Here is a 133,804-nt window from a genome sequence, read left to right on the forward strand (position 1 = left end):
GTAATATGGTGTTAATATTCAGTAAGCTGCCGTATTATACACCCGGCGGGGGGGGGGGGTACGTACGCAAATGGAAGGTACGATATATACCGCCCTTTAGGGTACCTTTTTTGGATTTCCAAAGTCCCGCAAGGGTCGAAAAACTCGTCCTACAAGGGTCGGAGAAATAAGAAAAGTTCAGTATTTTACCCCCGGAAAGAATGAAATTTGGTCAAAATTGGTCAAATTTGTTTCAATAAGGGTCGTAAAATTCACAAAACTTTCCTTTGTTTTCTCCTTTTTAGTCCCTTACCGGGAATAAAAGGGTCGACAGGGTCGAAAGTCGTGCGGCACCCCTTCTCCCGTCAGCTCGCAACCCTCTCTTTGGAAATAAGGCACACAATGATTATTTTGTATTTCTGGAAGAGCGTTTTCATTTACCTGGGTTACTAAAACTGCTTACACCAGTGTTAAGTATGTTCACAATATTTGTTTCTTTGTCAATGATTGATAACAATTTTATGTTCATCTCCAACTTCCAGCTTTTGGTTTGATGTGGTATTGTACCCAATGTAGTCCCGATTGATGTCGGAAATTCTAAATAATATTATTGTAAAATCATTAATAAATCACAGTTGATGTCGGTTCCTAGTTATTAACACTAGTAAACAGTAATTTTAGCATGATAGACATGATCTTTTTTGGTAATTAGTAGGCCAAAGAAAGCTAGGGAAAGGCCAAAGTAACTCAATTTTGATTTGAATAAAGGAGATTGTATAATTAAAAAGTATTTCCTACCATTGGATATTGACAATGAAAATAAAGTGGGTGAAGTTGACGAAGTTGATTCTGCATTTGGTTGTAGAGGAAGAGCCTGAGTATTTGGTTGTGGTGGAGGGACTACTATTGGTTGTGGTGGTGGAACTACTATTGGTTGTGGTGGTGGAACTACTATTGCATGTGGTGGTGGAGCCTGTGTAATTGGTTGTGGAGGAGGAACTACTATTGGTTGTGGTGGTGGAACTACTATTGGTTGTGGTGGTGGAGCCTGTGTAATTGGTTGTGGTGGTGGAACTACTATTGGTTGCGGTGGCGGAGCCTGTGTAATTGGTTGTGGTGGAGGGACTACTATTGGTTGTGGTGGAGCAACTATAATTGGTTGTGGTGGTGGAGCCTGTGTAATTGGTTGTGGAGGAGGGACTACTATTGGTTGTGGTGGTGGAACTACTATTGGTTGTGGTGGTGGAACTACTATTGGTTGTGGTGGTGGAGCCTGTGTAATTGGTTGTGGAGGAGGAACTACTATTGGTTGTGGTGGTGGAACTACTATTGGTTGTGGTGGTGGAGCCTGTGTAATTGGTTGTGGTGGTGGAACTACTATTGGTTGTGGTGGTGGTGCCTGTGTAATTGGTTGTGGTGGAAGAACTACTATTGGTTGTGGTGAAGCAACTATAATTGGTTGTGGTGGTGGAGCCTGTGTAATTGGTTGTGGTGGAGGAACTACTATTGGTTTTGGAGGAGCAACTATAATTGGTGTTGGTGGTGGTGCCTGTGTAATTGGTTGTGGTGGAAGAACTACTATTGGTTGTGGTGAAGCAACTATAATTGGTTGTGGTGGTGGAGCCTGTGTAATTGGTTGTGGTGGAGGAACTACTATTGGTTGTGGTGGTGGAGCCTGTGTAATTGGTTGTGGTGGTGGAGCCTGTGTAATTGGTTGTGGAGGAGGAACTACTATTGGTTGTGGTGGGGGAGCCTGTGTAATTGGTTGTGGTGGAGGAACTACTATTGGTTGTGGTGGAGCAACTATAATTGGTTGTGGTGGTGGAGCCTGTGTAATTGGTTGCGGCTCTGTTGAATTATCAGGAACGTCTGGCGATGCCGTTGTGGTTGCATTTTTGACAGTAATGTTTGGCGTTGTTACTATTTCGGAACTATTTTCATTCACCGTGTCTACAATACATCTTCCATGGCTAAAATTATGGATCACCTGGATAGTAAAGAGAAAGAAGTATTTTCATAGGTTTAATGATACTTTTTTTATTTAAAAATCTTTTCACAGTTTAAAGATTTTTAGCAATCAGAGAAGTCGTTTCTTTGTACTTAGAGTTTTAATGCTTAGAAACTTTTTTGCAAGTTTAAAGGTTAGTAAATGACACATTCATATTAAAATCAATGTATCAATTCAAGGGCTCTTTATCGTAACGTTGTATTGCAGAGTTGGCTTTTATGCTAGATAAAGCAGAATTAATAAGAATCTAATTTTGTACAAGGGAATCAAAAAATTGTTTGAACAGATAATGTGTTAAAAGATTTTCTTTAAATAACCTTTGTCAAAGTGATTAATTCCCCATTGCCTTCATTTTGACTCTCGGTATGATCATCGTCTCTGATTAGTTGACATTCACTTTTTTCTTCCAAGAAGTTTGCATATTTACATTCCGACACCAATTGGCATTTATGTGAGCAGATAAATAATGAATCCGTTTTAAAAATATTTAATATTAGGTTTTGTCTACTGTTTGGTAGTCTGGTTGTTCTACTTATCTCAAAATGCAAGCTATTTAAACGTACAACTTGGATGAAAAGTAACCACGTGTAAAAGCCAAACATTATATTAGCCATTTTATTGAACTTGATTTCAGAATCCTTATTGTACCTCCAAATTACTGTTCAATTTTCCAAGCCTCAATGGGTCACTGAGACTCATGTCACTTTTTGCCAATTGCTTTTTCTAAAGAATCACGTTCTTGCAAAAATCTAATTTCTCTATAGTATGGTTTTTGGCCATAAAATCTTTTATCTTAAAACTTAGAATCAAATCAGGCAAATGATTTTACTTTTTGTTATTTTTCTTCTAATTCACTCCAGCTGTTTCATCTTAAGAAAAGTTAAACTAAATAGCCATATCATCCGACTGAGTTGTTTGGTTATATATTTCTGAGCCTTGCCCCTTCTAAAATGGGTCGTGAAATAAAACATATCACCTTCCCAATGGGCACAAACGTTTTTTGGACGTCTAATATACGTTTCTAGGACGTCCAAAGGTCTTAATGCCGTCCATGGGATGTCCATAAGACGTTGCGTGCTCATAGGGTTAGGACAAAAACATTATCATTATCGACTTGCTTGATATTGTATCAATACCATGAATGAATTAAATCCATAGCCTTGGGGTACTAGAGTTGGAAAAAACCGACCCTCAGTAGTAGGGGACCAACCCTTAGGATCCGTGGCATCTTTCGTCTTTCGTGAGAAGTAACAGTATGTGATACACATTTTTTTTTTATTAGACCACCTAAAATTTGGCTGAGCCTGGATGTGCTTCTTTTTTAGCAACTTTCAGCCTAAAATGTTTTCTTAATTTTTTAGACTACTCTAAATCGAAAATATCTTGTAAAATAAAGAGCATTTAAAATTGGTAAAATTTGGACAACATTTGACTCTCGATTTTAGAAAATCCATCCCTAAGTTCGGTATGTAATAGCGTAGCTGGATGAAGGACGAGAGTTCCTTAGCGGATTGCTTCTTTGTCTTTTCTATTGTAAACTGTTGATGATAGAAATCCCATCTCTGTACCGATGAGTGAAGTAGAAGAGCAACGTGTAGGTGATAAGGATTACGTTGAAGAAGTTGTACAAAACCAAATGGGATTAAAGGTAAACATCGTCAACGCAGAAAGAATAGGAGCTCGGAAGGACGAAATATTCAAAACAAAAAGATGGCGACCCTTGAAAGTCGTGCTAAAGAACGAAGAAGAGAAACTTCAGATTCTGGCATCAGTCCACAAATTAGAGAAAGACGAATTTAGAGTAACCAACGATTTCTCGAAGAAAGAACGCGAAACTATTAAAGAATGGCATAGAAAGGCTATAGTAGGGGGCAGAATACATTTCCGTTCGATTTTTCTGATAAAAGCACTTTCTCAACGGATTTGATATATTTGACCTTAGTAGAACCCAAAAAAATAAGGTGGCAATTTTTTAAATCTCGTTTTGGGTATTTTACAGACCAGAATGGAAACGCCCTAAAAATCACTTATTTGGCAATATCTACTCGAAATATTGATATTTTTCACTGAAATTTTGACTGGACATAGGCATGAGTAACAGGTAACTTTCTCATCCATCAAAAAAATTATTTCTTTAAAAACGTGTATTTTACAGACCAAAGTCTATTTTGAGGTTTCTGGTCAGTAAAATGTCCCAGATTAATTTTTTTTCTTCCAATTTCTATTTATAGCTCCCTCTTACTAATGTCTAAATACTGGGGTAATTTCAAGTCGGTCGAGCAATTAGTTCCCGAGTAATCGTGAATTTTGTAATTTACAGACCAGAATTTTTAAAGGCCCAAAAATCTATCTTTTTTCCCCGTCTAATAATATCGAAATTGTCCCTAAAATGGTTGGCTGGGATTTTTCTCTTTTTTTGCCATATCGCATTTTTATCTTTGAGGGAAAAAAATATATTTTATAATATTTATGATATTCCACCGTTGTAATTTACAGACCAGAATATATTAACACTCTAAAATCACGTAATTCATGTCAAAAATGAAGCTTTTCTGAATAAAAATAAACAAACTTATCTATGAAAGCCCCTTGCAAACAAGAATCAATGAATACTAATTATGAAATTTCAAGAGAAAGATTGATGAGAAAAATATTTATTCTTCGTCATCGCTAACGTCCTCATCACTTTCATTTCCAATCACTAAGTCCTCGTTTTCATCATCATCGCAACCATTGTTCTCACAGTCGTCAGAGCACTTACACATGTCCGTGCAATAAATGAGTTTGTTCTTTCGACAGATGCATCGGGCAGTGCTACAATCCGTTTTGCATGAGCACATGCTCAGTTCAATAAGACCCATAGGGGCCGGTAACTCATCAGTAGTTATGGCTATCCACAGTTCATTTTCAAATTCCCATCCAAATCCACCTGGATCTGGCAAATTTTGTATCGACTTGAAGCACGACTTGAATACAAAAGCAACGTAATGGGAACGAAAAACCTTATACTTTAAGGCTGCAACAGTCGGTGGGAGATTCGAAGCGTCCTTGCAATGCTTACTGAAAAGATGCCATCTCAAATCAGCGATGCTTTCGAACGGTTTTGTATTTGATGATGATGTGTAAACTTGAATGACGAACTTTTCAAGTCCTAAAAAAGATTTTGAGAAGATTTGTCAAGTTTTTCGATAGACTTAACAAACGTATAAACTGGCTGATTTTAGCTGAAAATATTTACCTTCCAAAACTTCTAATTTTGGTAGTGTTGATACATTATCTCCCAGTGCCTGTAATGCTTTGATGACATCAGTGTCAGCTTTTAAGAAGGCTTCCCACCAAGCACCTTTAGATTTCCCATTGAATCTACCGATCTGATCGCACCCGGTAAAAACGTGAAATCCGATCAAGGCAGCACATAATTCAGGACCCAATATCTCATAGCATTTTCCGATTGGTGTCGACTTTTGATCATCTTTACCTCCTGTGACAAAGTTGGTATCAGCACACAATGAATCGTATTTGTGGATGAGCAATAAAAACACATCTGTATCGGGTGAGAAGATATCCACTTGAGAAAATGGATCCCTGGTGAAAACATCTAGGGCGTGAAGAAGAAGCAAAGTGTCTGCTTCTTCATGGTCATGTGTCAGCAGGTCGTTTGAATAACCATGGAGATTGGAAACAGATTTGGTGTCGTATACCACCGCGAATCCGATCGCTTGCTCCACACCACGGTACTTGACTGTTCTTTTCTCGAAGTGCTTAATTGCAGCAATGGAGAGGTATTTTGTTAGATCAGCTTTTGTTTCTACGTGTGACAGGAACTTCTTGTGGTTTATGATTGTATCGTCTTCGACCTTGTATCTAGAAATGAGGAAGTAAGAACATCTTTGGTAAATGGAGGAAAAAGCCAAAAAGAAAATTTCGCATCCCGAACGTCCACTTCTCAAAGCAACCTTATATAGTCAAAGAAGTATTGAACCTTCAACTATTCAAAAAAATGTAATCAGCAAAAAGAGACAAACAATAAACCAGCTGCGCTGGAAGGTCAGCCCTAAAGGATAAGATAGTTCAAAGGATAAGCTGGATCAAGAGAGAGTAGAAAAAAGGATGTGATCACAAGATAACGATAAACTACTCTTGGAGGTGGCTTAGACAAAATGGGTGCAAAAATCGTCAACATTTTGTCAGGGTCGATTACACATTTTTTTATAAGCAACCGAGTTGCTAAGGCTCAGGCCTCAATATGGCCCAAAAAATAAGGACCTTGCTTAGCAACCCTGAGGCCTCAAATCCAAATTAGTAACTTTTCTCCTCAGCAATAAAAAATAACTTTGACAAAACTTGAAAATCTTCGAAAAATGCAAAAATGTGCTTGAAAAATTTTAAGCAACCTTACAAGCAACTTTGAGCCTGGATTTCGAAAAACCCTTAGCGACTCCAGGCCTGACCCGAAAAATGGAGTTTCTTATAAAAAAAATGAGTAACAAGGTTTGATAAAATTTCATTTTTAACATAAATTTTTAACAATGTTGTTTTAGATAATCATATAATTGTCTATAAATATTAACAATATTACTATTGTACAATTAATTACTTCTTTGCAATACATTTAAAATATGTAATACTCTCTAGTTGAAATAAAGTCTTTAATTATTGTCCAATACCAACGTCATTCCAACAGCAATAATTCCAATAACAAGACATTGAATTAGATACAGGATAGGTATACTGAACCAAAAATTCATTGCAGCATCATAATAGTCCAATAACGAATAAGCTTTGAAAAAACATTGGTCAATCTAATCGTGAAACGTGATAGTGTTTAGTAGGATACGTGAACGTGTGTAATTTTTTCAATTATACCAGCATAGTGGCGTTAAAATTTTGCAAATACATGGTCGCCTATTGAATTTCTGTAAAAAAAAGATATTTTAAAATATTTTCTTCAAATTAAAAACAAGAGTTGACTTTATTGAAAGGGTAGCATGTATAAAGTAATCATTGTAGTAAACATTCACTTTTTTGACATTATATTATTCATCAAAATATCAATTGACCACTATACAAACTTTTAATGTAGGTCACTTTGAGGCTTTATTGATTTTAAAGCCTGAAGGGCTAGAGCAAAATCTTTAACCTTTCCCGGATAAGGAAAAGTGAAGCCACTAAACTCAATGTTTATAGTACCTTGTTTCGATTTTAGTAGTGTCGATATTCAAACTATTGGATGGGAAGCAATATTTCCGTCGTTGATAAAGAATCGTGATATTTGGTTATTGATTGATCCCTGCATAGCATATCTGCAACAAAACAATGAAGATATTAAAGTCCCATACACTGGTAAATAATCTGAAATAATAACAACATGAACAAAATCACTTCACTCTTTAAAACTTAGATCATTCATGATTAATTGCTTACGGTATAGTCCTATACTTCTTATCAAATATTTTGTACGTTAAAGTAATGAAACAGAACGCTTGCTAACTAGCTAACAAATCCCTTTTATTCTTTCATTGAGACAAAAGACTACAGTATCATAGATTTTTAACGTTCTTTGAGAGATGGCTGGACGAATAATCGAACCTCGTAAAAAGACATTATTCAAATGAAAATAGAAGGACTATAAAAATATTGCTTTCTAAGATATACCTAGAAACACACGTTAAAGTGTCTGCGTTAGCAAATTTTGATGGATCAAAAAGAGACCTTTAGCTTACCTATCACTTTTATGAACTCTTTCAGTATTCAGGTGTGAAGAAACGAACCAATGGTTTAAAAGTACCTATCCATGATGAGTGAAATGATTGAGTACATTGTACCAAACAACAACAAAAACAGGAAGGCGATGGTAATACCAAGCTCGAACGATGCAAAGCCATGGACTTTTTCGATACTATAAACATGTAACACCAGATACTAAAACAACAATAAATAATCAACGAATTACCAACATTTTCATTTCAACACCAAATTCATTCATATATACATTTTGTCCATTATTCTTTTGTCACTATAGAGATTTGAGTGTTCATTTTTAGTAAAGTTTGCAGAATTTTGATTTATAATAGAGATTTATATGCAAAAAAGAAAATATAAACTATGAAGATAAAAAGTAATTACAAAAAATGATTTTATAGAATGTGAGGAATAAATATAATTCGAAATTCTGTATAGAAATAAATCAAATTTTTGTATAAAAATAATTCAAATTTTTGTATAAAAATAATTCAAATTTTTGTATAAAAATAATTCAATTTTTTTGTAAAAAATAATTCAATTTTTTTGTAAAAAATAATTCAAATTTTTTGTAAAAAATAATTCAAATTTTTTGTAAAAAATAATTCAAATTTCTATGTAAAATAAGCAGAAAATGTATGGTTAGTGAGGAAAGTCCTTTTTTAATGATATTAATTTCAATTTTGATCACAGACATTCAGAGTCTTTGGGCTAAGATCAACACTCCTAACACATCACAGGAAGATAAACACAACGATACTTGACTGGTTAGGCTCAGTCAGTTTACATTAAAGGAAGAAATTTTAATGGGAATTTAATTTGGCGGATGACAGGAAAAATTTTGAAGGTGAAAATGTTTAAAATACCCCTTTTATGATCTAATAGTGAAACATTGAGAAAATTTAAATTTGAAAGGAATTTAATTTGTAAAAATTAAATTTGGCGGGAACTAATTGTGGGGATTTTGGCCAAATCCGCCAATTTTCATTCTGCCAAAATTTCTTCCTTTAATGTATTTAATAGAGTGACCTGAAAAGTTATTTCTAAAAATCAACACCAAAAACACGACATAAAGAACAAAATCCTCACACCAGCCATATTGTATTGAATCAGGCCCCCAAGCAATACAACCATGCGCATGTAACATTTCAGCGTTGAAATAAATTTAATTTAAGTCTATGTAAACCAATGCGCTGTCTTGGAGCTTTCTCTACATTTCAACGAATAAAATATTTACATACACATGGTTGTGTAAGAAGGAGTTGCAGATCTCAACAGCAAAGTTTTATTGAATGTTACAGTTTATCAAAAATTATTTTAATTGCTCTAGAGTTTTGCAACTCCTTCAATCCCACCCTCCCCTATACCCCCATGTAAAAAACTTTTTCTCAAGTCGGTCAAGTAGGTCAAATCGGCTAAGTAGGTTAAGTAGGTTAAACAGGTTTGATAACTATGTGTTGTTTGATATGATAAAACAAACTCCATCGTGGTCTGAAAAATACATGTCCTTTACAAAACACTTGACTTCTTTTTTATCTGTAAAGCTATTCTTTAAATAAACATGGTCAAGAAGACCACCTGCTAGATGGGTTGGTTCATCCACAATCATTTTATATGAAGAAAGTACTTCACTCAGGAATGCGTTTTCAGGATCTAATGCATCAATGTTGAAATCTCCAACAACAATGTCTATATCGTCATATGTTATAAGTTCCAACAATTCTTCACGAAAACTGTTTCTTGAATAAGCAGGTGGTTTGTACAACATTAAAAGTTTGATAGGTCGGTTACTGAAGGTTCTTTTGAAAATTCGATACAAGTGTAACCTGCCGCTCTATTACATTCTAAAATTTGAATTGAAGAATTAAAACAACATGCATTGTTTTGGAATCGATTAACAGAATTGTTGTTGTATTCAATATTGAAATCACCAAGTATTTGATCAACTTCATTTGTATCACTTGAAGGTGACAATTGAGTTTCAGTAAGACATAATAAGTCACTACTCATAAGAGTTTTACACTTTGCAATGTCAATTGCATGTTTCTTCAAAGAGCGAACATTAAGGAGTGAAATTTGAACATGTTTGTCTGGAGTCAAAGCAGAAGAAAAACTTTCAACTTTATGCAAAGGTCTATCTTTTCGTAAACGCTCATATTCAAGTCCTGCCTCGTTGTTCGCACGGATAGCTTTTCTATCGTATTCACCTGTCAAAAACAATCCATTTATGTTTGTTACTCTGGATAGACTAACATACATTTGACCTTCATTGAAATATCTTTGCGATAATAGATCAAAACTTACTACTGCTGATTGAAGTGTTAGTCCTTGAACTTTATGACTTGTGCATGCATAGGATAAGACCAAAGGAAATTGAGTTCTTCGAACCATTAAAGGTTTTTCCTTTTTGTTTTTGTTTTTCTTTTCCTTTCTTGTGTTAAAAGTGGCTTCTGCCCTTTCAATCAATATCCAATCATTTTGTCTACACACATGATCTAAATTAGGTCCTTTCTTGCCTGCTAGAACATCATCAAGTTTAACATAGACACCTGATATGGTATTACCAGAGTTGTATTTAAATCTCATTACTGTTCCAACTTGACCGTTAACCAGTCTATCAGTAATGTCAATATTCTTGCAAATTAAAATTCGGGCACCTAATTTCAATTCTAATACACGGGCAAGACCACCTGTTTCTCTTGCTTTTGCAGTTTCAATAAATCTGACATCTTGGTTTGTTAAATGCTTAGGAACTTCATCTTGTGCAAAAATCAAATGCTTTTCAGTTGGTAATTCATTGAGTTTTTTCTATGTTATATGCATCAACTGGTTTATTTTCTGCAAAAATATGAGTTACATCAGAGGGATAATCTGGACTGTCTTTTGCAATAAATCTAGATTTTAAAAGTTCTTCCTTTTCTTTGTCTAGCTCGCCTAAACGAATTTGATTCAAGAGGTCAATAAAATCAATATCATCTCTCTGTCTCATGATCTCTGTCAATTCAGCGATTTGGAATTTACGCCATAATTCAAACCCCAATTATACCATGTACTGTGGAGCAATCCGGTTTGTAGATAAAATCTTTAAAAATTGGTGGCAGTTGATATAAATCACCACAAAGTAGAACTGACTTTCCAGCAAAAGGTTTATCTACTTCAAATATTTTGCGTAACCTTTCATCAATATTTCTAAACAAGCGGCTAGACACCATGGAAATTTCATCAATCATAATAACTTCCACACATGCAAGTTTCTTTTGCAAATTTTGCTTTGATGATGCATTCAGTGGAAAGAAATCTGTAGTAGGAATAATCAAACCGCTGTGTATGGTGGTTCCATTGACATTAATTGCTGCCACGCCAGTTGGTGCAAGAACTAAAATTCTTTCTTTTGTGGGTTCTCCTCCTCTGTACATAAGAAGTTTTGACAAAGAATGATAGATTGTTGTGAGTAAATGGCTTTTTCCTACGCCTCCGCCACCAGTTAAGAAAATATGAAATGGCTCAATACATTTAGGCACTTTTGAAGAAAGGTTTTTAATGAAATCTCTTCCCCATTTGTGAACTACATCAAAAACTTCTCTTTGTTGGTGATTTAGAGATCTAATACGAGCATGTACTTCATTATCTGGGAGCAAAATTGATTCCATTGGAATTGAAGCTCTGGCATGAGTAGTGTCATTGTTATTTTCATCATCCGATTCTTCATTATTGTTTGCTCTACTTTGAAGCTCTGCATTTGTTTCATCATTCTCCTGCTGTTCAAAATCATTCATATTGAGAATCAAATCATTTCTGTACCTTTCTAATGCATCATCTACTAAACCAGCATAAGGTTGGATCAAAGCTCTGTTTCTCTCAATCCTTTCAATGACACCTGGTTCCAATAGCTTTGCAGTATAATTATTGTGTTCTTGGGACAATAATTCGTTCTCATCAAAGAAAGGTAAGTACAGCATGAGTAGGTGGTGGGCGTAATCTTCTGGGTACTTGTTTCTGTTAGGCTGATGAAGTCGAAGTACAAGTGGAACTTTGCGGCATTTTAGTTTACCTTTCATTGAACAAAGTTTGACAATCTTTGGGTAGTTGCTTGAGAGATGGTTTGATTCTATCAAATCATCTTCCAATTCATTAGGCTGGCAATCATTTTCACTACATTCTTTATAGACAACACTGTAGAATCTCAAGAATTCTGCATAACACATTTCAGCAATAGGTTTATTAGGTCCAGTTCTTTCTCTTGGTCTATCACAATACCGGTCAAGCATATTACTTTTGAAAATTGAAGTACTATCTTCAGGCAACTCATTAATTTCATCTTCACTAAGGCACATTCTAAATCTCTTTTCTGGGACATTAGTATTTGCAAAAGTTACACCTGGATACAGCTTACGAAGCCATAGCTGTGGCATACTAAGATACACTACACTGCTTCTTGCGCAACAGATTTCATTTCATTTCTTTTCAAAATCTTTAACAGCTTGGGTCATAGCATGAGATATTTCATCTTCAGTTTTAGAAAGATATGCACACATGTAAGTTGCAGCTTTGTAATAATTAAATACTGGTTGAATATCCAGATTTGCTTGCCAAGCTTTAAGACCTTCTGTAAAGTAGTTATTGACAAAGCATGCATTTGTATTGCGTTTTAAGTAAATGTGAAAATCGTCATCTTCAGATACAGAGAGAGCATATTCTTAATCTTCCTTTGGAATGTCTAATTCAGCTAGGACTTCATTGATGGTAGGAACTGGATTAAAATTTTCTCCATCAGGGTTGAAAAAGTTTTTATCAGGATTAAGGTTCTCATTGATGTAAGTCCTTACTTTTGTCAAAACTTCTTTTCGCAGAGCAAGTATGGCTTCTCTTTCCTCATGTGGTAGTTCTTGTGGCAAGGGCTCAGAAACTGTTTTCTCAGAAAAAAATTTACCAAAATAAAACCTGCAGGGAGTGTTTTTATATTTACGGCAAGTTTTTGAATGGCGGTGTAGTTGGTATGTCTTCACAAGGTTAAATAATTCGGGATCCTCTTCTACGGATGGTAAATAGACCTTGATTATTTTATCAATGAACATAATGTACTCATCTTTTGTTTCCTTGGTCAATACTGGTGCATTTAAAATCCACAGAAAGGAATGAATGTGAGGGCTTCCGCGTACTTGAAATTCTACTCGAATAGCGTAGAAAGTTGTTTTACCGAGTGGGCCGTCCAAAACAATCGTTTTAAAAAAACTTCTACTCTGTATTGAAAATGCCTTGCTACAAGTACAGGGTTACTATTTAATAAATCACACCTTTCGTTATAAGAAAGATTCTTGATAAATTCATCGGTTACGTTTTGACCCTTGAGTTTGTAAATTATGGAGATGAGTTCGTTCCAACGAAGGTCTGCACAACTCAATGTCTGAAAGAATGTTGGTGGTCCTAATTGTTTAACCATTGCTAAAACTTCTTGCTGGAATTTTTTCCAATATGCTGGAGTTCCTTAACAGTACTCATAAAGGCAAAAGCTTATCATTTGCTATGAATTGCCTTACTGTTTCTTTGAAATTCTGACTTAACATACCAGCATTTAAATTTGAGCCAGCAACTTTTCTCATTGCGACATTTATCTGATTGGTCAAAGACACTTGCTGAGTTACAAAATTAGCAAAAAATATGTAGTCTGGGTCTGAAGCAAACTTTTGTGTGTAGTTCAACAAACGCTGGTTGAAGTATTTGGATGGACTTAGTTTAACATCACGTTCAACTTTGTAACCAAATTTACCTTTAGGAAATAAATGAGGATGAGCAAGCATTTCACAATTTTCATCATGTAAGACTGAAATTGGTTTTTTACCCTGACCAGGCGCTAATGACAAAATTTCATTATCTACTTCTGCATCAGAAGGAGTGTGAGGCATTAGAGCAGTTTCATTTGCATTTGAGCGATGAGCATCAAGTGGGTTGTCAGTTGTCTCAAGCTCTTCAGAATCTGAAGCATTATTTTGTTGATGATCAGGTTCAGTGCTATCGTCATTGGAAGCAATTTCACTCAATTGGTCACTTTCATTAGAGTTTGTTTCCTCATTATTTGCAGAATTTTGTATAATGGTCTCTTCATTTGAAATATTGCTAACATTAATTTCTATGTCTTGATAAAGAGGGTTGTTCTCTTTGAAATAATTCAGTACGCGCTGAATGAAATCAGGTCTGATTGGTTCAAAAACGACATGTCCTTTATATTCCAATTTCCTTTTGAGTTTAACAATAACTAGTCCATTAGCATTTGCTCTTCTTGGTAAAGTATTAGCAATATCTTCAACATCAATAGGTACATTACAAATAGAACCTTTGAGTTTGGGGAACTGACCTTTTGGCATGATTGCAATTTTTTTGAATAATATTCTGCGAGAAATCAAAATTTTTTTCAAGTCTACGAAGAGTACGGAATTCAGCAGGTAATTCATCAAAGGCTCAGTTTATTTTTGACAGATTGGCACGGCAACTCATTTTTTTTAAGTTTACTATGGCATGTTCTACAAATGTATAGTTGGCCGTCAAATGAAAAAACTTCAGAATAATAATGTTCTTGTGGGATATCATATTTTTCAGGCGAGTATTTGACAACTGTTTTTTTATAGAGGCATCTGTTACACAAGCACACAGATGTAGAAAGGACCTTCATAAATAAGTTTTAAAAATTTTGATACTAGATCATTTTTTTCATTTTTATGGTTTTTGTTTGCAGCCGCATTATTTTTCTCATAGCGTGATTTTTTCGTTGCACTTACACGATCTTTGTTATTTTGATAATAGATTCTATCTTTTTCATTATTTGGTCTTGGTTTCGGGAGCGATAATCTTTTTTTTGTTTGTTTAATTTTTCTTTGTTTTGGGAACGATAATCTTTTTTTTGTTCATTTAATTTTTCTTTGTTTTGGGAACGATAAGTTTTTTCTGTTTTCAATCACTGTTTCTTTGTTTTTTTTGTAATACTTTTGATTAATTTTTTGACGCTTAGAATTGTTTCCATCACTGGCATCACTTTTACGCTTCTTATTTGAATAACTTTTCATGAATACTGAAATGTCCCTTTGTAGAATTTCTTTAAGCTCTTCTTTTAGTTCATCCACTTCAATAAATTGAATTTCAAAGTAAGTACTCTCTTTTTCCATTTGTCGTAAATAAAAAAATTGGATATATTTCTCAAGTTCAAAACGTTATCAAACTTTAAAGACACGATTTTCCATTTGAGGGATCAAGTAATCCAAGTTCATTTCGACTATGCGGTCAAAGATAAAGTAACCCTGATGCCGACTCATAATTGCGATAGTAAAACCGTTAATGATCATTAAGGCGTTGAAATTCTAGACTTTCGGACTCACTCAGAGGGATTTGAAGGAAAGCACTATCATTAATCAGGTTCGCTTCGCCGTTTGCAAAATTCAAAAAATTGAAATTAGTTATGACACCATTTGATTCAATGAAACGCGGCATTTCATCAACCGAAAGATGAGAGTTTGTATCAAGCTGTTTGTATAACTTATCACCTTCGATTAAGATTTTGTCAAGGTCGGTAGTCTTCCAAAGATTAACACGTCGAAAATTAGACCAAAAGATAGCATACAGGCAGTTAACGCTACATTGAGTGCCAGCAGTTTGGCCAAATAATTCCTCGTTGGCTTGATTAAATGAGCCCAACAGCTTTTGAAATTTGATAAGTTTGCGTATGCAACATATTTTTCAAATTTGACTGGAGAAATAAGAGTTTTGTTTTGCAGGGAGTATAAGTTAATAAGGCTAAGTAGATCTGACGCTGAGACGTATAAGCTGAGAAGCTGAGATTTATAAGCTTAAATGCTGAGATATGTAAGCTGAGATTAGGATGTGTGAAGTAATGGAAGCAAGTGTTTGATGGACTTTGCAAGTTTTGAACAATAGCAGGTTTCGCACGTTTTGAACGTTTGGTAGGTTTTGCAGGTTATTAAGTTTGACAAGTGTGACAAGTAGTTCAGTAGGTTAAGTAAGATAAGTAAGAGGATGCAAGGAGCTCGCATGCAACCTCAAGGGTGTAGCTGCTTGTCTGATATATATCACAGACAAGCTTAATGCTATCTTTTGGATAACTTGCAAGTGAGGTAGATGTACCAGTGTACACTTGCTGCTATCTTTTTTGAAAATAACTTTGACAAGGAATCAATAATAAACTTTGAAATAAATCAAGTACTCTCACCTCAAGAAGATGATGAAAGAAAGTGAGGACTGATCGAAATCTTCTTGCTTCTTCTCCATAGGCTATTTCAGGGGTCGCGGTGCATCTTNAGCCAGCTACTAGTGCGAAGCTGCTTTAACATTTCATAAAATTGCTCACAGTACGCTTCGGAAGAGGTGGCGCAATATAAGGGAGATAACGACTGATGTAATAATTATAGCGCAGCTCGGCGCATACACATTCTTGTTTCGGATTTTCTAAGTCAAATCGGGAAAATCGGAATTAAACTGAGGAGTCTTAACGACGAGCGGGAAAAAAATCGCGGAACAGATTTGAAGGGTCACCTGGGCTGACCAATAAACGAAAATAAATTAAGCTCGGGAGAATAAATAGGGTAATAAAACAAAGCAGTAAAGTAGTTTTTTTCTCAAAAGTTAAATTCCCGCCTAGCAAAAAGACATAAAGAACTAAACAAATAAAGGGTTAACCATTAGCTATAATCAATTGTCACTTCCCTCTCATTCAAGCCCTGAGCCTCAAAGGTCTGGAGTTTGTTAATCCAGAAATCTTCGCGTACCCGTTCTGGGATTGATCGATTAGTGAAAGTTAGTGGAGTTTTATTTAGTCGGTTTCGTCAGTTTTCCCCGACCAAAATTTCAAATTTGTCATATTCACGAAATGGTTTCCTAGCTCGAAAATGGATCGTGTAATTCGACGTTTAAAGCACTAATTTCGGTAAATAAAGGTGTAAAAAAATTAGATTTGAATTTTTGTTGCAGTAATAATAATTTATCAGCTCTCGCTAATTGGTCTTTTTCCCAGAAAAGCGTATCATTTCGAGGTGAATATTTTCCGATAGAAATGTCGGAATTCTTTCATTTGTGCCCAATAAACAAACACATTCACAATACTGTTCAAGAAACTGATATTAAAAATAATTTCAAGCATTTCATCAGGAAAGTTTGAAAATTCGGATGAAAACAACTTTCTCGTGATGTACAGTGTATGATAGCCTGCTAATAAGGTATTTGGCATGAAGACAAAGATAGTTGCTACAACTGTTAGACATCTGATGGTTGCAGAGGCTCTGGAGTTTCGCCGGAACATCTCTGACTGTTGAATCATTTGATCCGTTCCTTGGTTTTTAAGTGTTTTGTGAATTTTGATATTGAAGTAAAAAATCAAAGAAGCAGGAATGATGAATGAAATGAAGGCTTGGTACAAAAAGATAACAATATGTAACGCTGGTATATTTATTGGGTACGCACGACACACTTTTGAATTTTTCGTAATAATAATAAATCCTCGATTGATATACGGTAAAGTTATGGAGGCTCCAGCCATTATAGAAAAGATACACAAAACATGGATGCGCCATTTTGGTAATTTGTTGGCGAATGGTTTTGTTATCTTACGATACCGATCATATGAAAGTCCACAAAGAATCATGATTGAGGATGTTGTCAAACCAACGTCTAGCAGATACAGGTGTTTACAAACAAAGAAGTGAATGATCGATTGGGGAGCTACCAACCCTGGTAATTCGGTGAAAGATCTGATAACACAGATAAACAAATCCAATAGAGCAAGATATATGATGAACATGTGATACGAGTTTATATTCTTCCAACCTTTGACCAAAAAGTAGTACAATATGGAAATATTTCCTGGAATCCCAACGCATGTCAATAATATGGTTGGCACAAGTTTAATCCAAAAAATTGGGCTAGTCATTATAAAATTAACGCCAAAATATTGTAAGTTGAGCGTAAAATGTATTATTTTTCAGGCGAAATGATTAGTTTCAAATATTGAAAATTAGAGAAAATGAAATATATGTTTTCAATTCTAATTTCTATAATTAAATGCTGGGAAAAAAGGCAAAACAAACCAGTGTGAATTTTAATCAGCTGCTAAAAAATTGATCAAATTTTCTCGAATCTTTTAATGAAAATGTTTAAAAATCATTTTGCTTTTTGAGGCAAGCAAGAGTCCCACTTTAGACGGTTATTATCACCTACCCAGGAAACCAAAATATAAGATTTTCACTGTCATGAATGTCATGTATTTCACCATAAAAAGCTATTAAACAAAAAAACTGTTTTAAGGTCCGGAATAGCACACATTCATTTGGGGAATGAAAAAATTAAAATCAGGCAGGAAATTAATTTTCTGATGGCCGAATAAATTATATTATTTGTGCAGGAACTTTATTTACCGGCTTTCGATTAAATCTGCAAAATCCACCAAATTTTCTTCCTTTGATTAATTTCACAAGACGCCTAAAATCCGAAACGAATATCAAAGAAGCCGTTGAATATAAAAGGGAAACAATTTTCAGAATACACATAAAGAATTAATTAAAAATTGAACAAAAACAATATTTTTTTGAATTGATGTCTGCCACAGCTTATTCAATTTATCTTGAATCAGGAAGATATTAGTCTACACAATAGACAGCTCCGGGCTTTTAGGTCTTACTCTTGGTCTATAGGCACTGCTATGGACGGCCACTTGTGACCCCCACCGGGAATTCACCTATTAATAGGATTAAACATAATAGAAGTTTTTAACAAAGGATGTTTATCGATAGTGATTTCAAATAAAACAATGTTTAAAACACAGATGATTGGCATACGTTTCGAAACTCTCTATTGTTTCATCAAAACCTTAGTGCGCATGCGATGTATCCGGAAAAATTCAATAATCAAAACAGGAGCAGTGTGCATATCCCGAAGAGTAGGAGTTTTACGCTCGAACCGAATGAAGATACAGTATGACGTAGCCTAGCCGATGATAAGCTAAGTGCAAATTTTCATTGAAAATAATGACTAGACCTATTGGGTTTTTCATTTTTGCTCCTTATGCCGATCGAGGTAAACTGGTCGATAAAAGCATCAAAGTTTGCTTTGTTATGACGAAAGATTTATTTATTTATTTATTTATTTATTCTTTATTTAGAGTTGGGTACTAAAAAATCTAGATTTTACAAATGAATATAAATTCTAGTTAAATCCAACTTAGTAAAAACAAAAAAAAACATTAAAGGCCAATGAAGCTGTTATATCAGCCAGTATCCGGAGATACTAGGGTTGGCAGATGAGGGGTATGTGCAGATGGAGCCTCCAAGAATAGACCCTTGGGTGAAGGTGAAAAACCCGCCCACACACACCCAACACCCATCTTCACCCCCCGGCCCAGCAAAATCCATTTTCTTTTGTCATGTGTTGTTCCCATACCTCTCATGTTATTCTTCAACGTGAAGATATTTAAATCCCTCAAAAAGCAACGCAAAGAAAATCAACCATCCAGCAACAAGACACATTTCAACGGTATTTGAAAGCATCCAAAACAATCAAGTATGTTCAACACTCATCTCGTCTAGATATTCGTTTTTATACCAAATATTTTCTTAGCAAATCCAATATCCCGATTGAATTTTGGCCATTATGGATAATTAGATTTTCATCAATACTATAGTTAATGTATTCGTGTATTGTGTACATGTGAAAGAATTCAGACATTATTATCGAAAGATATTTTACAAACTGCAAAGTACATGAAACAATTTTTAATTGCTAATTAAATTCGAATAATTCAATATTTTATTACAGTGTAGATAGACCTTAAACTTGTTAAAATTTTCCTTTTTGTTAGTATTGGTTCTTATTTTACGTGTTCATTTGTTAAAGTTTATTTCTTGTTGTTGAAATTGATACCAGTTAGAAAAATTCTGTTTTCAAATTACCCACCCCCTCTTATTCCACCCCCCCCGCTTATTAGAATTTAGAAAATTTCCCTACCCCCCTGCTTATTCGGACCCCCCCTCCCGTCTATTCGGGAGACAAGAGTATTTGATTTGAAGCATTGTGATATTTTATTAGGGAAGAATATTCGAATCTATTGTAAAGCAGCGCCTCTAAGTTTTATAAATTTTAGAAAAACATTGGAGAAAAGCAAAACTAAAGTATGTCTAGTACGAAATTTCTTCAAAATTTTCAAGGTTTAATAGCGGCTTTCAATGTTTTTTGTGACGCAACCCAATTAAAATTAGAAGCTGGTTGAGAAGTCAATAACGAGTTAATGTATTTACATTTTTGAGTAGAAGACGGAGTGACTGAAACAAATGTTTCTTCAGAGGATGATTATATGAACTGACGTCAAATATAAATTGTGAATTGACAAAACTTCCAAATTTGCAAAGAAAATTTTATCATCACTCATTTTGCAAATAGATTGGTAGTTTGTGCGTTTAGAATTTTCTGTTCTTCATTTCAAAATATAAGAATGAAGAAATTTTTCAATAAACTTTGCTGTCTTGCTGTTTCTGGTTCAGTCAATGAGATCGACAGTAAGTATTTGTATTTTGTATTTCTTTTTGAGCGCGTCAGTAAAGTTCAGTGCAGTACAGAGTTCGGATACGGTACATAAGGAAGGTTGCGGGTTTAATCTTCCACTAGTTCATACCAAACTGGGAAGCCTATTACAGCAGTAATTGCGTTTGGGGGTAATAAAAAAGTTCCAGGTAAAAAAAGCAAAACATTTCCTCAGCTTGAGATAGATCCCTAAGAAAGTTTGCGAACGCAGTCGCAGTCGACCTGAAGCATCACCTTTCGAATGCCATCTACTATTTGGGATACCATCTTTGGTATGCCCTGACCGTAGCCCAATGTTTTACCTTTACAATATGGCTCGAAAATAGATCTTTAAACATAGTCATTATAAAACCGCTGGTCTGGAAGCCTTTTGTCTCCTTTGTATTGTTAAAAGACTGAGCTTGCGTACCAAAATCGATTTATTTTGCATATTTTTTTTTGATCATGTGATTTCTCAAGAGGAGATTTTGGTAACGTGATCAAAGAGTATACAAATTACAACTTGTCTTTTGTTTGTAACAAAAGAAAATTGAACAAAAAGCTAAAACAATACATTGCCAGACCGGGGTTTTTATAATGAATATGCTTTAAATCTCAAATATCACCCTCAACTGATAATTTGATCTTAATTTCGTTTTTTACTAAACAGATGATGCCTACGGGAGCAGTACTCAAATGACAAATTCTCAACGTGGGGAAAATCTTCTTGTAGCAGAGAATGCGAAGAATACAGATACCGACAATCAATGTCCTGGCAGATATGTTGTCAATAGTGAAAGACAAATTAATAATAATATTTCTCTTTTATCACCCCTTTTGAGGTATATCTAAAAATATCTACAAAACCGTATATACATTTAAAAAGCTGTCACCGTAAATGGTCTGTTTAAATATACGAAATTTTTCTCCCGTTATGAGACGGCCCCTGGTTGAAAAAATAAAAGATACAGAAGGAATTTAGTTGAAGTTGGGAGATTAATAGCGCCTGAACTACACAAAAGACCAAGAATTTGAAAGGAGGTTTAGCGAACTAGCAAAGGGCTAGGCAAATTTATCCTTCCTCCTAGGAGTATTGTTGTCTCGGAAGGAAATAACTAGTCTAGGGAGAAAACAAAATATGAAATATATAAATGAATATGAATGGAACTAAAGAGATCAAGTTATAAGAATACTTAAAAATGCCTAAAAAATTGACTAAGTCATAAGAATACTGAAAAAGGCCTAAAAAAAATTGACTAATTTTGTCAAAGTTAGAAGCTAAAGTTTAGTTGTTTTAATATCAAAAATTGCAAAGATTTATGAATTTTGTGCAAAACATGAATTTAAATTTGATTTTGTTGTAATGATTAAGAAGCACAAGGGTTTCAGTCATGTTAAAAAAAAAAAAAAAAAAAAAAAAAAAAATAAAAAAAAATAAAATAAAAATAGTAATCTAGCATATAGTAAACTAATAAAAAGAGAATACAAGATAATAATAATAAAAAATTTAGTTTCTAACAATATTTGCTTCTAAAAAAGCTTTCAGTTTTTGTTTGTTTTCAAAGTCCCATCTGCTAAGAATGTCAACTATTTTCTCTTTAGATTCACTTTCCAGTGCATTTTCTTTTGTTAGTTCTACCTTTTTCCCAAGCAGGACATTACAAATGTTGATTTCACATTCGTTACATACGTTTACAAAGTGTGACAGCGTAGGGGAAAAGTTTTCTGTGGACAAGTTGGTTAACAGATAGTCCTTTGTTGTGTCATTGTTCATTAATTGTTGTAGGAGTTTTATTTTTCTGGTTTTGATAGTTGACGAAATTTCATAGATATTGAAGAATTTGTTTAGGTCGTTTTTGGAGTGCTTTGATATCCCCCAGAGAGATTTGATAGTATTTCTGAACTGAGTGTTTACTAGTGATTCGAAAGATTTGGTCATCTCTGATAATTCCAAACCGTATAAAAGCTTTGGTATTAGAATACTTTTGGTAATGGTTGCAATTGTTCCTAGGTGGGCCCATCTAATTCCTGAAGATATTAAGGAGGATGTAGTAGCCCATAGGTCTGCAAGTCGTGAATGAATATGACGATCGAGGGTTAACAATTTTCCTTGTGTTCCCCACTTGAAACCGAGATGTTTGAGTTCTTTCTGTGGTGGTATGCTTACGTTTTCCAATATGACTTTTGGATCAGGGATTGGGCTTGTTCCCGAAATGACAAATTGAGTTTTTGTTTCGTTGAATTTTAGACCATGATCCTTTCCGAATTCTACACATTTATCTAACATCTGCTGTAGTTGTTTGAGGGTGGGACTGAGTAAAATAATGTCATCAGCAAATGCCACGACCGATGTATTTATACCTCCAGGGAGTCTGGTCCCAATGTTCATGTTCTGTATGTCCTGGATTAGTTTTTCGGTGTAGTGGTTATAGAGAAACGGAGACAGGATTGATCCCTGCCTGACTCCTTGGGAGAATGTGAATTTGTCTGAATATTCATTTCTGTATCTGATGGTAGCGTCTCCTTGTAGGTATAATTTTATCAAAAATTTAAGCACAACATTTGGAACGGTTGATTTTTCGTACAGAGATGTAAATAACTTGAGCCAATTACAGGTATCAAAGGCTTTCTCTGCGTCTAGACTACATAGATATACAGGTGCATGTTCTTGGTTGTATTTTTGAATTGTTTCTTTGATGAATAGTTCGGCGTGAATGGTTGAGGAATTTTTACTAAAACCAAACTGCATATTGTTGTGCTGCTTGACTTTTGGGCATTTGTTTAGAATGGTCTTTTCAATGATCTTTGTTGTGATTGGTGTTAAGCTGATGCCTCTATAGTTGTTTCCATCTTGAAGTGGTTTCTGATATGATTTAGCGAGAGGGATGATTATTGATGTGGAGAGCGAGTATGGTAGTTCTTGATTTGACATAATGCGGTTTGTTAGTGTAGCAAGTATTTTGTGTAGTAAATTTGGTGCGTATTTGAAGTGTTCTGCTTTCAGGTCGTGTGGATCGTATGTTTTGTCATTATTTAGAGAAGTTGTAGCTAACCGAATGTCTTCATCTGTTACATAGAAAATTTCTTTCTCCTCTTTTTCAATATTTTCGAGGAATTTTCTGAGCTGCTCATATTTGACTCATTGTTATCGATATCAGGAACTCTTGGTTCGTTCAGGATGGTGCTGAAGTGTTCTTTAAACTCTTTTGTTATTTCTGGTATTTTAGTCTTATTGTTTATGGTGAAAAGTTTTTGTTCTCCTTTTTTTGATTGTCTAATTTGCTGCCAGTATTTTTTTGGTTCACAGACTTTAATCTTTTCTATGTTTACGTAATGATTAGTTGTTGCTTGATTTTGAAAATTTTTAACGCACTTTCGAAAATCTTTTCTTGCAAAGCAATATCTTGAGTGTGGAACAGTATCTTTTTTAAAACCATCTCTTTTCCACTCATTAAAAAAATGCTGAAGTGTTCCCTTTTTCTTGGATAACTCAGTGTTCCACCATGGTTTAGATTTGAAAAAATGAAAGTCTTTGTTATTAACGAGATTTGAGTATGCTTGAAGTGCTGAGTTTTTTAGTATTGAATGTATTTCATTGAAGTTTTCGGATAGATTTTGTTTTAAAGTATATTGTGATAGTTCATTGGTTAAAATGTCACTGTAATTTTGAACGAACCGTGGGTTTTTCCATAAAAAGTTCGGTAGAAAATCACTGTTTTGGTTATTTTTGTCATTGATTTCTGAGTTTTCGTGGCTCTTGGGTAAGTGTAATACGGATGTAACTGGGAGATGGTCTCCTGTATTTAGGTATGTTGGTTCAATAACGGTTGTGTCAGTTATACAAGGTATTAGGTTAGTAGATATGACAAAATGGTCTATATATGAATGGTTTTTCAATGTTACGTGGTGATACGTGTATGTCGGTCCTGTAGCTTCATATAAGTCTATAGGGTAAGCGTTGTGTCTGGAAATGAATTCGTCTAGGTATAATGTTAATGGATTAGACTGCCCATTATGTCTGTTTGAAGATCTATTTGGTATTGGAGATGGACAGCACTGAAAGTCTCCTAAGACAACGAATTCACATGTTTGTTCAAATTTTTGCAATGTACCACTGATAATGCTGAGTTGACTTTGGTAAGTATTTTTATATTCAGGTTTGTTGGATACTGTTTGGAGGTACACTCCTGATATGAGTATTGACGTATGATTTGTGTTTATTTTGATTATTGTGGTGAATTCTTCACGTAAGATGAGTTCAATGTTTTTATAATAAGATGATTTTCTTACAAGCATAAGGTTTCCTCCATATGGACGTCCAGATTTTTCTATTTTTGCTGGAGTGAAGAATATTTGAAAGTCTCTTTTATAGTTATGTAGTAGATGTTTTTCAGCTTCAAGAAGCCATAATTCTGACAGAAAAATAGCATCATATTTTTGTAGAAGAGTGTTTATATATACAGAGTTTCCTTTAAATCCGTGACAGTTCAGGGATGCTAATTTAATAATATTTGCTGTGAGTTGATCCATTTTGTCGGTTGTTTATGTAATTATAGTCTTTTTCTATATTGTTTTCAAAATTATCGTATCTGTTGGGTTTGTTATTAGGGTGTCGGTTGGTACTGGGCGCTCTGTTGTCATGGTATTGGGTACTGTTGGATGTCCTGTTGTCACGGCATTGGTCGGTATTTGGTGGATTGTTGTCATAATACTGGTCGTTTTTAGATGCTCTGTTCTGTCTGTTGTGCTGGTATGGGCTGTTGTTGAGCCTCCTATTGTTGTGGTATAGAATTTTGCTGGGTGTTCTGTTGGCATCATGGTATTGGTCATTGTAAGATGTTCTGTTGTCATAGGTTCGGTCTCTGAAGGGTGTTCTAGTGTTGTCCTGGTAATGACTTGTACGGTTGCTGCTGGGTGACTTGTTGTCAAGGTAACGATTGCTGTTGGGTGACTTGTCGTCATGGTAACGGTTGCTGTTGAATGTCTTGTTTTGAGGATATTGGTTATCGTCGGGTGTCCTGTTGCCATGTTGTTGAACGTTGGGTCTCCTGTTTGCAGGGTGGTGATATTGGTTACGGTGTCTCTTCGGTTTGCGGTAGTGTCTAATTATCAGTCCTTCTGGCCAATTTTTCGGTTCCAGAACTTTATCTTTATCTGTCTGTTGGAAGTCAATACGGTATGATTTATTGTATTGGTTTTCCTTTATGAGTTCAATATTGGTTGGAGCTACAATCTCATCACTAATAAAATTTCTAACTTCTTCATCGGTTAAGTTTTTATTCAAGCCTCCAAGGAAAATAGAAAGCGGTCTGATTTCTCCTGTAATGTGTGGGCATGGGATTCCTGTTCCAAAGATTGGTTGTTGGTAAGATTTGTTGTTGGATTGTTGTGGTATGGCCTCGGTGCTGGTAGGTTGTTCTTGTTTATTTTGTAGTTGTCGGAAATCGTGGAAGAGCTGGTCAAGTTTTGTGCTTGTATTTTCTAGTTTTGAATTTGTGAGTTCTAGCTGTTTTTTCAGATGTTCGTTTTCTTGTCTGACAGATTTTACAGTATTCACAAGATCGGTGATCTGGTTCAACATTTCTTTAGTGTCGATACCCATGATTGGTTGAGTCCCATATGTAGAGTTGGATTTATTTTGTGTCTGGTTGCTAGATCTGTAGATATCATCCAGCTTTTGAACAATTTTTTCTTCATGTATGCTGAGACCCATATTGTAGATATCAACTATGGCGTTTTCATGTTTAATTCGTTTACAAATATGGTTTTTCAGTTCAATGTCTGTTATCAAGAAGCCATTTTCAATCAGTGTTTCCTCTGAGAAAGAATCCAAGAAAATGTAGAATATTTGTTCCCTCAGTAATCCGATGGTTTTGGTGCTGATAGGTGTGAATGCTTTAACAAATTCATCTTTTGATTATCGATAAATTTTTGCTTTATTGTTGATAAAGATTGTTGATGGTTCTAGACAGTTATCTTTCAGTAGTTCAGTTATAATTTCTCTGATCTCCGCGCATCTGTCCGCCATCTTGAAAGAAATCTGTAGATCTGTAGATAAAGAAAATTGTAGCCAGGGAAGTTGTTCTGGCTCATCAAGGTATATTTATTTAAATTTCCAGATTTGAATACTACCTTGCCAAATGTTGAAAAATCATTATCTTCGATTTATAAGCATCTTTCGGCAGCATAGCTAGCTATGTAAGTTAAGGGTGTATTTTTTGTACCAATAAATGAAATACGAGTTTTTTTCTTACTAAAATGATATTTATTAAGAGGTGTAAAATTAATATGCCGTTATTTTACAGATCAGAACGACATTTACGAGATTGATCGCCTTCAAAATGATAGGGATCAATTTACCACTGTGGTGGATAAAACATTGTTGGATTCACTTGCCATTGAATTAGCAGAAAGTGAGAAAGTCAATGAGATTCTCCTCAAAAAGCTTTATGAAAAGGAAGAAAAAATGCTAGCCAATGAAAAACTCTATTCCTGTTGGCAGAAATCACTTGTGGAAAATGATGAACTGGAGGACTATGAATTAGATCTATTCTTCCAACCATTTGAAGAAGAATGGTATTCGAATAATCAGTTCGAATACCAATATGGTGTAATAGATGCAGAAGAAGACCCATTAATCCGGGAGCTGGGGGAGGTCAACTATGACTGTCGCCGGACTATATACGAGAACATGAGCTTTGAAGAACTTGTACGCTTTGTCTACGGTGACTCTATTGAAGTAGATTCTGATCCCGACGAGGAAGAATATGATGTCAGTGACGTCATGGATGATGGCGGCGACGTTGAAGTGGATGCAGATTCCGACGTCGACGTCAACAACGACGTCAGTGAAGATGTCGACGACGACGAAGAATTCGAAGTCGATGATGATGAAGACGACGATGTCGATGACGGTATCGAATTTGCCTTGATCGGAAACGACAAAGCCGTCATGATTATTTTCGTCGTGAATCTCTCCCTTCATTCATCAACCAACCACGTAAAGAGAAGGGAGAAAGAACTCAATCTATATTTTTCCTGTAAAATACTTCACTCATATGTCCCTTGTTGCTCAGTAAGCCTACAGTGGGGTCCACGTTACTCCACACCAGCGTGAGCACGGAACATGAACAAAAAGCCAGAACGATAGAAATACCATTTCTGAAGGCTAAGCAACATCACTTATATCAACAAATCATGATCAACTATAAAGATGCATAATGTGACGAGTGATGACTTACGAACCAAACAAAATGGGCCAACAATTCTTATCACCAGTACCATCAAATATCACCATTTGAGCAAAACCATGAGCAGGTATAATACTGAGATGCGGATTGCGATGAGTTGAAGAACTCCAATCCTACGATGCGAACTAGATGGACCAACGAGTGTTACCATGGGTACCAACAAGTGTTACCATGGGTACCATCAAATTTAGAGAGGGAGGCTGGTGATTCCAAACGACAAGCATATGACTTCAGGAACGAGGCTTTGGGGGCTTTGCTTCGTTTCCGTAGTTTCATGTGGAAAGGGAAGAAAATCCTGCCATGTCAATTGTTCTATATTGTTATATTAATCGAAATAATATTACCATCATAATAAAATCAAAATATAGTCTATTTGAATGAATTCGTACTTTCCAGCACGGGTTCCTTGACAGTTTTAACAAAAAACTGCCTTTACAAGTTGTTTGGTAATTTATCCTGTCAAGAGTAATTAAGAGTTTAGTTACTAAAAAGACGTTAATAAAATGTTATATTGTTATAAAATGTTTCAAACTTTTTTTAAATTGTCCGCAAAGAATTGAACAGTATTTGAAATTTTTCGGTGTTTCTACGAAAAATTGGGATGAAAAAAATTGTCAAAAAGCACTATTTTCAAGATTTCGAGACAAAGAAGCTTTTACAAAAATATTTTCGAAAATCTCTATTTAGTTTGGTTAAAGATACACCATCTAACGCAAAAAAAAATTCAAAATGTTTTTTCTTCGCCAAAACAAGGTCCTCGAAGGTGGAAAAACTCTTCTTCGCATAAATCTCTATTTTCTTCTTTCGTCAATTTTTTTTTCATTATGATTTTTTAATTTTCAGATTCAGGAATACCTTATCGGCTACAAGTTAGTCGGCCTTAATTATTAGTCGGCCCTAATTTTTTAGTCACTAATATATAATAAACAAGACGACTTAGAGCCGAAAATTTCGCAAAGTGCACGATTATTCAAAGATGATAGATAGATCATAGAATGAAATAATAGTATTAAAAGACTGAAGATGGTTATTTTTGGTCATTTTTGGCTGTCTTAGGCCTACTTTTATCCAAGAAAGATACAAAAATCTGAACACAGATTGCAAGAATAGCAGCTGTGAAAATGTCAAAAAAATCAAAATATGTCAAGAAAGTTTTAAATTAACACATACATTAAAATACACACATGCTTTTGAGACGGACTTTAAAGAAAAGATTTATCAAATTTCTTAGTCAAAATAAATCTGCAAAATATCAAGGCACTGGATATACATATAGATAGACATGCAAAATAACCAAAAAGACCAGCCAGAAAATATCTAAAGTGACTCCAAAATTGGGGACAAAAACTCAGACTGTGGAAAAAAACTCAGGGACTACAAAAAAAGAAAAACAAGTGATACTTTTATGGACCTACCAGGTTATGTATTTTAACACATTATAATTGATATCTACGTGAGCGTGACCATTAAACAATCATTCAGAACACAAATAGTGACAATCTATTAAAATTAGTCGTTTGTTTCTTATAAAAAATCGTTTAGAAACCAAAATTTCATGCTCTTGAAATATACTTTCATATTTAAGACTTTGTGAGCAAAAAAAACATCTATCTCATCAAAAGATTGAGTAATTTAACTAAGAACATTGATGTATGCTTATTAATAGTGATTCTTATAGATAAACATGCGTTTTTTGAGCCAACAAAATTTTTTTGAAAAAATCTGCTTGAGCCATCTTTTACCTATGATGGTACCCTACTTTCATGCAAAAAATCTGAAAAAGTTAATGACCCAACTTTTCACTAAGTCCAAAAAACCCGTTTTTTAGCCGTTTTTTGGCCCAAATTTGCCCAAAATTTTTTTTTTCGAAAATCGGGCTCCGTCACATTCGAGGGTTTATAGTTACACATCTTTGTGCAAAATAATCAGAAAAAAATAATGAGCCAATCACGAGGAAAGCTAATAGCGAACGAACGAACGAACGAACGAACGAACGAACGAACGAACGGACAAAGGTTAATTTATAGGACCTCCACCCCACCGGGGTAGGTCCAACAAACGCCAATCATAAATATGGTAAATATTAGAGCCCAGTAACTTTCGCTTTCGCTATCAGGCAAAATACAACACGTGGTTTTAAACATTTTGGATGAACAACCAGGTAAGATCGTCACATTTACCATATCCCTTTAGAGCAGAGCGTGGTATGCGCAGAATGGATGTTCTGTGTTATGAGATAAGTTCCCGAACCGAAGAACTGTCGAAATTTTAAGTCTGTTTTCCTGAACTCTACAGGTTGGGAAAAATGCACCAAAAACTTTTTTTTTCTTCTGTACTGTACACTTAATGATTATTTTCGACCTAATCCTCAAAACCAGTACCTTTAACGGTTTAGAGTTAACCAAACTGAATCAAACTCGTATTTTCTTAAAGGCTAAACTTTCAAAGACATTATTGGACATATTTTTGATCAGTACAAATCCTCGTCCCTGTTTTCCAAACTTCAAAAACTTTTTACGAAGATATCGGACAGTTTAGAGATCATTTCCAAAGGATCCACAACCACATGGCTAGGCTGTCTATAATCTGAGCGGCGCATTGTAATAGCGCGTCATTATATCCGATGACCGCATTGAGTTGGCTCAGGGTAAAACAGTGAATGGATTTGCAAATTATTAAAAATACAAATTATAACCTCACTCAACTCTAACTCGATTTTTAATTTTCATAAAATGATTTCCGAGTTAAAATTAACTAATAATTATTAATTATAGTTTTTTTTTCACAAAAATTTGCTTCAAGACTGTGTATTTTTCAGAAAATGTTTCTCTACTTTCCTTCTCCATTTCGGTCATAATTACTGAGGGAATCACTTACTAAGTGTAATTGTCCATGGGAACAAAAAAACACCTTGAATAATTAAAAGTTCCAATATAACCTGAAGAAGTTCTTGCCTGGCTAGAGAGTAGTCGAATATCCCTTATAGAAAGAGTCCACTGAATTAAATATTTGGTTCGGTTTCTCCACCGTTCAAGATCCAAAGAAGCTTGATGTCCTGTGTAAGAAGGGAATTTTATCAAGTGTAATCGGGACACAATCGTGACAGTCCCAGTTACCTCGTATACGATCCCGAAAATTATATCAATACCCAGTTTTAAGTTTTCTGCTTTAATCATTTCAATCGTATGTTCAATGTTCGGTAGATTAACCAGGTAGGTCCATAAAAACCTTCTAATTCGAGCCTAGATATGCCAGTAAGTGTTATATCAATTGATATCTCTCGATATATCTGCATTGAGTTTATGTACCGCATCAAATCTGAGTCGTCTACAACTGCTTTCAAGCCCGAGCTGCGTAAAGCATACCAATTTCGTTCTCGCCAACCTACCACTGATTTCAAGAATGAATCCACTAAATGCCATGAGTTATGTTAATGTTCGTTACCATGCCAAAACCCCTCAATCCTTCAAGGGAAGCTAGTTCCAGTCCAGAAGGTGAGAAATGGAAAGCTATTGGACAACGAACTTGATACGTTAAAACCAAATAACTGATATGTTGTTAGTGAACCTACTCCATATAGAACTGCAGTTAGGGAAATGACTTTACAATGAAAGGTGACCCTGAAAATCCATTTTTCAAGGCCCGTTTCATCGACAAAGGGTATTCTCAAATCGAGGGCATAGATTATAACGAAACTTTTTCGTCAATCACCAGAATGGAGACCCTCCGTACCAGCTGGCAGCTCATCGAGATCTTGACCTTCAACAAATGGATGTGAAAAGTACATTCATCCATGCACCCATCGAGGAGGAGATCTATACTATGTGAACCGACCCCTATGCATTGTGTATGCTGAAGCATGTTTTTCGCTAAAAAAGATACCGAAGTATTGTGTAACGTGTACTAAATTACCAACTGAGCTTCAAATTTCATCTACAGTGATTCTGATTGGGCTTCATCTAAAGATCGATGTTGTATTTCCAGTTATTTCCGGTCAAATCATATACTGTTGAAAAGATAATTTAGAGTTTCTTAATTCTTAAGACATTATTTCAAAAAGATTTGAAAATGATGGAAATAGTCATCATCAATTTACCTTGGAATCTTTTGCTAATCTTTAATTTAAAGGAATTAGTCAGTAAAAATTCATCATGATATTTTCCTTAACGAATCTTTATAAAGGGTAACAAGCAACATGCTGAATGGACCAACCTAATGATTAACATCAGATGAAAATAAGAAAAAAGTGACAATAATTGTACAAAAATTCAGAATGGAAAAATAAAGCTTGTGTGTTGAATAATGTAAAAATGGTAAAAAGGAATTTCCCCAAATACGAAAATCACTTTAAACCATTCAGGCCCAAAAAACCTTTTAAGCTGTTTTTGGCCCAAATTTGCCCCAAAAAATTTTTCCTTAAAAATCTGGCTCCTTCATATTTTGGGCATTGCCATTTTGCATCATTGTGCAAAAAATCAGAAAAAAATTTTGAGTCAACATTGAAAAAAGCTATATTTTCTTATTTCGTTAAAAGGAATTTCCCCAAAATGCGAAAATCCATCTTTTAAGGCGAATATAAATTTTCCAGGAAAAACCACTTCAGCCATTCTTTAGAGAATCTTGCCCTCCATCTTTGTAATGACAGGATTTTGCACAAAGTCCAAAAAACCCTATTTTTAGGTAGTTTTTGGCCCAAATTTGCCCAAATAATTTTTTTCTCAAAAACCGGGCTCCGTCACGTTCTGGGCATTGCCATTTTGCATCATTGTGCAAAAAATCAGAAAAAACTAATGAGCCAATCCTGAGAAAAGCTGGTAACAGACGGACGGACGGACGAACGGACGAACGAACGGACATGGGTTAATTTAAAGAAGGTCCAAAAAGTACTCCCTCAACTAGGGCTCGGTACGACAAATAGTTATATTGGTCCATTATCCTGTAACTAAAGTCTATTCACGATGGGTAATACTAAAATACGCAACCAGCCACAACCAGCCACAACCAGCCACAATCAGCTACAACCAGCCACAACCAGCCACAGCCAGCCACAATCAGCCACAACGAGCCACAATCAGCCACATCCAGCCACAACCACCCAGAAAAAGGTACAACCACCCAGGAAAAGGTACAACCAGCCAGGAAAAAAGGTACAACCAGCCACAACCACCCAGAAAAGGTACAATCAGCCAGAAAAAAGGTACAATCAGCCACAACCACCCAGAAAAAGGTACAACCAGCCAGGAAAAAAGGTACAACCAGCCACAGAACCACCCAAAAAAGGTACAATCAGCCAGAAAAAAGGTACAATCAGCCACAACCACCCACAACCAGCCAGAAAAAGGTACAACCACCCAGAAAAAGGTACAACCAGCCAGAAAAAAGGTACAATCAGCAACAATCACCCAGAAAAAGGTACAACCAGCCAGAAAAAGGTACAACCACCCAGAAAAAGGTACAACCACCCAGGAAAAGGTACAACCAGCCAGGAAAAAGGTACAACCAGCCACAACCACCCAGAAAAAGGTACAATCAGCCAGAAAAAGGTACAATCAGCCACAACCACCCAGAAAAAGGTACAACCAGCCAGGAAAAAAGGTACAACCAGCCACAACCACCCAAAAAAAGGTACAATCAGCCAGAAAAAAGGTACAATCAGCCACAACCACCCACAACAAGCCAGAAAAAGGTACAACCACCCAGAAAAAGGTACAACCAGCCAGAAAAAAGGTACAATCAGCAACAATCACCCAGAAAAAGGTACAACCAGCCAGAAAAAGGTACAACCAGCCACAACCACCTACAACCACCCAGAAAAAGATACAACTACCCAGAAAAAGGTACAACCACCCAGAAAAAGGTACAACCACCCAGGAAAAGGTACAACCACCCAGGAAAAAAGGTACAACCAGCCAAAACCACCCAGAAAAAGGTACAACCACCCAGAAAAAGGTACAACCACCCAGAAAAAAGGTACAATCAGCCACAACCACCCAGAAAATTGTACAACCACCCAGGAAAAAAGGTACAACCACCCGCAACCCAAATTTAAAGACTCATACCACAACATTTTTCAAATCAACAACCCTTTTCTTGATTTGATTTCAAAGGTTGAGAAAGTTCCATATTCAGCCTTCAAAGATTTCATCTTGAATTTCTTAACTGTTTTGTTAAGACACCAGGCATATGACTGGCTCATTCTAAATAATTTGTGCATACCCCTTTGCCCTAAAGGTTGGTACATGCTAGTAGACTTGGGTGTTGATTGTGAGAAGTTGTTGGTTTTGTTTGACTTTGTTTTTGGTCAACTCCAGATCAGAAATTTCGTCCAGGAGACTTCCCTCATGCTGGAGTTGACCTTCTGTCTATCCTTATTTATAATAGTTGAAGTAAGTTTCTCTCGCTTTAGGTTTTGTTGTCCTGCATGTTTTGTTACAACCCCTTATCTCCCTAGTTTTCATCATTTTATCATGTTATCATTTTGATCATTTTCAAAAAGAAAATATATATATTTGTTATCCTTTTGCTTTCTTCTGTTAACCTATTGTTTTTTGTTAAGCCTTTATTTAACAATCAAGGTTATGTCAAAGTTGATTCAAGTTTTTAACCCTTTAAGTGCCGATGTCGTATATATACGACATGGGCTATATAGGAGGGCGAAGCCCTCCTGTAATGCCCAGTTTGAGTTAGAAATCGTTATTTTTGGTCAAACTCGTAGGAATTAGATTGTCCTTTATGGTCAAGCAAAAAAAAATTCAAAAGTGAGTCTTTCCAGCGAAATTTTAAGCAAAAAAGTCAAAAAAATGCAAAAAATTGACTAAAATTCACTTTTTTGAGATTCTGACCGTTTTTTGACTATTTTTGGTCAACGAGTGATCCAAGAACCTCCAAATTTGGCCCTGTTTTACTTTATTCTGTCTTCTAGTGAATTGATTTGAAATTTTACCACTGGGCACCTTTTCATCAGTTCAGTCAGGTCCGCGCAGCGGGCCTGACTGCTTTAATTCCCTAACCTACCCCCCCCCCTTGGCCGCCGCCCACCACGCCCTTCCTAAATCGGGCGGCGCCGAAGGCGCCCAAAAGAAAGAAGAGACTCTAAGCTATCCAACGAGCTATATACGAGCTTCTAATTCCTTCTAGATCAGGAGATATAAGCCCTTAAAGTTTGAACTAGCGATTTTTTAAAAAAAACTTAGAAAAAAGGACCCTGGCACTCAAAGGGTTAACAATTTCATCATTGTTTAAATTCAATAAAGAAGGTAGAAAATGAACAGGAAAAAAGTTTAAGATTTTTCCTACTTGATCAAAAACTGTACCTTCTGAAACTTTGTACTGCGCTGATTTCAAATATGTTTTCAGATTGTTTATACCTTTCTGGGATCAGAAGCCATTTTTTGAAGAATCCAGAAGCCATTTTTGCTCAATGAAGGATATATACAGGTACGAGCCAGGAAGTATCTTATCCATTTGGTGGACTAACTTTATTGGGGTTTTTCTTGTTCCTTATGGTAATAAGAATATTTTAAGCTTCTGGGCCACCTGGATTTCTCACCTGGGTATCCATAATGGCGGATTTTTGGTCATGTGACCCCCGTAGGCAAAACTGAAAATTCTTCCAACCCAAATATAGGCATATTATATATCAATCGATCGGAAATTTGATACTGATTAATTTTGAGATACAAAGTTGGGTCTGAAAACTTTCCTATCTCGAGATATAAATCACTTTCGTTTTCTCAGGTTTGGCTGCAGTTGTAGGCGGGCTTTCATGGAGTGAGGCAATTCCTTTAGTCATATCTCAAGAAATATGCTTTTAAACACATCAAAACTTTATGTGCTCCTAGAAAAGGCATTAAAAATCGTTTGTGCAAATTTTCAAAGATTTTGCAGTAAAAATGTGTATTTTACAGACCAGAGTACAATTTCCTTACCGTCGAAAAAAGATCTTTTTCTCTCCAAATTGGCCTTTTTGTCTGAAATGAATGAGCGAAATGTTTCCCAATAGGGTTTATAACCAATCACTTCTTTTTAATCTCACTCAGAGGGGTACTTAGCAACAAGTACGGGCTAAATGTGTCCGGTCAGCACTTTATAAGTATGATTTACGGTAAGACATGATCCCGAAAACTGTGAAATTTCCAAATAATTAATGAAAAATTCTCTCTCATTGCATCTCAACATTAAACGAGAACCTTCTGTTTTTTAGATTGACTAATGCAAAGAATTATGAATAATGTAATCGTTACAGTGTGTATTTTACAGACCAGATTTAAGTGCTTCTAGGAGCTTGTCTTGTTCTAAAACGCTTTGGATTACTACAGAAATACCCGAACTTGAGAATTTACTGAGTTAATCCGTCAAAATTTGCCAATTCCTTTATCTTTATTGTTCATGCATGAAACGAGATTTATAGGGCTTAGAATCTGTGTTGTCTGTAGGGCCAAAAAACGTCGGCATAATATGGCTTCGAGAGGCGATAATCATAGGCCATTGTAGGAAGCCTAGTGATGGAGCCATATTTGTGAACCTACTTGGAGCTATTCTGGTTACTGTTACAATTATAAGAGGTGTGGTCCAATGCATCATTGTATATCCGCTTTAACTACATGAATGCAACACAACGCCTTCAGCTAGTTGAAGAAGCCAGACTGTAGGAATTTTAACTAAAAGCGCTTTAAAGAAGTTATTGCCATATAAAATAATGCTTTAAGCTACATGTCCAAAATATCCCCGTTTTCTTACAAAAATCTAAGTATAATATTAAGAAATCTTGATTTTAAAATTCTTATTTGTTTCGGAAATGGCTTGCTGATGGTGATCCCATTTTCCTTTCCCCTCATGAGGTTTTAAAATTTTAGAATCATCTGGTCTCTGTGGCTTTGTCAGAACATGAACAAACGACTGGACATCCTTCTCCTTCGTAAGCACTGCTAGCTTCGTTGCCGCCTCGTTAAAACATAAAATGAAACAATAGGTGTCGATGATCTACCTTGGGAATACCTTGCTAACAACGTCAAAACTTCGACAAAAGTCTCTGTTGTTCTACACTTCTCCAGTCTTTTATCTATATCATAACAAAGATAACAGATGCGAAATCATCGTCATTTTTCAAAACTCCGATGAAATAATATCGATTACTTTAAGGGCAGAAACGTTCGTGTCTTTCGCGTTTTTGGCAGTTTCTACCAGGTAAGAAACTAAACAAGAAATTCGCGTTATAAGTTAATTTCCCGAAAAATGAAACTTTCCTAAAAATCGCGAAAGTTTTTTCCAAGTTTTAAAAGCCGAAAATCTAAATAAAACGAGGACTTGGGGAAAGGCTGGGAGAGGATAGAAATAATTTCGTCCTAGCTATAAGGGGATGTAGATTCTCAAGACAGTTAATAAAAGACAGGATTTTTGAAAATGCTTCGATAGCTTATTTTTTGTATTTTCTATAATGATTTACTCGATAGTGATAGAATTCCCTTGCTCTTTTGTCTTCTTTTTACCACCTGAGGACATTTCACGAATATCTCTGCTTCCATTTCCAGCTTCTTCATTCGACTTTTCTTCCTTTTCTTTTTCTCGAATGGGGTGGTGGATAGCGGTAACGTCATCACGAAATGAGATTTGAAATAATATTTTATTCACTTTCCCTAGCCATTCGCGAAAGTTATTGCTAATAAAATTGAACATTCACAAAAAACGGCGAAAGTTTCTTCCGTAAATTTTCTTCAAAAAGTAAAAATCGCGAAACTTAAATCCGCGAAATTTCGCGACTTTTCGGTCTCGCGAAACTTTCTGCCCGCAAAACTTTCTGCCCTTAAAGTATATAGGATTGAGAGTATAGGATTCAAATTATGATATTCTTATGACACAGGCTCGCAACTTTGGCATACTTTTTTTTTTCAAGTCAATAAAAAAACTAATTGGAATGACAAAGGTGAGTCAAAAGTATACACGCAGTTGAAATTCTCCATTTCAGCGTATAAAAAAATTTGAAAATAATTATTGTGTGACTTAAGAGTATAACTAGCCGTATGCACGTTGTAAACACACACATTTTAGCATATTAATATATAGATTTTCAAACTTTTAAGCTATCTATCAATCATTTTACCTAAGTAATTCAAAGAAATAGCATTATTGTGACGGAAAATCAACGGATTTTTTATACCGATTTTAAAATACAGGCGGCAACGAAGCTCGCTTCAAAGACACAATGGAAGATAGACGTCCAGTTATGATTTATCCTATGTGAAGGCGTAGTAGTGTACCAAGTATTGACCGTCATCTAGGAGATCAGGACTAACTCCAACTCGGTGCTGTGTTTCACTTAATGAAAAGTGAATGCTACTTTGTTAGGACCAACCCATACCATGTGATGGTCGTAGGGTGGACAGAAACTCTACAGGCCGTTCAGCGACTGTGCGACAAATCTGTGCTAGTGTCTAGACAAGCTTGCAAGAAATAAAAACTTTGGGGCTTTGTTGTTTTTAGGAAAATGATTCAAAGTCTGACGTCTGGCGCATACAAAGCTATCCAGGCTTAGTGGTCTCAAAGCCAGACTAATTTCATCAATATTTTATGCTTACGTAGCTACGCAGTTCTGGAAGTTCTAAGCACTTCTCAAAGTCTCAAAGACAGGCTTTAGGGCAATATAACCACCTAGAAGCACTTAATTCTGGTCTGTAAAATACACACAGCGATTTACATGTATTCTTGATTCTTTGCATGTGTCAAACTAAAGAATAAGGCTCAACTTTGTTTAATGTCGAGATACAATAAGAGACTTTGTCAAATCTTTGAGTAATAGCTTGGAAGTTTCACCGTTTTTTGGATCAAATCTTACCAAAAATAAAATACTTATAAAGTGCTGACCAGACACATCTAGCCCTTATATATTCCCCAGGTACCTCTCTGAGTATAATATGAAGAATCGAGTGGCTCTAAACCTTATTAAGCATCATTTCACTAATTCATTTCAGACAAAAAGGCCAATTTTGAGAGAAAAAGGTCTTTTTTGACGGTAAGGAAATTGTACTCTGGTCTGTAAAATACACATTTTTACTGCAAAATTTTTGAAAATTTGCACAAACAATTTTCAATGCCTTTTCTAGGAGCACACAAAGTTTTGATATGTTTAAAAGCATATTTCTTGAGATATGACTAAAAGAATTGCCGCACTCCATGAAAGGCCGCCTACAACTGCAGCCAAACCTGAGAAAACGAAAGTGATTTATATCTCGAGATAGGAAAGTTTTCAGACCCAACTTTGTATCTCAAAATTAATCAGTATCAAATTTCTGATCGATTGATATATGATAAGCCTATATTTGGGTTGGAAGAATTTTCAGTTTTGCCTACAGGGGTCACATGACCAAAAATCCGCCATTATGGATACCCAGGTGAGAAATCCAGGTGGCCCAGAAGCTTAAAATATTCTTATTACCATAAGGAACAAGAAAAACCCCAATAAAGTTAGTCCACCAAATGGATAAGATACTTCCTGGCTCGTACCTGTATATCTATTTGTGTAAATTTTTATGTGATATTCTAACAATTGCATCTTTACATTTTCATACAGAAAAGAAAAAATTACCTTTTTTGGCAAATAGATATTGTATTCATTACAGAACCTTTTTATATAATAAAAATATGAGGTCTATGAGGGCTGAATATGGAACTTTTAAACCTTTGAAATCAAAGATCAAGGAAAGGGGTTGATTTGAAAAATGTTACAGTATAAGTCTTTAAATTTGGGTTGTGGGTGGTTGTACCTTTTTTTCTGGGTGGTTGTGGGTGGTTGTAGCGGATTGTACCTTTTTCTGGGTGATTGTACCTTTTTCTGGATGGTTGTGGCTGGTTGTACCTTTTTTTCTGGGTGGTTGTACCTTTTTCTGGGTGGTTGTGGCTGATTGTACCTTTTTCCCTGGGTGGTTGTACCTTTTTCTGGGTGGTTGTACCTTTTTCTGGGTGGTTGTGGGTGGTTGTAGCGGATTGTACCTTTTTTCTGGCTGATTGTATCTTTTTCTGGGTGGTTGTGGCTGGTTGTACCTTTTTTCCTGGGTGATTGTACCTTTTCCTGGGTGGTTGTGGCTGATTGTACCTTTTTTTCCTGGGTGGTTGTACCTTTTTCTGGGTTGTTGTGGGTGGTTGTGGCTGATTGTACCTTTTTCTGGGTGGTTGTGGGTGGTTGTGGCTGATTGTACCCTTTTCTGGGTGGTTGTACCTTTTTCTGGGTGGTTGTGGGTGGTTGTGGCTGATTGTACCTTTTTTCTGGCTGATTTTACCTTTTTCTGGGTGGTTGTGGCTGGTTGTACCTTTTTTCCTGGGTGGTTGTACCTTTTTCTGGGTGGTTGTGGGTGGTTGTGGCTGATTGTACCTTTTTCTGGGTGGTTGTACCTTTTTCTGGGTGGTTGTGGGTGGTTGTGGCTGATTGTACCTTTTTTCTGGTGATTTACCTTTTTCTGGGTGGTGTGGCTGGTTGTACCTTTTTTCCTGGGTGGTTGTACCTTTTTCTGGGTGGTTGTGGCTGGTTGTGGCTGATTGTGGCTGGTAGTGGCTGGTAGTGGCTGGTTGTGGCTGGTTGTGGCTGATTGTGGCTGATTGTGGCTGATTGTGGCTGATTGTGGCTGGTTGTGGCTGATTGTGGCTGGTTGTGGCTGGTTGTGGCTGATTGTGGCTGGTTGTGGCTGGTTGTGGCTGGTTGCGTATTTTAGTATTACCCATTCACGATAAGTGTGCACTCTTTTTTCTTTTACCTATAACTTTTGAAGGAATTCTTCAATCTTTATAAATTTGGTATCATTGGAAAGATATTAGTGAGTGGAACAATTTGAAATAAAACAATCTTTAAAAAAATTCTAAAAATGAAGATGAAAATGAAGAAGAAAAAAATGAAGATCTTGTAGAAAAGTGCTATAACTATCATTTTCACTGAAGTGAATTCTTGATCATCGAACGTCATAACTGTGAAAAAAATTCTCAAAAATTCTCATTCAGTCAAAAGATATCAAACTAAGTTATAAGCTGATTGACGTCTAAAAACGCTGTTTTCTGCAGTTTTTTGCTGTTTTTTTTGGGGTCAATCACTTATTAACTTTGTATCATAACTTTATATTGAATAAATATTTTAATGAAATTTCTTCACAGTGATGATCTCCTAAAATCAAAGAATCTCTCCAGTAAAAATGAAAGTTATAGCACTTTTCTACAAGATCTAGTTAAAGAATGCTCACCGATTTGATCATAGTCACAAGAAAATTCCATCGAAACTAACAAAAACTTAGTGTAAATACAATTCGGAAATAAATACTGGTTGAATAAGTGGTGTAGTAAACACTAGAGCAAACAGACAATCAATGAAAAAACCCAAAAGTTTCGACCGAGCCAGAAACCTGCAAAATACCTGAAAAGATCACGAGGATGAGAATCTGAAAAACCCTGTAAAGCCAAACCTATATAATTACTATACGCTCTTTGCACGTCACTCAAACATGCATCGACGTCAAGATCTCCGTCAATTTCGGATCCTTTCGGTCCTTCAGTGTAACCTGCTCTGAGATAAACGAACGACTCGAACGTTCACCTCTCAGACATGTTGCTACTGAACAGATCAAAACGAAAGAAATCTTGCGTGGAATACCGTTTACAATCTCACTCTTTTGGTATTTTTGCTTTGTTGATATTTTGCAGCAAGTTTGCTGATAACAATCGAGCATTCTCGGGCTACACCTCCTGTGGCACCAAAGATCAGCAGATTGAAAGTCCCTTTTTCAATTTGTAAAATACATTCGTTATAAGCTCTTTTTTCGGCTTTTTTAAGGAATGCAGTGCCAATGGATATTAAACGGTAGTTTGGAGCTAAAGGGTTGCAAACCTTCACATCAAAAAATGCTCTTTGATACCGTCACCAAAATCCATTAGCACAAACATCGGCCCTAGCTTCATGTCCAGTGATAGACGAGCGTGGAAGATCACCAGATTGTTCGTTACAGAGCTCAATCAAGTGAGGCTAGGTCAACACATCGTGGCAGCCTTCATTCATCATTATCGAGAATATCATGAATGTTGTTGTGCCGTTGAATCACGTAGCCTACAAGGTGACAAGACAACGCGTAATCGATGGTGAAGTTGGCTGAACAGGGGTATTTGATGGCGGTAGAAGTTTTATTTCCCTGCCGTAACGCATATAAATGGCGTCTACAAATTCACGTTTGTCGAGCACGAAGTTTTTTCTTTCTTTAGCGGTATTGTTGTCAGCCAGGATGACGCACTTGGGAGCTGCGATTTCGAGGGCTTTTAGATTGAAAGGCTGAAGATTTTGCATTATTGAATGCGGTCGTGCAACGCAGTCTTTATTTTACGACTCGAATGCTTCTGGAATTTGGCCTCTTATTCGGTGTCGATGATACCGAGGCCACCCCATCTTGATTGGCAACGACAGGATTTTCTCCCAACGCCATCACATAGCACTGGAAAAGATGTAAACGTATAGGTTGAATAAGCTCGGATATACCGAATATAATCGAATTTTGTAGTTGAACTTTTGTCGCTAGCCTATAGCGAGACGACATAGGCAGCTCGTGGCTGAGACAAAGCGATGGTTTATAACGTTTTCAGCTCATTGACCCAGGTTTCCACTTTGCTGGATACAAATTCGGCTTTGTAGGACGCTTCTCCCACAGCATACTGAATGTTACCGTTGTGTACTATGACATTGCGATTGGTACTTCGACAGTCTCATCGTCGTTGAAGATGTCAGCCATGGCGTAGACTACAGCTTCACATCCCCAAGTTGACCAGCTAAGATCTGCAAGTTGCCGGTGGCCTCTTGGATTTCATTCTTGAGGAAGGTGGTCACAGTCTTTCCAAAGATATGTCTGAGGACCTATTCCGATAGGACAAATACCATGGTTCTTGTCCAACAGTATGAGCTTGCAGGATAGAAATACTTCCAAGTCTCTGCCAGTTTTTTGTTGCAAACCTCTCTGCACAACTCGTTTGAACGATCACTTAAACCTTTCGACAAGAGTATGCGTTGCCGTTTGTGCGTCATTTTGGAAGTCATACGTAATACAAGCTCCTTATCGATGGCTTCAAACAGTGAAGGGTCGATTACTTAAGGAATACAGCAATGTAAATTTTATCCTACACGATCGGACTAAGCGAAAGTTTGGAACTCACTTAATTCTAATTAATCACTTTAAAATACTAAAAAAACATTCTGGACTCTTCGGCACATGCTAGTCTGATTCCTCAACCACTTGAAACTTTTCGTTATTGGCAGCAGGCTAAATATTAATTTTCACCAAGAGTAGTGATCAAGATTTTCGGAATCATAGGTAAATAGTATCATAAGCCCTGCCTAGAAATCAAAACTAAATGATACGGCTGTCTACACTGCGACACAGATTGAAAAAAAAGTCAATTTCATCGTCACAACAATGCGTTTTGCACTGAGATATCGACACTTTTTAGACTGAATTGTAGACCTCTATACTTGCTATAAGAAACTTTTTCTCTGGAGGATGATCAGAAGCCTTCTTATTCTTTAACCACATCAAACACCGACGAAAAAGACCAAAATACCGACGAAAAAGACCAAAATACCGACACAACAGCAAATATGTACAAATGCGTAGAAATGTCACTGCACCGTAAAATGATTATAAAAAAGACGTCTCGATTTCCTAGTCTAGCATGTTAGAACGCTAAATTCAAAAGAGAGTTGGATATAAAAACTTAATATGGCATAACCAATTTATTTACCCCCCCCCCACGTGTTACAGACATACTGAGACCCCGCTATACTGGAAAATTTGGCTAAAATTTCGTCCCCGGTTAAAAAGTCATCCTAAAATTTCAATCTCACTCGGAAATTGACTTTGATTTCATCCCCCTGAAATTCAATCCCCACTGAGGGGAAATTCTTACCAGGGCTGTGAGACAGGGGTGTATTTATAGTTTATACAAACTAACATTATCCCGTAACAATTATCGTATTCTTATAACACTTAAACGTTTTTTTAAAGGAACAAACTATATAAGAATATAAGGCTTTGATGGCCAAAATATTAAGAACAAGTTAAGAACATTTAAAGGTTTTATGGACTTCAAAACACCCAATTTCTTAGAAAAATGGACAATTTTACTCACCTAATGGTCAAAACTAGAACACGTTAAGAACGTTAATAAGTTAAAACTCAAAAAGTTAAGAACTTCATAAGGCTTCATATATTTCCCGCATAGACGAGAGAAAAGCTTTCGATACTACTTAAGAATGTCAACAAGTGAATGTTTATGTCAACAAAGATTTTACAAAAGTATTGTCAAGAAAGTTAAACAACACTGCCTTTTCCATTATCAACTTTGATGTTGCATACATGTTTTTTTACAAGCTTATCTTTCTTGGAAAACAGGCTCTGTTATGCTGTGTTAATAATTATATTATTATTGTGATATGCTTATTTTTCTGAAAGAAATGATTCATTTGAAAGCGAAATTTTTATAAAACTATTTTATAAGAACAAGGAGGCTCAAAATCGCCAAAAAATAAGAACAATTTATGAACAATGCCTGAAATTACTTAAATTCAAACAATTTAGAATTTAAAATTTAAAATTCCAAAATTATAATTTTTATAAATAAAAACAGGATAAGAACTTGAGGCTCAAAGTGCCAAAAAAATAAGAATATCCAAGACTCAGAAAAGTTTTACTGGTTCTTATAAAAAAAAGTGTAGTACACAAAGCAAGGCCAATTACCAAAGCTTACTGATATGCTTATGATATGCTTTTTTTCACTAAATCCAGGTCTTAGTATCCTTATAAACGTTATGCTTATAAAAGGAAAAACATATATACTTCTTTTATAAGAAAATCCCTTTGAATGTTCTTATTTTTGTTAGTTTTAAGCCATATATGTTCTTGACATGTTCTTATTTTCCCCATTTTTCGAGCATTTTTGTCCATTTTGCTGGTTTTAGAGTCCGTAAAGCCCTAAAAGGTTCTTAACTTGTTCTTTACAGTTTGACCCTTAAAGCCTTGTGTTCTTGTACGGTGTGTTCTTATAAAGAACGTATATGCTTAAATCATCTATAAAGACTGGTATGGGTGGGAAGTAGCATTGGAATATTCACAAGAATGCTTATAAAAAGTCGCGTAGCATGCATTGACAGTTGATAACAAAGCTCCGTTTTTCCAAATATTTTCCCGCATAGACAAGAGAAAAGCTTTCGATCCTATTTAAGAATGTCAACAAGTCATGTTTATGTCAATAAGGATTTTTACAAAAGTATTGTAAAGAAAGCTAAACAAGACTGCCTTTTTTAATGTCAACTTTGTTGTTACATATTTGTGATGAGATTTAAAAGGAAAGGGAATTTACAGTAAAAAGTGAAAGTCTTTCTTGTTTATTTAATTCAAAGTTCGCATACAGAGGACTGAAAGGCGACCGTATGGTGCTGAGAGTTGATAGAGGGTTTAAAGGAATCAAAAGGGATATAATTAGTTTGAGGTTAGTTTATTGTCGAATAATGAATCTTGCGTAAATTGGACGATGCTATTTAGATGCTATATGCTTTGTAGAGAGTGAAATCATTGGATTAATTGCGCTTCGTAAGTTAGATGGAATTCTACGAAAATTAAAAGGAGGATTTTAATTGATTTGATTTTGGCACAAATTTTCACGATATTACGCTATAACGATTTTTTTTTTTGCTTTATAGTGCTAGTGTTGTGTGTGAATAATGATTTTGTGCTGTTGTTAGTTTAGACTTTGAGTGAGCGATTCCTTTCTCGTTAAGGAAAATACTTTTATTATAGATACCCCTTCTCACAGATCTGGTACGATTATTTCAGCCTGTATAGGGGTAAAAATAACGAATCAAAACTCGGGAGGGGGGTATTCTTATGTTTTCTATGGCTAGGGATTTGATTCCATTATTTCAAGGCAAAAAATTCAGTGATGATGGAAAGCAAAATGTTTTGCAGTGATTATTTGTTTATGTATTTGATTATTTTCAGCAGGGACAAAAACTGGAGTATAATTCTCTATTTGGGGTGCCCTGGTCAACATTCTTGATAAGATCTTGTTAGAAGCTTTTATTCTTGATAGATTTAATAAGATCTTGTAAGAATCTTGCCAAGATCTGACATATCACAAGATCTTGCAGGATCTTATCAGATCTTACAAGATCTTAGCAAGAATTTTGACCAGGGTGTGGATAGGAACTGAATTTGCTCAAATCAGCGACTGGTCTTGAAAACTTGTAATCGCTAAAAATTCTTGAAAGAAAAATGGAATTTTCCTCGCTCGCATTAAAAGAGTCTTGATTGGTCGCGTTCTAGAGAACTTTGAGAGTAAGCGGAAAGTTGTGAATGAGTATTCTTTGAAAAAAACGTTTTTTATAAGAACAAACTATATAAGAACATAAGGCTTTGACGGCCAAAATGTTAAGAACATTTCGAGACTTTAGGGACTCTAAAACAACAAATTTCTTAGGAAAATGGACAAATTGCTCAGAAAATAGTGAAAATAAAAACATGTTATGACCATTTTTAAGCTTAAAAGTCAAAAAGTTATGGACATTTAAAGGCTTTTGGATGCTCTTATAAAAAACGTGTATTCTTTGCAATATTTGATGTACCAGATATTTTGTCAATATGTATTGCTTTCCAAAGAGACAGAAAATAATTTTTCCTGTTTAAAAGTTTTCCATTTGCGTTTATGTTCCTATTACAGTTTACTGTATCGAGTTACAAAATTTTGTCCTTTACTTATCATGGATTTCAAAATTTTATAAATGTTTGCAACGAAATACTTTTGAATTCGGACAAAAATTGGGATAAGGATTATAAGGTGTGTAGGTGACAAAAAGATAACAGTTTCTTTGGTATGATGTTATGAAATGTTACTTAATTTCTGGATTTTGGTAACGAAAGAGGCATGGAAAAAAAGGTTGGCTTTTTGGATCTGAATTTTGAAAATTTCACATCTTTCTGATTAGAATATGCTTTTTTAAGTTATGTATTTCTTTGCTTTTTTTGATTGGTACTTTAGAACACCCCCTTCTCACAGACCCGGTGGGATTTTTCAGCCAGTGGGGATACAAATAACAGACTGAAACTCAATGGGGATTGATATTCCCATATTTTTATGGCTGGGGAATTCAATTCTTTTGTTTTCAAGTCAGAAAATTCAGTGGGGATGGGAAATATAATGACTATATTGTAGTGAGGATTGGTTTATTTGATTTATCAATGGGTAACAAAAGTTGGACAACAATTTTCCAACGGGGAAAGAAGGGGGTGTTTTGGAGGTATAGGTACTTATGAAAAAGTTATTCAAATTAAAACCAGTAAATAAATTAAACTATTTCATTTAGGAATATAGAAAAAGAAATATCGAAAAATTGATTTTTTGGAACTTTTTAGATGTTTATGACATGACCAAATGATCAATCAATTAAGAAGTGATATGGTATACCCTGGTGCACGAAACAAAAACGCCATGAATAACGTCGGAGCGGAATTTATTTTACATCAATGCTCCTCGGAAGTCAAACTCAATGGATGGCTAAAGAAAGAATGCGACATTAAAATCAGGAAAGAATGTAAGTGACGGGTATATCTAATTTAAAGAAAAATTCGAAAATCGAATATTGACGTTTTTGATCCCTCAAGTGATGTGGAACTACTGTGATGTTAGATGATGACCCCTTAAGGAGGGTAGTTTTTGGTTTCAGGAAGGTTTCTGCAACCATTAGAGAGATTTTCGAGCTGCGATAAAGTGCAACTCACAACCGGAACATTCATAAAATGTGAGCTGGACGTTGAAACAACGTTGTGTGAATCTTCAAGTGTGACTTTGAATTTGAAATGTAATCTAGTCGATTTCAGTTAACCAATAGTCATATATCTATAAAGCTTTTGTCACTAAGCTTCATCCAAACCTTGAAGAAAGTTTCTCAATCCTAGCTGCAACCCCTCGACTCCTTCTTTGTAGCTATCACTTTCACCTGCTTTCACACATTCAAGTGGCCCAAAATCCAGGGGAAAAAGCGCCGAAGGAAAGCAACCTACCGTGGCTGTGGCTGGGAAGTTTTTTAGACTTCCTAAAGTGCATTTTAGGGGTTGAAATGTAAAAACTGTAAGGGTTTAAAAGTGAGAAGATCGAAGTTTTTTTGGGCTAAATTTCGGAAAATCTGACCATTTATTGCCTTGAAGTGGACAAAAGAATCAAGAGAAAGCAGCGTAAGGATCAGTTTTTCGACCAAATTTACTCTTGGCCATTTTTTTCTGCACTGTAAGGGTTCAAGGGGGGTTCAAGTTTGAAATCCTAATTTTTATTGGCATTTACACTAGTTTTTAGACCGAGTGCCCCCCCCCCCCTTGGCCTAAATCAATTTTCATGGTACGGTAAAAATTGACAATATGTTTCCTATTATCTTCTGAAAGGGGGATATAGTAAACATTCTTTAGAACTTCGTTCAAACAAGATTTCCCTAAGTAATCAATCTTACACGACTCTCAGCAATAAAGTAACCTGAGACACCATTAAGGAACAAACGAAATAAGAGATGATGCTTGCTTAAACATGATGCTCAATTATTGCGCAAGTTTTGTAATAGTTTTGTCGCTTTATATTTTTCATAAGATACGTCACGATAATAGAAAACAAAACACAAAGGTTGAACAAAAGTTGGCACACGATTACTGCTCAAGTTCCAACGCGCGCTTTTTTTATGCAATGGCAAATTTCTAAAGATTTCAGGAAAGTCCGACAACATTCTGGCCTTCGAAACAACTTTAGGGGTAATTCTTCCAAAGTTAATTGATATACAAAGTTAGCGAAGCTTGTCCATGCGTCACTTTTCGGTACCTTATCGAGGAAATAGTCACAGATAAGCGACTGATTTTATAAACTGTATTGTAACTAAAATTTTCCCTAATCGAAACCCCAGAATTGTGAAAAACATTTATCTAAAACTTTTGACTGTGGTGAAATCTTTTACTAAAACTTTTGAATCATGTGAAATTTGTGACAAAAACTTTTGTCTTAAAGGAAATTTGTGACAAAAAACTTTTTTAGAGAAATTTGTGACTATAATTATGATCCCGATAATAAGGTAGTTTATGAAACTAATCAAAAGGACGTACACCAAATTACATTTAAGAAAAAGGAAAATTACAAGCATACCTGACAAGTTGTGCAATCTTTCAAATACACCGCAATCGAAGGGATCACACCAGACCATTTCTTAAAAAGAAAAGAAATTCATCACAATACACATAAGTTTCTATCATGGCATACCTTTAAAAATTTGTTTCGCCCAGGCTCAGCTCATGTCGAATAGAGAGATGAACTTGCTGGGATTGGACTTATAAAGCGCTAAAATTCATAAGCTTCTCTGATTTTATATCAGATTTCTGCCGTATTTTTGTGTTTTAGCTGACATAATCAGCATTTGTAAAACATCCTTTCAGCCAACCTTCCAACTGTCAGGAACTATTGTAAATGTTGGCCGATTATGACCTAACCTGATGACCATCATAACCCAATTTGCTAAAATTTCTGACTGTTGGATGTTCACAAAACACACAAGAGCGTTACCACACCCCTGTCTCACAGCCCGGTGGAACTTTTTATCTCAGTGGGGATAAAAATTCCTATTGAAATCCCATCAATGGGGATTCCTTTGTTCCGAGGTAAAAAAATTCAGTGACAATGGTTTTGAAGTGCAATTTTTAAACATTGAATTTTGAATGGGGATGAAATAAAATTTAAGTGGGCTGAAATTCTAAGGTATTTTCTCACCGGGGACGAAATTTTTGTGTGTAACTTGTAAGTTTAATCATTCTTTGTTTTTTTGTTTTTTTCAGTTTCGGAGAAGCTAGGCATCATTTACAAGCACTACCTTTATATGTATGATAACGAAAAGGATAGATCAGCAACACACGTCTATGACATCACTCAAACGAAGTAAGTAGCTTATTGGTACAATTGGTAACAGGAAAAAAAGTGAAGGCATGAAATTTTCACTCAATTTGTAACAGGAAAAAAGTTTGTAGGAAAGAAATTTTCACTCAAAAGGCAGTTTTTTTTGTCTCCAAGTATTGGTGATAAGGTAACTTTTGGTATCAAAAACTGAAGATCGATTAATTTTCGGTACACGCTGCCATACTTCTTTGTGACGATTTTGAAGTTTGTAAGATGGATGACATAGCTGGTAAGTCAACACAAAGTTAAGGAGAAATAGCAAATTCTTTAGCCTTTTCAGAGGGTTCCCAGTGGAGTCCCTTATCAAGCCCTCAGGCGAAAATGAAATTCTAATCACAGAATCACGCTGGAAATATTCTCCCACCACGAACTCACACAAACCGCTGGGGGCGGGGGTATTTTACCACTGAATAAACTATTCTGTAACCGATTACTGGTATTATACTTTATTCTAGAGTGGAGTACATCAAAGGCAGCTCACAATGGGGATTCATCATCGAACTTTTAGGCCAAGAGAGAATCAGAAACAAAAAAGAAACGGTGAAATTTCTGGTCAGTTCAGAAGCTGAAATGAATGTAAGGTTATAACTGGATTTACTACTAATAAAACAGTGGAATAGTTTCTTTAAAAACAGCCGACTCGTTTTCAGCTTAAGAATTTATAGAGAATCTTAGTGTAGCCCCAGTTTGCAGAGTATGGCAAAGCTGCATTCTCAAGAAAAAATTCGGAAATACCAAGTTCCGCACTAGAAGAGCGCATCTGATAAAATTGGTCCGGAAAATGTGTACTAATACCTCGGAAATTGGCCCAAAAAGGCAAAAAATTGCTAAAATTAACTGCACTTGTGGAGAAAATAGCGGAACTCTGCACTTGGGGTTGGGATTAAAAAACCGTCTGCACTTGCACCTCAAAATTTGCACCTGCACTCGACTTTTTCCGAGTTGTGCACTCGAGATCTCGAGCAAACGTGCCACACTCTGCAAACTGGGAGCCTGGAAGAGAAAAATGATTGAAAGTGTCACTATAATTGATGCATGTCTTTCTATATAATGTGATAATATAGACAAAATATACGAGGGATTCAAAGAAGACAATATGTACGTGTGGCAGCGCCTGCGAATTTTTAAAGCTGTATTATTATAAGTCGACTCTAAGTAGGATCTAGCCAGCCATATTACATTACAATCGTTATAGATCAATTTACAAATTCCGATGCCGACTTTCTCGCTTCATTAGAATTCTCTATATGATTTTCAAACAAAAAAACCATTGCTTCTTTATATTATAGAATTGGGTCAACGAGATCAACACCATTCAGAAGAAAAGCATTGATACATCACCCCGATCGCCAAATGAACCACGTTACGTACCTTCATCGCGTAAAGGAATGCCGTTACCGCCGACGCCAGACCAAGAACAAAAACCTTTAAAACATGACTATACCGAAATAAACAGTGTTAGTCATCCAACAGAACAAGGAGATGATGTTTATAACGTACCTAGAGAATGCGGTGCCCCAATAGTGCCAAATGAAACCATAATTGAAGATGATCCATATTCACCTATCACAGAATGTCAGAGTAATGTTTCAGACACTTCTAATACTAAACCACCACCAGTTCCAAGACATAATATTGCAATGACCGGGTCACGTGATATTAATGAAAATGAGGCTGGCTTTGGTAATTACCAATATCCATCAACACATTATCAGGTACCGAAAAGTAATAGACCGTCAAACCTTGATATAAATGTTAAAAGCACTGATGCAAACTATCAGCGTCCATCTAACAGACCAATACCAGCTACACGAAAATCAAAAGTTGAACAAATTCTAGGAACAAGTCCAGGATATGAATGTCCTTCAAACAGTCATTATGTGGCTCCAAATAGATTAATACGCCAAAATGGAGCCAATCAACGAGTCCTTCCTCTTACACCTGATGGGCGTGACACAACAGATAACCAAGAACCTCATGAAAACCCATACAAAGTACCATTAAGAGTAAGCACATCTGTTGGACTACCTAATGCTTTACCACAGGAAGGACCTAAACCAGCGAAATCACATACGCTACCTTTGGGTATAACTCGGCCAACACCGGCTACAAGATTACCGAACCCTAATAAACGTTTATCATTACAAGTTGCGAGTTTAGCTGGAGCAACAAATTTGATGCTTTCCTGCTCGGTCAAAGGTATAACTTGAGTTTGCTTTTTTTATACAAAAACAACTGAAATCTGTAATAAAAAGTTTGTAGAAAATAATTTCACAGCATCCAAAAATACTTTAAGTAAATAAAAAAAAAACTTTGGGAATATCTTTTCAAATTCGACTAACTTTTTAAAGTAGCATAGAATTGGTGCTTAGAACTTTAATAATAAAATATTTTCAGATGACATGGCTGTGAGAGACAACCCAAGGTCATCAGACGATGATAATGAGGAATATCTCGATTTCACGACCGTTCCAAGTGACGAAGAAACACCTTACACGACCATAGGTAGTAGACAACGCCCTCATCAGTATACTAAGTTAAGAAGCAACACCTACAATGAACAGTAAGAATGTTTGTTTTGGCATGATTAGAATTTAATACACGCTATTTTTCTTAATGAACAAAGTATTATAATAGTCTCAAAATTGGAATACACAGGTTGCAAAAATAAAGATTGAAGTTAAATAACGCTTTTACTCGAAATTTTTATGTGCTTGTTACATGACATTTATTTCTGATTGGTTCGAATTTATTAATACTAATAAAGTTTTTGAGTTGTAAACCAAGTAACATGGGGATAAAATCACGTGAACTTTCTCGAGTAATCACATGTTTTGACTGCACTGCTATAATTGTGCAACCCGTGTGTTGGAGCATTAGAGTGAAGACTAAATTAGGGTGCGAAAGCGACCTTTACGACGTTGTATTTCTTGAAAAATTTTCGTCCGTTTTAAGGCGCGAAATCCTACGATTTTCAAAAAATTTCGCTTTTTTCAAACTCACAGTGCACTTTGGGAAGCCTGAAATTTATTCGTAATGGTCGTACATGCTAGGTCACCCACCTTAAGTGCACCCAGGGGTTTAAATAGAACAAACTCAACCAATCCATGAACGTCTTGTCTCAGCATCTCTAATAAATCAATTAACAGCACCCCCCCCCCGAATGTGATTTTTTGTTGAATTTTCTTCAAATGAACACACAGAGAAACTTCAAATGAAACTTAATATACCTATCAACTCTTGCGCCAAGAACTGTAATGATGGGTATAGGGTTTGAATTAACTAGGGACGAATGACGTCAAAAATTCCGAATCTATTGTACTTACTCATATAATCACAAATAAAGAAGTTTGAGAGTCTGGAAACTCAGACCATGTTCAGATGTTACGGTTCCGTTTCGCTCCGAGAAGAAATGGTTCCGAAACAAGTTTGAACGTCAAAATTGGAGCCATCAAAAAAGAAGACGTTACACAGCAAAACAGATCGAAACAGTTTCGCTTCACTATTTTCATCGGAGCGGAACTGCTCCTTTTGCTTGCCAAAATGTTTGAAGTCGTTGCTTCGATTTTCCCATTTTGACGTCATTCCTTTCTGGTAAACTCGAACACAGTCCCCTTCATGCTTTAAAGGTTTTGTCTTTACATGAGAGTGATATCGTTTGCTTACTCATCAATCTTACTTCACAAGCTTTTTCACATTGAATTGACACAGATGTGGAGCAAGATTGGTCAGAAAGAGGAAAAGAAAAACAGTTTATATCAGCATAATATAACAATAGGCAGACACTGTCCTGATATGAAACGGTAACACTTATGTAAAAAGGAAACCTTCCTTTAAGGGTTGATAGGAGTATCATCAATATATTACTTTGTCTTTGTACAGATGTATTTCCGAAGATTCGGGCGATTATATCGTCATGATGAACCAGGAGAGAACTGTGGAACCTACTACAGTCGATACTGAAGAGACATATATCGATATGGCAAGAGGGGAGTTGGTAACGAATCAGACGGGTGAAACTGAAGAAGAACAATTTTATACATGCATGGACAATGCGGGAAATAATGATATAGTGTAAGAAAATTTAAAATTATCAGCTTTACGAAGACGAAGACTTCTTTTTTTTTTACATCAAGCTACACGTTTTATTTATAAGCACATCCAAAAATTTTGAAACATTCGGATGTTCTAAACTTTTCGAATTTAAGCCTAAAAATATTCTTAACATATTCTTATTTTCACCATTTTTGTCCATTTTTTCCTCAGAAATCGGGTGTTTCAGAGTTTACAAAGCCTTAAAATGTTCTTAACTTGTTCTTTAGTACTTTGGCCATCGAAGCCTTATATTCTTATATAGTTTGTTCTTATAAAAAAACGTGTAAACGTGAAAACATCTTGACATCATTTTTGCCATGATGGACTCAAACCCAATCCTATGATTTCATGCGCATTTTTTCCATGGATGAAGATAAGTTTCACTTAAAGCTCTGTGTGGGGATACCGAAACAATATTCGGAATGATGAAAGCAAAAATAAGAAATTATGTGGTTACTATTTGGTTCTACACGTTTTTTATATAATAGCAAAAGGCTTCGAAATCAAAGATATAAAAACATTATTATAACATTTAAAGGCTTTGTAATCTTCAAAACTTGCAAAATTAGACCAAAATATACTCATACAAGCTTTAGAATAAGAACAACTAAGAAAACATATTTAGGCTTACAAATTTAAGAAATATCTGAAGGCTTCAAAAATCTTTTTTTATAAATGTATATGCTTTCATTAGATTCAACGCGAATGAAGAGCTTTATGACAATATCAAATTTACTGATCCTATTTTGAAGGTAAGGAAAACAATTTGGTGAAATGAAATTGTGCCACCATACCGAAAATTTTCCCTATTTTCGACCAGATTCTTTCGTTTTCCTACTGTTTTTAGCCGGATTTTCGATTTTCTTTCGCGTGGCTGAAATATTTATACCTTCAAGATAAAGAAACCAAAATTTTCGAATTGTTCGATTATTTCTAATTTATTGATTTTTAAATGACAGACGTTTGAGAATTTGGCTGTAGAAACTACAAATATAATAGTGTTCTTCATTTTCAACAGGATATCAAGACAGAACAAGACAAAAAGCTGTTACCTCTTTCCACCTTCCAATTTCATCTCGATAAAGACCAATGTGCAAGGTAAAAAGGTTTAGGGTTTAGGTTTAGGTTTGGACACGAGAATCCGACGAGAATCCGGGAGAAACTTTGGAAAAATATGTACTAGGTACCTTAATGGGATAAAATTTCGCGGGGACTTAATTTCACGGGTGGCACTATTGGGTGGAAATATTTTCACGATTTTTCGACTTAATTTGTGGGGACTTAATTGTCTTTTAATAGTGTCATCTGCAATATGACTTCGCGGATAGGCCCATTTTCATTATTTCCTATCATTATTTGCGCCTCTTTGATGCAAGCAACCATTCAAATAGTATTAATTTGACATATTTTGAGTTTTGCTTAGAAATATTTCGCGGATGAGGCCCTCCCAAATTTCCATTGTGACTTAATTTCGCGGATTTTCGTGGATGACACCCAAATCCGCGAAATTTAATCCCCGCGAAAGTTTATCCCATTAAAGGCGAAAGCGTAAACGGTTCCTTTTTCACACCTTGAAAATTATTCCGAGAATTACAAAAAAATAACAAAAATGGTCGTAGTTTTCGGGAATTTTAGACCGAAATCTGTTGCAAATAGAAGAATTATTGGGAATAAATTAATCAAAGCTTTATAAAAGATGGGATTTACGTCTTTTGCAGCAAACCTAGACGATGCTATTGTCCGTATACTATAATATATTATCATGATATAACATAGTTTGTATATTATAAAACGTAATATGTTGCGCGGCGGAAAAAAGAGTGTGTTCAAGACAACAGCTACCCCCGAAAAAAACTCCCGTCTTCACGTATGTTCCTCTTAGATGAAACTCGTTATAGACTATAGCATAGTCTATAGCAAACCTAGTGACAAATGGGAGATAATTTAATTAGTGTAATTGAAGCACAATCAAAATGTAAAATCAATTAGGATTCGATTTCGTTTGTTTTCACGGGGTCAACGGTCATCCTAATTTGCTATCTATGAACACTGAACGAAATATTGGAAGGAGCCAGGATTCGAAACGGGAACCCCAGGATTATGCCGTTGACACCTTTGACCACTGGACCATTGCTCCTGACAGTATAATTTCCTATAGAAAAATTAGTGATTTTATTTTATGAAACCCGCCTTTCAGTGACCTGTAGAATAAGAACTAAAGGAAATGAAAACATTTTTATACCTGTGATTTTTTAACAATTCAGTTCTTCGGATGACTTTCAATCTGATGTTATTGTCTCTGAGATCAATCAATACCTAAAGCTTTGAAATAAATGTTTATTAAAATTTCTTTCCAATCAGGTTGCTACGGGATGATGGTAGCCCAGGAGTTTACCTTATCAGAAAGGGAAGTCAAGGGGTAAGCATTTTTTCAGTTGTGGTGTTTCCGATTTTAGAATCCGATCTTTGTGTTTTACAGTCTTAAACTTTAATAAAAAGAGATGAGATAGATATTCAAACAAGAAGAGTCATCGAGAACAAGAATTAAATTAATTTATTGATTTTTAATTTAGAAATAAATCAATAATCTTTAACAAGGGTAAGCTAAAACAAATTCAGCTAGATTCTTTAAGGCCATCGAATTAATTTCTCTACCAATTTTTAGACTGGTTCCGTAGTCCTCTAAGAATATTATTGAAATCATTCATGTGAATTCTTTAGGCTTTATTAAACTTTAAATTTCTATTTTTTTTTACAGCTAAACGTCTTGATGGCTTCACTTCTTGGAGATATAAAAAATTACAGAATCTTCATGAGTCAGGTATGGTGATGATTAGAGGTTTTTAGAACAAGCTATATAAGAACATGAGACTTCGATGGCGAAAATTTTTTAGATCAAACTAAGAACATTTTAAGGCTTCGAATCTTAAACACCTTTTGAAAGTTAACTATTTCCCACCGAAAGGTTTGACCTGCGTGATTTTTCACACAAATGCCAGATAAAGAGTAAAATCCATCGTCAGATTTCGAAAAATATGCCGCACCATGCAAACAAGGATTATAAAAGGACAGAAACCTTAAGGTTTTTTCTATTGCTTAAAAAGGTTTAAGCTTCCTCCTTAGCCCTTCGAGCTTTAAACTCAATGGCCCTTACATTAGATAAAGCTGTGATATAAACCAAAGTCGATTCTTTTTTTTCTATCTCTAGAACAAACTATATTTGAAAGATGATGAACCGTTCTTTGAACGCTTACCTGATCTCATAGCTCATTACACCGAGTATCATTTACCGACATGTCACGCGCGACTGGAAAAACCATACGGAGAATGATTGTTGATAGGTTATTTTATTCCAATTATTCATGATGATTGTTATTTTGAGCTGGAGATGTACAAAAGATTGGTGTTTATTGGTTACGAACAGAATAAAAAGTATCCTATTTGAAGCGGTGAAAGGCAAGGATAACCAGGAGATGCCTATATTTGGAACAATAATACCTAGTCGAAAAGCTTTTACAATAAATTGAACAAATTTTTGTTTTCTTGATTTTTATCGAACAATAATACCGCTGTGAACAAAGTTATTCCGATTTGAGAAAAAAGAGTTTTATCTGGCAAGAGAATAATGGCAAACCAAAATTCACATTCGGCTGAAAATTAATGGCCCTGGTGTACAAAAAAGCAATAAAGTATAAGACAATTTCGCCTGCATTATCGATGTCCAAGGTTTTTACTCACATATTTTAAAAAAAGTGTTCAAGATTTTCTTACCATAATTTTTCGGATTGAAATTTGTGACCATTTGTTGATCGATAGCGAATCTCATTGATTGGTTGATATTATTGATTTCATTATTGTAAATTATTATCTAGTTTTTTAGTATCTAAGAGAAAATTATGACATTTTCCATTAACAGTGTGTCCAGAAAAAGCGGCACAACCTTGATATAAACTAGAACCCCCGTGGCTTCTTGTTGATAGTAACACCCCTGTGTCACAGACCCACTTGGACCCCAGCCCCACTAGAAAATTTGACAAAAATTTCGTCCCCGGTGGAAAAATACCCCGGAATATACCCCACTGGGAAATTGACTTTGATTTCATTCGCGTTCGAAATTCAGTGTTTAAAAAATTGTACTCTAAAACCACCCCCACCGGGTTTTTTAAACCTTGGAACAATAGAATTTCTATCCCCCATTGAGATTTCAACAGGAATTTTTATCCCCACTATGAGGAAAAAAGTTCCACCGGGGCTGCGAGACAGGGGTGTATAGTAATCATGACAAACTCGAACCCAGTCCTTTGGCTGGCTTTTTTATGATTCTGTGATAGGATTGTATTATGTTTATCAGTGAAATCAAAAAAAGGTGCAATGGATCTGGGTAAGAGTGTCTATAGAATTAAATTTCCAAAGTTAATTATTTTCTATTCAAAAATTTGAATTGAGTAGTAACATTGAGTTGTGTGAGTTTTCCTGGACACACTGTATATCTCATTTATCGATGTAAATATCACTACAGGACGTTTTATTTCCAATAAAGAAATTTTCTATTCTAATTTGGGTGTATGGCTTTCAGTCTACAAAAAGTTTTTGGTTATGCCTGGCAGTATTTGGTCATTTCATTCTTTATCCATACAGGAAAAATATGACCCAGGAAATTCTGGAAGACTAATTTCCTAATGAAACTTCTAGTCAGTAGTGTGGTGGCAGGGGGCGTCAAAATACAAAGAGCGCAAAAAGACGCCTCTGATTACTAATTACGCCGCCCCTTACACCTTAGATATTGCAGTTTTCGGCCAAAATAAGAGAAAATACCCCAAAGAATTTCATGCTCGCTTCGCTCGCGCAAGCTTTACGAAGATGTTTATATTTCATAGGGGGTGCCAAAATCATAATATTTGAAATTTGTCTCCCCAGTTGGCCCGAATTTTAGTCGACCCATCACGCTACTGCTTATAGTAGATTTTCCTTGGGAAATATTTTTTTTCTCAAGAGGCTGTATGAGCGAGCTATCGTTTAGGTTTATAGTTCCTGTTTTTAAGCATCCCTTTCTAAGGAATTTACAGGAACTTTGATACTCTAAGGAGTTCAAGGTTCAAGTTATTCTGAAATGAACAGGGATATTGAAAGTACAAGAAATCTTTTCTGGAGTTTTCCACGTAGTTAAGACCTGATTTTAGTTAAACTTACCCCCTATAAAGTGGAATTCTTTCAAGTGGTACTGTTTATTTACCATTATGTAAAATAAACCAATGAGGAGTGGGCTTAATTAAGTTTTGGAAAATTTGAATCATGGATGAAGCAATTTATAAAAAGCTGACTCAAATTCGTTCATCTTATTTCAAATATTCAAGTCATAATAATGAAAAACATTCATTTGGACGAAGATATACCTTACTAAAGCTTATTGAAACATTGCACTATTCTAAAATGATAAAAATTCAAATTTAAGTCCAAGGGTAAAAATTAGTATGTAAAAATAGTCCTAAAATATTGTACGTAATAAAATAACCTAAAACAATACAGAAGACTCTTCGTTTGAAAGATTTGTCAAGCGTTTGGTTGGTCACCAACTCTGCAACAGACCAATAAACAAATGGAGTTGAAGAGCATATCATACGTGTTAAAATCTGCACATGAACGTTCAAAATACCAAAGACAGTCAAAAAGAAGGCGTGGCACATATAAACAAAGGTTCTATCCGCTGGTAACATTGTAACATCTTCATTTTTAAGGTGAAATCGGACTTCTTTTAAACCTAACCAAGGTAAAACATCAGTTTTGGAATGTTTGTTTTGAGTATAAACTTGGTAAACGCCACTAAATATGATGGTACATATCGGGGCTGCCAGTAGAAAATTTGGAATTTGTGACAATGTGAAATATTTCAGGAATCCAACATTCCAATAATGGCTTTGAATATAGGAGTATGAAAAGGGTAGCGTATAAGTGCACCAGTGGGTATTGTGTGATCTCACAACGTGTGTGATTTCGCAAAATCTTTTGTAAACATGATACTGCCAGGTCAAGTATGGAGTTAATGACAACGTAGTGTAAACAAGGATTATAAATAGATGTTTGTAAAAGGACTTGATAAGTAAATACAAGATCGACGGTTTCAGACATTCCACAAGGCTGTGTTTACACTGATACTTTTCAAATATTTGTTCTTTGGTGATTATTCTTTTGATGTAAAAGTAGACTAAGAAAACAACATTTAGTAGCCCGTTAGATCTAACCAAGGTAGAGATACTGACCATTAAAGATGCCAAGAAAAATGATTCATTCTCCAATAGCCAGAGTAATGCAAATTGTACTGCAACAAACATAGATTCGGAGTAATTAGATATCATGAATATATTAGCTGGATTGAATATGAAAGCCAAAGATGCCACAACTGCATAACGATCCTTGACTTTACTTTTAACATTTGAAATTTTAAGAGTTAATTTATAGATTAAAACGGTTGCAATTATATTGAAAATCAGATTTAAGGCAATGCCAACCGCCTTGGAATTCACATTATTAGCACCTATTATAAATTCTAAACAAGATTGGATCCAATGAACCAGATATGGAAAGCCAGGTGCAAATGCAAGCATCTGTTCATATTCATAACCATAATTACCAGCAATATGATTGAAATAGACTGAATCCCATTTTGTCAATCCATTGATAGCAAATTTGACAACAAGGCTAGTGATTGAAGCACTACGACTAGCCTGCGCTTCTCCTTCAGTTGTCCAAGTACTTGAATCAAAATCTTCGAATAGAATATTGACCAGAGCTGAACAGACCACCAGGGATGTGTGATAAATGATGCTGATTTTCACAAGCCATTTTATTGATGCGTGTGTGTCTTTGATCGTGCATTCCTTTGAAGCCATTCCTTAAAGTTATTTTTGATATTTTGATATTCTTTTTTTTCATACTGAAAAGAAAAAAAGAAACACTTCAACAAAAGAACAGTTTCCACTGATATTTCTCGATATGGAGGTGAACTTGATCGAGTAAGATGAAATACGATATCTATGTTTTCGTTGAATGAACTTCATAATATTTACGCCCTTACAGATAATTACAAGTGAATTAAGGGTGGTGCGCTTAAATTGAAGGGGTTATACTTCAACTATTTCAAGAATATACTAGAGCACAAGGGGTATTCGAACGTACACCCCAATGATATTGAAAGAGATGTTGAGTATAAACATAAAGATTTTCAATTAACTTTTTGTCCCAAAGATTATCGAGATCTTAAAAAAAAAAAGATTCATTCGCTTTGTAAAAATAAATAAATAGAAATTCTGAAATTGAAAATAAAATAAACATTAACTAAAAGAAACATAAATGATAATTTAATGCCAATTGGTCTCGAAAAAAAAATTGATAGGAATCATAATAAAGTAATTGTAAGAAAATAATCATAACTATTATATTCTACTCTAAAAATCTTTTTATAAAATGCATTTATTATTTCAAGCGCTTCCCTTCTCACCCCTTAATAATTAGAATAATGATATCGTTGACTAGCTCCTCAAGAAAATTCAAAATTTACAAAATAATTAAACTGGAGCTACTAGCTAGATACAAAACTTAAGAATTATAAATTGATGATTATTGTATCAATTCTCTTTTTCTACATCCTTTGAAATCAGTTTTTCTAAATCATATGTTCAATGAACATCTATGAACAATTAAACACAAGAGAACTGGGTTCGAGTTTGCCAGAATTGAAAAACAACGTCCGTTTTTGTGAGTTCGTTGATGCGATAACTTCAAACATCCAGCGTCATTCCACCCTGGCAGACTTGCATCCAACCCCCTTTTCATCCAGTATGCTACAGGCGCAAGGATGCACAACATCAAATCCAGATTCTCCCAACATAATCTTTGGGAAATTTTGCTCAGGAAGAATCCTATTCTATTTTCCTTTGTATATCAAAGCAGATTCTGACATTACTAGCTCCAACAGTGGACACGAAACACATGAAGATATCCATCTAATCAATTGTACCCATCTCCAAAGAGCTTTTTATAATGGACTCACTCAAACCACACATTTTCATTCGTTGATCTTGTATATTTGTTTCAACATCAATAAAGCAACATCTTCTGAAGTCCTATAAAGAGATGAGGAGTAAAAGAGAGTATTTAAGACTAGACTTTGAGGATTTTTTCGGTACTTAATGTAAAATAAAAAATGAAAATTTAAAAACATCTCAATATTATATAATAACAACAATTCTAATAATTTTGAAAAACACAAAAAAGCACGAATGAAAAGTATGAGACTTTGTAAAAGCAAGACTCAAGTAAAAACAAGGCTCAAAATAACGATATCAAGTGTGTCGGAAAAATATGTCTGATCAGAGTTGCTTTGACTTGAAATTATGATTTTGGGTCGGATAATGTCCATGGTCCAACGGTTATTTCATGCCGTGTAAAAATAAATACCGCTTACCAGTAACAAGTATGGCTTCCCAACGCAAACAGATATTCGTTCAGTATTTCGAAGGGTTTTTCTTGTAGTGCAAAGTCCACACGTTTGCCACTGTTTAGTTGACCAAAATCTAACGCATTCTCTCGTGCTTTCAACGCCATTTCTGTAAAGAAATTGAAATAATGATAAATGATGAAATGGAAATAATTTTTGGTAGGCCATTTTCGTGTTTACCTAAGGGTGATAGGGTATCTTAATCTTTTTCCCTGAATTTCGACACTTTAGAGTTCACACCTGGAGTTCTCTTTTATACATTCGATTTTCATAAAGAATCTCTAATTCAAACGTTTCATTCCATAATGGCGGATTTTTCCTTTAGTAATATACGGCAGAACCCTCAAAAATGTTTGTTTCCGGTCCAACCAGGCCACTACAAAAAAATCATTCTAAAAGATTTTTTTTTGTCCTTTTCATGATTTTCTCCCGTCTATAATGATGCTAAGCCACTACAATGTCCACAATTTTTAATGTTTATGAAATTCCAATTTAAATTTGAAAAACGAAATTGGTAAAATAGGAATCGAAGCAGCCCACAGTGTGCTATATGAATCTAGAACTACTTACAGATTGTTTAAGATTGTTTAAATGAAGAAAAAGTTGAAATTGAAATAATTGTAAATAATTTTGCAAAAAGGTCGAAATGTTAGAAAATAACAATAGCAATAGTTATTAAAATAAAAAAAACAGACCTTCTTCAGTGTTGGTCGTATCTAGTGCTTCATTTTCACCGACAACTGACAAGCTGTCGTCATGGGCTGGTTGGTAATCAGGTTGATGAGATCGTGCGAAATCATTGATGGAAGTCCACGTACGATTAACAGCGTCCATTATGCCTGATTTGACTTTCGCACTGACTCTTGTTATATTGTCTTTGATTTCTAAAGAAAACAAGAAATACACAATTTTACACCACTGTATAGAAAAATTATAAAAAAGACTACATTTCAATCAATGAAAAGGATGTTGATAATTGAAAAGGCTAGTCATACTAATTGGTTTTGGTATCGTGAAAATATTTACAGTGTAGTCGAGGGCTATAAGTGAAGCTCTTACATAGGATCTGAATCCACTTCAATCATATATCCAAGCGCTATATCCATTCTCTCGTCTGAAAAGCTGTGTAATCTTAAGACATTACTTCCTATCGCTTGGAATATATTGAAGACCTATCTCTTCAAACCTTCGCTTTTTAAAACTCCATCGAAACTTCCCTCTGTCTGTATAATGTTATAATGCAAAAAGTAGCATGGGTTACCGAGATGAAACCGTTTTCGCCCCTTATGATGGGGTATGAGGACAGGTGGGATGTCAATCATTTCGTTGACCAAAGGCTCCAATCGATACACCACTGGATCGTACTAAGATAGACAAACACCGAAGGTTAGAAGACTACACTCATCTCAAAATGTAACATTAGATGGGCCTGTGTTTGAATTGGCCAAGGTTGAATGAGGAGAAATTTATAAAGTCGCTATAATGATCGATTGCATTTTGACTTCATTAACCCATGTTAACTCGAACCAATATCTCTTATGGCGTTACGGTTGACGGGTGAATTGAAGTTACGATTTTACTTTAACAAATTGAATAATATCAAATTAGGTTTAAGCACAGATTTCTTAAACAAAAACACTAGGTAGAGCTACTTTGTATTTCCCAAACCAAGACAGTTAAGCAAAATAATGCGCCATCTTTGCTGGATAGACACAGTGGTAGACCTCAGTTCAGTACTGGTAATCCACACATTTTCAAGAATCTTTTTTTTTTTGCTTGAAAAGTGTCGTCCGACCCTGTATGGATTTTAAACGGAATAGCCCATACATGGAATCCTAATATAGTTCAAGCACCCAAAAGGAAAACCGAAGAAAACTTATCAGTGAAGAGAATCCTTACCGGATGGAAAATGTTCATGAAGCTGTTGCAGAATGGTAAACGGTATTCCAAACCAAGCGTAGTGACACCCCTAATAATGATATAGAGATAGGATGGAGGTTAAATAAAGCAATTTTAGCTTTTAAAACTGCTGTAAGATTTGAAAGTCGAGAACAAAATCAATGATTGTGGGTGAATAGCAAGTTGATAAGACGAGACTGGGAGAATGTGGGGAGGTTGCATCCCACATTGTGCGCGTTGTTCGGCGACCAAAATAAATCGAGCGAGAAGCGATCTTTACAACTAAAGCTAAAAAGGATTTCGTCCTCAAGAAAAGACTTTCCCGCCTTTAAAAGTATTTTTACCCCGGAACAATTCCTTTAATTATTTTTTTTTAACGTACAAAACAGTTCATACCTGGTAGTTAAAAACAAACCAATTGGCGAACCCAAAGCGAATAAGGAATCAGTTTGGAAATCTAATGCTTTGTAAGTGACCACGGGTTGTCCAGTACCCGATCCAGCACTTTTGAGGGACATATCTGATTGGTCGCTTGAGTTGGCGGTGTTTGTGCCACGTGTTAGAAGGGTCGTGTTGTTGGTTGGTGCTGACGGATTCTTTTGTGCAGATGTTGGCTGTTAGAAAAATAAGATCACTTAGGAATTAGAGCTTGGTATACAGTGGAGTACAATGAAAGAATAAGTGCAACAGACTCAACTCTTATTTAAACCCTGTTCATGGTAATATAATGGAGTATCCATAACCCGAAGCAATTTTAACTCAAATGTCTTCTTAACTATGACAAAGTTTCTAGTCCTTTCAATTAAATGCTCTGTAAAGCAATCATATTAACTCGAGTAAATTTGGGTTCTCCGTGAGTGTTCGAGTTATGGAGACTCCATTGTTTTACCATGAAAAGGATTTAAGAGCTGAGTCTAATGCATGCACTTAGTCGAAGAATAAACCTCACGTTTCCTTGGAATTAGCACACTCTGCAAGCTTCGTTTGTCATGCCAGAACAAATTCCCGTAAAAAGTTATTGGTAAAAAAGTGATTTTTTGTTACAGGCGCGTTTCTCAAACCAGAAACACATTGAAAACAGACGATGGCATCTACAACGGAAATTTTGTCTAGAGAGAAAGTTCCCTACAAAAGCAATGGAGGAGAGGGCGAAGAAGCAGTGAAAAGTTCCGTACCTGAGGGTTATCTTTGTTCTTCATGTAGGCTACCAATTTCTTCCTTGGACCAAAAGGGACTCCAAGATCTTTCAAATCTCCATCTTGGCACATCAGCTGAATAAGACAAAAATAAAATCATTACAAAAAGAACTTAACAAACCGATGTGTTCTTTAAGAGTTCAATATTTACTACGATACAATAAGGAGCTGATTGGTTTTCTCTGGAAATGTTTCGTTTGGTTTTTGCTATAACCTAATTATGTGAATTGAAGAATGTATATGCAAACTATACTATGTAAGTCTGCGACCGCAGTTGGAGGCGACCCGTAGGCTCCTCTTTTGATGGCTATTCACTCAAAAGCAGGGGAGAAACCAATCTTTCTCCCTGGATTGCTCCACTTACCCTTGACCTTCTATTTAATTCCTGACCGTTTTTATACTAAGTGGTAGACCTTGATATGACCCGGCCGGGAATAGAACACATGAACTTGAGGACCGTAGCCGAACACTCTACCTCTGCACTACGGTCGTAAACAAAAATCAGAGAAAACAGAAGGCAAGGAAGTAGAAACAAAAATTATAAGTAAGAAAAATACGAACCAATGTATCGAGGTCAATCTGTTCATCCTCAAATTGTTGTTCCAGTGATAACAAATTCAATTTAGCCAACAAATCGTGCATATTGGTCACATCATCTAACGAAAGATCACTCATACTTGTGTCCAAAGATGGCGGAGCTGATGAATTTCTAAATACCCAATCAAAAGAAACTTGTTATAGTACCATGCAAAGTAGCGTCTTTAGATTAAAAAATGTTATAGTTTTTGGAAGAACTTTTTCGTGTCCGACAGGTTAAGAATTAGGACAGATTTTCGTTTTCAAGATATAGGGTTGACTTTAGAAATTTTGGACTTTATTTTATGGGACCTGGACTCCCTTGCACACAATGAAAGGATGGCATTAAACATGTACCTGCTGGGAGGACCAGAGCTTCCACGAAGGATGGTATCTTCCACAACTTCTCCGCTATTTTCGTAAGAAGACGGTTGTTGATGACCGTTGACTTGTTGTTGGTTCTTCTGTTTTCCCTAGTATATAAGATAAACATTACTTAACATTCAATGGACTAGGTTCGAATCCCAAACACTTCCAGTAGACAGGCTGCTAGGGAAGCATGGTGATAGACGGCTGAAAAGTGTGCCGTAGTTAGGTAGGATTCTAGATCACGTGACATTACACTAGAATTTCAGCGCTTGACCGATATTCAATTTTTTTGCCTGCGATGGCTTAAAGCACTTCGGGCTATATAAATATGTGGATAGACTCTCTACCTTCCTGACATTGCATCATTCTTTGATTGACCACTACCTATTAACATCAATTCAACCTAGTTTATACTAAACATATTGGATGAAATCAAATACACTTTTAGGTCACGCAAATTTGTAAGAGACTAAAAAAGACTCACTTGATTGGCCAAAATGTCAAACGCTATTACAGATCCTATAATAAAGAAAAGAAAGATGATCTCTAGACTCTAGATTTGACAAGGAAGTTTAGTTGACACTTCAATGAAAATATAGTTTTTAATGTTTCCTCATGTTCATTGTTTCCTAGACACTTGCTACCCCTAAAATTTCAACAGAAATTTAAGTTGACTAGTCCTTATCTAAATAAACCAATGTTAGAACGAGTCCATGAGTTTACATATTTATTATTTTCCGAAGATGATTAAAACGTTTAAGCTTTAGAAAAGGAAAACTTATTCCAATGGTAGAGTTTACCGTTTCCTCCATATCGCAAATGACAAGTACAGTGAAAGTTTTCCATGACTTCAACTAGCTTACCTAAACTATGCCCACAGACGGATGTTGTTCCGTTATACGTTGGGTTTCTTGACTTGAAAAGTTTATAAATTCTGTTCATTTCAGTGATGACAGTATCTACGATCGTCTAAAAGAAGAAGATAACAATATTATTAGAAAATTATTGAGATGATTAACACTAACAGGCCTTGACATACATTGTAAAATCTTTTCCAGATTTTTAAGGCTACCTTATTACACAAAAATAAGTAGGCATGTAATTATCATGAAATAAAAAATCCGTGTTAATGAAATCCGTGTTAATGAAACCCCCTTTAATATTAAAACCAGCCACGGTGACATTGAAAAAGGAAAAACTCGTGTTAAATTCAAGGCCGTTAAATACATGTTTACTTGTTTTCGTGTAAGTCGCGAGACTTCTTTTGAGAAGAGGCCTTCGAATTAGGCCTGCTTTTATCACGAGAAATCGAGAATGTTTTTACAAAAGAGGACACAGCCAGTAGAAAAACTATGCTCACTTGGCAGTATAGGGGACTGGTGAAGAATAAGATGTCCGTTAACGTTTCGTTGGTGAAATGACGTAATTTCGATATGCTTGGAAGTGAAAGCTGTTCCAGTTGTCTAAACAAAGTAACAAAAAACACACATGCTTTACGTTATTATAGAGAAATCATCATTTTCATATACCGTATTACTTCGAATAAACGATCCAATCTTTTAAAGGGTCCCTCCTTGGGGAAAAGTTTTTTTCGTTACAAGTCTCCTCAAACGATGACCGTGCCGAAAAGGGTTGATAGGTATTAAAATGGGAATTAAAATTATTAGTATTAAAATTCATGTGTGATTTGAATATAAACAAGTCTTTTTTCAGTATTTGTGGTATTCATGACGTAATGTTTTATACGGAAGCACCCAAAAAAAGACCGACTCACTTTGAATTTAAACAATAAAACTAGTGGCAAACGCCTTGGCTGTCTGCCTCCGGTGCCTCCGTATAAACATTACGTAATGAATATTATGAATATGTAGAGGATGGAGGAAGATATCAATTCTTACTTGTCGATGCCAAATTTTTCATCACGGATCGATGAATACCATTGAATAGGAAAGAACTCTACACGATTTGCTGGTCGTCCTTGAATGGTGAAGCCGTTGTTATTGGTGAAATGTAAACTATGACGTCGCAGATCGTCCACTGAAGACAAATACAACAGTTAAATAGTGATTAAAAAGTAAATGACAGGAAATGGGTCTCTTGGTATTGGTGCTTTTTTCTAATCACAACAGGAATGAAATTTGAACACAATAAATCTTTTGGGAACGGCTGACCCAGACCAGAGTTTTTAACACAATATTTTAGGCACACGATAATTAGCTCTCTAACATCCTAGTGCCTGATAGAAATATTAAATGGAGTCGAAAACTATGAGTAAAGTAGTGCATTTTATAGTTGGACAGAAACAATGAGGCATTTGGTGAAAGAAGGATTGATAGACAGAAAATGCGTAAGTGTAGAATGAATACGGTAGTGAGGCGACTTACCACACTCGACGATAGTTCTTCCTCTTAAATCAGCAACAGGACCAATACCATGGATGACAAACACGACATGCTCAATCGATCCTTCTTCACCTATACTCGAAATGAAGAAGATAACTTTTAAAATATCAGTCTTTTTATACTTCTTTTTTATTTTATTCAGTACTTTTAACATTTCCTTTAAAATTCCTGATCCCCATATACATTACCTAGTACACTGTTATTTGGACTATTCTCAGTCCCCTTCAAGTAGACACCCTCAAAACACCTTGCTATACTTAAGTCTATCTGTTATTTAAGTGAAATGAGACTTTCAGGCTCGAGTCCGAAAAAACGGGAGTAAATTTCATTTCATTTGATAATGATAACTCTGATAACTTAATAAAGAATGAAGGACTTGACGGCCATTCCAGAGTAAGGGGTACGTTACAGCACGCTCCTAGGAGCGCCACGGCCCATGTACCACCTGATGGTCCCCACAGATTTGGTTCAATCGGGCAAAGACTCCAATCGTAGTTGACAATTTTTCGGAAAAGACCTTGATCATGTCTGAAAGAGAATTTTCCAAAGATCTGTTCTTACCTTGAGGTATTTGTTGGTAGACTTCGTCAGCAATACCTCTTCGAACAATTTTCGGTCTCGTTTTGGCATCTTCCCCTGTCCATTGGAGATCTTGGTTATTGCTGTATTGAACCATGGTATCGGGGTTGTGGAAAAGAACAAAATCATTCTGTGAAATATCCACTCGAATGTTGAAAATACCTTTAGACATCATACTCAGGTATTCCTCCTAAAAAAGTATTGAACAAAATACGACATTTCATAATATATTTAAGACAGAAGCTTCATTTCCGTTTTTTGTTAAACATAAAATGTTTTCTTTAAAGGATTTCACCTATCCGAGTGCCATCATCAGTAAAAATGAAATTTTAATATCGGACGAGTCCGAAACGTTTAAAGAAAAAAAATTATGTTATACTGTATAAAAGGACTTGGAAGTAAATAAATCTACAAAATCACTTTAGATGAATTATTAGTGTCTTTTGCAGCTTTTGAACACAACAATACACAACAATCAGTTCGGTTGGGCAGAGGTTCACTATTCAATATAAATTTTTACATAGCTAGCAAAACGTTTCTAAAATGGTGCCACTATAAATTATCCATAGTGCGGACAGGGGTCTGATCCCCCCTCGTCTTTAATGATCCCTTTCTTGGCATCCCTCTGACCTTTAAAAATGCGTAACCCCCAAGGATTTTGGACAAAAATAGCTAACAAATATATGTGAAATATCTTTACTCTAACAGAAAACTTTCATGAAGACCAGATTTCAAAACAGTGCTTGAAAATAATCTACAATATATATGTAAGCCTTCCTTCTTAAACTACCCCCCTTCCTTGTTATCTCCCCTTTCATAAAAATTTCTGATTACCCCCCTTCTTCATTTTTTCGGAAGGTGTCATCCTCCCAATACCGGGACTATGTCATCACCAACAAAAATAATCACCTCAAGCTTTTCTGCTGGCTCTGTTTCATAGGGAAGAAATTGGTTTTCTTCTTTGTAAAACCATGTGCATCTTCTCACTGTGGAGGGTTCTTCTTTCCAATAAACTGAATTCCTGGTCATGTCATTTAGATCAACATCATAACGTCCGCCGTCAGTCTGTACAACCACGCTACCACCGTTTTTTGTGCCACGGTGTAACAGATATTCATGCTCAAGTTTGTGTGAATCTGCTTTTGAAAAAACTTGCCATTCAGTCATTTTCTTATAAAATGGAAGATGGATGGTCCACGTTCGGAGATAAAACCAATGAGGGGTTACTTTTGGTACTGAGTGCATTAAATTTTGTTGTGTATTCATTGATGCGAATGGTGAGATATTGTATTCCGTTGGCAAAGCCTGCTGTTGTTGGTATCCAGACATAGCCGGTGCTTGATTCATATTCTGTGATGGTGTATAGTAGTTATTAGCACTTGGTTCTGGGTTTGATGGAGGTACGAACATTGTAGGTGCTTTTGGTGGTTGGTTTGGAGTGAAGACTTTTGGATTGTAAGTCGAAGGTTGGTTAAAAGCACCTGTTTGAGCTTGTTGTGGTGACATGGTAGGGTTAAAGACTTGAGCAGGTGTGTTTGATGGTGGAATCATGGGGCCTGTCAGGAACTGGTTTGTTTGATTGGATGGCGTGAAGGTAGGAATCATTGGAGCAGGAGGATGGTTGGTCCCACCAAAAGGTGTTACTAAAATAAAATTTGTTCGGTTAAACTTATTACTTACTTAGTTTTATACTCTTAAAAAAAGCAGAGCCATAAATGAATTATTATCTAAACTGCTGTCCAAACATTATACTCTAAAGTCCTGAATAAATATGTCCCCAATTATTGAAAAGTTTTCGGACCCCCTGTTCTTATTAGGACCCCCCGTTTATTTATTGTGAAAACAGCAAACACAATCGGAATTAATCTAATAGCCTGGTTTTAGCTTATAGTTATCTTATTTTGTGGTTTTTAAGTAGAATTACGGACCCCTTGTTTATTAGATTTTGTTTCAGACCCCCTTTTTATTCGGAGTCCTCCACCCTACTTTTCGGGACCTTAGAGTAATCATTTTTTTACAGCTTAGTTAATAAAAGGCGAATGGTAAAGTAAAACCCCATCTGCTTCCATTCACCTATAACATAGACGTAATTTTTGAAATTCCTGTTGATATGTTGGTGCAACCAAATATATTTTTTCTAAATACTTTGCATAGATTTATCAGTAACAAATCAAGATATAATGCATTACCATTCATTGGTGGGCTTTGCAGAGGAACATTATCCAGTCCTTGTGTTAAGGGGACAGGTGTCATGTTTGGTCGCGGTGTTTGCCGTAAAACTTGCGTGGCATCATATTGTTTAGGTGGAGTAGTAGTTGGCAAAGGTGGTAAGCGTTGTGGTTGTGGTGCTGCTGGATTGAAATTGCTGCTTATATTGGGTGTTTGAAGTGGTGTGTGATATTGAGAAGGTGGTGGTATCGGGGTGTTAGGTGCTAGAAAGTATGAAATTTATTGAGAAAAAAAATTAAAGTCTATCCAGATATAATTGGCAGTGGAAACAAGAATGCCTGTAACTTTTGATAGTCAAATATAATTATGGAAATTTTTTTTGCTTGTTTCAGAGAATCAAAAGCGCTATATTAGAATGTATTTTTGGTTGAAAAATTCGCGATTTTTAGTGGTTAAATTTGCGATTGCAAAAATTGAGCTTTTTTTCTACCTATGCTATAACGTTCATTTTTACACCAGTGGTAGTTCAACCTTAGGTTAAGAAGTTTATTAAATTTCAAGGCGAACAAAGGAGTCCTTCGGAAGATATGAGACCCGAAATACCCCTTGGTAGCACTTTTCTGTGAAATATCAAATCTCCAACTTATTACTAAAACGGGGGTAGTGACATGATAAAACAGTTGTTCGATCATAACACATTTTACGATCTCTTTAATGACCTCATAGCCAAACTGTGTTTAGTGTTTTTGGAATTAGCAAAGTTCTTTAATACCTTAAAAATAGCAAAGGCAATATAAGTTCATGCTTATCTTTTCAATAAAAACAATTATACTGTGATTTCACTAAGTTTCGAAATAATCAATGATACCAATAATACCAATGCACCAACACTTTCCAACTTTTAATTGCACTGTTTAAAAAATATAACATAACCCCCGTCTTTAGTAATAAGTTGGAGATACGATATTTCACAGAAAAGTGCTACCAAGGGGTATTTCGGGTCCCATATCTTCCGAAGAACTTTTCTGTTCGCCTTGAAATTTAAAAAAATTCTTAACCTAAGGTTGAACTACCGCTGGTGTAAAAATGAACGTTATAGCATAAGTAGAAAAAAAGCTCAATTTTTACAATCGCAAATTTAACCACTAAAAATCGCGAGTTTTTTAACCAAAAATACATTCAAATATAGCGCTTTTGATTCTCTGAAACAAGCAAATAAAAATTCCATAATTATATTTGACTATCAAAAGTTACAGGCCTTCTTGTTTCCACTGCCAATTATATCTGGACAGACTTTAGTAACAAAAGAAAAATAGTCTGAATTTTGCAATGAGTTAGGTAACATAACAACTAAAAATAACTCATTTTACATACACCTGATAATAAACAAGAATCCAAATATAAACATATACCAGGTAGTCCAAAAAGAACTTTGGATGTTTGGCAGCACCTTTAAGCAGAACGGATGAACATATGAACTTGAATCTAATTTCAAAAGAAAGAGGAAGTTCACAATTTTTCAAGCTTTTCATAAAGCAAGGTCAACCTTAACAGATCATTCTGATAGCTCTAAAGTTCCATCAAACATCTGAAGTTTATTCTTACGTACTTTTGGGAATATTTTTTAAGATGATAAAGATTACATTTTAACAAGTATATCACGAGCCTTACCATGAAAAATTGAGAACAATTTTCACAAAAAGGAAAAAACAACAAAATTTCGACAAAAACTGACATCACCTGACAAGAACCTGACCCTTGATGAAAATGAGTTTGACAAAGACCGTTGTACAGACCATAATTGCATTAAAAGACAATGACAAGATGAAGATTCAATGCCATAAATGTCAAATTTATGTCATTTTCATCAGGAATACCTGAAAGAAAAGAATCAAGTAACTTATCTAATCCAGAAACAATTTTCCATCCTGGAAACAAAGCTATCCGCAAAAATTGAAGAGACAGTTAATGCTAAGATTCCAAAAATTCAAACAACAACAAAATCAAGCAAAAGCTTTGCCAATGCTACGAAAGTAAATTACCCATTAGGCGTAAACAGCATGAAGCGGCTGCTTCAAAGAGACAAAATAGAAGAAAAAATTGAAGACCAAAAAAAGCTATCAATAGACGCAAATATTATTATCCATGGGGTAACTGAAAATGAAAATGAAGAAGACATTGATTTCATGAACGAGCTTTTGAACAGTTTTGAACGATGCCAACATTAAAACTAAGACTTTAAATGGAGAGTGCCTGGAAGTCCACGTGACAATAAAATGTATCTTAAAAAAATTTTGTACAAAAATGGTTTAGAGGCCCTGGTATACCTGAACTGTAATTATTTATGATAATAATAATGATAATAATAATAAGCACAATACTCCAAAGTACTAGGGGTTGATTAAGAACCTTATATTGATCATTATATCAGAGTATGAAAACTGCTGCACACTTAAAGACAAAAAGATTTTAAAGAGAAAAAACTTTCAAAGAAAACGTGATGGATGTCTCAATGTTCATAAAATGTTGACCAAACAAAAGCTTTCATCGTGCATTGGAAATTTACTTTCCACGTGCGTTTAAAATGTAGAAAACATTTATAAACTTGAAAATTATTTCCATATGTTCTTAAAAATATGTAAAATTGTATCATCCACTACCTTAAGGGGATTAATTTCCATGAGGATTATATTTTGTGAGTCAAAATTCTTAAAAAAACTTTAGGAAATTGAAAGAAAATAGTAAAGAAAGGCATCATCTTGCGAAAATAAGCCCCGCAAAAAATTAAATTATTTCGCCAACTAAGATTTATATATGTTTTTTAATAAAATGCGATCGTTAATGACTATTTTACTTCGTTTAAAAGAGACGTTCATAAAAATGTTTTATTACATTTGAATTATATTTTAATTATGATTATAAGGTTAGTTTAGTATTTAGTTTTAAATTAAAGAGAGAAATTAAACATACACATACAAACTTTCTTACTTGCAGTTGTTTTCAGGACCCTGCCAATGACCTGGACAATACACGGTTTTTTTATAAGGAACACAAAATTGAGGCTGAAAATGGTCCCAAAAATAAGGAATTGTTAGGAGTTGGTAAACTTGAATTAGCACACTGGTACAAAAGCCTAAACAAAGTCGAAAAGATGACAAAATATTGACAAAACAACTTTCAATAAGCGTTTTTTGTTGTACTGTAGTCCATTGTTATACTTATTATACATAAGTTAGTTCTGACTGAAGAGTGCCTGAAACTCTGAGTATCGGAAAATAAATTGTCTCTATTCTTGACTGATATACTGCTCTACTGATGGTATAGAGCACTTTCTTGAATGACAAGTCAGATGTGCAATATACATAAGTTACATACTTAGCAAATCCAATCTAGGAGCTTAGTAAAGAAGGAATTCCAGGCTTGGTGTCAAGTTAAGGTTCCTTATAAAAAAGATGTGTATATGGGGCAAAAAAGTTCCTTGAATCCAATAAAAATGGTTGTTCTTTTAGGTTTTATATTTACAGTATTACAATCCAAAAAAAATTCAAGCCATGTGTAATATTATTTCAGAGCAGATAATTAAGGTCTTTCCACATTGGGAAAGCATATGGAAATAAATTTTTTCAAGTTCACAACAAAAGTTTTCCACATTTTTAAATGCACACAATAAGAAATTTTCCAATTGTGAACTTAAGTCTTCCTCATTTTAAACACACTTCCGCGAGTCAATTCAAGACAGACTTTTAAGTCCATTTTTTCGAAAATATACTAAAGACTCAGCATGCATGCTTTCCAAATATGGCCTTAAGGCCACAGAATTCTTATAAGAAAGGGTGTATTTTGCAATTCAAAAAAAAATTTAGAATATTCCATAATATCAACCATAAACAGCCTTAAGTCCTGAATTTTAGGCAGTTAGTCACACTAGGAAATCAAGGTTTATACGCTAAAGTAAAAATAATTCCGCATATGTAAATGGGTCATTATTTTAGGTCCGGCAAAATTCCCAGGAAACAGTCTATCCCGTGGTACGCGGATCTAGGTGGGCTCCGTCTCCCCCCCTCCCCCCATAGATCTTTTTCTTGGGAAGTTGATCTTCAAATCAGTTTTCAAGGTTGGCTTGGCTCAAATTTTTTCATCTATGGCTCAAATTTTAGGCAATTTCTCAAAGTTTTTGAAAATGTTAATTTCATTAATTATTTTTTCATGAATCCCTTTAGAAATTTTCGCTGCATTTTTTTGCTTGAGAGTCAAGTAAACGATATAGCGCTTTCGCAGCATTGATCTTTGATACGCATTTTGGCGGGACGCTAGTGTGACTAACTGCCTTATTCTGCCTAAGGTGTATACATGAAGACAGCCTGACATGTCGTGTACGGGGGGAATCCAGTAACCCCATCAACTACCCACCGTACATAATGTATGGCGGTATTTTTCGTGTACGATGGAACATGTACAGTGGTAAAAATGGGTTAGGCTCAGCCCATCGTACACCCACCGGACTCCACCGCACAATGTACGGCAGTGTCCAGGGTTGTTCGGCAACCAGTTTCATCACACCCATCTTTAAAAAAGGCAACCAAGGCCTACCTGAAAACTATCGACCTGTAGCATTAACTTCGCATGTAACTAAGATCTTCGAGAAGATTGTCAGAAAACGGCTACAAAATCATCTAGAAGAAAACGACCTCTTTAACGATAATCAACATGGATTCAGGTCTGGAAGATCATGTCTTAGCCAACTTCTTTCGCACACAGAACGACTCATCCATCACATTGAAAAAGGACGTAACGTTGACGTTATTTACCTTGACTTCAGCAAGGCATTTGACCGTGTAGATCATACAATCTTACTCCATAAAATCGAGAGAAATGGTATAACTGGCAAATTACTGCAATGGATCAGATCCTTCCTTACTGGTAGGACCCAACAAGTATCTGTTGACTACATTCTCTCCAAAAAAGCAGAAGTCATTTCTGGCGTCCCCCAAGGATCAGTTCTTGGTCCACTTCTCTTCCTGATAATGATCCAAGATATTGACACTAACATCCTACATTCATTTCTTTCTTCATTTGCCAACGATACACGTTTAATGAAGGAGATCTCTAATAACACTGATGTTCAATTTCTACAAAACGACCTTGATGTGGTGTATCAATGGACATCATTTCTTAATTACGGAAAAAATGAAGAACTAAAAGAACACTCAAGTTACCTCTCAGACACTGGCTCTCCTATCGAAACCAAGATGGACGTGAAGGATTTAGGAGTCACTCTGGATGTTAACATGACATACAGCAAACACATCACAAACCAGATTGAGAAAGTCAAAAGTATCATTGCTTGGATCCATGAGATTGTCAAGTAATGCTAACTCTTTGGAAGTCACTGGTACTACCACACATTGACTATTGCTCCCAGCTGTGGTCACCTTCAAAAAGATATCTGATCCAACATCTGGAATCACTTCAAAAATCTTACCTGAATGGAATCCCTACACTTCAACATCTCAACTATTGGGAGAAGTTCAAAGAACTATACAGCCTGGAGCGGCACAGAGAAAGATACAGGATTATCTACACCTGGAGCATCCTAGAACAGCTTGTACCAAATTTTAACTATGCTGAAAACAAAGGTGGCATCTTCAGTTACGATAACCAAAGACTGGGTAGAAAATGTTATCTAAAAGAGGTGAATATAAGGCAAAAAAACATATGGAGAGACTCCCTGTCAGAAGAAGGTCCCAGACTATTTAATGCCCTCCCACAATCCATCCGTAACCTCAAAAACTGCTCCAAAACTAATTTTAAACATCAATTGGACCATTTTCTCAATTCACTATCGGACGAGCTACTGCACTGCCGAATTACTTTCCTCTTAGGAGAGCTGATTCAAATAGCATCAAAGTCATGGTCCATCATCGGATTTCTCAAATTGGATGATTGTTGAGACGAACAAAGAAGCCTTCAAAAAGTATCAAAAAAGTAAGTAACTGGGCAGGGGACTCGGTATATATAGACATAGTCATAGTACATAGATAGGAGTTTTAAGCATGAAAGATTGGGTTGGCAAACGATATCATACTCCAGGATGCAAGTGAAATTTTTCAATCCGCGGACGTAGACGGGGGTTCGGTTATTATCAGTTAGGGTTATGGTTGGAGCTCGGGAGTCACAATATAAGGCCGAAGGCCTTCTTAGAGGCTTTCGTACCCTGTGACTTAACTTTGGATCCCGTAGGGATCCTTGTAGGGATACCGGTAGGGTTGGGAGCTTTCTTAATTAAAGTCTGTAAATTAAACGCTATAAGTATTTGTGAATGACAACATTCTGCCGTGTCTCGTTGGCGTAAGCGGTTAGGCGTTGGGTTTGTAAACAAAGGTTGCTTGCATTTGGCAGTGTAGCTCTAAAGCTCTAAAACAGCATTTAATAACACGAAAACCAGAATATGATTTTTCAATGGGAATCAAAACTATAAAGTGCACTTACAAACATCAATTTGTCAGATCTAACAAAATTTATAACGGCACTGTCATTATTGACAATAAAACAAACAATATTCTGTCAAGAGCCTTGTAAACATTCCAACAACTTCCATCGAAATGATCTATCACAGCGATCACAGCTCAGTCTACCATTTTAGCGCGGTCCGAGGATTGAGCCGAGAACTCTCTCAGAGCGCCCGAGCTCCCGCGCTGCGCGCACCGCAGGGATGAAAAACTTCAATCTGTCAATCATTTTCTCAAGCAAAAAGTAAGCGAAGCAATTCTAGCTTTACGATAGTGCCGCGGATCATCAATGGATAGTATGCAATTATCATTATCCCTTTATTTTCATTACTAGAACTTTTGCAAAAAAAAGGAAAAATAGAAAAGTTGTATTTTTTACTGCTCTCTATTCTATTCACATACTGAATTTAAAAGATCTTCTATGTGGCGTTTTTTTGCAAACTTCCAAAAACTGATTTTTGTCCCGCCTTTTCGGGATTTTGGCCTAAGTGCTTGACAGTTACATCAAAATGCCTCGAAAATGTCAATATGAAAATTGCGTAATCAGAGAACGTATGTCTCGCTCATTATAAAAAGGCCGAGACAAACTTTGAATAATTGGATTGTAACATCGAGTTAAGTCTCTTTTGTTAAGTCACCAGGGGGTAAATAAAACAGACCTTGATACATTTATCGTTCGTTTCAACTTGACCATTTGTTTAAAACTCAGCCTCCTAAATATTTGGGGTAGGTAAAATATGTACAAAGAAATTCATACTTTTCCAACCCGGCCAATCTTTAAAAAAGAAGCGAACAATAAAATGTAATTGCCCTTTCCAAATAAACCTCTTCGGTGGCGAGCGTAGTCTACTCTGACGTAATTGTAAAATTTATGTAATGGGAGTTTGACATAGTAATGTAATGTTGTTTGGGGAATTATGAAGTTCTCTGGGATTTCGATTGCATTTATTCAGGTTGATTTTTATGACTTCTAATGGTACTTTTTCTAACGAGTTTGATTACTCTGTTCTCACACTTATGTCTTTTTTTTTCGCGTCCTTTTCCGTGATTACTTTTATTTATATTTTTAAAGACAGGTAAGAAGGCATATTGATGTAACTGCTTGAGTGCAGCATAGGGTACAAAGTCCAAATATGCGTTTCCCGTAATTTTTGTATGAAGAGTTAGGTCTACACTGTTTGGTGGTTCGAGCTGGGGGGTCGGTGACCTGTTTCACCGGGTACGGGCAAATTTCAGAAAAATACTTAGAAAACAGTTAGAAGAAACACTTGAGAAAGATAGAAAATCAGGATAGAAGATAGGAAAGTAGAAAATAGGGGGAAAATAAGAGAGGATGCATCCTGGAGTATGATATCGTTTGCCAACCGAAACATTGAGCTTTGTACCTGGTAATGGAGAGTTTGAAACATGACTTTGCTGAGGTAATGTTTGTGGAATAGTTGGTGCAGGAGGCAAAGGTGCTGGTGTGAACAGTTTAGGTCCAGAAAACTGAGATAAATCTAAATCTCCACCAAGTGATTGACCAAATATTCCTGAATTCGATGTTGTTTTTTTCTCCGCCATCTTTATTTTGATGACGAAAAAATAGAATCGTGTAAATGTTTCACCATTTCTCCCTCTTAAAATTCTTGGAATTGAACTTGTCAGGGGGTTTGTAAGACTCAATTCTTTTGTGAATTAGATTAAATCAGCAAAATTAAGGCTTTAAATTTATCTATTTCATATAAAATGTTATTTTTTTCCAGTTTTGAACATCAACATTTCATTTTTTTGGGGTCGAAAAAATAATTGCAGTTTCAAAAAAAGCTAATACTTACACCCTTTACTGTTTCGTTCAAAGTCTAATGTAAAGCAGCCGTGCCGAGGCAGATTATAGATGGTGCAGTCGGGGTCAACTATATTAAAATGGAATATTGTATATTTTGTAATGAGGTGATTACGCTGTACCCGACTGAGTGGCCTGCGTTCATTGAAATTTTCCTTGTTCGTCTGGAAAACTTTCTTTTTATAGGGGAAGTACAGGTATTTTTTTCATTTCTGTTTATAAACACTGAAAGTTTGAGGGTGTTAGGATCATCAGGTCTTGCAGTGCTTCCTTTCATATTGTATTGCGTTTTATACAGTTTATTTCATTATTACATATTCGGATAATAAACTTCACCATTTTGAACATTTGAATATAACTAGGGAATCGAAAAGAATTATATTGAACTTCAATTTGGAGGTAAAAATGTTTATATTTTTAACAAATACCTAGATTTACTGTTTTAATTACAGGGTGGCCAGAGCTCAGTCAGGGATATCCTTGCAATACTCCTTTAGGAGAACGCAACAGTCTATAGACCTTTTTTCAAAGAGGACGTCCTGTTGAATAATTATGTAGTCCAGCCATAAAAACAATGATAGTGTACTGTATCAAGCATATTGTAATAATTATGCATGGTTTTATCATTGTTTTTCTGCTGGACTACATAATTATTCAACAGGGTGGCCTCTTTGAAAAAAGGTCTCTATCAGGATTAGAAACTAGGCTAGGCTTATCTCTTTTATCTCTCCCTGCCCTTTACAACAATACAATGCTGACAAGTTGACACAACACATTGACTAGTAATCCCTGTAGAGAGAAGTTTATATTGAAATCTGCGACAAAAAACGAAAGTGGTTTCTTCTACTGATTGCTTCCTGGCGCTCCTTCATAGCTGTTTATCAAATTTCCACCAATGAGATTGCCACATTTCACACGACCTTTCTATGTATTTTTGGAAGATAGTATGTATTTTGAAAGATACCGGTAGTATTTTTGTTCACTGGAAAGTATTCTTTCCATAAAACTAAAAATCTTCAAATTTTGACAATTTTTTATTTTTCGATGACATCATTGTTTATGACGTCATTTCCTTAATATCTCCTGACATATTTATTTTCAGATATAGGTTGTGACCTTTTTTTATCAGTTTTTCATGCTCTTTCGATTGCAACAAAAACTTTTCAATTTTACTACTTTTTATTTTGGTTGCCATAGTAACCAGTGACGTCAGTTTCCATGGCAACAGGTGATCACACCCAACCCCACCTCTCAAATTTTGATCTTCTACATTCAAGGAACAACTTTTAGCACTTAAATATTTTTTGTAGCTTTAAAAACATGGCATAGCACAGTTGAGAGATAAAGGTTGTCTGTCGACTTAAGACAAATTTACTATAAATAAGACTCAATAATTCCAAAAATAACACACAAATTTCTTTGACAATATGGAGGGCTCATGCACCAACAAAAAACATTCTAGAATTTTAGCACTAGAAAAAGGGCAAACTCAAACAAATAATGTATCTTGAAGCTAATCAATAACATCATAACCTGTCATCGCAATTAACAGAAGGTTTCTTTTGGTATTACTTATTGACTTTATTTTAACGCATGGTGTATTCTTATTTTGTTTGTAGGTTGAAATGGCTGAAGAAGGAAAACCGCAAACAAAAAGACTTGAAAATATTGAAAATAATGGCTTTGGTCCATTGCCGAAAGCTCGTGGCATGCGTGATACTATCCTCTTCAGTTTACTAGTCCTTCTTGTGTATTTAAGCAGTGCTGCAGTATACCGAAATTTTTACCAAGGAAAACGAGCTCTACTTTCACAAGATGTTGGAGATGCCTTTGTAATACTTTTTGGAATCTGTCTTGGGGAGTTGTTGCGCTCAATTGTGCTTTACGGAGAGGAGAAGAATCACACAGTATCGCGATATTCAAACTCTCATTGGAGGGCTTTACAGGCTTGTGTTCCATACTCTTGGAAGCAAATTTGTGTTTTCAAGGTAAAATTGGTTTTTTAACATTATTGGAAGTAGTATGTTGAAGATGTCTGACTTTTCTTAACTTACAGGGTTGATTACAAAAGACTTCTGAATTTTTTTTATCAACATAGGGCTGATAAATTTTAAACTCCCTCCTCCCATGCTGTTATCAAACAAGATTTTTCGAAACAAAGTTTTACCCTTTTTGGAAACAATTTTCCCAACCATGTCCATCAGCATCAGAGGAATTTTTTATTTTTTATTTTTTTATCACTGTTTTTAAAGAGATTTAATCTGATTGATTTAAATTTTTATTTTAGATTATTTTTTTGGTTATATCTTTTTGTGGAACTGCTGTATACTGGATTTTTGCTGAAAAGGTGTCGTTCAATGCATTCCATTTGTTATCCATAACAGTTTTCAGTGCAATCAATCAAGTGGTTCTGTCCAAAGCTGAAGTCTCCCATTTGAATGAAACTGAAAACAAACATGTTGCTGATGGCCTTGCATGGAGTTATTACTTTGGCTACCTCAAAATCATGTTGCCTGGTATGAAAGGAATGTTGGCTTTAGCTCAAGGAGATGAGTACAAAATTGATGGCGAAGATATTCGTGATAAATTATCTTCAGAAAAGCTTCACATTGTGATTCCCAAAAATTGTTACACCTATGATTCTTTTAAAGAAGTAGATAAAAGAATCACTTTTAAATGCAGTATGCCACCAATCAAGAAAACCAGAGGAGGAGTTCAAGAGCGTGTCTACAAGAATACTGTTTGGGAGGTAAAACTTGAAGATGATGAAGAACCACTGTACGTGCTTATGGAATATGCCACACCTGTCCTATCCATGTATGACATGAAGAAAGAAGAAAGTGCTCACTTCCATGGACAGGATCTTGAAGACCAAGTTAAAGAATTTACAACCAAACTGCAGAAGATTTTGGATGAAGATGAAGAATGCAAAAATAAGTATGAAATTGTCTTATGCGGTGATGTCAAATCCCAAAAACTCAGCGAGATCATGCGCAGAACCATTCAAAAGGAAAAGGAAAATAAAGAAAAGGATAAAAACATATAAGCTAACATAATGGTAGTTTTGAATTGAAATATGAAATGAAGTTCCCAGGAAAAAAACCGATTCCACCTTTTTTTATTTCAGAAGTGGTATATTTCCAATCACAGCTATTTTTGGACCCAGGGATGTAATAGCGTTTGAGAATGTATATGCCGAACAGGCCACTGAACACTGAGCCAACTCTATAGAGAGATTTGATTTTTGTGAAAAAGTTTACAAAATCAACGAAAAAGTGTTCCTCAGAGATACAATTTTGAAAAAATTTCTAACCTTAGAGACCTTAGAGAGATCTTTTCTTGGTTTCCAAAAAAGGAAAAATCCCAACCTTAGAGAGACTTGAATTTTTTTTCTAAACTCCTAGTGATCGTCTGCACATACCCAGAACTATTTTTGCCTAAATTCCTCTCCCCCGTTTTTCAGTAACTACTATGTTGTGAACAGTATTAAATCATTTAAGATAATAACTGTAGAATCTTTCCAATAAATGTGACATGAAGTCAGAAAACTGGAAACTTCTCAAAACTAAAGTTTGGATGGGCTATAACTATCATGACTATAGTTTTGCGTTTTTGTGAATTATTAAAAAATATTAAATTTAAGTTTTAGGGTAATTTGAAGGGCTAGTTTTTGTCTCGTTTGTATATACCCTTTTCAAGCCATTTTTGTAGATTTTCTCAATTTTCCATACATCATCCCGAATCTTATTGTATAATTGAAAACTTTTGTCTTTAAATTTTATTTTTAGTATCAATCTTTGTATGGATTTATTAAACACAAAACTTATAAAAGCGACACCATTTTCACAAGTATTTTTAACGATTATCAAGTATAGAAAACAATTTTTAGGATAAAATATAATGTTTATTGTTGTTTTTGTAATGTTTTAATTCTTTTATTCCTTGTTAATGGAAGAAATTTATTCCATAATCTTGTTGTAAAAGGTGAATGTATTAAAATAAGCAGGTTATATTGTAAGAATTCTTTATTTGAAAGACACATATGATTGAAAAAGTTGCGCTAATAGCTTTTAATTGTGTCTTTTCAAATTGCAGTGTGTACCAAACAGAATTTTCAAGTGAGCTACAGTCTGTCCAAAGAACAAAAAAGATGTTAGAAAAATTTACTTTGAGGTCATAAAATTTTAATTTTTTTTTTCTTTCAATAAAAGTACATTTTGATTTTTGTGCTTCTGAACTTTTTCAACTGTACAAGAGATGTGATTTGTATGTTTTTTTTTCACATACAAATCACATCTCGTCAGATCTCTTGTACATTTGAACAAGTGCAGAAGCACAAAAAATTAGGTTATGTACTTTTATTGAAAGAAAACTGTTAAATTTTACTTAGCTCTGGTATCTTGTTTGTTTATCATCGAGCAGTATTCAATATGATTTTATGAAAATGATTTTGAGGATATAAGAAGGGGCAGGTCTAAAACGCCTAATACCTACTACTTAATACTTACTACCTAATACTTAATACTGACTACCTAATCCGTTTGGATACTTTACAGACCAGAACTTCCAGGCTCTCCTTCGCCTGTTCGAAATCTCTATTCTAAAAAAATGGTTTCGAGGAATTTGAATGTGTCATCTAAAAGAATATTTAAATAAATATTTTCTTCGCCTCATATAAGTACAAAGCAAAATGTTTTTATCTTAGTTTTTTTCCTTTTACTGCTCTCTCTTATGACTTTGATTTAATTATAAGAACACGTGTGCAAATATCTAAAACAGATATTCTTATACACCCATGTCTCCTTTTTAAAAGATCCAGATGGTTTAAAACGTTTAGTGTGGTCGTGTTACAAAAATACAGGCTGTTTGTAGGAAAAGAATAAGATCCAGCTGAAACTTTCTCCAGACCTTCTCTATAGGATGGTTATGCCTCAGGAAAAATTCCCCTAAAATCCCACTGGTGGAACATCCTTTTTTTGGGACATTTCTTTTTTCCCCAGGCAAAAGCCTAAGGGCGAAATTTTTTGAAAATTTCAAACTCATTTTTAGACATTATCAAGTATACCATTCGAAAGCTCTCGAAAAACTACATAGAAGACTTTTAAACGGGTATAGCCGAAATGAAAGGTAATGGTAATGAAAGGTAATGAAATCGGCTATACCTGTTTAAAAGTCTTCTATATAGTTTTTCAAGAGCTTTCGAATGGTATACTTGATAATGTCTGAAAATGAGTTTGAAATTTTCAAAAAATTTTGCCCTTAGGGTTTTGCCTGGGGAAAAAAGAAATGTCCCAAAAAAAGGATGTTCCACCAGTGGGAATTTAGGGGAATTTTTCCTGAGGCATAACCATCCTATAGAGAAGGTCTGGAGAAAGTTTCAGCTGGATCTTATTTTTTTCCCTTAAATTATGCTAGACAACCCCACTAGTTATTTAAACGTTCTTTGAGATTAAATATAGTTAGGTCATTTAATTGTATCCTTTTGTATTTATCTGCATCATACGGAGTAGTAGGGCTTTATCTTCTCAACTGATTCTTATAAATAAAACTAATATGAATGAGTAAGCCAAAAATATTTTTCTCCTACGAAAAAGTGTGTCTCGACAAAATGTGCGTAGTCTGTAAACTTTATAGAAAAAGCGCGGGAAAATGAAGTGAAGAGAAAAAAAGAGCGAAAATATTTTCCTGTCTTCAAAACACTATAACACAAAAACTTAAAAAGTTTTTAACACCAAATTTTCAGATTTGGTCATAATTGGCATGCTGATTATTTTAAAGGTATTAAATTTTGAGGTATATACAGTAAATATTAAGTATTAAGTAGTAAGTATTAGGTAGTAGGTATTAGGCGTTTTAGACCTGCCCATATAAGAAGTCATTGTCCAAAAACCTGTTTTATGAAGTTATTGACATTACGTACAGTGCCGTAGCAACTGGGGGGCAAAGGGGGGGGGGCTATGCCCCCCCAATAATTTTTTTCAAAAATGGTTATTTTGCAAAATGCAAAAGTTTTTCTTTTTTAATTTGTCATAATTGTCTTTTATGTGCATGTTTTGAGTGTGTTTTTAAGCAATCTAGAGCTCAATTTTCAAAATTCCCCCCCCCCTCGGGCCAAACCATGGTTGGCCCTCGCGGTGTCACTAAACTTCAGCCCCCCCAATATGAAAATGCTTCCTACGGCACTGTATCTACGAAACGAAAATAAATTAATTTATTTCCTAATTCTTCTAAAATCTTGTCAAAGACCCAATGAAAATTGAAAACACGATGAAACAACAACTGAAATCTCGATTTCGAGACAGATTTAATGTATTCTAGTAGTAGTAGGAGCCGTACCAAATCCTGTGTCGTATTTATATCCAAAACCATCTTATAAAATATGAAAAATATATTAATCCCTAGTTCTATTTCTAACTATAATTTTATTCCTAGCCCTAGTCCTAATCCTAATCATAATCCTAGTTTAAAAAATAATACAACTACTCTCGTTCCTTGACCCCCTCGGATGAAAAAAAAAGCTGTTAGAAAAATTTATTTTGATGATTTAAAGTTTAAAAGTTTTCTTTCAATAAAAGTACATAACTTAAAGTTTCGTGCTTCTGCACTTATTCAAATGTACAAGAGATGTGATTTGTATGTGAAAAAAAAATCTATGTACTTTTATTGAAAGAAAACTTTTAAATTTTACTTTGCTCTAGTATCTTGTTTGTTTATCATCGAGCACTATTCAATATGATTTCATGGCAATGATTTTGAGGATATATCAGCCATTGTCCAAAAACCTGTTTTATGAAGTTATTAACATTACGTAACATTACGTCATAATTTTTTTCATGAACAAAAGTCATAAAAACGTCAAATTTTGACCATGAATAGATTAACTCAAATTTTGGGCAATAACTTCTTATAGTCTCAAAATGATTTTTCATAAAGCTATCATGCAAGACAATGCCTTTTCCTAGCTATTTAAAAACAAAAATAACTTGATATTTGACCTAAAAAATACTCATTTTTACAAACTCGAAAGACCCATTATGAATTTGGTACTTGACGTAGCACGTACAGTCATTCGACGTAATCAAGAACTGCCTTGAAGAAAATTACTAACATTAATACAATTAAGGTATTATTTTAAATTATTGATCTGTCAATTCTTTAAAAAAATGTGGTTATAAGACTTAGGGTCTAGGGATCTCAGAATTTACTTTAAAATTCAATCTTCAACAAAAATTTTTCAATTCAGAGTCCTAGATACTTTCATTGAATGGCTCTACATGTAGTTGTCAGGTATTTTCCCTATTGAAATACTAAAAATCATGAAAAAGTTGGCCTTCTAGTATATCAAAAAATTTACACCTAGTGGAGTCTCTTCATAACTCGAACTCGCTAATGGGGACCACAAATTTGCGGTTCTAGTTATGAAAATTTCGAATTATAGAGAAAGGCTTATAAGACATTACTAACTGAAAGGACCATGTTCGAGCTAAGGAGACTTTTGAATTCTAGAGGTTCGAGTTTAACAGACACCGCTGTATTAAATTGCTTTTGGATATGTCTGATATGATATACACAAAAGAATGTTAATTCTCCTTCGCAATTCTCTCTTTCCATGTATGTTTTAAAACAATTTTATGTTTTTTTATTTTTAGCAAAATATAATAAGAATAAAGATCAAATATGAGGAATTTATCATGCCTACACGTTTTTTTTTATAAGAACAAACTATATAAGAACATAAGGCTTCGAGGCCCAAAAATTTAAGAACATTCTAAGAACATTCTAAGGCTTTGGAGACTTAAAAACATGCATTTTCTTAAGAAATTACATCAAAATGCTAAAAAATGCTGAAAATAAGAACATTTTAAGAACATTTTTAGGCTTCAAATCCAAAAAACTAAGAACATCCGAAGGCTTCAAAATTTTTTGACGTTCTTATAAAAAAAAAAACGTGTATGTAGAAACATCAGAAGATCTGGACCGTTTTTCAAGCCCACTGCACGTTGTAAGTTAGTTGTTTTTAGTAGAGGCTCAATCCTTGGGATGGGATACGCAATCTCGAGTTCCTAATAAACGTACTGTAACGAATAAACATACATGGTTGAAAATGAAGGGATAAAAATCTGATTGGAGCTTCTTTTCAGGCTAGGTTAGGGGGGAAAATAATGGGTATTCTGCTTTCATTTGACGAATAGATAAAACCTCCATATTCAATAAAGGGTATTTAGCCTCAGAAACACAAGTAGGCACTTGAAATTGAGGAAAGGTTTGTTGAAATTAATAAATGTACATGTATTAGGATTTTGAACCCTTTCTGAGAGGGTGCCTTTAGACTTGGCCAGGTAAAACCTTTTATGGCCAAACGACTGACGATACAGGCGAAACTCTCTGTGCCAAAAAAATGGAGTCGAATAGAGAATGAAAATGTAAGAAAAAGTAAACCCCCATAAAGTTTTCCACTAAGACTCATTTCAAAGTACAACGTTTTCTGTAGTTTAACTTTCATATTAGAATATTGCTATCTCTCGAGCAATACAGTATTAAAATATAGAGGTCAAAGTACAAATGTTTGACTGCCTTGTCAAAAAAGGTGGATACAGCCTATCGCCTATCGCGTAATTCCCCCGGAGGGGGACCTTGACGGCCGTCAGGGACGTGCCGCTGGAGTTAAAATAAAGTTAAAAAGAGATAAAAAGAAAAATGGACCCTGTCAGATATGAATATCTGGTAAATTTAAAACCCTGTCAGAATGAAAAATCGTAAAACCTTCCAATTTTCACCCTGAAAAGTGGCCAAAATGACTAAAGATTGACGCAAAATTGAAAGATTTTCTAATTTCCATCCTGAAAATTGTCAAAAATTACCAAAAGTTGATCCTATCAGATAAATATCTTAAAATTAGTAAATTTAAGACCCTGTCAGCTGTCAGATATCTTTAAGAGCCTAAAAAGGAACCCTGACAAGCGGCACGTCCCCGTACCTATTTTTGCCTGATTGCCCCCTCCCCACCCGGGGTAATTCCCCATTTACGTTCATCGAAAATGAAAGTTTATTATTATGCTCTTCATGAATAATGAAAAGATCTGGAAATTCCCTAAGGAGCTCGAAGGGAATTTTGAAATAGAGTCAAATCAAAATCAATTTATAAAATATTAATAGAATTCATACCTTTCCATAAATACAATAGTTCTTACGAAAGTACAAATTAAAATGGAAATTCCCATTCCATTTTAAGATAGGGTAATCACCTATCATTATCATCATTTAAAGTGTTCCTAAGCACCAGCAAGTTATTGTTTGGTGTTCTTTTCTTATTCTGTTGACACTTTGAACTACGTAATTTAAATTTATGTGTTTTAAACATAATAAATATTCACGTTTTTTACCTATAACCTGGAGATTCAAATTTTGTTATTCTTTCACTGGTGTCCAAACTTTATTGGAAAAGATGCAAGTTTTAATTTGTTTTAATTTTTTAGTAAGTGATCGAGGACAGCGCAAAAATCTGCCTCACAGGTCGAACCTGTCCTGTCTAGTTTTGACGGGGGGGGGACAGCCAAGTAAGATGACTGACGGGTATGTGCGGGCAATAAGGGTGTGTTTTTTAAGGCATTTCCAAAATGCACTGTAAGGGTGGGTTTTTTGCCGCCTGCACTGTAAGGGTACGAATTGACCCATTTCAATCACTCCCGGGGGGGGGGGTACTAGGGTTGGCGAATGAGGGGTATGTGCTGAAAAGGTGACCCTTAGAGAGACTTTATTGAATTTTTTTTTTTCGATTTTTGAAAAAAAAGTCATACCCTTAGAGAGACTTTATTACAATTTTTTCTCTGGAAATCAAAAAATTTCCTAAAAATCCTGAATTTTCCGACCCTTAGAGAGACTAATTTTAAAAACTTTCTGAGTTTTCCGACCCCTTAGAGAGACTTTGAAAGGTGAAAAAACCGACCCTTACCGTCCGCACATACCCATCATCCATTTTTGCCTAAGTACCCCCCCCCCGGGCAATCACTTCAGGGAAAAAAGCTAGAATGCACTGTAAGGGTATTCAACTTCGCGAAAAATGCACTGCAAGGGTGTATTTTTCGGGAAAAACCACTGCTCTGTAAGGGTGCGATTTTGAACGCCAAATTTTAGCCCGCACGTACCGTCAGTCCAATATCCGACTGCCCCCCCCGGACCTTCTTTAATCTCAACTTAAAGCAGCAGCCTCAATGTTTCTTAAGAAATCGGCCTTTTCAGTATTTAATGTTTCTTACATATGTTTCTAAGCTTTTTGACAAAATCAGCCTATTTTTCATGCAAAGAAGAAAAACATTTGTTTCAATTGGAAGGTTTTAAAAAAAACGAATTAAAAATGTTATTTTCTCATTCTCAGCCTCAGCATGTTTCTTGTAGATGTTTCTTAGTTTCCAGGCATTCTGAGCCTCATGTTTCTTAAAAGTGTGTTTCTTAAAAAACACAACGTGTAACCAAACAGTCTTTGGCTCTTTGGTATACCTTCGTTTCACATACCTGTTGGCAGGGTTGGCACTCTTGCCCTACTTTGGCCTAAATCTTGTCCCCAATGGGAAATGGGAGCAATAGAATTTCTATCCCCATTGGGATTTCGATCGAAATTCCCATCCCCACTGTTCACAAAAGAAACTGAATTTATGTATGAATTTATGTTCAAAACTTCAGTCTTTCAGACCTAAAAATTTACAGTATGGTCTATTTTTTGAGGGGACTATTTCGAGTAGCCTATCTCTATCCCAACACGCGATTTTTTGATCCGACAAGTTACAGACGGAACGGTGTCGAGGAAAAAGCCGTGGTCGTCTGGTACAGGCAATATTTCGAGTGGAACGCTATCCGGGTTGGAACGATATCAAGCGTTAAAAGTGAGTTTAGGAGTTTTGAACTGTAGAAAGTATTATAATAAGTATTATATAGTATTTTTGAAATGTCAACAGACTTGGAACTGTGTGAGATCATACACTGTATATAACATGGAACTGATTCATAAAATTTTGATATTATTCTCAAAATTCTCATACATTTTCCATGAATCAGAAGTACACCTGGAAATTCCCCACACCACTGCACGAGATTTCCGCGATGAATAATAAAAAAAGCTCTTCAGAAAGATTGCTAGATTTTGTCTACGTACAGGGAATTCCCTGTTTCATAAGGGAAAGTACCCTATCGCCATAAATCATTCATTTAATCATAATAAATAGCTTGATATGTTTTTTAATATCATCATAACACAATTTTTTTAGTTAAGTAAGCAACAGACAAGAAAGAATTTATCGTTTAAACGACTGAACATGGATAAATCTTTAAAAGTTAACAACTTCTTTGGCGAGCTTCCTGAGCGACGTGGTTACGGTGCAGAATGCGGTAAACTTGCTGCAGTTGTTGTGTTTCTTTTAACGCTGGCAAGACATCGAACATCGAACAACAAGGAGATTATATCATTAGAAGATCTTGGTGATATTGCTGTTATTGTCTTAGCAATAATCTCTGCACAGCTCTTACGATGCCTTTATTTGCTGGTTGAGGAAAGACGATGTTTGTTTTCGAGATATAATGGCTCCATACAACGAATGCTGAAAGCTTGTTTACCAGACTCTCCTAGCACAGTCATCAGTATCAAGGTAGGTCTTCTGATTTGATCTCCATGATTTGGTGTATTTTTCAGGCAGTTGCTGTGAAGTTTTAGGAGACATTTCTGTTTGCTGTTTTTTTTCTTCTAAACTTACAAACGAACTTAAAAATGAAAATGTCCTCTTACCAAAATAAGTTCCTCGCCACAAACAATTCTGTTATTCATCAGCTCTTGAAAACTAAACTGAAATATACTGACAGCTGATAATCACGGGAACAGATAGCAGTCAAAACTAGAGAGAAATCAAACTCGATCATTCAATATGGCTAACAACATTTTTTATACTTTCTTCTACTTTTAGATTGGTTTGTTCCTCATTTCATTCGCTGGTTCATCTTTTTATTGGATCACATCAACCGAACCTCGTTTAGATTTCTCTCTCTTCATAGTAATCACTTTTATCTTATCCCTGGATGTCCTTCATTTATCCAAAGCTGAGATCTCCCACCTCAATGAAACCAAAAACCAACATGTTGCTGATGGCCTTGCTTGGAGTTATTACTTTGGTTATTTGAAATTGATTTTACCAAGGTTTCCAGAGATGATTAATTTAGCCCATAGCGAAGATGATACATTCAAAGCAGATGGTGTTGATCTACGTGACCAATTATCGTCAGAAAAGCTGTTCATTATTATCCCAAAGAATTGCTATACCCATGCACAACTTGGTCAGTTTGATGATCGAATCTGTAGAGATGGTTTTAGCACGCCAGAATTCAAGTACACCAGAGCTGGCGTCAAAGAGAGGTCATACAAGAATACCGCATGGAGAATTGACTACCCTGGAGAAGAATCACTGTATGTTCTAATGGAATATGCGACACCTTGTTTATCTATGCACGATATGATGCTACATGCTCGTTCCCAGTTTGATGAAGAAGATTTGGAAGCACAAGTGAAGGAATTCTCAATCAAACTACAATCGATTTTGGACAGCGATGAAAAATGTAAAGGTCGATATCATTTGATATTGTGTGGTGATATTAGACATCAGAAACTTGGTGATCTAATTAAAGAAGCTGTGCAAAAAGAACGAGAAGAACAAAAGAAAGGACAATAATTTGAAAATTATGTTTTAGTATTCCCATGACGGGAAGGACTTACAAATCTTTGTTAATGATAAGTTGATGTACAAAATAACATTGAGACTTAATACTTGAAAGTATTATGCTGGATAAATATTCACTTACTCCATCCCCTCTTAGGGTTAGCCAGCTATATTTTTTCTTGCCTGTTAAACTAGTAAGCATTTATAAATAATATTTATGTATATACACAGCATTTTTCTTTAAACAACACATCTTTCCCGATATCGATTGCGTAATACTAAAACACGGGAAATTCGACATAGATTTTTTGGAAAATGTTTGTAATTTTTTTTCTTATAACTTATAAAAGTGTAAAGGGACTCAAGACACAAGTTTTATCTTCAAATCTCATAACTGATCTTTTGACTATGGTCAGAGGCCCATGTAGAACCCCCCCTTGGGGTTTGTCAGCTCTTTTTTTGCCTGGAATTTTAAAATAATATTTATGTACATACAGAGCATTTTTCTTTAAACAATTTAAAAAAAAGTACAAAATCATTTTTAACTCATCTCGTGTTCTCTATTTTTTTCCGGTCGATTCACCCCAACAAATTTTGAGATTTTTTGAAATTTTAAAAAGTTTTCTTAGGTTTTCTTTAAGTGATATTGTTAACAGTTTGAGGAATTTACGTAACACCATTAAATTTCGCCAGTTAAGAATTTGAAAATAGTCATTTTAGCGCCTACCTTTCAAGCAATCACCATGAAATCTCAATTTTTTTTCTCGAGGATTTTTTATGCTGATATAAAAGCCTTCTAGTTGTAAATATTATATCTGTGGTTATAACTTTTAGTATTCTTTTGTTGCTTTAGGTCATACATTGAGACCACGACTACTGTTCACGTGGAGTGCCTCAATACAGCATCACATCGATAACATGAATCATGAGTATAAAAATATCACTGAAAAACTCATGATGCCGGACGTAAGTTTCTTAACCTTTTTTATGAGGGGCTTCAAATATGAATAATTCTAAATCTAATTGACTAAAAATCCTAATTTCTTGCTAATAAATTATCAAGCATCTATCAGAAGAGTTATTGACACATCGCTGTATGGGTCAAGCAGTTTTACTTCCCCGAAAAAAAAACTGTTCCCATCCCAAAAGTCAATGCCCGTCAATGTTAAAAGTTCTCTTGACTCAAGCGGATTTCCGTCGCAGCAAAGTATATATAAAGAAGCTTTTCCGTCTCAAAATTCTGCATAATTCACCGAAATTTCAAGAATATACGCTAGTAGACCTTTTCATAAATTACGTTACGAACATCACTTGCCTCGTTTATGAAAAGTTCTATTTGCTTTTTATAATTCTTTGCCACGGAAAGTCATGTTACATCTTTTTCAACCAATAAGATTTAATAATTTCGAGGGTAAAACAAACACTATTATACATGGTTTAACTCACTAAAAGATTATGTTTACTGAAAACACATAATTAATCTTTAGTAAGTGTTCTGTTGTACCCCAGATCTGACGTCATGCCGTGGCGAAGAATACATTTTCCGTCTCAGACGAAAAACCTTGTTTCCATGTTGACCACTGCATGAATTTCAACCTAACGCTGCACACTCGCTAGGTTTTAACCTTCAAAAATGGCCTTCTACAGTTAAGAAGAAACAAGTCTACCATTACTAACTAAAAAATCCTATGTCTAACCTGGTCTAATTTCTAGGAACTATCTAAATCCGAGATGAAGAAATTTTCAAGTGAGATGAATCAGTTGAGGCCGATCATGGAAGCCTACCACCATCTACTGAAAAAGAAAGAGGTACATAATCTTCTTTTTTACTGTTCAAAACTCTGCATCTGTAAAGGCCGGTCTCCGCTTGTGCGCGCTGCGATTGCACCTTTTGGTTTCAATCATTTTTGCTTGGAAAAAAGATTACGTCGTAAAAAGGCAGCGCGCGCTCGAAAAAAAAGTTGAACACATTTCAACTTTTTTCAACCGTTACTTCAGATTGCGCCAATGTTCGAAAAAGTGCGATCGAAGCGCGCGGAAGTGTAGACCGGCCTTATCGATTTTTAAAAACTAATAACATGGAGGTGTCTAGTCTGAATCACAGACTTCTACAAAACCTCAGTATAGTATATCAAAACCCAGCTTGCACACAACGTTGTTTCAATGTTCATCTAATGTTCACAACGTCCATATACCGTTCGATGAACGTTGGAACAACGTTGTGTGCCAGCTGGGTAAGGAGCAGCATTCCGTTGGTGGATGCCAGCTCACGTGTATTGAATAATGACCTGATTTTAAAATATTTGAAAAGGAGACTAAGCTATCCAAGAATATACAAGCCATGGGGGCCGTCCACATAGTACGTGCGCACTAAGGGGGGGTCTTCTCAAAAGCGTATACTTGTCTACAGGGGGAGAGGAGGGATCAAAGTAAAATGTACCTACGCAGAGAAAATTTTTCATAGCCCTTTTTTGCTTGTAAAATCTTTTGAAAGAGAATAAAAAGAGAATTATTGTTCGTTTGTTCCTTACGAAATGCCAACTGTATGAAATAAAGGTCCAAACCAAACGATTTGAATTCGAAATTTTCTTTAATCGGGGGGGGGGGGGGGGGGGAGGGGTGAATGAAAAAGTACGTATTTACCAGGGGGTATAGCCATTTGCGTACGCTTGCGTACAGGGGGAGGGGGTACTCGATTTTCGACATTTCAGTGCGTACGTACTATGTGGGCGGCCCCAAAGGGTGAAATCCTCCTGAGTGTAACGATTTACAAAATCTATTAACAGAGAAGGGCCCAGAGAGTATATTTTGCGCTTAACTTGATCAAAACTTGTTGTTACAGGCTAATTATTAGAAATAAGCTTTTGACCCACGTATGTTTACGTACGTTTAAAAATACTTTCATCCTCAACTTCGACGTACAGGAACTACTAGAAGTTGCAGCATTAGCGATCGATGATATGGATTTTGAAAAGCTTGCAGAGGACGAGATGAAAGAGTTGCGCCAACAGATCCAGCAACGAGAATCAGAACTCATTGAAATGGTTATACCTTCTGATCTCGATGATGAAAATAATGCAGTGTTGGAGGTTCGAGCTGGTACTGGTGGACGAGAGGCTGCCATATTCGCTTTAGAGGTTTGTGTTTTAAGGGTTGGTGCCGATCTGGGGGGTTGTTACCAGGGTTGCGAGCTGAAGGGGGGGGGGTGTGCCGCCCAACTTTCGACCTTTGGACCCTTACTGGGACTAAAAAAGAGAAAACAAAGGAAAATGTTGTGAATTTTCTGACCCTTATTGGGATAAATTTGACCAATTTCGATCTTTCCGAAGGTAAAAAGTTGAAATTTTCTCCGACCCTTAGTGGGACTGAAATTAGATTTTCTGATTTTTCCGACCCTTAAGAGGACTTTGGAACCCTTAAGGGCAGTACATACCGTACCCTCCATTTGCTTAAGGGCTCTGACCATAGTCGAAAAATTGACTTTAGTATTTGAACATAAAAGTTATATTTTAGGTTCTTGGCACTTTTAACAAATAATTGCCTTTATAAATTGCTTTTTAATCAAATCCCTTTAGAGTAATTAAGAATTTAATTGCAAAAATGACGCTATGAACTTTAAAAAGACGTTAATAATATGTTGCATTACCTTCTTTTATAAAAAGTGTTTTAATGGGTAATTAAGGTTTCGAATTTTTTTCAAACTGTCCGCAAAGAATTGAACTGTTTTAGATTTTTCGGAAAGATTTTCTTAATTAATGCATCAAAAGTTTATATTTTTCTATTAAAAATTGTGATGAAAAATTGGTCAAAAAGTACTATTTTCAAGATTTTGAGACAAATAAGCTTTTAGAAAATTTTCCGAAAATCTATTTTCAGTTCGGTAAAAGATACATCATCTACCGCAAAAGTTTTTTCAAAATGCTTTTTTTTCGCCGAAAATAAGCTCTTCAAAGTTGAAATACTCTTCTTCGCAAAAGTCTTCATTTTCTTCTTCATCAAATTTTTTCATTGCGATTCTTAAATTTTCAGACTCAATTGGCCTAACAGAAAATGTATAATATGCCACAGTTTTGTGTGCTACATCAAGTAGAAATTTATATTTTGTACTTGGAAAATATTAAAAATTTACTATGGTCAGAGCCCCTAAGTACCCCCTCCCCCCCGGGGTGCCGATTGGCCTTTTGTAGAAGGTGACGTCATACTGAATATAATGACTCCAGTATCAAAACAATGATAAGAAAGCATTTAGTGCACGTGTTTACCCATCATGCTCTCGGGTGTTTTTATTGTGATGCTCGAGTTTTCAATTATCCAACATGACAGCGCCTCCTACAAAAAGTCTATTTTTAAAAGAAAAGTAGTGTCTATCTGCGATTTCCAATTTCTTGGATAAACTTTAAGGACACAGTTCAATTTAAGTCATCAAAAACCTCCGATCGGCCCCTATTCGTAAACACTTGGAGTACTCTATTTCTAACAAAAATTACCTCAAATAAAATGTTTTTGGACCGACCTGGAGGTCCTATAAATTAACCGTTGTCCGTTCGTTCATTCGTCCTTCCGTTCATCTGTTGCCAGCTTTGCTCGAGATTGGCTCATTAGTTTTTTTCTAATTTTTTTACATGAATCCGCTAATAGGAAATACGTGTATTATGGCCGAGTCCGATTTTCGAGAAAAATTATTTTCCGGTCTGAAATGCCGGAAAGCCGTTTTTGCTGATTTTCATTGTTTTTTCACGCAAAGACATTATTGATAACAATGCCACCATCAAGCATGATGTTCATAAAACTGATTTTTTTTGCTTGGATTTTCTAAAAATTGCAGGAACAGCCGAGAATCGCCAGAAAAATAGTTTTTTCTTGAATTTTTCAAAACATGACTGAGTCCGATTTTCTCCTTATTCCTATCTAACTTTCATCATCAGTTAGGTCCATTCAGCATCTAGCTTGTTCATCATAATTTTATTTTCATTTTAGATTTTCAACATGTATAAGAAGTTTTCATCCAGCAATAGATGGTCATTCGAAATCGTATCTGAAAGTGTCAATGCGGAAGGAGGACTGAAAGAGGCTTCTGCTACCATCAATGGAAATTCTGTATTCGCCTTCATGAAGGTAAGTGTTAAAGCCAGATTAACGATATTCAAAATGAGGTCTGAATCGCATCGAAAACAACAGTGCACTTTCTAACTTCAATCAATTGTTTAATTTGACAATAGAACACAAATAACACATTGCTGACCAACGATTTGGAAGGCTTCGTTGTTAGAAATGTTAAATAAGAATTGAAACGAATATCAAGTTAATATTTTACGTTACTTATCACCGTTGACAAATCCAAAGGTCTAATCTCAAAATTATTGCCTGGGAAAACTTTATATTTTTTTGTTTGTCTGAGCATAAATTTTGAGATTGCCATGTTTCATGTAGATGGGACCCTCCTCACTTTGTAAAATGGGCGTTATGCAAGATCAGCAAACAGCTTCTTATATATAGTGTCCCAGGAAAAAGTTTTCTCTCCTTTTTTGTGAAACTGTTTTCCTTAAGTTGCATTTATTTGTGTCCTCTGGAAATCTATACCGCCTGGTAGTTATTGGTACAATTCGACAAAGCTAAGCTGAATACACTGGAAAGTCTACTATGCCAGAAAGAAATTACAGTTGACGCTCTCTAATCCGATCTTTAAGGGGAATTGGATTTTCATCGACTAAGGAAGCTTATCGGCTAAGGAAGCGTCGTTTATGAGAGTTTCTTGTTGACGGGGACTTTAAATATCATCAAATAAGGGAGCCTATCGAATAGTAGAACGTCGAATTAGACAGTGTGGCGTTTGCTTATTGATTTTTTATTCCTACAAGGTTAGTAAGTAGTCTGTTAATTATTGACCGAATCAATTTATCTTCTTTTTGTTCGTTCTAGCACGAAATCGGTGTCCATCGAGTTCAACGTATTCCCGTTACCGAATCACAAGGTCGCGTACACACGTCAACTATTTCCGTTGCCGTACTTCCGCAACCCGAAAACGTTGGTTTCGTTCTCGACATGAAAGACGTCAAAATAGACACCTTTAAATCGTCTGGTGCCGGCGGTCAACATGTCAATACGACCGATAGTGCGGTACGGGTGACGCATTTACCAACAGGAATGACAGTTTCAATGCAAGATGGCAGATCACAAATTATGGTAAGATAACTAAACGGCCTGAACGGTTATCAGTATTCTAATTTCGCGAAGATGGCCAGAATTTATGAAAATCGCGAAAGTTTGTCTCGGGGTAGCTCATAATTTAGATTGATGATTCTGATGTAAGACTTTGAGACCATGAGACTACTAATATGAATAGGTCCAAGTTATTATAGCGTAGTCTGGCAATCAGTGAGTCTAAGCGCTTTGATATTATACGATTCCTTATTATCTCACTTTTTTCAGAATCGGCAGAAGGCATTGCAAGTGCTGAGTGCCAAACTTTACGACGAGGAACGGACACGTGCAATGAAAGAACGTAGTGACGCACGGCGTATCCAAATTGGGTCCGCCCTAAGATCAGAACGTATACGAACTTATAATTATCCACAAGACCGAATCACTGATCATCGTATCGGTCTAACATTACACGGAGTAGAGGACTTATTAAATGGTGGATCAAATTTACATGAACTTATTGACTCGTTAAAAGCTCACGAGAAACTATTATCTTTAGAGAATCTTTCTAATTTGAAACCAGTTGTCAGACTATAGTACCGACAGGTTTGTAGATTTTACATTTTAACTTTTCTACGAAATCAGAAAAACAACACAGTTTTCAAATCAAAGGTACAGTGGTAATATTTTCTGTGAACTGGTCCATGATCCCTTATTCGTTGTAAATATCATTTGTAGATTACCTATCCGCGAAATTTGAACATTTTGCGGGGACTTATTTTCGTGGATAAAGCCTTTTACAATTTCTTTCTGGACTTATTTTTAAGGATAACACCAAAATCCGAAATCCGCGAAATTTAATCCCCGCAAAATTTAATCCCATCAAAGTACTTACTGTCAGTTTTTGGTAAAATATTTTACAACGTATCCATCCAATTTGACTGTTGTTATATTAAATCATTAGTTGATCGTATGAGGGAGTTTATCTAACAAATCCTGCATTAATAAAAATAGACCAAAAGAACGACAAATTTTGCCGTCCACAACCTCGACCGAAAGTGACTGTACCACCCCTACGGATTCATTCCTCTGATTATCACGGGAAAAAAGAAAGGCAAATGACGCATGCGTGTTATTAATGCAGGAATTGTCAGTCGAACTCACCTGATATGGAAGTAATTCACTGCTTATCAATAAGTAAGTTGTTTGTAAATTCTCATTAATGTTCGTTCATACGGATCCACGAATCCAGAGAATTGTGTATATCTATATCTATCTTCTCTAGATTGTAGCACTATTCCAAATTCATTTTTCGATAATTTTTTATCATCGATTGTTCTTCGGGTGGCTGATCAACCAATGTTCAAAACATACAGTCCTTCTAACATACTGAATAATATTTGAAGAGGCATTTTGATCATTCTGCATTACGACACCCGATTCTCCCATCGCAACACTTTTTCTCGACATAAATATTGTTTTTGAAAAGCTGGTTTCTCTTAATATTTCAGTCAATTATTCGAGGTTTCAACCACTGTCTATTTTCACTTATTGTATCAGGCACCGATGCCTACAATGTTAGCTTTTGTCTTCTGGAAGAGTTGATAGTTTGTAGTCCATGAGTCTCGATTCGTAATACTCGTGATGTAAACTCTATGATGGAACCACCCCTAAAGGACAGCTTCGTATTGATTGTTAAAGGTTTTCAAACTTCACTTAATACAGTCCTTCCACGTAAACATTATCTTTGGAAGCGATATAAATCAAACAAGCAGTTACGAAACACATTCCTGTTGATACCCATCCCATGATGTAAGAATATCCAAAGTTTGGGATTGGATCCATACTGTTCATTTGGTGAGTCATAATCAACATGGCTGTGAACAAACAAGAACCTGAAATAAAAAAAGTAGTTTTATAGTGAGGTTTGCGTTTTAAGATGTTTTTGTGTCTTTTGAAGCGACAATTCATGATATTTATAACGTAATGTTTTATACGGAGGCACTGAAAATAGTCCGGATGTTTCTCACTAATTTTATTTGTTTAAATTGAAAATTAGTGAGAAACGCCCGAATGCTTCCAAATAAAACACTACTTTGTGAATAACACAAATTCTTTGAGGAGCTAATGATCCCTTTTTGGTTACATTGAGTCAGTGCTAAATTATTTTATGTAGTAATTTTATCCCGAAATCAATAGGCCAACATGTTTTAGGTTTTGATTTTGTCCTAACATTAAATCTCTAAAATTGTGCCAAAAACATTTTTCCCTAGTATATTCCTCCTATCTCGTACGCCAGAGCCAAACACACTTCTCTTAGACTGACGTGGAACCATCGTGCTTTCTTTTACGGGCACTATCAGGATCATAAAAAAACACACGAGGGACAGGGACATGATACTAGTTTCTCTTTCTCTCGTCACCTTAAGTGGGTTGATTTTTGGCGGGGATTTAATTTGACCCACCATTCGCCAAATTTAACAAAAAGAATATTATGCAAAAAACAATAACTTTACAGTATATTATATAGTAATTTTCATCCATTTTAGCGTCTCAAAATTTGCAATTCGCCAAACTAAATCCACAATCCACGCCAAATTTTATGAAATTGATCTATCGACAAATTAATCCCCCGCCAAAATTAATCCACTTTTATGGTACTTTCCCAATCACTTCAGAATTAAAAACATTATATTAACCTGCAATTCCTGAAAGAACTGACATCAAACCAATCTTCAGAATTCCTGTTGACATTTGCTTGAAGAAGGGCGGATAACCAAGTGCGCCCACCATAAATAAGATTGCCATTGAGATCAACACCCTCACGCCTGTCAGCTCCTCTAAAATAGAGAAAAAGTCAAGGATATTCAAGATAACTGGAAAGAGTACTTGTTTGAGCGTTTTATATGCTATTCGGATGCTTTGGACGATGAATAAACCTTGCTTGGGCATTTAGTACCAGCTAATTTCTTGGGTATTTCTACTTTTTTATGATTTGCTTAAATTTCTTAAATATTTTAGTGGTATAAACTTTTTTAACTTAGATGTTTTGTTATATAGACTTTCAATACTTTCAATAACATTGAAAATGATAGAGATTCTATGCCATAATTCAAAGTGAAAGCAATTTTAGGCTGCAATTAAACCCGTTCCCTGCACCGATACAAGGGCTTTGCATGCTTACGAAAATAGTGCGAAATTATATTCTTTGGTCTCTACAGGAAACGTTAAAAACACCCCCTTCTCACAACTCCATTGGCTCGTCCGATATCCTCCCCGGTGGAATATTTTACTCTAATTTTTGTCCCCGCTGCAAATTATTGTGCTATTTTATTCCATTGCCACTGAATTTTCTTGCTCAAAAACAATGGAATTCAAATTCCCAGTCATAAGCAAAATGGGAATATCAATCCCCCCATTGAGTTTTGCTCCGCTTTTTTTACCCCCACTAGCTGAAGAAATCTCACCGGGTCTGTGAAAAGGGGATGTTTGTAAAAATGCCTTAGGATACACGGCGGGACGAGGGTTTGATCGTAACTTACCTGATGATATATCAAAGAAGGGATCGTCATGCGGATTGTCAGGCGTCGGTGGTTCAGGTAAGAAATGACAGTATGCTGGCCAGTCTTGTTTGCCTTCACAAACATTCCAAATCCCTTTGAAAACTTTGATTCCTTTCTCATTGATCTTACTATACCAGCTACTTGTACAAAACGAAACCATTGTGATAGCCAGAGATACGAAAAGGAAAATATAAGAAACTGGCCTCAAGTATGTGTTGGTACAGCCTTTACGAAACATAATGATCTTGTTCTTGTCAATGTGTAGATTTTCTGTTTTGTCTAAAAGTGATTGATATGATACACCCCTGTCTCACAGCAACTCGGTAGGGATGAAAATTCCTATTGAAATCCCAATGGGGATGGAAATTCTATTGTTCAAAGGTTAAAAATTCCAGTGGGGATGGTTTTGGAGTGCAATTTTTAAACATTTAATTTCGATTGGGGGATGAAATATAAGCCATTTTCCCAGTGGGGCTAAAATTCCAGGGTATTCTCCTACCGGGAACGAAATTTCCGCCAGATTTTCCAGTGGTGCTGGGTCCCAGCGGGTCTGTGACACAGGGGTGTTATGATGTTTGAATTGAATTCGATTTTGATCTCAAATCTTTTAAAGCTTTTCACAACTTTCTAACTACCTCTCTTTATCTCTACCATACAGGCTATAATCTTAATTTAAAACTTTTTACTTCAGGGTACCACTAAGGTACATCAAAACATCCTTGTCTCATTTCAAACTATATTTTTTGGGACTCTTACTTGCTTCCTTTTAGGGGTTTTTTGATCTCCCTCTTCACAACACAACTTATTGGAAAAATTAAGTGAAGGAAAGATAAAAAAATATTTTCTAATGCCCGAAAAACACTGTATTTTTATGCTCAATCTCCACTGAGAAATCAACTTCAGTTGTTTTTAGTTTGATCCACTCTCACTCTCAATTATCTTTTCACTTGATGCAAAATGATTTACCTATCTGTATCTGTAAAGCCTTAAAAAATATTTATTAGGACAACTCTTTCATTTGGTCTTAATTATTGTTGGTACTTCTGATTCTTATTATCAAAGAGCCTTCTTTGATAAAGCCCGTCTATAGCATACCGTTCTTCTATCTATCCCTTTAAACTTTGATGTTCTTTTCCAGCCTTCTTTTCTCATAGTCGACACAAATAAAACGAACAAAAAGAAACCACACTCAAACAAAATTATACGCGTCTGTAATACTAAAACAAATCTTTCCCTCATTCTGCTAAAAGTTAAAGTTAAAGTACAAAGACCATATGTTTCAAAATCCCCTTTGGGACCCTAACAAGATGGGGGAAGGGAAAAAAGAGTATAGTGTGAGGTGACTAGGTGAATGTATATTCAGATAAACGAAGAAGAAAACTCAAGGAAAAGATAAAAAGTGAAAAAGACTCGTCTAAATTAACAGATGGTTTTCTCTTCTTCTTGCAATCTTCTTCTTTTCATTATTTTTGTCTGCGCTTAATTTTCTTCTTCATATTTTTTATCAATTTTTCACATTCCTCTCTCTCGTTCCTCGTCCCTACTCTACTTTCCCAATTTTAAATGACTATTTTTCGTACCAATATGTTGCATATCCTTCGTAAAGTTAAATCACATTGCGAAAAATTCAGAGGTCTCTCGAAAGTTTTTGGTCAAAAAGATTTCACCTTGACTTTTAATTGAAATACCCCTGTCTCACAACACAAGCCCGGTGGAACTTCTTTCCTCAGTGGGGATAAAAATTCCAATGGGGATAGAAATTCCAATGGGGGTAGAAATTCTATTGTTCCAAGGTGAAAAATTCCAGTAGGGTTGGTTTTGGAGTGCGATCTTTGAGCATGAAATTTCGAATGGGATCAAATCAAAGTCAATTTCCCAGTGGGGCTGAAATTCCAGGGTATTGAACCACCGGGGAAAATTTTTTTGCCAAATTTTCCAGTGGGGCTGTGATCCCAGCAGTGGGTCTGTGACACCGGGGTGTATTGAAATACAGCTAAATCGAGCACATTTTTGCTACATGCATCTTCACTGGGCTTTATCACATTGCCGCCCAAATTGGTTCGCTTAATAACTCAAGAATAAGGCAAAACTGAATCAAAAATAAAGAAACTGCATCCTCTGACTGAACAACATAAACCATACACCAACCAGTAAAAGCTTTCACTCGTGTTTCTCTTACAAACAGTAGCCCAGGATTAGAATGTAGACGATAATTTTTCTCAAAAAATACTTGATGCAATATACTTCCCATTTTCATCCAAAAGAAAAAGAAGAAAAAATAACAAAAACTTAAAGGTCCCCAATATTAAAAATATTGAAAATTTTAAATAGTATAGACAAATATATAAAGGAAGATGAGAAAAATAAATCTGTACATAGCAATTACTGGGATATGGAGAAAAGGAAAAAGAAAAATCTGCAACACAATAGTATCTCGCTGGTTCCTATTTTTGGAGACTTTTTAAAAAATTTGAATTATTTATGTTGATGATTCCCTTATCAGACTTCACAGTTATTCTTATAAGAATCCTTGTACAACACCCCCTTCTCACAGACTTGCTGAAAAAATATTGGTCAAAATATCGTCCCCGGTGGAAAATTATACTCCAATTTTTGTCCCCACTGAAAATAATCAAATAAACAAATCTTCATTGCAAAAAATTATGCCATTTCTTCCACCCCCATTTATTTTTCTGACAAAAGAATTTAAATCCCCAGCCATAAAAAAAAATGGGAAAATCAACACCCATCGAGTTTTTCACCGTTAGTTAAACAGAATAATGTACTTTTTTTCCATCCCCACTACAATACCAGTCATAATATTTGAGAAAAAAGGGAATTTTAAAATCTTATAGCCACAATCGATTTGGAACCGCTCTAACTCTAGGTGGGAAAGGTATAAACCCCACCCAAACTGAAATATTCGATCAAGTTTAACAAATAGCCCAAAAGCCACTTTCTCACCCGGCGAACTATAAAATGCTAAAAACGAGGAATTAACCAAAATTCTCAATATATTTTGACCAATATTGTAAGTTTGCTGACTTGGAAACAACGGAACTCAAATCTCCGGTTATAAACACATGGAAACCTGATAGAGTTTCCGCTATTTTTACCTCCCACTGTCTGAATAAATCCTACCGGGTCAAAGGGAAAGAAACATTTCGAAGATAGCCTAAAGCACTTTTTTTGTGTCCAACAAATAAACCAAAATCAGCTCAGTATTACAGAAGAAAAGAAAAAACACCGTGAATTTTTCAGTTTTTGGTAGATTGAAGCTTTTTCACAGTGAACCTAAGAAATTAATAATGTGTGTCTTATATTATCCTATCAATCATGTTAGCTTGACATCAGCATTCAGCGAAAGTTTCAATGATGCCAAAAATCTCCGTTGCAAGTTCGTAACCACGTGGTTATTACAGACAATTAGGTTAGAGTGTATTGTCGGGGTAGTGTCCTTGTTATTCACAATATTCATTACGTAATGTTTTCTACGGAAACAAACCGGTTTTCGCCAATAGTGGCAAATCTTAAACATTTTTTTCTGGTGTAAATTACGAAAATTTATCACTACTAAACAAGTCCTACCACTGGCAATGACGGGCAAAGAGCAAAGATGAGACTTAAAATCATAGATGTGGAGTTTTCCATAAATGTGCCATTTTAAACTCGGTACTATTCACTAGAGATTGAAAGTCGATTTCATAACTTTGAAACCTCTTATAGAATAATCTTTTCATTGAAGAAACATCCCGTTTGTCTCTAAAATCGGATTATATTTTGATGCATCTCGCAATGAAATCCAAGTGAGATTGCTGCTGCATTGTCATTTTTATTCGTAATTGACCAATCAAATCACTAGTCCATTTCTATCATCATTTTCATTGAAAGCATTGTCTATACTTTCGTAATCTTCTCCGCCTTTGTCATCTTCTTTTGTGTCATTGCAATTTTTGTTTGTGGGTGGTGTTGGTTGTTCTGTGTTTTCGTCGTCGTTTTGAGTGTTACGATTTTTTTTTTCGACGTAGTAAAAATATCTGAAAAAAGAAAGACAAAATTTTTTTTCAAATCATAGATCTTCACAAGGTTGGTCTAGAAGTAGGGATAGTTCTATAATATTTGTTGATACTTGCAAGCATTGACAAAATACTATACTAGTAAAAACTATTGAAAAATTAAATTATAAATAGAAGATTTCCACGAACACACTGTATTTCACTACAGACTCTGAGTTTTATATTTCTACAATCATCAGTTGTGAAAAAAGTGAATATCCGCTCCTAGTTAGTTGAGCACTGTTTGAAGCTTGCAGACTCATTTTGTGTTTTCAATACAGCGTATACAGAGAAATTCGAGATTGTTATCTATCCGGGTCGGAACTTATTAAACAAGCGAACTGAAATCATCGCCAAATGCCGCCACAGACTAAAATTTCTCTTCGAGACTTTCGAATAATTCTTATTTTGAATTGACGTCAGAAAATTTTTTTGAAGACATTAAATTGTAAATTTTTATAAAACGTTTATTTCACTGAATATTGCCATCCTGGATGGCATGAAACCGTGAGTATGAAATTAAACTAAATCGTTTTCTTTACTCAAACTAGTCTCGGGTAAATTAATGCGTGTCCAAATTTTCGTTAATTTTTCGGAGGCAATTCCACCCCTCCTAGCATAATAAATTATACCTTTAAAGAAGTGCATTACGATGTAGAACATGAAAATCGGTGTTACTTAAATTTAGGTTTTGCCAATTTTGCGAAAAATCGCAAAAATCAAAAATTGCTGACGTCAGCAAAACTTGTTTTTTAAATAACTCCAGTTTGGCTAATGATATGAACATGAAATTTGGACCAAAGTTGCACATCATTAAAAGGTTCATTTTGAAAAATTATTTTTTTGAAATTTTGCTGATGTCAGGACTTTATTGCAAATTTTCGTATTTTGCTGATTTCTGCTGACGTCAGCAAAATTTGAAAAAAACGATTATGCAAAAATGTTTTTATTAATGATATCCGAGGTATAAAGCTCTGTTATCATTAACATTGAGCACTGTTATTGATTTTGGCTTACACAAAGCATACAGCTAATAAAGTTACTTACAAAGTGGAAAACTTACGTTGAGAAAATGATAGGAATGATTGTAGTGAAACTAGCAATAATGAACACAGCAGCAGGTTCGTTATGTTGATTCGTGTAAATGTAGATTGCATTGTAAGATAACGAGGCTACCAAACTGACGATGGTTTGGAAGAAACCAAGTACTGAAAAGACTGCACCTGTATAGGAGAAAATAATAATATAATAATAATAATAATAATCAAAGGATTACCAAGATATAGCGCCGAACCAATGTTGAGACACCAATGTCCCGGGGGGGGGGGGGCACTCGATTTCTAAATGATGGCATGTGCGGCCAAAAATTGGTTTGTGAAATCGGACCCTTAAATCAAAGTGAGTCAAATACAAAGATACATCAGATTTTTATTGTCAAACATGCGATCCAGCAGTCCAAACACACCCTTACATGGTATCCAACTAAAAGAAGACCCTTGTAGTGTCAGACCACCATGAGTGCCCCCCCCCCCCAGGGCCACGGTCCAAGCTAGGGTATGCGTAGAAAATATTGACTTGGGTCACTATTGCTGAATGCAAAAAACCTTTCATTTATCAATAGATTTCGAATAAAAACTTCTCATCTAAGGTTGTTGAAGCCTTCCACTGGAGTTGAATTCTATTTTAGGTAATTGTAACAAATTTTTTCTAAATCCTTTCTTCAATTGTATCTCCTTACCTTGTTCGTTGGCATCAACAATTTGTGAGATTATTCCTCTTGTTATTGGTTGTGCTGAATATGCAAATAAACCAGCTAAAATGGCTGAAAATAAAAAAGGTATTTTTGCAAAGTCTGTTTCTAAGATACAACAAGAGCCGTAAATATGGGGTTAAGTGTTTCCTTTTATTCGTCGAAAAAATAATTTAATTTTGGCTTACTCTGTACCAGAGGGCATCTAAAGTATCAAATAGCGTATCACATTGCCTCACTGCGGCAATGAAATTCTGTAATTTCCGTATACATCAGATCTGATTGCAGACAAATTTTGGTCGCGTGAGAAGCGTAAATAATACCAACTTTTCAAAAAGTTTAATTATTTCACATACAGAGAAAAATACTTTGTGTCTCAGTTTGTAAAATACAATTAAGGTTTTCTTCCTTAGTGGTTTCTTAAGCTAAGTGTCTACCAATTGGTAACGTTATTAATATAATTTTGTCCTCAAACAACAGATCCATTGTTTCAAGGCTATAGTATGAGGTACAGCAGAGAACTACATTGTAATTTAGAGAGCCTAAGACAGTATCTTTCAAAGTATGTATTTTTATTACAGTTAAAAGTAAAATAAATCTTTTATAAAACAACTTACATACATAAGAAGCCCATACACTTCTGGAGAGTGAAAATGATACTAAATAACCGGCAGACGATAAACAAGCCACAATAATGACCAACGGTTTTGCCATGATATACGGTAACAGTTTCACTGCTATTACACCGCCCACGCCCATTATAGCGAAAAGGGCGCCCCTGTAATATCCTATCCATGAAGAGGGCCAACAGAATGGAATGTTCAGTAAAATAAGAATTAACAGACTCTGAACACTGACAGGTGCTGTAAAACCTACAGTCGAATCCACCACCATGAGAAGAAGTAACTTTTTACGGTTAGGTCTCTTTCTGATAACGCTACCTAGCACCCGACGAGGGATGGTAAATAATGGATCTTTTGTTTCAGTTCTTTTCTCAGGCGGTAGTGATTCGGAGATGAATAGAAAACACCAGATCACGGATACGATTGAGATGGTAAACATCAGAAGAAAACAAGCAAGGAATCCAAATTCTTGAAGATATTTGCCGTTTGAGAAGTTGCTCGCTGTTATGGCAGCGAATAAAACAAGATCCACAATAGCTGAAAATATAAAACAAATTCAATCTTTTAGACAATCGAAGCTTCACTGAACAGATAATTGACTACTAATATATCGATATCGCTCGAATAAACATGAAAAATGGACATCCTATACCTTCTTAATCTGAAGGTTTGAAGAGCAAAAACCTTTTGGAAGCACAGAGTAGCTTATACGAATGAAAATTGCCAATACACGTTCTCCAGAACTCCAGAACTAGAAACACTTCTGTCTCGCAGACCCGGTGGAACTTTTTTCCTCAGTGGGGAAAAAAATTCCTATTGAAATCTCAATGGGGATAGAAATTTTATTGTTCCAAGGTTAAAAAATCCAGTGGGGATGGTTTTGGAGTGCAATTTTTAAACATTGGATATCGAATGGGGTTAAAATCAAACTCAAATTCCCAGTGGGGCTGAAATTCCAGGTTATTTTTCCACAGGGAACGAAATTTTTGCCAAATTTTCCAGTGGGGCTAGGGTCCCAGCGGGTCTGTGACACAGAGGTGTTCTAGAAATAAAAAAGACAAAACAAACTTACCTATTCTAAAAGCTCTATTATCCGGTTGCGTTCGGTCAGAAACATAAGCCAATAACGCAACAACAGCTGATAAATAATATCCACAACATCCCCAAATGAAATTAGCAACAAGAATTAAATATCTGCTCAAATTGAAATAAACAACGGCAGTGAGGATCGTCGACCAAAATGCGTAACCGATAAAGGCGATCATCATGACAACTTTACGACCATACCGATCGGCTAATGGGCCGAAGAAAAGAACTAACAAAATAGGTGGAATGTTTTGCGCTAACATTAAATAAAGTTGGAACTTGGATATTCGGTCTTGAACCTATAAATAAAGAAAATGGAACTTGTCAAAGACAAACGTTGAAAAGTCGTATTCATAATGGGCTCTTCCAGAAAATGTCCGTATATGGGGGGTGGAGGATATATTTTCCGGGGGTAATTTGGGTTGTTCGGGGGGTCAACTGATGCTTGTCCGGGGGCCAAAAGTCACTTTGTCCGGGGTAAATCACTGAAAATTGTTATATCCTCCACCCCCCCCCCAATTTTTTTTCTGGAAAAGCCCAATTGTGTTTCTAATGTTCAACTAAACAAGATGGGATATATTTCTTACCAAGCTAGAAAAAGATTCAAGTTGATATTTAGTGTATCTTTAGGGTGCTGGGTTCTTGGGTTCACAGCCTTGCAACTTTTTCAAAGTCTGCTGACCTAACAGAGTTCCAAAATAAATTAATCCTTGAAAAAATTTCCGATTTTATTTATCTGACATGGTTTAAAAATCAATTAGAATGGCCTAAGCCATATGCTAATTACCAGATTTTGAAACGTTGACGTCTTGTGCCAGTTAGTAAGTATAGAATCTCTTACCTCCTTCAAAAGTGTATGGCTGGTCGAGTTCAAATCACCTTTATTGCAATCACTATTAGCAGTATTTGAATTATACGTATAATTATATCCAACTTCGTCACTGAACACTTTATATAAATATTGCTCCAACGTTGGTCCAGAGAATAGGACACCATACAGATGAAAAACGAAAAGCAGTTCTGGATAGTAGCGTAAACTTCTGATGAACTTTTTGAATTTGGTAAACGCCATCTTGCGTGTATGAGGTCAATTGCTTCCTATGAATGCGTTGTTTGTTGAATATCTGTATGAAATTACCTTTTTATAAAAAAAAGAACAGTACAGCTGGCGCTCTCTAATTCGACATTCTACTATTCAATAGGCTCGCTTATTCGATGAAATTTAAAGTCCCCGTCAATAAGAAACTCTCATTAACGACGCTCCTTATTCGATAAGCTTCCTTATACCTCAGACCTCAGACCTAGAGAAACAATACGAAACTTTTATTGAAAAGTGTATATCAGTTATTTCAGCAAACAAAGTACCAGCTTTGAAAACCAAAACATTCTTATAAAATAATCCCAAGAGACAGACGTGTTTTAATGCGTAATAGATCAAAATTAAAAAAAAAAGCATCGAACGAACAAAACCGCAGAGAAACTTATCGATATTGAACTCAAGCTTCAACAGTCACACATAAATGAAAGACAAAAGCAAGAACTTGATGCTACTTCAAAAATTAAATCTAATCGTAAATATTTCTATGCCTATGCAAAGAAGTTTTCAAAGCATAAACCCAAGGTTGGACCCTTAATAGATCCGTCAACAAATGAACTTACAAATGACAGTAAACGTATGGCTAACATACTTCAGAACCAATACAGTTCTGTCTTTACTCAACCATTGGAGAGACACGACCTGAATGAAAATGACAACAACACTTCTCAACTATGTGATATAGACCTCACAGAAGCTAATTTTATCAACGAAATCAACACCCTATCTTCAAACTCTGCCCCTGGACCTGATGGTTTCCCTGTCATCCTGCTCAAAAAAGCCAGACAACAACTTGCAACTCCTCTTTGTCTTATCTGGAGAAATATTCTAGACAAAAGTCAAACTCCCCATCTACTGAAATCAAGCTACATCACACCAATCTTCAAAAAAGGCAACCAAGCTTTACCAGAAAACTATAGACCAGTCGCTTTAACTTCGAATGTCTCAAAAATTTTCGAAAAAATTGTCAGAAGTAAGATACAAAAACATCTTGAAGACAACAATCTTTTTAATTGCAACCAACATGGTTTCAGATCTGGTAGATCCTGCCTGAGCCAACTTCTCTCTCACACAGAACGACTTATCCACCATATAGAAAACGGCAATAATGTGGACGTGATCTACCTTGACTTTAGCAAGGCTTTCGACAGAGTCGACCATACCATTCTTCTGAACAAAATTAAAACCAATGGCATCAAAGGCAAACTGCTTGCTTGGATCAAATCCTTTCTAACAGGTAGAACGCAACAAGTCTCTGTTGACTACACACTATCAGAAAGGTCAGAAGTCATCTCTGGTGTTCCCCAAGGATCTGTGCTTGGACCACTACTGTTTCTGATAATGATACAAGACATTGACAAAAAGATATTACACTCTTTCTTATCATCATTTGCTGATGATACACGTATAATGAAAGAAATCAAAAACCATGCTGATATCATTCAGCTCCAAGATGACATGAACGCAGTCTATGAGTGGACTGGATTGAATAACATGAAATTGAATGGACTTAAATTTGAACATCTCAACTATGGTAGAAATGAAGAACTTAAAGAACTCTCCAAATACTTCTCTGATACCCAAAAGGTGATAGAGACCAAGACTACAGTCAAAGACCTTGGGATCACTTTAGATGTGGGTATGACATATGACAATCATATAGAAAATGTAATCGACAAGGTCAAAGGTATCAGTTCATGGATATATCGAACTTTCAAAACAAGGGACCCTACTGTAATGCTGACCCTATGGAAGACATTGGCAATCCCTCACATTGATTACTGTTCACAGCTATGGTCACCATCCAAGAGACACCAAATGCAACGACTAGAACAGCTTCAAAAATCATTCCTAAATGGAATATTCTCTTTACAAAAACTGAACTATTGGGAAAACCTTAAAACTCTAAAACTATACAGTCTGGAAAGACGTAGAGAAAGATATCAAATCATCTATACTTGGTATATCTTAGAGAAATATTCTCAAAATTTCAACCACTCTGAGAACAAAGGGGGTATCACCTGCTACGAAAACCAGAGACTCGGACGAAAATGCCACCTTAAAGAAGTAAATTCTAAACACAAAAACATATGGAGAGGCTCACTATCTGAAGAAGGACCTAAGCTTTTCAATTCTCTCCCATTCTACATTCGTAATATCACAAACTGCACAAAAATTAAATTCAAAAGACAACTTGACCTTTTTCTTTCCACACTGCCGGACGAACCACTGCTCCCGAATTATTATCCCTACAGGAGAGCGGATTCAAACAGTGTGAGAGAAATGGTGAATCATCCGATTTCCAAATTGGATGATTGAGAGACTCAAAGAACCCATCAAAAGTATCAAAGTAAGTATTCGATGAAAATCCAATTCCTCTTGAAGATCGAATTAGAGAGCGTCAACTGTATTGTTGGAATGGTAAGAAAGCTATTGAAAAGCCCAGTGATGTGAAATTCAAATTGGGAGCTTTTGCTCAAAATTAGGGAAAATATAAAAAAAGATTGAATTTCACCAATTTTCTGCTACATTGTAAGGGAATGATTTCAAAACCCAATTCATCGGTCGCACATGCTGTTGATTTGAATACCCAGCATCCCTTGGTGTCACACACAATTAAATATAGGTTTCAAAATATTTCCAAGATATTCTCCAAGATATTCAGTACCTTGTAGAGATATATATATTTCAAAACTAGAAACAAAACTGTAAAGACTCTCTTAAATACATTTATATTACTAAAATTTCTACTCTAATTATCATCTATCTACAAAAAATTATCTGAACGCGTGAATAATTATAAAAAAATAATTCATCAAATAAAAAAATACGAAAATCTATTGGAAAATGGTTAATCTACGTGAAAAATGAAATGACAACCCCCCCCCCCCAAAAAAAAAAAAGATTGCAAAGCTGTTGTAGAATTGATGCACGCTTTTCTCAAATGAGCAAATTATACATTTTCCCTTTTGGTCCCGGGACGGGCACTAATGCCCCTTTTTAAACGATAACGACCAAAAAGACATGATTTTGGTACAGTGAATTTTGGGGTAACTTTCATCGCATAAAAATTCAAGACTTTTTTTATTAATCAAAATCATTAAAGTCAAAAATAAACAAAACAAGACATTCTAGCTCAATTATGAAAGACAGACTGAAAATTTCTGCTGTTTTTGAATTATGAAAGTTACCCCTCATTTACCCTCAGTTGGCAAGACTTAGGCAATAGGGCCCCTGACCTGCAGGTATGGATACAAATAAATTATTATGATATGAGTGGATCATTTTCTTTAGCATCGTGTAATGATTTCTGATCGGCAGTTCGTTCTTCATTTGAGTTTTCTGCTTTCCGTTTTCGCTCTTTCCGTTCGTACGCGATATCTCTCGTCATGTAAATGCTGGAGAGGAAAAGAGTAGGAAACTATGCTGGAAGCCGTACCTATTCTGAATAAAAAATCTACCCATAGGAGGCGAGAATCTAATGAGAAGCGAAGCCCAGGGTTATGATACTACGCTATCTAAAAAAATACTCGTACATAATAATTTCCAAAACAAACTATTTTTTCCACACATACAATCTACAAATAGATACGTAGATATTTTCATGAACTCTCAAAAGGAAATATAATTTTTTTCTTTCTTTCTTCTTTCATTCCTGGCAAGATTCATTATAGTAGTTATCTATAGGAAAAACACATCACCAGGAAGAAATTTTCAAAATTTGCAAAAATCAGTTTTATTGACAATTGAATCATGCTTGATGTTGTTATCAATAATGTTTTTGTATGAAAAACATAGAAATATAAGGAAAAAAACCCAATGAAAATCTGCAAAAACGGCGATTTCCGGAATTTTCGACCGGAAAAAATTTTTTCTCAAAAATCGAACTCGGCCATTTTTTGAGCATTGCGAATACGCATCTTTCTGCAAAAAATCAGAAAAAACTAAAAATAAAAATTCGAGAAAATGTCAAAAAACCGGTTTTTCCGGCATATTTCCGGTATTTTCGGCCGGAAAAAAATGTTTTTCGAAAATCGGGCTCCGTCACATTTTAGATATTGTCATATTGCGTCAGTGTGTAAAATTTCATAAAAAAATATAAAGTACAGCTCGAGAAATTCAAGAAATACTGTCTTTCCGGCGAAAATAGGTTGTTCCGGCGACTTTTAAAATAGTTCCGGCTTCAAAAATCAGTTTTATTGAAAATTGAAACATGCTTGATGGTGGGCATTGCTATTAATAATGTTTTTGAATGAAAAAACAACCAATTATAAGGAAAAAGTCCGATGAAAATCTAGAAAAACGGCGATTTCCGGCATATTTCAGGCATTTTCCGCCGGAAAATTTTTTTTCTCAAAAATCGGACTCGGCCATGTTTTGGGCATTGTTAATACGCATCTTTGAGCAAAAAATCAGAAAAAACTAATGATAAAATCTCGAGAAAATGCCAAAAAAACAATTTTTCCGGCATATTTCCGGCATTTTCAGCCGGAAATGAATTTTTTTCGAAAATCTGGCTTCGTCACAATTTAGGTATTGACATTTTGCATCAGTGTGCAAAATTTCATGAAAAAATATAAAGTACAGCTCAAGAAATTCAAGAAATACCGTTTTTCCGGCGAAAATCGGCTGTTCCGGCGATTTTTAGAAAGTTCCGGCTTCAAATATCAGTTTTATTGACAATTGAATCATGCTTGATCGTGGACATTGCTATTAATAATGTTTTTGTGTGAAAAAACAACGAAATATAAGGAAAAAGTCCCATGAAAATCTGCAAAAACGACGATTTCCGGCATATTTCCGGCATTTTCGACCGGAAAAGATTTTTTCTCAAAAATCGGACTCGGCCAAGTTTTGGGCATTGCTAATACGCATCTTTGTGCAAAAAATCAGAAAAAACTAATGATGAAATCTTGAGAAAATGCCAAAAAACCGGTTTTTCCGGCATATTTCCGGCATTTTCGGCCGGAAATGATTTTTTTTCGAAAATCGGGCGCCGTCACATTTTGGGCATTGCCATTTTGCATCATTGTGCCAAAAATCAGAAAAAACTAATGAGCCAATCCTGAGAAAAGCTGGTAACAGACGGACGAACGGACGGACGGACGGACAGACGGACGGACATCGGTTAATTTATAGGACCTCTACCCCACCGGGGTAGGTCCAAAAATCAACTTTCAGCTTTTCTGTCACATGATTCTTATAACATGAAAATATATCCCAACCACACAACGAGCCAATGAATTGCTCATTTCTAGTATTTGAAAACTATGAAATCTGTCAAACTTCAAGATTCAAGATTCACTGTAGTAGGTACACTATCTCCAAAGAAAATACATAACACCAGGAAGAATTTCCGCATTTATAGCAGAAAAGATTTGCTTTCAAAAGTAGAAAATCAACTTTCAGCTCTTCTGTCACATAATTTTAACAAAATGAAAATGTATCTCTTTAAAGTAACCACGTAATGAGCCCATAAATTAGTCGCTTCTAATCTTTAAAATCGTGTCATTGACTAATCTCACATTTTGTGAGGTCGGCAGTAAAACATCGAAAGTAAAAAGGGGGCAATCAGGAGGCTAAAACAAGGGCGGAAGGCTATCTTAGGAGAAAGCTCACTTTTCATGCGCAGATTTTTTCAACTTTTACCTACTTACCAGGGGTTTTAACACCCCTGTCTCAGTGGCCCTAGTAGAACTTTTTCCCATAGTGGCGATGGAAATACCTATCGATATAAAAACAAGCTACAGTAAATAAATGACGTCATCTTTTAGCCAGCCTGTATTTGAATTCCTACACTCCTTTGACCAACCTCTCTAAATGCTTGACGTCATGAATAAAGTTAAAAAATGTAGGACAAAGTTATTGATTCTTATAGCTGCCAATCCTATTTTCTTTCCTATTTCACACAGCTCTACCATACAGCGTGCCCCCAAAAAATGTGGGAAAAAAAATTTTATAGAGTAAAATATTGAACAGATTTTGGAGAATGAAATATTAAGTAAACAAGTCATAAAATTTCGCAAAAATCATGAGGATTTTATTTTACATAAAAGTTTGTCCGCTTTTTTGGAACACACTGTAGAGTTAACTAAAATGCCCAGGTCCTTTAGCTTTAATATATACAAAAAACTTTCACTTTTATACTACTTTATTCAAAAAACCAAATGAAACAACGTGTTGTACATTTCAAACTTTATCACAAGCTATCTATCAAAACACACACCAACAAGCAGAGCGCAGTTATGACATCAGTACAAAATATCTCCTTTGTCCTTTGAATGTGTCAAGGAAAATGAGAAAAGTGACTTGCTTGGTAAGCAAAAATAGTAACCTTTTGATGATAATTAGAAGTTCGATGACTACACATAAACAGTCAGAATTCTTTGAACACTAGATGTTGCTATAAGGGTCAGGTTACACAGAGTTTCAAAATCACATGTTTGACATTAGACTGGATGGGGAAAACCTTTTCGTGCACTTACTGTACTAAAAAGTCGAACTTGTGCATTTCACTTGGTTTTTTGAATAAAGTATAATAAAAGTGAAAGTTTTTTGTATATATTAAAGCTAAAGGACACCTTAGTGAACTCTACAGTGTGTCCCAAAAAAGCGGACAAAATCTTATACAAAGTCATGACTTATGCGAATTTTTATGACTTGCATACTTAATATTTCACTCTCCAAAACCTATTCATTTTTACTTTATATAAAAATTTGCTCAAACTCAGAATTTTTACAGTGGCTCATATAGTTGTTGTTGAAACGTACCCAAAAATAAATCTTCAATAAATGAAAAAATGCCCAAAAATATTTCTCCCAAAGGAACAATTTTGGATAATTTTAGCCAGACCTGACCAATTTGATAGCCATTGGGCTGCTCCAAAGTTTCAAGCTCGCTTTTTCAATGTCAAAAGGTAAAACATTTCATTCTTTCAAGAAATTCGCTCTGAGTAGACCAAATGGAAGAAGAGACTAGGCTTCTCATTGTTGTAATAACTGAATTGAATTTTTATAGAATTTCCAACACTCGCAGCACATTGGCATCTATCAAAAATGATCTTTCTTCCCATAATCCAGTATGAACTAATAAACTAAATATCTCCAAGAGTAAAATCCCGAAAAAAAATAAAGTCAAAAGAGATTATAATTAGATCTATAAACAAAAATCAAAATCAAATCAAATCAAAACAACGACAGTTTTAACATGAAGCATACAAATCATCTCATTATGTTATCCTCTTTCCATTTTGATCATTAGGAAATGTGCTTAAGGATGTAGCAATAAAACTTGACCAAAACTTTTCTCATATGTTTAGATAGAAAACACCTCATACTTGAAGAGATTTGTACTGTTGTTATTTGCTCCCTTTGCCAAAATATTTGTTTAGGTCAAGACTCACATAAAATAATTACGGACACTTTTTACTTTTAACACTTAAATCACTTACAATGCGTTTTAATTTTTTTCGATTTTAGGAGGGGCGTTTATTCGAAGGGGCGTTTAAAAGAAGGGGGCGTTTATTGAATTTTTTTAGTCGAAACTCGAATATTTAGAGCAAATATACCATTTGTTTTAGTTCTTTGTCAGGATTTTAGTGCAAAATTCCTTTGGTTCAACGATGAAAACTGCATCGAAAAGTGCTCTGGTTACAAGAAATGACTAAAATCTTCCTTTTCAAACCCAATCAACACTGGTATTGAAGTATTAAACTCACAAGTTTCTAATAAACGCCCCTCCCCTAGAGTTTATTCGAAGGGGCGTTTATTTGAGGGGGCGTTTATTAAATCATTTTCCTTTTAGGAGGGGCGTTTATTCGAGGGGGAGGGGGCGTTTAAAAGAAGGGGGCGTTTATTCGAAGTAATACGGTGGAGGAGCTAACATCTCATCCTAGTGGCTGGATCAAAGAATGAAAGAAACTTCAACTTGTTTGCTGATCGAATATAAGACGTCTAGTACTTTATAGCAGTTTCTCAAAATTCAATAAACGAAAAAATGCCGACAGACAAAGCAGCTAAACTGCCAGGGCTGCTTGTGGATACTTACAATGCTAAGATGAATGGAAAAGCCAACGCAAAAGCGATTGCAATGAAAACAGCTTGTGGTTTTCCTTTCTCATCTGCCAAACGATATATCTTTTGATACGTGAATGTTGCTATGGTCTGAACCAGTGATTGCATAGCGCTTACGAAAGCATATAATGCACCTGAAACAAACAATATTGTAAAAACATAGTAACACAGCAGTTACATGGCACGAAACATCAAGCTGTGCTCATCTTGCACTAGCCCGGAGTCCACTTAAAGCTTTTTTTTATAGAATGGATGGCGCTTGATTATATCATTCAACTCCAAGTAGTTCTAGTGTTATTTGGATTTTTAATATTTTTCTCTCGAAATAGTCTACTGGACTCAGCGTCATAACAAACTATCAAAAAGCAAAGCTCAGCCAAAAGTAGACTCTAGTCCAATCTTGCACCCATCGCACCCATATAACGTTAGATGGACGTTGAGACGATGAGATACGTAACGTGCTCGCTATCTCATAAATCTTTCGTATGTCATCAGTCTGAAAAAGTGTCTAATGAGACCAATTTGAATTTAGTTGTTTTACGGGCCCGACCGACCCTGAAATTCCAAAAATCGAAATAAAAATAAAATTGATTTTGGTAGTACATTTTTGTTTTCATTGCTTTACAGACTGCCAAATGCTCAAAATTTTGGTAGTTTTTTTCAGGTTTTGGGAATCTCATGTTCTATTTTTCATTTTATCCATGAATTCGAGCTTTTTTGTCTTTTTATTTTCCATTTCGCATTTTTGTCAAGGTGTAGTAGTTTTTGCTGCCTTTTTAGGAGATTTTAAAGGTGAGATTCCACTTTTATTTTTACTTTTTCGCCGACCGACCGAGCCTATTTTTTGGGTAGCTTGGCCCTTAAAACAACAAATTAAATTGGCCTCGCCTAATCTTTTATATTAAAAGACTCAAAATGTTTCCCGAATATAATTTCACCATGTCACCATGTCACTCACTGCGTAATAATGGTCTGAGGATAAAATTAAAGAGCTAAACAAAAATCGCTTGCTTTTGAAGAGTGTGGATTTTAAATTACCTTGGTTATAGCTCAAAACCCAAGTGAAGATACTTATAATTACAATTTTTGCTTTATGTTAATGCAAGTCTATTGAGTTATCTAGTAGAATGAAATTTCAGGGTCTTTTGCTCACTCAGAACACTTTTCGAACAAGTGTCAGCAGGTAGGGATGACCAAAGAACTGAAACTTAACACAAATTATTTCCCTCGTGTCTGAGGGAATATTTTTACCTCTTTCATGATCTTTCACTTGATTTCCAAGCATGGATCGTGTCATGGCAGGTGTTGAAAATGAAAATATTCCAACAATGATTGCTAAAAATCAAAGGTCATAATGCAAAGAAAAATGAAAACTTACAGGCACAATAAATAAAGTTGGTCATTTATTTATTTTAAGTTATTGCCTTCCAGCTTTAAAATACAGATTAGACATCTGTATGATGTAAACTAGTTTTTGACAGAAAATTATAAGAAAAAAATATTCTTTATTCCGATTGGATCTTTATTCTACTCAAGTTCAATTCTTTATATCTAACGGCAAAGGGGGAGGCACAAAAGGCACATGGGTATTGCCCTCGAAGACATGTTTCAGGTATAGTATTTAAGTGCACAGTAAGGGCAAACAGGAGACAAGATGTCATGGTAAGAGTGTACAAAATCAAGGGTCCAATAAGTACAATTCCTGCTTTATATTGGCAAAGGTTTCAAAAATTACCCTATGATTACATCCCTTTTAGATTATGTAAGATTCAAATTCAGCAAAATGACTCAGAACTAAAGGGAATAAGGATGTTTTAAAAGAAGGCTTACCAATATAATACCAAGTCATTGTTTCAAAAGATCCAAGCAATACCAGATAGCCAAATGAAGATAGATTGGAAATCAAAATCACGAACGCCTTATGAAAAATCTTTGGAAAGACTTTAACCGCAAATACAGCACCAACACCAGAGATGAAGAAATAAGTTCCTCTGAAGAAACCAATTCCCTGGGATCCCCAGCAAAAGGGACTATTCAAAAGCCGAAGCAGTAATATAGGTCCAATGACAACCTGACCAGATAAAAACGAAAGAGCATCAATACTCAGTAACATTTTAAGTCTCCATTTTTGTGATCTTGGAACTTTCAATAACTTGTATATACGTTTAGGACTTTTAATCCAATGATATTCCTGCTTGGTGCGTTTTTCTTTGGGTAATGATTCTTTGAGGTGGATAATCATGAGAAGGATTGATGCCAGGAAACATGCGCCCATGAAGACGAACGTGTATAAGAATCCAAATGAATTGAGAATGATACCACTCAACATGTTACTGATTGCGATGGAGAAGAATATGATGAGATCAATAACAGCTGGGTGAAGAAATTAAAGAAAATACGTAGTAGTTGTTTATATTATATGAGGAAATGCATTTTTGAGTGACAAGTTTTTTGAATGTAATTTTTGCACTCTACGCAATGCTATTGTAAGCACACCAGGATTTATCTAGAACTTAATAACAAAATAAAACAGTACTTGAGACAGTTATAATAGCTCTCATATGTACTTACCGATGCGCATTGCTAGTTTTTCCTTTGGCACAATATCAGTCAAATACGATAAAATCGGTGATACTGTACCAGCCAGGAAACCTGTACATCCAGCAATAAATCCTGCTACATTGTACCATAAAATGCTGATACCAGTCAGCTCAATCATTACCAAACACAACATGAGTAACAGAAAACCACAGGTCGGTAGAATCATGAATGGTTTTCGACCAAATCGATCACTCATTGGTCCATAGAATAATAATGTGATCATTGGTGGTAGAGATTGGACGAGTGTTTGTCGTGTCACGAACCTGGACACGTCTGCTTGAACCTAATGATGAAAAATAAGTTAAGAAAAAATGTTGTTGTTAAGATAAAGAGTTTTAGAAAAAAGATTATGAAAAGAAGATTCTATAAGTTATGGTTACGTTACCCAGTTAAGCTGGGTGTCCACTGAAAAAAAAGTTCGTCGCAACTACATGTTGACAAAAATTTTGATCTAAATCTAAATTTTGAATCAGTTCATTTTGTATAGCCTCGTGCCACTTTATTCTTAAATGCTGCAACATTGTATGGCATCCAAAAGCAAGAAAATTATAAACGAAGAAGAAATTTAATACCTCATGCATCAACCGGGTGACATTATTATCTGTACCAGTATCATTTGGACATCCAGCTTTCTTATTTTCAAAATGATATTCCAAGCCATGTTTCTTACTGTACACTTTATAATAATATTGCTCATTAATGGGTTGCATCATCATCATTGCAAAGAATAAAATACAACCTATGAATTCTGGTCGATATTGTAAACTTCTCCATAATTCTTTGAGTAACATCAACATTTTTATGATTGTATCATGAAATTTAGTTTTTCAGCCCTTTAAAAAAGAATAAAGTTAAATAATTCAGACTTTTTTGAGAAATCAAATTTTAGAAAATGAAAATTTAGAAATTTTTTAAATGATCTTGCTTCTTCATCATAACTTTCTGAAAGGTTCTCAACTTCCCTGAAACTATCACAACCCCCCTTAGGGAGTTACCCCTGTATAAATTGACACCCGATATGATAATTTGGACATATTATGCTCATTTTAGCATTTCAAAAAGTTACATCAGAAACTCCTATAAAATCATAACCCCCCCTTAATTATTAGCTTTATCCTCTCAAACTTGAGAAAGTGTCAAATTCTTGGACAAGTTATAACCTGTACAAAAAATTTTATGAATCATAAATAAACATATGACAGCCAGTTGTTTCAACCCTTCTTCAGCCAAATCTGTTCCTCCTTAATTTTCCCAAAACGGCTGAAACAGAATTTTGGGCCCAGGACTTTTTGAAAAGACATTGATATGACGAGTAAGAAGAAACAAAGATTTTCCCAAAAAGGGGTGGTACAAATGGCCGTCACGTATTATATATTTGATTTGTTAATATTGTGCACAGGCTGTAACTTGCCCGAGTTTTGAAACCTTGAAATACCCTACATACTTGAAGCTTAGCCAGGATCTTACCGTGACTCCTGGTGACTCACCTATTATCTAATCTGATGCATACTCTGTATGGAAAACCCTGATCTGGAGGCCACTGTTGTGTTATTAACTTTTTTTTGTTAAAAAAACAATAGTAAAAAAGTTTTTGATCACGTTATCCAATATTCCTTATAAGGTTTGGTATATTATTTAATCACATAATCAAAAGTGAGTAATACAAACCATTTTTTATACTCAAGTTTGAGATGTTATATAAAAAGGCTTACGGACCAAGGTTCTTTATGAACTATGCTGATAGCGCGAGGGCAGTCATCTGGGCATCCCTTTTTTAATCACATAATTCATGTTATAAAGTCAGTTAGGGAAACCATCCAGGATCCTGCGATTCTATAATAAGCCAGTAAAAACTAAATGACACTTGTCATGCACTCCACCACAGTACACATAGAAACCTGTTTCAATAAATATCATTTAAATTATAAGAATATCTTATGTGCTTACCTTCAGAAAACTTTGAGTGCTTCATTGAAAATGAAGAAGGTAAGAAGATAAAAAATGCGCTGGATAATTTTCATTGTAACAGTTTGGTCAATCATCGCTGAAAGTTTGAAAAAGTTTTTTCAACGCAAAAAAAAATTTCAGCCAATTAAAAGCACAGTTATAATTTTTGTGATTGCTGCCGCGTCAGGGGGGGGGGTACAGAGGCAGGGTACTAACCCATAGGGTACTAACTTGATTTTTCACTCAATTTCTTTTTAGTACCACCCACCCATATTTAGTACCGGGTACTACTTCATTTTTGCTGTAAAAAATAGAGACACCACCCCCTAAGATTGTATATTTTACAGATTAGACCAAAAGAGAGGGTACTATGTTAGTTTTTCTGACTGAAATGAACAGATAATTCAAACAAACCATCATTGATTAAGTCAGAGGCTTTTGTCCTTTGATTTTAATAACATTCTTCTTGACCATTTCGGAAGTTTTGTCTTCACAAAAATCAAAAAATTTCTCAAAAGAGTAAAAAAAAGTTTTTCAATTAAAAAAAAATTTAAATCAAAAAAATAAAATTTGAAAAAAGTCAAAATATTACAAAAGACTACTTTTTTATTGAAAAAGGATCAAAACTCTGTGAAAAAGTACCCAAATAGTACCCTGTACTTGCTAGAAGAGTGAAAAATACACACCCCCACCCCTAAAGTAGTACCGGGTACTAACTTTTTTGAAATGCAAAAATAGACACCACCACCCGGCTGTGGGTTAGTACCCTGCCTTCTTACCCCCCCTGGCCGCGTACAGGAACTTGCCAAATGTTCCTAACTGAAAGTGTATCAATTAGAAGCCTTTTGTCAAAAAAGTCATCCTATATACCTTTAAGGGAATTAATTTTAGCGGTCAAAAAAGAATTCGAAAAAAATCGCATTTCAAAGAAATAAATTTTCGCAGTTTTGCCCTATTTTGGACACATCTCTCTCATTTTTCTAGGAATTTTGAGAGAAAATTAGTCCTTGTGAAAATAAGTTCCATTAAAAGGTATGTAGTTGTTTGGGAGAACGTGACAGACTTTTTTATAACGAATTACTCCAGTATAAATTGTTTTATTAATGATAATATCATATTAAATTATTGATTTGTCTTTCACAACACAGCTAGGGACAAGATAATTTATCCCAATTGTACTGGCTGAGGGAAAGAAATGTATCATGGAGTAATTTGTTATTCAATAGATTATTATCAAAAATCTTTGTCTTTTAATATTTAAGTTAGCAAAAAAACGAAAATCCTAGTTTTTGCTGAAGTACCGTAGAGTCGTCTAATCTCGACATACGTCTTGCAATCTCGACATAGCTGTAGGCTGGTCTTCGAAATAAAAAATCAAACATAAACAAATACATACCGAAGTTATCAATCAATCACTAAAATGTACTCTCTCTCTATCACGTCACAGATTGTTAATATAATATGAGAAATGTGAAGTGTTATTACTTATATTTGAAAAGAAAACTTTAACGATGTAGTAATCGCTAAAAACTAATTAGCATACTTTCAACGAAGATGTCCAAGTCCAATTATCACAACAACACAACATTTTGCACGCGAGGAATTTTTAGTAGACATTTTTACCGTGAACCGAAAATAATAAAAAGAACCCGGTTTCCTTTTGAATTTAATGTGACCGCCATACTGGCAATCACGGCGTGCGGCCTGTTAGCGCCTAGAGCCTGTGTTCTTATATATAAGGAAGGGGAAACCAGGCTAAGCGCGCGAATTATTTTTATCACGTGACTTGAAGCGTAATAAAGCTGTAAAATTTTAATGATGGACACGAGAAAGTTACGAGGAAGTTTGCATGCGTTTCGTGTGTTGTGTAAAACTGCTTATAATTTGGCTGTTTTTTTTAATTGAAAGGATTGCAATGTTTACTGAACTTCTAGTTTGATGGATGAACTTGTTCGATAAGAATGATACCAAGAATTTCATTCAAGGTTTGTTTTGATTATTTTACAGATCCGGTGTCGAGATTGCAAGACGTATGTCGAGATTAGACGACTCTACGGTATAGACCTCTTTTCAAAGAGGACGTCCTGTTGAATAATTATGCAGTCCAGCTATAAATACAATGATAGAGCCATACTGTATCATGCATATTGTAATAATTATGCATGGTTTTATCCTGGTTTTTCTGCTGGACTACATAATTATTCAACAAGGTGGCCTCTTTGAAAAAAGGTCTATATAATCAGAAGAATCTCTGTCTCTGAGAAAAAAAATTCTCAAAAGGTCGACCTTTGTGTGAGATACCTACATCACTTGAATGAACCATGGTATTGGAGAAACTTAAAAATTTTTTTTTGAATTTCCATTGTCATCAAGTTAAGTTTGTTATTGTACACCACAGTACAGTGCACAGACAGACCTGGTGGGATTTTTTAAGCCAGTGGACAGGAAATCTTAATGAGAATTCGGAATTAAAGATTTTCAAGGAGATTGGATGCCACATCCTCTTCTCCTAACTCTTAATTTATCCATTCTCTCCTTTAAACATTTTCACCTCTTTTCCTTTTCTTCATTAGTTCACTTTACTTTCACTTTCATTTTCAAAATTCCAAGAAATTGCCGTTCGTTTTTTTTTTACTTTTTTCGAACGTCGCAGAAGAGATTCGATAATTACTTTAAGTAATTGATAACTACCTCTCCTTTTCATACCTTCTGACCTTCTGATCCAATGTGACGTGATGTGTGTGAGATTTTGAAGATAAGAAATCCTAGAAAACCAACATTTTTCGAAAAGGGTTCTTGCAAGGTCAAGCTCGAAATATTCTATTCCCCATCTACATGTCAAATAATTTGTGAAAATCAAGTTACCCCTTATAAAACTATTTTCTTGACAGCATTAACCCAGAGATTCACATTCACATGCATTAAAGTTATGTTTCTATTAACCTAGGTAGTACAATAAGTGATGATTATCCATGGATCAGAATAAGTTTAATATTATTTTGTTAGTTTAAAATTTTGCCATATAGCAAGGCCTTTAATCTGGATTGACTTTCACAATCTAGTAATTTGCAGAACGGTATTCTAGAATTCACTTGTTTAAAAAAGTATTAGTCATTTGAATTCGGCACTTTATCCACTCTTGCCGTATCAAAAGTTGTCAAAACATCGATCAAGGAAAGCCAAAAAAAATCAAGTGAGAGGAAAATATGGAGGATGTCACACTTTTTCTGACAGGATTATGCATTTGGAAAACAGTATGAGACATCAGTTTGTATTCTTAGTGTTTTTTCTAAACATACAATCGTTTCTCTTGTATGATATTAACACGTGTCGTGATCCTGAAAACAAATGTTCAGGGTTAAACAGCTTCTACAACAAAACAACAGGATCATGCACTTGTGGGCTTGATAGCACCCAAATGTGGGGAAATAAATGTCAATATGGAAGGCAGAGGTATACATTTTTCACTCTAAAATTTCTCCAAACTAATACTGAAGCTCAACAAGTCCAGCTTTTCTGAAACTGAAAGGTTGTTACTGTTGTGTAAACGTTTGTTTCAGTCGTCCTCTTCTCACAGGCTGTCTCAGGACCTCCTTTCAAACGACCCTCGACATGGCCCGAGAATTCTCGGGCCAAAACTTTTATTGGAATTCGCGTAAAGCCCGAGTATGGCCCGAGCTGGCCCAAGAATTCGGGCCGTGTTCGGACCACACGCGGGTCACGCACGGGCAACACTCGGGCCAATTTTTAAAAACATGATTTAAACAGGCGCGTAATTTCAGGACTGAATTTTTTTAACATTTTGTTTGAGAAAAACTTGGTTTATTCTCTTAATTATATTAAATATATGAATGTTGTAAATTCATATAAATATTAAATGTCTTATTTGGTATGAAATTGAAAACATAGTTATAAATATACTAGGGTGGAAATATTTGCTAGTAAACTGGTCCTGGTTTTAAACTGAAGCGTGTCCACAGGAAGCTCGTAAAGTTTTTTTTTAGCGATATAAACAAAACAGACAAATCTTATTTTGTACTATTTTGTTTGACTGGACATGCTGAATCAATTTAACATTTAACATGGCCCGAACATGGCCCGAATGACTCGGGTCATGTTCGGGCCAAAAGAATTGATAGGGTCTCTCGGCCCGAACATGGCCTGAAGAGGCCCGAGAATTCTCGGGCCATGTCAAGGGTCGTCCTTTCAATGACCCTGCCGATTCCCTGGAAAATATGGGGCAAATGTCTTGGGAACAAAAAAAATATTTCTTTCCCTTGGCATATGTCTGGGGTACCATTACGCTTGAGAAAAATTATGATTAATGGGCCATTCTAGAAAATTTTTGTCACCCCCGTCCGTCAGACACAACGTACATTTTTTTTTCTTTTTTTCTAGAGCCTCAGAAATATATTTTTTTTCCAGTCAGCCTAGACTAATGTTAATTTTTCTTTCAGAAAAAAGACTATAATTTGTTTACCTTTATTCCTGCAGCTTTTCAACATCCAAGCTCTCAAACATCACAAGCCAAATGAAATTACTTTCGATTTCCCGTAGAAATTATGCGATGAAAAATCCGGGGGTCGAAGAATGAAGACTTTTTATTTCCGAACAAGTTATCTTTGCTTATAACGAAATATTACTTTTCAATATATTTGCTAAATATAATGTTTGATTACAAAAATACTTTACACTGAAAAAAAGTCGATTCTACTATTCTACTTAGCTCTTTGTTTTCATGTCTAACCCCCGTCTCAAAAGAAGTCCCAGAATCCCGAGATTTTTGCAGTCGGGCGTTCAAAACAAAGGCGTTTTTATTTTTCCGCCCATTTACGAATTTTTCTTTATAATAGGCATTTAAAATATCAAATTTAAAAATAATAGTATAAAACCTTATTTTCTACCATATAGTATTTCTTCTAAAACGAAAAAACAAAATACACTAGAAAAATAAAAAATTTACGAGTGTTATCAAGCCACCCAAAATGAACTTTCATTCGTCCGCGTCATCGAATTGTTGTATACGTCACGATCAATTGTCAACCATTGTCCAATCCCGTAAGCGATTGAAGTGCCGTCAGTAATAATCTGAGAAGAGAACAATAACATTATGACATCACACAAATAAATTACGCTGGGAAAGTCCGCGAGGACAACACGCGGTCTTAACTTTTTTCCCTCGTAAGTTTGGGGGGAAAACGAAAGTACTCTATATTTTACGTATGGGGAAGTGTAAGAAAGATTTACAAAATAGAAAAGTTTCGTTTTGGGGTAAAGAATCAGTATTGTGAATTTAAGCGAGTTTCTATTTTGCAATTTTTCTACAGAGCCAAATAAAGATTTTTTCTATTGTTCTTGCTCGATTGCCTCTAACGATAAGTTCCGTAGTTATGAGGTTATCGAGACAAAATGTGACGAATTTGCGCGGAAACGAAATTTAACATTAGTCTAGGCTGCCAGTGGTGGTCGGAAAGTCTAAAAATCCATTTGTAAAATTCAACAAAAATTCCATACATTTTCTTCTCTCTCCTTGATTGAATTTTGGTTGAAACTTTTGCCCTCGAAAATCCTACCATGAAGTTGAGTACTGTAAGCTGGTCTAATATTGACATTCCTCGTCTAATTCCGACACCCTTCTTTAGAGACAGGAATAATATGAAAGCTTGAATCACTGAATTAAAAAGGATTACTTACTTTTTGAAGGCTTCTTTGTTTGTCTCAACAATCATCCAATTTGAGAAATCCGATGATGGACCATGACTTTGATGCTATTTGAGTCAGCTCTCCTAAGAGGAAAGTAATTCGGCAGCAGTGGCTCGTCCGGTAGTGAATTGAGAAAATGGTCCAATTGATGTTTGAAATTAGTTTTGGAGCAGTTTTTGAGGTTACGGATGGATTGTGTGGGCATTAAATAGTCTTCTGACAGGGAGTCTCTCCATATGGTTTTTTGCCTTATGTTCACGTCTTTTAGATAACATCTTCTACCCAGTCTCTGGTTATCGTAACTGAAGATGCCACCTTTGTTTTCAGCATAGTTAAAATTTGGTACAAGCTGTTCTAGGATGCTCCAGGTGTAGATAATCTTGTATCTTTCTCTGCGCTGCTCCAGGCTGTATAGTTTAAGTTCTTTGAGCTTCTCCCAATAGTTGAGATGTTGAATTGTAGGGATTCCATTCAGGTAAGATTTTTGAAGTGATTCCAGTTTTTGGATCAGATATCTTTTTGAAGGTGACCACTAGGGAGCAATAGTCAATGTGTGGTAGTACCAGTGACTTCCAAAGAGTTAGCATTACTTGACAATCTCTTGTTTTGAACGTTCGATGGATCCAAGCAATGATACTTTTGACTTTCTCGATCTGGTTTGTGATGTGTTTGCTGTATGTCATGTTAACATCCAGAGTGACTCCTAAATCCTTCACGTCCATCTTGGTTTCGGTAGGAGGGCCAGTGTCTGAGAGGTAACTTGAGTGTTCTTTTAGTTCTTCATTTTTTCCGTATTTAAGATGTTCAAACTTCAAGCCATTGAGCTGCATGTTGTTTAATGATGTCCATTGTGCATTGATACACCACATCAAGGTCGTTTTGCAGAAATTGAACATCAGTGTTATCAGAGATCTCCTTCATTAAACGTGTATCGTCGGCAAATGAAGATAGAAATGAATGTAGGATGTTAGTGTCAATATCTTGGATCATTATCAGGAAGAGAAGTGGACCAAGAACTGATCCTTGGGGGACACCAGAAATGACTTCTGCTTTTTTGGAGAGGATGTAGTCAACAGATACTTGTTGGGTCCTACCGGTAAGGAAGGATCTGATCCAGTTATACCATTATTCCTCTCTGACCACTAAGCAAAGAAAACAGTTTCAACCTTTCTATCAATTTTAGCTGATGAAAAGGGTGTCGAAATTAAAGGAGGGATTTCAACATTAGAACAAGTTACGGTAACTTGCATCAGTGGAGGGAAACTTGTATATCTCTCAAATGAATGACCTGGCTGGTCATTAAAATACAAAGTTAAATCAAAATAAAATGGTAGAGTAGAGCTGCAAGCGGAGCTGCGTAGTTGATTTGTTTTGAAATTTTGCTGCTTTGGTTGGTCAGTCATTTGATGGCTATGCAAGTTTCCCTCCACTGACGCAAGTTACCTGACTTCTTGGTATGTCATCCGCCGCGTCCCTGTTGTAGACAAATTCTGGAATGGCCCAGTTTTGATAAGCTTATTACTTATGGCGTTTGACCACCACGTCGATGTCTCTTTTTACAAACTTACAAACATCAATATGTCAGATCTAACAAAATTAATAACGGCACTGTCATCATTGTGTCATCATTGACAAAAAAGCAAACAATTTTCTGTCAAGAGCCTTGTAAACATTCCGACAACTTTCATCGAAATGATCTATCACAGCTACGTCTACCATTTTTAGGGCGGTCCAAGGATTGAGCCGAGAACCCTCACAGAACGCCTGGAGCTTCCGCGCGGGTGAAAAACTTCAATCTGTCAATCATTTTTTCAAGAGATTAGATAAGCCTTTTTGAACATGTTCAAAAATCTGAGGCAATGCATTGCACATCTCAAAATTCACTAAAATCGATTTTTTGCTATAAAATTAGGGACAAGCTGGAGTTTTTACAAGCTCTTATTTGATTTGGTTGGTCGTTTTGATGTAATAAAAGAATCTTATTACTTTTTCTAAAGAACGCGTCATCTCTATCACTTCAAATGACCAATTAGTGAAGTATCTTGTAAAAACTCAAGCTCATCCCTAAAATTGACATTTCTCAACATTGGGATCTGAAATTTTCAGAAAAGACCCGCTGCAATATTTAAAATGATACGGCTTTGTCAAAATGTCAAAATTTGCATTCAGTACAGAGAAATTATAATTGATAAGAAAATAACATTGTTACTATTTGTGTAGTAATAAGTTAGTTTATCGCTAATAACTCACTTAATTGGTTAGAATTACCTATTTAGGTAGTCCCAATGTCTTCAGGCCAGAGCGTAACATAGGTAAACTTCAAGATATTGATAAAAATGTAACATTGCATAAATAATGACAATTTCCTTCAACCTTTTCATTGTAACAGTGATTTACCAATGTTTGTATGTTATTATGATGTATGTTCAGGGCTCGAGTCTTTGTCAGCTATGGAATGTGCATCATGAGTTGATGCTTCTGGTGAATGTACAGCAGAAGTTGGTGGTTCTGGTGAATGTGCAGCAGGAGTTGGTGGTTCTGGTGAATGTGCGGCAGGAGTTGGTAGTTCTGGTGAATGTGCAGCAGGTAGTTGGTGATTCTGATGAATGTGCGGCAGGAGTTGGTAGTTCTGGTGAATGTGCAGCAGGTAGTTGGTGATTCTGATGAATGCAATGGTGGAGTTGGTGATTCTGATGAATGCAATGGTGGAGTTGGTGGTTCTGGTGAATGTGCAGCAGGAGTTGGTAGTTCTGGTGAATGTGCAGCAGTAGTTGGTGATTCTGATGAATGCAATGGTGGAGTTGGTGGTTCTGGTGAATGTGCAGCAGGAGTTGGTGATTCTGGTGAGTGTGCAGCAGGAGTTGGTGGTTTTGGTGAATGCAATGGTTGAGTTGGTGGTTCTGGTGAATGTACAGCAGGACTTGGTGATTCTGGTGAATGTACAGCAGGAGTTTGTGGTTCTCGTGAATATAATGCTGGTGTTGATGGATCTGGTGAATGCAATGGTGGAGTTGATGGTTCTGATGAATGTGCAGCAGGAGTTGGTGATTCTGGTGAATGTGCAGCAGGAGTTGGTGATTTTTGTGAATATAATACTGGTGTTGATGGATCTGGTGAATGCAATGGTGGAGTTGATGGTTTTGGTGAATATGATGGTGGAGTTAATGGTTCTGGTGAACATGATGCTTGAGTTGATGGTTTTGGTTAATGTGATGGTGGCCTTGATGGTTATAGTGAATGTGATGGTGGAATTGATGGCTCTGTAAAACCTTCCTAAAACTTTTTCAAGTGTCACTTTCAATAGTTAAAACCTGGCAAGCTTATAATTGAGATATTACAAAATTTTAGAGTATTAAGACTTTTGAGTAGTCCAAATTTGTTTGCTACGTGCGTTACATTTTGATCAGATTTTGTACTTGAAAGTAATCTTCTCTTTATAAAATATATGTTGATTTGGTAAGTGAAGGGTCCTGAATAGGTTATTTCTAAATCAGATGCCTTTATAAAGACAAAATATTGATATTTATGTAACAATATTTATAAAGTTCCAAATCTTTTCATTATATATTACGGTTTTATCAAACTTTTGGGATTTAACTATGTTTTTTATGTCTTAATCCTAGTTTTAAGTTCAGTTGGAAGTTTGAAGTAACAGTTCACAAAATATCATTCAATAATAAACAATTATACATTGTATATAAATTCACTTGATGATAAACCTATCTAATTCAGCCTAAAATTCAGCATCTTCACGGTGATATGTTTTTTGTTACATTTGGGCCAAATTGAAAAGTGGTCAACCAAAACACAAAATCAAAAATCTTACAAACAAAATAAGTAGCTGTGATTTTTTTTAAAAATAACCCTTAAATTTTCCAATTTCAACTTTTAAATCAACTGAGTCGCACTTTTAGTCTCTGTAATCAGGTGATTATATCGAAACACAACTAGTGAGGTTTGTCACGGAAGGACAAGTGTTAAAATATAATGGACCTTCTTTTGAAAAATAAATGATTAATCAAAAATGAAATGTTGTTTTAAAACAAGTACATACCCTAGTTAGTTTAATAGGTTTGTTCATTTTGAAATAAGTCAAACAACAAAAAAAGTACTGCACGCAGAAATTTTTCAAATATCGAATTCCTTCCGTGACAATTTCAAGACAAAAAGTTTTTTCACCAGTTTTGTGCAAGTACACTATTCTTGATATTATTGCAAGTTCTAACTATTGGTACCCCTAACAAAAAATGAATTACTTCCAAAGCAACTCCTTCATATTCACTTACAAGGTCTGAAATTATTGTCCTTCCGTGACACTTTCACCTTGTCCTTCCGTGACGGATTAAAAATATCTTTTTATTTTTAGAAATCTTGGACTTCAATGGGTCTAATTTATTGCAGGAGAGTGTCCTACGAGGTTTAGAACCATTGGGAACCAGCTCAACCCTGTATGGAGCTCAGAATAAGCTTAACTAAGGCTCCAGTACAGCGCTGTAAGCTTACAGGCGTAAGCCCAGCCGGCTCTGGAGGCCTAAAAACCGGTTTTCTGGCAAAACTACTGTTCCCAGTGGGTTCTAAACGCTCAAAATTGCTTCAGCACCATGGAAAAATGCTAATTAGAGCCTTTGGAAGTAGCTCACTTGCTTGCAAGGTTGCGTTTTTACGTTTTTTGCTTAAAAAAGCCTTAAAAACGCTTAAATAGAGCTTTTTAAGCGTTTTTAAGCTATTTTAGTGAAAATTTGTCTGTTCTGCCCCCTTCGCTAGACTTCAATGGGTCTAGTCCATTGCAGGGGAGTGTCCTTCAAGGTTTATGACCATTGGGAACCAGCTCAGCCCTGTATGG

General features: G+C 35.5%; 14 protein-coding genes and 1 long non-coding RNA gene across 17 annotated transcripts in view; 7 read left to right on the forward strand and 8 right to left on the reverse strand.

Annotated features, from left to right (window-relative positions):
* The first annotated feature begins 670 nt into the window (after window positions 1-670).
* LOC136797645 (loricrin-like) lies at window positions 671-4,239 on the forward strand. The gene is made up of 4 exons (XM_067054230.1): window positions 671-683; window positions 877-1,885; window positions 3,539-3,788; window positions 4,219-4,239. Exons 1-4 carry the CDS (start codon window positions 671-673, stop codon window positions 4,237-4,239), a joined length of 1,293 nt encoding a protein of 430 aa, XP_066910331.1.
* A 402-nt stretch (window positions 4,240-4,641) lies between these two features.
* Window positions 4,642-6,170, reverse strand: LOC136797646 (uncharacterized). Its single transcript, XM_067054231.1, has 3 exons — window positions 6,145-6,170; window positions 5,226-5,851; window positions 4,642-5,138 (listed from the first exon to the last, which is right to left on the reverse strand). Exons 1-3 carry the CDS (start codon window positions 6,168-6,170, stop codon window positions 4,642-4,644), a joined length of 1,149 nt encoding a protein of 382 aa, XP_066910332.1.
* A 319-nt stretch (window positions 6,171-6,489) lies between these two features.
* Window positions 6,490-7,802, reverse strand: LOC136797714 (uncharacterized). The gene is made up of 3 exons (XR_010845292.1): window positions 7,711-7,802; window positions 7,178-7,290; window positions 6,490-6,903 (listed from the first exon to the last, which is right to left on the reverse strand). It is a non-coding gene; the product is annotated as an uncharacterized lncRNA (long non-coding RNA).
* Window positions 7,803-24,779: 16,977 nt separating this feature from the next.
* Window positions 24,780-25,991, reverse strand: LOC136797647 (uncharacterized protein DDB_G0287625-like). Its single transcript, XM_067054233.1, has one exon. The coding sequence runs from the start codon at window positions 25,989-25,991 to the stop codon at window positions 24,780-24,782; it is 1,212 nt and encodes a 403-aa protein (XP_066910334.1).
* Window positions 25,992-26,345: 354 nt separating this feature from the next.
* On the forward strand, window positions 26,346-27,858 carry LOC136797731 (ciliogenesis-associated TTC17-interacting protein-like). Its single transcript, XM_067054319.1, has 2 exons — window positions 26,346-26,375; window positions 26,584-27,858. The coding sequence occupies exon 2, from the start codon at window positions 26,745-26,747 to the stop codon at window positions 27,393-27,395; it is 651 nt and encodes a 216-aa protein (XP_066910420.1). The 5' UTR covers window positions 26,346-26,375; window positions 26,584-26,744; the 3' UTR covers window positions 27,396-27,858.
* Window positions 27,859-46,895: 19,037 nt separating this feature from the next.
* On the forward strand, window positions 46,896-57,008 carry LOC136797715 (uncharacterized). The gene is made up of 11 exons (XM_067054297.1): window positions 46,896-47,125; window positions 49,395-49,494; window positions 49,968-50,088; window positions 50,802-51,711; window positions 51,910-52,075; window positions 53,395-53,586; window positions 54,302-54,359; window positions 54,626-54,705; window positions 55,969-56,026; window positions 56,366-56,428; window positions 56,816-57,008. The coding sequence occupies exons 1-11, from the start codon at window positions 46,966-46,968 to the stop codon at window positions 56,936-56,938; spliced, it is 2,031 nt and encodes a 676-aa protein (XP_066910398.1). The 5' UTR covers window positions 46,896-46,965; the 3' UTR covers window positions 56,939-57,008.
* A 1,971-nt stretch (window positions 57,009-58,979) lies between these two features.
* Window positions 58,980-60,534, reverse strand: LOC136797716 (GPI mannosyltransferase 2-like). The gene has a single exon (XM_067054298.1). It carries the CDS (start codon window positions 60,492-60,494, stop codon window positions 59,055-59,057), a length of 1,440 nt encoding a protein of 479 aa, XP_066910399.1. The 5' UTR covers window positions 60,495-60,534; the 3' UTR covers window positions 58,980-59,054.
* Window positions 60,535-60,864: 330 nt separating this feature from the next.
* On the reverse strand, window positions 60,865-79,399 carry LOC136797726 (phospholipase DDHD2-like). Its single transcript, XM_067054312.1, has 18 exons — window positions 79,186-79,399; window positions 71,312-71,554; window positions 70,032-70,765; window positions 69,105-69,312; window positions 68,526-68,615; window positions 68,040-68,178; window positions 67,502-67,604; window positions 67,005-67,110; window positions 66,626-66,660; window positions 66,130-66,245; window positions 65,758-65,905; window positions 65,176-65,271; window positions 64,397-64,614; window positions 64,001-64,070; window positions 63,363-63,465; window positions 62,797-62,985; window positions 62,069-62,210; window positions 60,865-61,727 (listed from the first exon to the last, which is right to left on the reverse strand). Exons 1-18 carry the CDS (start codon window positions 79,361-79,363, stop codon window positions 61,670-61,672), a joined length of 2,976 nt encoding a protein of 991 aa, XP_066910413.1. The 5' UTR covers window positions 79,364-79,399; the 3' UTR covers window positions 60,865-61,669.
* Window positions 79,400-79,667: 268 nt separating this feature from the next.
* On the forward strand, window positions 79,668-83,791 carry LOC136797717 (stimulator of interferon genes protein 3-like). 3 transcript variants are annotated; one of them, XM_067054299.1, is made up of 3 exons: window positions 79,668-79,822; window positions 81,245-81,613; window positions 81,913-83,791. In XM_067054299.1, exons 1-3 carry the CDS (start codon window positions 79,706-79,708, stop codon window positions 82,669-82,671), a joined length of 1,245 nt encoding a protein of 414 aa, XP_066910400.1. In that variant the 5' UTR covers window positions 79,668-79,705; the 3' UTR covers window positions 82,672-83,791. The 3 variants fall into 3 exon arrangements, with proteins under 3 accessions (XP_066910400.1, XP_066910403.1, XP_066910402.1); XM_067054302.1 differs by lacking the exon at window positions 79,668-79,822 and adding an exon at window positions 79,834-80,024; XM_067054301.1 differs by lacking the exon at window positions 79,668-79,822 and adding an exon at window positions 80,377-80,569.
* A 3,471-nt stretch (window positions 83,792-87,262) lies between these two features.
* Window positions 87,263-99,135, forward strand: LOC136797733 (peptide chain release factor 1-like). Its single transcript, XM_067054321.1, has 8 exons — window positions 87,263-87,321; window positions 87,577-87,627; window positions 93,177-93,289; window positions 94,037-94,132; window positions 95,248-95,460; window positions 97,301-97,438; window positions 98,243-98,506; window positions 98,753-99,135. Exons 1-8 carry the CDS (start codon window positions 87,303-87,305, stop codon window positions 99,059-99,061), a joined length of 1,203 nt encoding a protein of 400 aa, XP_066910422.1. The 5' UTR covers window positions 87,263-87,302; the 3' UTR covers window positions 99,062-99,135.
* LOC136797718 (stimulator of interferon genes protein 2-like) lies at window positions 90,866-92,868 on the forward strand. The gene is made up of 2 exons (XM_067054303.1): window positions 90,866-91,264; window positions 91,577-92,868. The coding sequence occupies exons 1-2, from the start codon at window positions 90,935-90,937 to the stop codon at window positions 92,333-92,335; spliced, it is 1,089 nt and encodes a 362-aa protein (XP_066910404.1). The 5' UTR covers window positions 90,866-90,934; the 3' UTR covers window positions 92,336-92,868.
* A 624-nt stretch (window positions 99,136-99,759) lies between the features above and the next one.
* Window positions 99,760-102,313, reverse strand: LOC136797734 (uncharacterized). Its single transcript, XM_067054322.1, has 3 exons — window positions 102,007-102,313; window positions 101,164-101,304; window positions 99,760-100,359 (listed from the first exon to the last, which is right to left on the reverse strand). Exons 1-3 carry the CDS (start codon window positions 102,263-102,265, stop codon window positions 100,181-100,183), a joined length of 579 nt encoding a protein of 192 aa, XP_066910423.1. The 5' UTR covers window positions 102,266-102,313; the 3' UTR covers window positions 99,760-100,180.
* A 2,901-nt stretch (window positions 102,314-105,214) lies between these two features.
* Window positions 105,215-110,682, reverse strand: LOC136797735 (lysosomal proton-coupled steroid conjugate and bile acid symporter SLC46A3-like). Its single transcript, XM_067054323.1, has 6 exons — window positions 110,383-110,682; window positions 109,528-109,840; window positions 108,450-108,992; window positions 107,821-107,904; window positions 107,146-107,305; window positions 105,215-106,064 (listed from the first exon to the last, which is right to left on the reverse strand). The coding sequence occupies exons 1-6, from the start codon at window positions 110,611-110,613 to the stop codon at window positions 105,878-105,880; spliced, it is 1,518 nt and encodes a 505-aa protein (XP_066910424.1). The 5' UTR covers window positions 110,614-110,682; the 3' UTR covers window positions 105,215-105,877.
* Window positions 110,683-113,274: 2,592 nt separating this feature from the next.
* LOC136797736 (lysosomal proton-coupled steroid conjugate and bile acid symporter SLC46A3-like) lies at window positions 113,275-122,147 on the reverse strand. The gene is made up of 6 exons (XM_067054325.1): window positions 121,884-122,147; window positions 121,282-121,594; window positions 120,541-121,083; window positions 119,962-120,045; window positions 118,685-118,844; window positions 113,275-114,035 (listed from the first exon to the last, which is right to left on the reverse strand). Exons 1-6 carry the CDS (start codon window positions 122,106-122,108, stop codon window positions 113,903-113,905), a joined length of 1,458 nt encoding a protein of 485 aa, XP_066910426.1. The 5' UTR covers window positions 122,109-122,147; the 3' UTR covers window positions 113,275-113,902.
* Window positions 122,148-126,405: 4,258 nt separating this feature from the next.
* Window positions 126,406-133,804, forward strand: part of LOC136797737 (attractin-like) — a gene marked incomplete in the record, with an annotated part of 35,256 nt that continues 27,857 nt past the window's right edge. Inside the window, 1 exon segment of the mRNA XM_067054326.1 lies at window positions 126,406-126,711. Coding sequence (XP_066910427.1) covers window positions 126,497-126,711 — 215 coding nt within the window.

This window comes from Clytia hemisphaerica, unplaced genomic scaffold (genome assembly GCF_902728285.1).
Source record: "Clytia hemisphaerica strain Z4C2 unplaced genomic scaffold, Clytia hemisphaerica genome assembly, whole genome shotgun sequence".
Lineage (NCBI taxonomy): Eukaryota > Metazoa > Cnidaria > Hydrozoa > Leptothecata > Clytiidae > Clytia > Clytia hemisphaerica.

Excerpts from the sequence above, each read along its gene's own strand:
- LOC136797645 (XM_067054230.1), top strand. Across the intron at positions 1,886-3,538 it reads GTTGCATTTTTGACAGTAAT|AAATCCCATCTCTGTACCGA; the intron begins GTTTGGCGTTGT and ends TGTTGATGATAG. Across the intron at positions 3,789-4,218 it reads TAGAGAAAGACGAATTTAGA|CTCCCTCTTACTAATGTCTA; the intron begins GTAACCAACGAT and ends TTCTATTTATAG.
- LOC136797646 (XM_067054231.1), bottom strand. The coding sequence starts at position 6,170 with ATGTTGACGATTTTTGCACCCATTTT. Across the intron at positions 5,852-6,144 it reads ACGATTTTTGCACCCATTTT|ATACAAGGTCGAAGACGATA; the intron begins GTCTAAGCCACC and ends CCTCATTTCTAG. Across the intron at positions 5,139-5,225 it reads AAAATTAGAAGTTTTGGAAG|GACTTGAAAAGTTCGTCATT; the intron begins GTAAATATTTTC and ends AATCTTTTTTAG.
- LOC136797647 (XM_067054233.1), bottom strand. The coding sequence starts at position 25,991 with ATGGGTCTCAGCATACATGAAGAAAAAATTGTTCAAAAGCTGGATGAT.
- LOC136797731 (XM_067054319.1), top strand. The coding sequence starts at position 26,745 with ATGCTAGCCAATGAAAAACTCTATTCCTGTTGGCAGAAATCACTTGTG.
- LOC136797715 (XM_067054297.1), top strand. The coding sequence starts at position 46,966 with ATGATCAATCAATTAAGAAGTGATATGGTATACCCTGGTGCACGAAAC. Across the intron at positions 56,027-56,365 it reads TCAGAAAGGGAAGTCAAGGG|CTAAACGTCTTGATGGCTTC; the intron begins GTAAGCATTTTT and ends TTTTTTTTACAG. Across the intron at positions 56,429-56,815 it reads ACAGAATCTTCATGAGTCAG|AACAAACTATATTTGAAAGA; the intron begins GTATGGTGATGA and ends TTCTATCTCTAG.
- LOC136797716 (XM_067054298.1), bottom strand. The coding sequence starts at position 60,494 with ATGGCTTCAAAGGAATGCACGATCAAAGACACACACGCATCAATAAAA.
- LOC136797726 (XM_067054312.1), bottom strand. The coding sequence starts at position 79,363 with ATGGCGGAGAAAAAAACAACATCGAATTCAGGAATATTTGGTCAATCA. Across the intron at positions 64,615-65,175 it reads AGAACAAAGATAACCCTCAG|CCAACATCTGCACAAAAGAA; the intron begins GTACGGAACTTT and ends TTTTTCTAACAG. Across the intron at positions 62,986-63,362 it reads GCGAAAACGGTTTCATCTCG|AAATCAAAGACAATATAACA; the intron begins GTAACCCATGCT and ends TGTTTTCTTTAG.
- LOC136797717 (XM_067054299.1), top strand. The coding sequence starts at position 79,706 with ATGGAATATTGTATATTTTGTAATGAGGTGATTACGCTGTACCCGACT. Across the intron at positions 79,823-81,244 it reads TTTTTATAGGGGAAGTACAG|GTTGAAATGGCTGAAGAAGG; the intron begins GTATTTTTTTCA and ends TTTTGTTTGTAG. Across the intron at positions 81,614-81,912 it reads AGCAAATTTGTGTTTTCAAG|ATTATTTTTTTGGTTATATC; the intron begins GTAAAATTGGTT and ends TTTTTATTTTAG.
- LOC136797733 (XM_067054321.1), top strand. Across the intron at positions 95,461-97,300 it reads CTGCCATATTCGCTTTAGAG|ATTTTCAACATGTATAAGAA; the intron begins GTTTGTGTTTTA and ends TTTTCATTTTAG. Across the intron at positions 97,439-98,242 it reads CTGTATTCGCCTTCATGAAG|CACGAAATCGGTGTCCATCG; the intron begins GTAAGTGTTAAA and ends TGTTCGTTCTAG.
- LOC136797718 (XM_067054303.1), top strand. The coding sequence starts at position 90,935 with ATGGATAAATCTTTAAAAGTTAACAACTTCTTTGGCGAGCTTCCTGAG. Across the intron at positions 91,265-91,576 it reads GCACAGTCATCAGTATCAAG|ATTGGTTTGTTCCTCATTTC; the intron begins GTAGGTCTTCTG and ends TTCTACTTTTAG.
- LOC136797734 (XM_067054322.1), bottom strand. The coding sequence starts at position 102,265 with ATGTTTCGTAAAGGCTGTACCAACACATACTTGAGGCCAGTTTCTTAT. Across the intron at positions 101,305-102,006 it reads CTTCTTTGATATATCATCAG|AGGAGCTGACAGGCGTGAGG; the intron begins GTAAGTTACGAT and ends TCTCTATTTTAG. Across the intron at positions 100,360-101,163 it reads AGTTCTTTCAGGAATTGCAG|GTTCTTGTTTGTTCACAGCC; the intron begins GTTAATATAATG and ends TTTTTATTTCAG.
- LOC136797735 (XM_067054323.1), bottom strand. The coding sequence starts at position 110,613 with ATGGCGTTTACCAAATTCAAAAAGTTCATCAGAAGTTTACGCTACTAT. Across the intron at positions 108,993-109,527 it reads TAATAGAGCTTTTAGAATAG|CTATTGTGGATCTTGTTTTA; the intron begins GTAAGTTTGTTT and ends TTATATTTTCAG. Across the intron at positions 107,905-108,449 it reads TGTATGGGCTTCTTATGTAT|CCATTTTAGCTGGTTTATTT; the intron begins GTAAGTTGTTTT and ends TTTTATTTTCAG.
- LOC136797736 (XM_067054325.1), bottom strand. The coding sequence starts at position 122,108 with ATGTTGATGTTACTCAAAGAATTATGGAGAAGTTTACAATATCGACCA. Across the intron at positions 121,084-121,281 it reads AAAACTAGCAATGCGCATCG|CTGTTATTGATCTCATCATA; the intron begins GTAAGTACATAT and ends TTCTTCACCCAG. Across the intron at positions 118,845-119,961 it reads AGTGAAAGATCATGAAAGAG|GTGCATTATATGCTTTCGTA; the intron begins GTAAAAATATTC and ends TGTTTGTTTCAG.